Consider the following 121,896-nt stretch of genomic DNA (forward strand, 5'->3'; position numbering starts at 1 on the left):
CTCCAAATCAGACCAAATCCAAATTACAAGTGCCGCCCCCTTTTTTTTTGATACATGTATATTGCATATGCTGAGTACAGACATCTAGTTGCATTGGTCTTTGATGGCCACAGTTTCTTCTAAGAATATAGGAATAGGAAGAGTGGTGAAAGTGATGGTTTGAAGCCAACATCTGCACAACCAGATACTTTGCCTGATGTGCCTGTAACATACAAAACATTTTAAAGGATCACCTTGTTGTTCTCTCTCATGCAAAAAAAAAAAAAAAAGTCCCCCAAGGTGAATGTATGAACTTGGTTTCAAGGAGTTGCAGGTAAATGTTAGAGATAACTCTACTGAATAGAGATAGAAATATTCATTCCAGTGAAAAACCCTGGAATCCAAACATTCTGTCTGGTTGTTTTGATGGGGTGGGGGGTCATCAAGACACTTCAGAAGATGTCCATGCAGAGGTCAGAGAGCCTTTACAGTGGTGCCCTTGCAACTGGATGGAAAATTAATAATCTATAGCATCCAATCTACTCTGTAAAAGTAGAGTATCACTTTCCAGGATATTTTATATATTGTGGGTACTCTGTCTGAATCTCCAATATTGTATTCTTTGAATGAAAAAGTCTGTTGCAGAGAATTTCTTTTTATGTTGCTTCTTTCCTCAAGAGGGAGTCTTTCTACCTGCATCAGTGGCAAGCTTTTGGCAGCTGGGGGCTGTACTTTTTCCACTCTGTTGTGGCTAAGGACCACAAGATGGTGGGAAGTCAGGGTGATAATGTCATGACGGTCTAAAAGTAATACTACTGGTATTTTCCTCCTTAGATTGTTTATTTTGCACAGCTTTTCTTCTTCCAGTTTTAGTTCTGCTCAGCCTGTCTGAATGCTGAATTGTGGCAGTACAGTCCAGGGCGGCTCCAGGTTTTAGGAGATGCAGGTGACCATGGATTTCCCACCTCTGAGTTGGGAATATGGCAAAACTAGGAAAGGAATAGGGCAAAACTAAGAACAAATGGCAGGTCTGATACAGATTTTTGATTTCCCCCTATATCAAAGACAATGGGATTTTGATTTTTAAAGTGTGGAGGTTAGACCCCAGACTCCCCTAATTCCAATATGACAAAATCACATTCAAAATAATAAAATAAAGTAAAGTAAAATAAAATAAGAGTTAAGTTGAATATATTCACAAAGTGCTTTCTTTAGGAAGAATAATTAATCTGCTCATTCTTAGTAACCATTTAATTATTTTATATACTTAAAACCAAAAATATTATTAGAATTGTGCAGATCTTAGATTTAAAAATGTATCTAAACATTATTTATAAGTTTGTGAAAAACTATTTAACAGGATAAACTTATGACTGAAACAAAAAATTAAAGCAGCGTTCTTTACATTTCACGTATTCAGAAAATTCAAATTTTTGAGACTGTTACATTAATTCATAACTTATCTTTGCATTTTGCAGCAGACCTGTGCAGTTTGATTTTTAAAATACCAAGCCTTTGGTTTGATGCATTCTTTAACATGCCATTTTGATGGAAGAAACTTTTGTACAAAACAATTTTACATGGATAAACCAACTCTGAAAGGTCATCATATCATAAAAACACAAGGATGAGTATAATCTTCTATTACAGTTTTTCCAATTAGGATATCTCACAGGTAGATTTCCATAAAAAAGATGAAGCAATTAGAAGGACTTTATGCTAACATGCTAATTGGCCCTGAGATTGGCAAATGTAGTTCTGAATCCACAGTGTAATGCAAACCATGTTTGTTTATTTAGTCATATAAAGTTTTATATATTGCCTGCTTTTTAGGACAGGTAATTTATATAAAAACTGCAGATAGAGCATCATTCTTAGTTGGGATCTAACAGATAATAAAGAGGCCTAGATAATAGTCGAGAATTATTTCCATCTGTCTCTTCCAATGTGATGCCTTCAGATGTGGTTGATTTCCAACCCCACCCAATAGACCCAAGTTGTGAAAAGCTTCAGAGGTTCAGCAACAACAACAGCCATCCCATTAAATAAAGTTCAAGAATGAACTGGGAAACAGTACATTTGGTGATAAACCAGAGCATCTAGCAACAAAAAGGCTGTCTGTCCTCTATTTCTTTACATTTGGAAATAAAAAATTAGTCATATTCCCTACTAAATCTCATTCTTTTTAATTAAATTTTTTCCTCTTCAATAAGGAATCAGTACTTCTGTTTTTAACATTTTAGCACCTAGAATCATATATAAACATGGCTCATACAACATACTAAACCATGCTTACTTTAACCATGATTTCATGACTAAGCCACAGCTTAGTTTACTTAACACAATAGAACAAATAATGGCTTAGTTTTTGAGTGAACCAAGCTGAGTATTCCCTTAATTGGGTCTAAAACCTCTTGTTCAGGGATACTTATTTTTGTTTTGGTTTATTATGATGATGCTTAATTTGAATATCTTGTAGCATTAGCTCATGAAGTTAGGATCCCACTACAATATGTTCAATTATTTTTATTTGTATGTCAGTGCAAGAATTCCTACCCTCCTGAATTAAACACCACCAATGCTCTTAGCTTTTTACATGTGCATGATATTGTTCTAGTGACACAAATCCAGCTAGGATTTGAGAAAATGCTTACTGGATTTACAGATTATTACAAGCAAGAACTATTTTAACTATTGATTACCTTAAGCCAAAGGTCATGGTTTTTTAGAAAGGAAGGTTAAAGTTTCCTGGACTATGGATGGTCACAGATTAGACAATTTTACTGGTAAATATATTTTGGAATCTGATTTTAGGCTACTAGTTGAAAAGTCATGTTAAGCTAGTAAAGACCAAATATAAAAGCAAGATGTATAATAGAGAAAATTTGTTCTGGCTGCCACACAGATGTACTAATCATGTCCCAAATATTTGGAGCCTCAACTTGGTTTCCAACATTCTGTTTATAGCTCTTAGATCTTGAATGACTGTTAGTTCTAAATTACAAGTCCTGCAGAAGCTATGTCTGGTATTATGTTCAACTGATTGTAATAAACACAGTAGTCTTAATATTAATACTTATCTATGTTCAAATGCATGTATATGGGCATTCATTCAGTATAGCACACAAAGAGATTTTTCCTACTTGAATGATATTTAAATAAAAAACTACTTCAGATGATACCTGCTTCTTTTTTCAGCAATAAATGATTGTGTGAAAAAACATTATGTTGGAGATGGGTATTGGGAAACAAAATGTGTGTTCTGGACTATTCAGACTTGGGCCAATATACTTGACAATGTGGTGGACATTTTTTAATTATACAAAAGTGTAAGGGATTGTTGTAGTCTCCCAAAGTATAGACTGCCTCCATTATACTGTTCTTGTGATTAGAAAATGTGTCACATAATTCCTTTTTATCCAGATTACACCCAAAATTTTAGAAGGTCTTGTTTTCTATTGTACTTACATACTTTATGGCATTAAATGTTTCAGTTGTTCTCATCTTTAAATACTTCACTAGGTGAAGGTATAGGTTCCCGTTTAGTTGTGTCCGACACTAGGGGGTGCGCATCTCCATTTCATGGCCAAAGAGCCAGCGTTGTCTGAAGACACTTCCACAGTCATGTGGCCAGCATGACAGTCGCTTCACTAAGTATTATTAAGTATTTTTGATTTCTGAATCAAAGTTGAAATCCTGAACCTGTTTTGTGAGCAAAGAAAAACACAATAGTGAAATTTTACCAATCAAATCAAGCACTTACAACTTATATGGTTCTGCTCCATTAAAAAACAGCAGACTTTTTTTTTTTTTTTTGCTACAGAGAGTTTGAAACCATGGACTATGAAATGCATGGGATTCATGATATGTTCATTAATCCATCAGACTGTGTCTCTCTCCTATCCAATTTGCTATCTTAACATCTATTCCTAACATTTCATTCCTTTGGAATAATCTACTTTCTATTTTGACACTTGAATGTAATTTTTCTTTCAATAGAGTCATTCACTTTTCAGCTGTTGTAACAATATTCCCCTTGACAAGCTCTTCCCAAACTGTCCAAATAGGGAAATAAAAGAGGAGTGGAGAAAGGGACAGGGTCATTTTACCTCTTCCTATGAACTTGATGGACTTTTTCTTGTCTCTCCTTGTGGTAGATATTTAAAAGAAGCAAATGAATGAAGAATTTAGAATCCAGACGTAGCTGATGGAATTAGTGCTACCTAGAAATGTTAGGATAAAGTCTCAAAATCAATGAATATTTACAACAAAAATGATACTATGCTAATGTTAATGTGAAAACCCAAACTGTTGAAATGCATTAATATGTTATTACAGCATATTACTTTAATATGTAGAGGCAGTTTGGTGTAGTGGTTAAGGCATCAGACTAGAAACCAGGAGACAGTGAGTTCTAGTCCTGCCTTAGGCACAAAGCCAGCTGGTGACCTTGGGCCAGTCACTCTCTCTCAGCCCTAGGAAGGAGGCAACGGCAAACCACTTCTGAAAAACCTTGCCAAGGGACTTGTCCAGGCAGTCTCCGAGAATTGGACATGACTGAATGGATGAAAAAATAAAACTTTAATGATTTGTTGGTGATACCTATTTATCTTGTTGTAACTTGCAGATTGGGTCAAAACTGAGAAGCCAATATTGTTGTTTAAGGATAAAACAGTAATGTTGCCATGAACTAGCACAATTTTCAAAGCTGTTCTGCATGGTGTTTTCCAGAACAAAGGAATATGAAATAGGATTCAAGTATCTTACTAATGTTTCTTCTAGTGGGCCCCCTCGAGAAAAGGGATAACTGTTTCGAGAGATCTCAATCCAATTTACTACTTGAGACATTCCACATATAAGACTCATATCCTTCTATCCCTAAATCCTTTTGCAAGGACTGTCCTGAGAAACCAATTTACACTTCTGTTTCAGAACTACATTGGGAAACTGATTTCCACTTCTGTCTCATAATTATATTGTGGCCAAAAAAAGTTCTTTAAAACAGAAAAGACAAAGGGAAACAATTCTGAAATAAATTGGGGAAAACTTTTGAGGTATAAGTATAAGCTGGGGAAAAAACAAGAAAGGTTGTAAAAGCAAACAGCACATTATATTTAGTCTTATATAAAATTATGGTTTAATTTAAAGCAGGAGAAGATAGTAAAGGCTATTATCTGTATGTACTGTTATTTTTTAAAAAAGCAACATCAATAACACTTATACTGTGTTTCGGAGGCTTTGAAAAATGTAAACGTTCTGCATTTCCTTTATAAAATGCCCACCTCATGTGGTTGATCTGTCTGGCAACTAAAAGTTACCAACATTACATGCCTGCAATTTAAGGAAAAGGCAACTTTAGCTGTAAATTACTATATGGATTGCCAATGCTACCTTGATTGCCTGGCTTAGTTTTAAAGAGATAGGCAATATTGCCTTTACTGTATAATCAGATACCTTTTGCCTGTTGTGTTTGCCTTCCTGGAAAGGCACTCCAAACCATGACCATGGGCAAAAATATTAAGGCTCTGCTGTGCTGATATTCAGTTCCTCTTGGAGCAGATGAAGGAGAACATCCTGACCAATGTAGAGCTAACTTTGGTAGTAGGAATGTGTTGATGGGTAGAAGAGAAATAACAGTGCAAGAAATGAAGCAATAAAGGTCACTATGTAAATACAAAGGTTTTGCAGATGAGGGCCACCTTCACCACCCAACAGATTCACAGTTAGCTTTTAAGGATATTATGCATAAGACTATAATAAACATTGTATGACTAGCACAACTGCAATCTCATACTGAACTTCTTATAAATTTTATTTGACTAAACTCAACTGTGTAGTCTTCCTGAACCAGCTGCTGCTCATACATTTGAAGTAATAAGGCCACAATTAAAAATAATATATTCTTAAGCACTTAAAATTCTTCTGTCGATGCAAGTTTATAATGTTAAAATGAAATACCCTATTCATCCCATTTCTGGAACAGAATCAGAGTCAGGCTGAACAAGTCAATTATAGAAAACAGAATAGAAACAGTTGTAAAATCTTGCCTAGATAATTATTTGCCAAGTTGCTAAGCATATCACTCAGAGCTAGTCAAACTATTGGACAGAGTGAAGGACCACTGAGGATGACAGGGATGGGAAGCAGTGTTAGGCACAATTCTCTAATTAACAATTGTTATTTCTATTAGTAAAAAGGTCATAAGATTGCAAGTCATAAACTGATTTCCTTAGTTCTTACCGACTTTTCAGTGTGGCCTGATTTCTTTATCTTCACTTTATAATGTGCTGCCCATAAGTTCAACTTCTTCTCTATTATAAAATCTCTCTATGATAAGCCTTGAAGACCCCCAAATCTGGACATACTGCCAGGTAGAATCCACAGCACATATATGTATTTCTTTCCTAAAATGCAGTAAAATGTCATCATGTGGTAGAACAAGTGGTTAAGATTGTTTTTCAGGGTGGAATAATTGGCTATCTGAATTCTCCTCAATTAACCAAACTATTTATGTGGTTTTCAAAACTATTTTTCAATTACTTAAATACGTCATGTAAAATTATACTTAAATATCTCATTTTCCCTGCACTTCAGGGCTTCTTCGGGGCTTTGGTTTTGTCAAAAATCCCAAAACCAATCCCATTACATACTACCATAGTATTTAATTCATCATGGAAAGGGAAAGTTCAGAGGTGGAAGAAAAACGTATCCTTCAGAATGATAATCATGATGACTTTCCTCTCACTTTGAACAGATGGAGCACATCAATCAGTGTCAAATTGATACCAGCATTTATTTAGAACAACTAATGTGAATATATACTTGATGAGATATTGGCATCCAGTTCTACCTTTGAGTGTACTCTTCTTCAAGATGGTGCCCTCCAGACATGTTGGACTATAGCTTCAACCACTCTCAGGCAGGATATTTCTGCTAACATGGAATGGTAGATGTTGTATCTAACATATCTGAAGAAGAGCTTAGGAAAGGCTACGTAAGAGTGTTAGCACTGTTTTATTACACTCATATACAATTATTTAACTGTTAACCATATCTCAGTTCTTAATACAGAAGATGGCAAATTACTTGATCAAGGGAGGACCAATAAACAGCTCAGATTGCTTTTTGTAGGGACACGTATGCCTTCCACTGAGTTTAATTAAGAGATTGCTTTTTGGAAAAAATACTTACTATAGTGTTGCTGTCTGACCAGAAGAAATTTGAGAAGCGCTATTAGATGAGGTTATATTTTCATCACTACCAAGTGATGACATCTTCCACATGGGATAGTAGATTACTTTTCAGTAAGTTGACCTATCCTGGCACAGATTCTAAAAATTAAATTTCATGAGGAAGTATCCAACACATTGAGTTAAAGAGTTCAGTAACTTCACAGCCAACCCTATTACAAATCCAGCATCCTATGGGATTTGCATTGCCAATGTGACTTGGAATTCAGTGGCAAAAATAAACATTTTGCTTCATTTCTGTCCTTTGCCTGGACAGACATCTATACACAGTAGCTTTCTTAAAAGAGGCAAGGAACCCCATCTGTTTTTTGGAACTGGTATTGGTGGTGGTGGCATCAGTCTCAGGATGCCAGTATAATATATTTGCAGTACCTGTTGGTGACTAATATATTCAGTCTGCAAAGCCCATATTTAGACTGATTTTAAACACACACAATCACTAGGGTTGTGCAAAAATTTGATTTGGAATTTTGATTGAAGGGCAATGCAATAAATAAACCTTCTGACTGAACTTGAAAGTCAAATCTACTATCAGGTTAAATCAAATAACTGAACTGATTTGAATGCTTCTGAATATGCAGTGAAATAGTTTTCCAAAGAAATTAAGAAATAATGAATTGATCTCTTGAATTCTGATTAGAACATTTGAATCATATTGGATTGATTTTCCAAATCAAATGAGCTATTCAAATTTAATTTTTCCTGTTTCTTATAGGCTTAATGGCCATAACATGGAGAGCGTTGTTTGCATTGTTCCTGCTTTTTCCTCCATTGCCTGTCTTTTGTACAGTTTTCCTGATGAAGAATTCTTGAGAAGGCTAAAGCTTGAATAGGTTTTTGTGATTCTAATAAATCCTAATAAAGGTGTAACCTTTTTTTCATGGACCCATGAAGCTTACCTTAAGTTTATTTATTTTTTTTAAGAAACTTCATTAAATTTCAAAATATCAGTAAAACATATAAGAATAGAAAAAGATTGAAGAAAGAAAGAACAAAAAAGAACAAACTTAAAAGTGCAGAAATAGAAAGAGACATAGAAAAAAGAGTGACTTCCGACCATCTTCAGTACAAATATAAACATAAAAATACATTAACCTCTTACTCTATTTTTAACTATAAAACACATTAGTTCTATATTCTTATACAATTCTAATTGTCAAATCCCAAAATCAAGACTTTTTGGGGGGGGGTTCAAACAAAAAGTCCAAAAGTAGTTTTCAAGTAGAAACAAAGTTAGACAAATTATTTTCTTTAATCAATGCAGTCAGTTTTGCCATCTCTGCCAGCTCCATTAATTTCACCATCCATTCTTCCACTGTAGGAATTTGTAAGTCCACCTTTGTGCATATAAAAGTCCTGCTGCTGTTATCATTTATAAAAACAAAGTCCCAAATTTTCTTTCAAACGGTTTATCCATCAAACCTAAAAGAAAAACTTCTGGCTTCAACATTATATTGACCTTAAGAATCCTTTGAATTAAAGTACATATCGCACCCCAGTAAGTTTTCTTACAAGTCCACCAGAGATGGTAAAAGGTATCTTCACCTTGAGCACATTTCCAACATGTATTTGACATTCCCTTATACATCTTCAACAATTTATCAGGAGTTAAGTACCAATGATACATCATCTTATAGAAATTCTCTTTCAAATTATAATTCAGTGTGAATTTAAAACCTTTACTCCACATATTCTCCCATTGATCAAGCATGATATTGTATCAAAAATTCTTTGCCCATTTAATCATACAGTCTTTACTGTAGTCATCTTCCATATTCATTTTCAATAAAAGTTTATACATCTTAGCAATAACATGCTCATCATTAGTACACTAGTCCAGTTCCAACTGAGTTATCTTATTTGCAAAGTTATAAATCTTCTTATCCAAATGAAATCTTTCTGTCAATTGCATATATAAACCAATGGCAAGTGTAACCTTCCATTTCCAATTCTTCTCTTGTTTTTAGTTTAGGTTCTCCTTCAACAAAAGTCAATAATTTAGCATAAGTCAACCATGATGGTTTCACAGTTCTCTCTCTTCTAAAAAAGGCTTCTTGGGGTGACATCCATAGAGGAACTTTAGGAGTCTTGCTTTATATCTATTCCAAACTCTCAATATGGCTGATCTAATAAAATGATTTTTAAAATCTATATTAACCTTAGCTTTCTCATGCCACAAATTTCATACCACCTAAGTCTCAGATCACGACCTTCCAGCTCCAATAACTTCTTGTTTCTAAAAGTCACCCATTCTTTTATCCATACCAAACAACAAGCATCAAAATATAATTTCAAATCCAGAAGTCCTAACCCCACTCTTTCTTTAGCATCTTGTAACAAATTGTACTTCATTCTTGGTTTTTTATCTTGCCATATAAACTTTGAAATATCTTTTTGCCATTTTTACATGGTACATTAGTTATCAAAATCAGTATTATCTGAAATAAAAATAAAGTTCTGGGTAAAACATTCATTTTAATTAGAGAAATTCTTCCCAACAGTGAGAATTGTAGTTTATCCCACCTCAGCAAATCTTTTTTAACATCATTCCATACCTTAACACAATTATTTTGGAACAACATACAATTCATGTTTGACTATGTAACCCCCAGGTATTTAACCTTTTCCTCAACTTTAAAACCCGTCTTATTCATTAAAATTTCTTGATCCGAAATTTCTTAGTTTTTCTACATCTTATATTCTACATTATGTGCCTTAATTATATCTTGAACAATTAATAATAAAAAATTTAAAAAGAAAACAAAATTTCTTGATCCTATATACTCATATTTTTAAACAATATCTTTATTTTTTGTTTGTTTTAAAACCAGCTAATGCCCCAAAATCTTTCAATTTCTTCATCAAGTGTTCAATATCCCTCTGAGGTTCTGGAATAATCAAAACTAAATCATCAGCAAAAGTCCTTAGTTTATAAACTGCTTTTTTCAGTTATTTTTCAGACCTTTTATTCTTTCATCTTGTCTAATGTCTCTGTTCAACACTTCCAAAACTAAAGTAAAAAGCTGAGGGGACAGAGGACATCCCTGTCTTGTCCCCTTGTATATCTCACATGATTTGGTTAAATCACCATTAACAATAATGCGTGCCTATTGAGATGTATATATTGACTTAATTCCTTGAATAAAATTTCCCCCAAAATCCGTATTTTCCAAGTTTTTAAACATAAAGGACCAGTTCAAATTGTCAAAAGCTTTCTGTAGAGCTAAAAAAATAAATGCCGCCTGCTTTTCATTACGTTGTTGCAGATATTCAATACTATCCAATACAATTCTCACATTGGCTCTTAATTGCCTCTTGAATAAAAACCCACATCGATCATCATGAATAAAGTCCTGTAAAATCTTCTTCAGTCTATCAGCCAATATTGAAGTAAAATATTTTACAATCATTATTCAACAATGAAATCTGTCTATAATTCTTAGTTAAAGTAAGATCTTGTCCCTTGGCCTCTTTCCAAGATTCTGGCATTGCAGATCCCTGAAATATAGAGTTCATCAAATTTTGAAAGGGTTATAAAAGTTGATTCTCAAAGCATTTATAATACAAACATGATAATCCATCTGGTCCAGGTGCTTTCCCAGCTGTAATCTCTTTAATAGCTTCAGCTACAGTACCTCAAAAGTTGTTATAGAGTTGTTCAAAGTTTGTCTCTGTGGTTGTGAAAGTTTTGGTAGCTTTTGTTTCTTCAAATACTCACCCACCTTTTCCAGGGAGATCTCCTGTTTTTTATATAAGTTTGAATAAAATTCATGGAAGGGTTTTTGAATTCTCTCATTAGCTGTTACAAGTGTATTACCTTCTTGAATCTTTATTATCATTTTCTTTTCTTTCTCCTTCCTCAATTTATAAGATAACCTTCTCCCCGGTTTATTCACAAATTCAAAGTTTTTTTGCTTTGCATATTTTAATTTAGTCTCTATTTCTTGGACAGTCAATGTAAATAATTGTTGATGTAAAAGTTTAAGTCGGTATAGACCAACTGGATCTATATCCCAGAGACTCCACCATATATTTTAAGTAGTTAATTTAATTAACTGCAGAACCAGTTTGCTCTAGTGGTTAGGGCAACGGGCTAGAAACCAGGAGACTGAGAGTTCTAGTCCTGCCTTAGGCATGAAAGCTGGCTGGGTGACCTTGAGCCAGTCACTCTCTCTCAGCTTAACTCGTCTCATAGGGTGGTTGTTGTGGGGAAAATAGGAGGAGGAAGGAGTATTAGGTAAGTTTGCACCTTGAGTTATGTATCAAAAATAATTAAGGTGGGATATAAATAAATAAATAATTTGAAACTGAGCTGGTGAAAATTGGCACAAAACAAACAAGTTATTTAACTCTGCAAGTTGTAATGAGAATGTGTGAGGGTTCTCTGTTTTCCAAACATTGAACACACCACAGCATAGACGATAACTGTACAAAATTCTTTATTGTAGGACACACCTTTCCTGTTGGCCTGGATTAACTCCACCCTCCTGGGCTTTGCAAGTTGATGTAGCCTCATAAATAAGTCTTTGATGAAAAGTCTCATTTTCTGGTTGCTCCAGGCAGGAATCCCACCAGAATATGCTGCTTATTGTAGCTTGTGGTCCTGGCAATTGATGATAGCTGTCTTGCTTACCTGTAATAGTTGTACATTCCAGACATTGCTTCCTGATTCCTCATCTGCTTGTTGTTTTCTTCCTTTTCTCTCCTATACATCCACACTTTTATAGGCTAAAGGCCTAGGTGGGGTGAGGCTGCCTATGGATGTCAGCATGTTCCTGAAAATGCCAGGGTGTGCCTCAATTAGCCCAGCACCTGAAATACCAGCATGAGTGGGGGATGAATGAATGAATGCATGAGCCCATCTCCTCTCTAGTTTCTGGGGCTGTAAACCTTTATGGCCTTTTGAGAAACAGCATGAGCTTAGCCTTGGGGAAGTACATGTGGGAAGCATTTCTGCCTGGCTGAGGCTGCTTTTCCCAAATGCAGACAGCAACCCCAGCTTCATTCCGTCACAGAATGATAATAAATGCTCCTAACAATGTTTTTGAAAGACCTATTTTGGTTATTATTAAATGAGCTTATGGATATTTTCCTAGTTAGTATGGGCACCGTTTTCTCTGAGCAGATGTATTTTCACCCACACATACAGTACATACCTGTGCACCCACAAAATGTTAGAAACATGCCATAAGCTTCATGTTTAGAAAAAAAATTATAACTTTCCATAGCAAACCATAGGTAGGTGCTTCTCCCTTCATATTACTCAGAAATGTTTGTGTCTCTGCCAGATCTATACAATCTTTTTACATGCCTGCAGGTAACTGGTAAGAACAAGCTTCCTGTTATGTGTGACCTTGATATGAAATCTGTCCCAGTGAAATACAACTGCAGCCCTTCCCTAATAATTGGGCATGACAATACAACATGTACAGTAACCTAATAGGGAGATATCTATAATAATAACTTATAAAATATTGTGAAAGGTAAAAGGCCTGGGCAGAAACATCTGAAGAACGTATAAAATGCATTGATCATTCTATTCCAGCAGGGTCTTAACTTGCAATACCATGGCAGAGGAAACATGCAGTTTTTAATAAAACATGGGGCATAACATTCCAGGTCAAAAACATTTATGTAGTATGCGAATAGCAACCACTTAGAATTCAAATTGTTAAAAATTAAGTTTAATTTCAGGTTTTGGTCAGTGCTAAATGGAAAAAGAGATTACTCCAGGTTCAGAAAACATGCTTAACCTTTGAAAACCACCCACTGTAATTAGAGAGCCACATGGGCCACATAGCAACAAATACTGTACACTCACATTAACCCACTAGAGTAGCTTAGTGTGCTGTGTGAATATGATGATCATCTTGAATAACCCCCCCCCCCCACCTTACATGGGGATGGGAGGTGGGGGTAAGAAGCTTACTGTTCATGAGATTACTGTCCCTAGAACACCCCTTTTGTTCATAAAATCTTGTCAAGAAAGAATATTTCCTAGAAAATTTTAAGAGGGCATAATTCAGAATCATCTGTGGGGGTTCTTTAGTATTATTTTTAGATGCAACTCGTCTTGTAAGAAAACACTTTTTTACAAGACATTTTCAGCTTAATGGAAGAAATAAATCCAGTGTAATAGCAATATTCTGTAGAATAGGAAGGATGTTAAATAAAATTATTGTTGGAGTTCAGCAGTTACTTTACAAGGGACCTTTTTAAAGATAAATTAAAGAAAAGTCAAGTATAGGATTTGAAATTGGAGTCTGGGGGGTCACCTACAGCTGGGCTACACAATCTTTTCAGGATAATGGCTGTCCTGTGTCTTTGAATTGCAGGTAGAGATGAATATTTAAATAGTATGATGGCCTATTACAAAGAAATAGGCATGGGCAGGCCTGGGATAAAATGGAATTATCATAATTAAATTCAGGTAAATATAATTGATGTGATTATTCCCCATGTATTTTTTCCTGCTGCATACTATAATGGACAAGTATCCTCTCTGCCCAAAGTTAAATGAAGTAAATAATTGAAAAATTCCCATTTTGAAAGATGATGAAGTCTATTTTATTAAAACTTAACATGTATATGTGTTGTATTTAAATATTAAAAACATACTGTATATAATTTATGTGCAATTGTATATAATTTTGTACATAAATTATACATTTATATAAATGTTCTATATTTAAATGTAAAAAAATGATGTTAACAAAAATAACTGAACTGACTTCAGCACAAGAAGCATTCTATAGAAGGGAAACAGCAGATAGGGAGAAATGGCTAACATCAAGATTTATTAATACAGGAAGATGGAATTAAGATGAAGTCACAAGAACAATTGACTGCAGAAGGAGATGGTTTTCAATGGTCCTCATATGCACAGTTAAAAGAAAAGTTTAAGATGAATAAAAGGACAATTGGAATTGAAAAACACAAAACGGAATTTGAAATTGAATTATGGACAAATTATGAACATGTAACAGCAAAAAAGTATAAACTTTGTTAATATTTGAAACAGAAGAACAGTTAAAGATTGCATGACAAAAGAGGCTATTAATTTTGGATATAACATAGAAATTGACATTTGGGGGAGAATGTGGGTAACTGGTATTAAATTTACATTGTGTTATAGCTAAGATATTTTTTTAATAAAATGATGTATTGTTGGTACATGATACCAGAGAAGTTATCAAAAATGTATAATGGTATTTCAAATCAGTGTTGGAAATGTGGAAAACATGAGGGGATATTTTATCATGCATGGAGGACTTGTGAGAAAGCTAAGAAATTTTGGATACAAATTCACAAAATGATGCATAGGATTTTAAAGATTAATAATGCAAAGAAATCAGAATTGTTTTTTATTGGGACTTATGGACAATGAATTAGAAAAAAAACTTGTGGCAGATTGATTTTATATATGGTAAATACAGCAAGATTATTGTATGCCCAACGATGGAAGAACAATGAAATCCCCACAGTGGAGGAATGGATTGTGAGAACGTTAGAATTTGCAGAAATGGCAAAACTCACCTGTTTGGTCAGAGAAAAAACAACAAAAACTTTTTTGAAAGACTAGAAACCTTATATGGAGTTTTTGCTGAAAGAGAAAGAAATGAGGTGACAATTTATGGATTTGAAGATTAAGCTAGACTTGGACTAAATGAGGGGCTGAAGGGACTTATGTAATATCTAATAGGGAGGAGGGATTATAAAATTATAACTATCTCTTGAAAAGAAGGTCAGAAGTCATTTTTCTTAACTTTAGCTCTTTTCTTTCCTCTTTTAGTTTCTTGTACTTTTTTCTTTATTTTTCAATTTGTCTTTTATTGTATGGAAAAACTTTTAATAAACATAAATAAAACAAAACAAAAACAACTGAAGATCTCCTGTATAAAGCTGTGGCCAGCAGAACATATAACAAGGATACTAGCAGCTGAAGGTATGAAGCTATACAATATATACTAAACTGAGTAATTTTCACAAGAATTTGAAACCATTATTGTAATAGTTTTCTTATAATGTCATTTAATCTTTATCAAGGACAAAGAGTGTTACATCTGCTGCTTGGCCAATGGAAATCTTTTTTTAAAAAAAATAACTCATATGTGTGTCTTCTGATATCTGCCTAGGTTATGTTGATGTGAGCTAGGGATTTAAGTGAGCAGGGGAAGAGCACAGAATTTTCTACAGTATGTATATCAACATTCACAAGCATTTGATTACCACCCAGACAACTTTAAGAATACCTTAGGGTATTAAACATTGGATTCTGAAGGGCTTGAGAGAAAGATTAGAAACAGCTTTTTAATGATATAAGTTTCTGTCCATTCAGTTGCAAACACAGAGTCAACATATTTCAATCATTCTAATTAGACTGTTAGACTGGTAAAGTATCTAGAAACTTGACAAGTCTTATCAAAATAAACCACATTTCCTGGAGTCACAAGGTTAAAAATATTTGATTATGAAAATCTTTGTGAATTGCAATTGGTGCCATACACCACCTATGTAAAAATCTCCCTAAGCAATTTATCAGATACTTGAAAGTAGATGCATAATAAATGAAGAACACGTGTTTTGGATGAATGCAATGAAACAGGAGCTGCATAAAATGACTTGCCAAGGATATGAACAGCTGCGGACATCACCTCTTCCTTCTATTCTGCATTAAAGAGAATTTATACTATTAGGCTGACAGGTGAATTTAAAGTACAGTTAGTAAAAAAGTTTGTAGTGCATTTTTGCTTCAGGAGATTCTCCTTTTTTCCCCACACTGTGATGAAGGATAGCATTTTCAATCTGAAGCAATCTGGGTAGGTTCTCTTCTCTCTATAAATAGCCAGAAATTTAGATATACTGTTACTCATTAAACAGTAGCTCCCTTTGTCATGCCATAAACATTTTAAAGGATCATGTGAAATGTAGTTTCCCATGCAGTACTTTGAGAGGGCTGCCTTTAAAAAAAAAATCTACAGCATACATTACAGTAAACATGAGTAATCATCTGACATGTTTACTGAGAAAGGCCTCATTTTCTGACTTTCCTGTAGGATTTCTTAAAATTTGATCATTGCTTGCAAACAGCAGTGGTAATAAATTTTCACATAACCACAGTATAATTTCTTTCTTAGGAATAAAGTTAGCTGAATAAATGTTAGAAAGAAGTGAGCAATCTTTCTGATTACCTAATGCAAAAATGAGATGGAACAGGGAAAGGAGACCTGCCTACTTTTTCTTCTGTTTAACGGGAGTGGCAGAAGGAAATCAACAATTGCCACAGACAGAGAAGCAGCATGATCACATTCACCAAGGCTGCCTTCGCCTGATTTTGGGAGATTCCCCCTTCCCCTTAGCCAGCTGTAGTTTACTAAGCCCTCAAGAGATTTGTGGGGGGGGATTTTTAAGCATAATATTGGCCAAGAATAACTGACTATCCCTTTCATTGGTGCTTTTACCAGTAGACCCTAGCAACTGAGAATTGAACACATTCTCCTATTAAACACAGAGGAGGTACAGTTATTTTTGGCTGAATAATGCCATATATTCCATATTGAAGTGTGTTTACAAACCTGCTAGCAGTAATGTATACAAAAAGCAACGTAATATGATGATTTTTAAAGAAGTAATGTGAAGCATGTGTTATGAATTAAAAGGCATAAAAGAAAACCAATAATCTCAGATGATGACATATTGGTTTTAAAACCCCAGCCATTGCTAAAAAGCTACTGTATGCTGCATAAAAGCTGAGGAATATCCATAGTGTCAGAGGGTGAGTTTTCAGCTGTTCAGGATTATGAGATATTTCAATTTCCTTAAAACAAAGAAACAGAATGCAAGAGCAGACATTTAAAGAAATGTTACAATTTCCTAGATACCCTCAACTGCAGTGATTCACATCTTCTGTACCAAAATATATGAGTTGCATCTACAAATAACAGCCTTCACTCACAATTCACCACAAGACACAAATTTACACTAAAACAGTATACTCCTGACAAATACAAACGCTTTGTATGTCATTTGGTTTATTTGGAAATTAATGTCATTACAGCTTTCCACAACATGGTGCCTTCCAGATGTTACAGACTTCAATTTCCATAATTTCCAGCATGCATGACAAATGGAAGTTATGGAGATTGAAGATTTTGGAAGAGATCAGGTTGGAGAAAGCTGTTATAAGGTAACTTATATCTGAAAAGAATGTGTTCAGAGTTCTTTCTGAGAGTATTCAATGGTCTACGTGCTAAAGTCCTCTTTTGCGCATAAATGAGAAACTGAATATAAATCATTTGTTGAATGTATAATTCACCTTTCCTTTCGAAGTTTAAGTGAGTGTGCCTAGTAGTTCCACTCCAATTTTGTTCTTATAACAACCAGAGGTGACAGGTTGGGTTGAAATGTAGTGACTGCCTCCCAGTTACCCAGAGAGATTTATGACTGAATGAGGACAGGAACGTCACCCTTCAGTCCAAGTCCAGCATTGCATAATTTCATATCATACAGTTGTTACTTTCAATGATATATCATTTGTAGGCACACTTGATGTTAATTAATTAATTAAGAGTCCCTCCATTCGGAGGAGATGGGCGGTGACAAATTTGATAAATAAATAAATAATCAATTAAATTATTGATTGACTGTTTGATTTTAACTCACTACCTAAAACTTGCAAGATTCTAGGCAGTTTATAGAGTTTATGTATTAAAAACAGGATTTGAAATCAGAATACAGGTAGTCTTCAGGTTACAACAGCAATTGGGACCAGAATTACTATTGCTAAGAGATGCATAGCTTAGCAACTGCAATCCTGCAGTCCCAGTTGGCACTGTAACCCCAGAACTGTGCAAGTTGTTAAGCGGGAAGAGGCGGGAGTCCCAGGCAAGCAGGCTGGTGGGTGTGCAGGTGCTGCAGGGGTGTGGCTGACTGCCATGGGCAGGTGCTATGGAGCATGGGTGGGTGGAAAAGCAGTGAAAATGGTAGTGACTTCTGACTTCCTGCCAGCTTTCCATTGACTTTGCTTGTGGGAAGCTGGCAGGGAACGTCAGAAATTGCAATCATGTGACTCTGGCTTGCTGCGATGTAACCACGAGCTGGGCACTGAGTGACCAGATTGTGATCACATGCCTGTGGGGATGCCGTGATGGCCACAGTTTTGCAGACCAGTCAAAGTCTCACTCCTTCAGTGCCATTGTAACTTTGAACAGTCACTGAAAGAGTTGTCATAACTTGAGGTCTACTTGTAAAATGATTAAAGTAGTAACTAAAAATACAAAGCTAAGAAATTATTGTAAAAAGTGGAAACAATTTCTCCCCAAAAATCTTCCAGAATAGCCAAGGTTTCACCTGCTTCTGGAATACTGTGAGGATGGGGCCATCTGCACTTCAAGGAGAAAGCTATTCCAGAGGAGTAAATCCTAGTCCTGATTTAAAATTATCATCCCATTTCAAGAAATAAATGACATCTTCCTGAAGCCTGTTTCTGTGCATACATGGCAATTTGGGGAATCTGGCTACAGTTCTGAAATCATGTATTATTATCATTATCATTATCATTATCATCATCATCATCATCATCATCATCATTCATTCATTCATTCATTCATTCATTCATTTAATTTATATAGCTGCCCATCTCAGACCAGTGACTTTGGGCAGCTTAGAATAATAAAAACAATGAAACAATAAAAACGATACAAAAAAATAAAGATAAATATAAATATAGCCAAGAGAGCTTACATGCTATCTGACTCACAGTGACACTGGGCGATAAATAGACACAGTATACAGTACTTCCAAATTATGCACAGACATAGGCACAATTCTGAGAAAGTTAATCTTAACTAAGGCTCCTTTTACATGTTGGCTGTTATCCCAAGTAGATTTATAAACAAAGAGGCCAAATGAAACCAAGAGGTCTAACGGTACATGCCTATGCTGGATTGTAGTAATTGAAAGCAATGTGTACAATGTTTGTATATATATTTAAAATGAAAGTTTTAGATCATAAAGTTTGGATAAAATGTTTGGACATACAATTATTATATTGGTTCACCCAAATAATAGCTGGCCTTGGCCTTAGCTTCTTCCATTGCCACAATTTAATTATGAAAAGAAATGAACCTAGATTTAGAAGCATCTTTGTTTTGCATTTCTTGAAAATCAGTGAGGTGTAGTGATTAAGGTGTCAGACTAGTTCATGTCCATCTTCAAACACAGAAGCTTACTGGATGAATTTGGGCCAATTACTCTCTAAGGTTTTTGTTATGAGGGTAAAATTAAGGGAATCTCCATAGAAGCCACTTTAAGCTTGTATGAAGGCAGGATATAAACAATAATGTTCAGTACAACTTTGGTCCTGTTTAAATACGTTGCAAATCCAGGCTCCACAATTTCCAGCTAATATGGCCAACACATATGAAAATATCAATATGGAGAACATTGATCTAGCATAACACATAAAGACAGAACTTTGATATTCAGAGGCATGCTTATTTGATTTTTTAGAAAAAAAATATATTGTGACTTACAGCTTACAAGATACAGTAAAAAAATATAAAAGCAAAAGCAGTGCCGTTGAAGGGCCTGAGAAAATAATATGCTTTTGAGCTACCTCCTAAACAGTAGCAAGGAGATGGCTTGCCTCAATTCCAATGCTAATTTATTCCATAATATGGGCTCTGCTACAATAAAAGCCAAATTAGTTGTTGACCTGAAATCTACTAATGGTGGGACTTACAAAAAGTGTCCTGCTTCTGGCCTGGGAGAAACCTGATGACCTTCTTTGGTACTGGTTTTTATCTTCTCTTTTAAAAGTTTTAATGCCATTTGAACAGTGTCTTATATGGGGAGTGGGAAGACATCTGGTCATGTTATCTAGGACACTTTTTGTCCTGTTGACTCTAATGAGTGGATAGGATGCTGTCTGGCTTGACATCTGCTACCTATGGGCGAAACTCATGCTTTTTCTGGCTCCTGTATGGAACTAGAGAGAGCATGATGGATTGATCCACAATATTGTCAATGCATCACTTCAGAAGGCAATTAAGCCAGCAGTATTGAAAGAGGCTGTGGTACACTTTATCCTTAGGAACCTTCCCTGTATTTGGCTATTTCTGACAACTATTTCCCAGTCTCCAGGCTCTTACTGAAGAGGATTCAGCTGTAGATCACCCTAAAAGTGGATTGTCTGGACCCCTATTTGCCATGGTTCAGGCTTAGAGATGAGAGGGCTTCTGGTTGATGACCTTTGTCATAATCTGGATGGAACTAATGATTTGTCCTGATTCTTTTGGCCCTTTAAAATGGCCTTCAGTACCATCATCATGGTATCATTTTGCTCTCTGAGAGTTGGGGATTGGAGGCACTGTTTTATGTGGTTCTATTCTTTCCTTTGTGTTCTAGTCAGTAGCTATGAGAGAAGAGAAGCTGGCCCAAGTCTCCTTTCTTGTGGGTTACCACAGGGTTCAGTCTTTTATCCCGATACCACTGCTTTTTAACATCTATTCCTTGAAGTCACTAGGAAAGGCCAGCTATCAGTTTGGGGAGATATATTTTCAGTATGCAGACAATATATTGCCACTTCTGGCACAGGTGCTGTTGAAGCCATCTCTACAGTCTATGGAGGTCTGCATGAAATTTTTGTTCACTGCAGTTCCTTGTCAACTCTGGCGGAGTCTCCTGTGGGGGAATCACAATTCCTGAAGGAATAGGTCCATGTCTTGAGTGTCTTCCTGGATCATGTTTACTGCTGGATGGAAAGCTGAAGGTCATGACAAGCAGGGCATTTGCTATTATCAGTTGGAGCACCAGTTGCAGCCCTAACTAGAGTGGGATGATCTTGCCACCATTATTCACACTGCTTGGATTACTGCAATGTGCTCTACATAAGGGCTGCTTTCAGAGATCATTCAGGCTCAGAACATAGGTTAGCACTTATTCTTACAAGCATATTATACTTCTTAATGCCTATTAAAAGCATGTCTTGCCTATCCAATAGATTTTCAGAAGCAATTCAGAGTAAAAGTTTTAACCTTTAAAACTCTTTATGACTTGGTGCTTAGATACCTACAGGCTGCTTTTTCCAACCAAAGTTGACCCATCTCATGTGGTTATACTGGCAGAAGTGATAGTGATACTGGCTATAGGTGATGCTTCATTTCCATGAAATAAAGGGGGCTGGGACCAGGAGACAGCTATGATTCCTGTACTTTGGAACAGCCTCCTCCTGGGGAAACAGTAGCCTGCTCTGTACTAGCCTTAAGAAAATTAAGGGTTTTCAAGAGTGTTTTGGTGGATTGATGGATGTTGCCATCTGTGTTGTTGGTTGTTGCTCTGTTTTATTTTCAGGTTTTTTATTTTATAATCTGTTTTATTTACTAAGATTGTTTTAATTAATATCATGTTGTATGGTTTAATTTTATTGTTAATCATTGGGAGTCCTTGGAGATTATGGCAGTATACAAATAAAATATATTTGTATATATATATATACATATACATATACATACATATTATATATATATATATATATATATATATATAAACTGCTATAAAATCATTGATGTTGTCTCTCAGAGTACGATGTGGCATCCAGTAGCAGTAATACAAAAATCTGTTTCCTCAGAAATTAGAAATTACATACCACCATTCTGATGATTAGTCATTGACAAACCAATCTCCACAAATGCATTTAATCTAATCCATAAATTACCCAAATTCTTTATGAAGTACTTCTTTGCTTTGTCTTGAATCTGCCACTGCTGAGCTTTATTGAGTGATCCTGGTTTCTAGTAATATAATGTGATGTCACTGTACTGTGTATCTCTCTGCTTTCATTACTTCGTTGACCACTGTTAGCATTGAAATATACAATTATGATGACAGTTTATCATGCATTAGAATATTATACTAGCTATTATTAGAAAAAAGTGGGGAAAAGAATATAAATCAGCAACCCCTGAGCGTCTCTTGTAATATGCATTTTATTGTAATGTCTGTTGCTGGAATGTTCTTATTGTATACAGTTTTATTATAATAATCAGATTGTATTCAGTATAAAATTATAATTTAATAATTTATATTATTTGTGAAGGCACATAGAATATAAAACATAACTATTATAATTTTATTTTGCTACAAAAATTATTCTTTGTTTATAATCAGTTGTATGATGGGGATATGTTTTGGCCCCTATTGTGAAACAGCAACAAGAATACAAGCATACAAGCATATGTTTCCTGAAATGTAATACATTTTGATCTATGTATTTACATAGTAGTTTCTTCCCACTCTAGTTCCACATCACCTGGAAGAGAAACAGAACACTAGCTGAAGCTTTTACAAATTAATCTTAAATTACACATACAGGTTTAGTAAGTATTTAAAATATATTGCATTAATTTATCCTGCTTCCATCACCAATGGAAGGGTAAACAACTTTTGGGGATTTTTTACCAACCACCATGGTAATTTTCTTTATTGTTATTTTCAGCTTGTAGTTTATATACTAACTAGTATGTATATGTACTATATACTATATACTATGTGTGACTATATACTATATGCTAAAACAAAAACATGCAAAGTACTTAGTGAGGAAAAGTTGTCAAAGGGCATCTAAGAAATATTTTGTGTTTTAAGTAAAAGCGACACACAAGAAATGAACCAAAGAGGGAAAGTAGAGGTGATAATCTGAAAAATGAGGTTGGCCGAGCTAAGAGAAGAGTTGAATCAGCAAATGTCACCAAAAAGATAAAAAGGGCAAGATCATGGAGCCCAATGGCAAGGTGTGTCTGTTGGCTCTGGGAGGTGACAGGATACATTTAGGGACATTACATGAACAGTGCAATGAGATGATTTAATTATCTTAACAATAGAAATCTGGATAGTGATGAGCTATATCATGGCAAAAATTATCAGATCATAAAGTTTTCACTTAAAGGAATATACTGTACTAGAAGGGCTTCTCTTCCCAGTTTTGTGAAGGAAGAAGAATTGATATGGTGAGGCTACAGACTGTATATTGTGGAAAGGATGCAGAAAGAGAGAACAAAAGCATGTGAATGAATAAAAATACAAAGCCAGGGAATGCCATTGTCTATTAATAAAAAGAGGACTCGGCTGAAAGATGAGAAAGTTCTAGAATAAGAAAGTACTTCTGGCTGTCATCAACAAATAGGTTAGAATGAAAACTATAGAATTTCATGAACTTAGTAATGGTGCAAAGATGGTCCCTTTGATTTTATCCAAAAAGGTAAAAATCAAAACACCAAATAAAGTAATATAAATAAATTTTGAGTATAACATAATTATACTAATACTATTTTTGAGTGTAGCACAAATAAATGCACCAGCATTTTTAAAAATAATTTTGATATAGTACATCTATATACCTTCCATTGCATCCAAAGAATCCATCTTTTGCAATACTGAATAATTAACAAAACATATAGGCAGGCTGTTCTTGATTGTCAGTAAGTCCAGAACACACTGATGTAAAAATATATATTGTGCCTAGAAAGTGTGAAAATTAAAAACTGTTAAGCTTTATTCATAGACATCTTGGTGCTAACCTGAACTTGTTTTGAGGCAATTTTTGAATTTAATATTCAGGATACTTTTAGAAAAAGCAACATTCTTACAGCTAATTCATATTTTGGAGTTTGGAGCCCATTCTAGATTTTATCAAACTTCTTACTGCAGCTGGTTCAAGGGGAGATATAGTGAAGAAGGACATAGCATGAGGATGGGACAGCAAAGAACTATCAGGGGATCATGTTTCCATCACCATGGTAAGTTCACATGCAAATAAGATAAAGATAATGTCTCAGAGTCTTATGGAACCTAATCTTGAAGAATTTTTTATTTTGTTTTTTTTATATTCTGAGGGCCATTCTTCTAGATATATTATAAGAACAGTGCCCTCCTAAGTTGAGCTTCCAGGTGAACAAGAAAGAAACTATGCCAAACTCACCATGCCTCAAGGAGGTACTCATGGCAAGATCCTGATTTGCTGTCAAAAGTAGGATTGGTCTAAAAGAGCAAGGACACTGTTCCCTTGGAAGAGCTCTTGCAAGATGAATGGATCTGATTTGGGATCCAGGAGGAGGTGCTATGTCAAAATATATTAATGCTATTTATGAATCCAGAATCACTGCACGAGCATGATTATGTAGAGAAAGAGACTTTAGTTAAATAAAGGCCAGCTTTATTTACTGGAACATTTTAAATGAGGTCCTCAGCTTGCTACTTATTTTTTCCCAAAGATGCAGGATGCTTAAAACAGGGAGAAAAAAAAAGTCAAAGTGGGGGCTTCTGATTGGCTTATAGGGCCAGAAGATCCAATACTAATTATTTAGGGTTAATTATTTAAGTTTCTCATCCTTCTGATTATTATATTTTTGCTCCAGAGATACATTTTTAAAGGTAACATGCATTACATGAGGGGCAATCCTCAAACAACATATTGATTACTACTATGATATGCTGAATGCAATGAATATACAAGTTTGACAGAGGATTATTTTGAGTACTGTTTCTGACATTATGTTCCCTTTCAAAAATAATAAAAAGGGTGTAGCAAGCTGGGAAATAGGTAGGTCCATATATTTTTCTGTCACTCATCCTTTCCTCTACCTGCATTAAGTGCTGGTTTTAACAATAAATGGTTCCTCTTATTTTCAGTGCTCCCCTACCATAGGAGCAGCAGCAGCAGCAGCAGCAGCAATGTTAACATTATTTTACAACTATGGACATTTTTTGCTTTTCTTTTCTTCACTGGATTAAAAACATTGAGTGAGACTTTCAAGGATAGATATAGTTCAAATAGAAGCAGATATCCATTTCATATCTCAATAACATTCTAGATTCTAGATTCTAAATAACATTTCTACATATATATATATATACACACATACATATATACATACATACACACACACATACACATACATACATACACATACACATACACACACACATACATACACATACATACATACATACTATAGTATTTATCTAATAATATGTTTTCCCCCAAAATGGGGGGAGAGAGGGGGGGCAGCAATTTCTCATAGTATGAGCCTTCATCTGCAATCTGAGAACTGGGCCACTGCATGTATCTTAAACTCCTTACCAGATTCTGCACCATACACATCCTTTCGCTTCTCAGTTCAGCTACCAGTCCATAGACATCCACAAAATCGTGGTCATTGATATGCTGTATTAAATGGTCAAGGGCAATGTAAACTCCCGTTCTTCCAACTCCAGCGCTATAAGAAAGAAGTAGAGGTGAAACACACATGGAAACATGTGACACTTTTAATGGAACACCCCCCCCCCCATGATTATAATGAAACATAGATTACAGTTTGGATAAAATATTATTTCAAAATGTTTTTTTTTAGGTATGTATAATAATGGAGATACATAACTATATGCCACTTTTTAATCATATAAATATTTTGCACTATCTATAGTACAGAAGGGATGTTTTTGACATAAAAACAATTCTAAACTTATGGTAAGTACTATATTCTATATTAAGACTTTTACTGCAATGGTAGCTACAGCATTACACCCAACTCATTATTGCTTCTATTACCAATTCGTGATTTATCGACTTGATACCTTGCACTCTTAAATATGTCTGCTGCTGTATATGAAATAGGCTTCACCATACACTTCATGGGTGCTAAGCTATATACGGTTTCCTTGTTCCATATTGGAATTCAACATCTCTCTAATCTTTTGGTATTACAAGTTCTCTTACCACACTGGTAAACGTATGGTATGTGGCTATCTAACTTGTCAGTGGCTATCATTCCTCAGAAAATAAAGAAAATTCAGATTCACATAAATTGGATAATCATTGTTACTCTTCCTAATAAACTAATTCCATTATTTAATATTCTGAGTTTTGCTTAAAATGCATTATCTGCTTACCTGCAGTGAACAATTATGGGTGTGTGGTCATGTGATCGGCTGTCTCGTATAAGCTTTGCAAAATGGACTAATGGTGTGCTTGTTTCAGGTACTCCATGTTCAGGCCAGGCAGTAAAGTTACACTGATGTACTGTCATACAATCCCCATGCTGTTAAGATACATAAAAAAGGGGTTTTTTAGAATTATAAAAATATTTAGCTATCCATTGAAAGGCCATTTATACTGGGATAAATTATAATTGGATGTTTTCTGATGGTACTCTATCAAATAATATTTTTTCACCTGAGATGTATTGTACAACTAAATGTTTGTTAATGGCAGCCTAATAAGCAGTTCAACCAATTATTATTACTTGGAATGGAACATTAACATTGTAGCTCATTGTCCTGATTCTGTCAGAAGGACAGACTAGACATTTGATACAGAATTCAAGAATCAGTAACATCACAGAATCATTGGAAATATTACAGAAATGAAGCCACCTAGTTTTACTGGTTCTAAAATATCAAGAGATTTCTGAATAATGTTTTCATAGGTTGTTGTCAACTGAACGGATGTATCGGACATGCTAAAGCATCTGTAAAAGTGGCAGTCATGACCAATATAGTCCAGCATAATTTGACATCTCATTACTAAGTGACATGTAACTCATTAAATTTTAACTAAATCGGCAGACTTTTTCCTTCATTAAAACCCACTGTGCTGGAGTAATAGTAGTGAACATTTTCTCTGTTTTTGATTTATGATAACGGTTTCATGCCAGCTAATTAAAGTCATACAGTGATGAATATGCATTAATAAGCTATTCTTTGGATTTCAATTTCCCAGAAGCTAAACACTCATCATATATTGTTTTATACTACAGTGCAACAGCAGGGTAAGGCAAATGGGTACCTAGATATTCTTTTCTAACTTTATAGAAGATAATCTGATGACATGTCCAGAAAAATTGAAGTATTGGAGAATTATAAAAGCCAAGATATATTAATCAAGAAATTTAAACAATACTCCCAAAAGTAAGATGTGTTTGACTTTGTCAGACATTTTAGCTGCAGACATTACCATTTTCACAAAAGCTATGGAAGCTTAAAACAAATCAAATCAAATCTATTCTTACCCTTTCAATTTTTAGATCCCTGATGGTCCAGTCTATCTGAATATCTTCCACTAATTTAGTAATCACTATATCTCCAAAAACAGTAACTGGAATGTTATCTTCAGGCCAATACTGATGGCATCTTATCTGTAGTCAAGATGCAATAAGATGGCTTATAAAACCATACCATTATTTTTATGAATGTATAATAATAGTGAGTTTTCAAATATATTTATAACCCATATATTGGTAACTTACCCGCCCTTTTTCATAACACTGAGTTAGCATAACAATAGTTTTTGCTCTTGTTTCCCATACCATTCTCCAGAAATCTCCCACTGTGCCTGGTAATGGTCCTTGAGTAGCAATAAATTCATTTGGACATAAATAGCCCTGAGAAAAAGATGAAACTTAGTAGACATTGCTAAAGAAAAAGGGAAACAAATCATATAGCCACATATTCAGTAAAATAATTCATTCAAAATTCACCCTTCCTGAATACTCACTATATTCTTTAGAAAGTAGTGGTGATTAGACACCACAGATCTGGATCCTACCACAAGATGTTGCAAAAAAGCTCTGGCTCTTTCCAGATGTTTCATTCCAGTCTGCATTTGTCTTCTTTCCTTATTGGCCTTTTAAAAACTACATTTCTACAAAGCATGCACATAAAATCTCCAAGATGAATTATTAGAGATGTAACATTTCCTGAAATTTTGCCACAATGAGGAAAAATCATTTTTCCAATTGGGGGGAATTGAGCTTTTGGGAAAAATTTAAATATATGCATACTTAATTTCTAACGTCCTTTTCTGATACACACTCACTTTGATAGAAAATGTATTGCACATATCTTGGCTTGGTTGTAAAAAATATGTTTACTGTATCAAATGGAATAGTTCATTCAGGCAATAATTATAAAATTATTGATTGGATTTAATTTATAATGTTCTTCATTTTTGTTTTAGGTGGAGCTACAAACTGCTGAATGTTACAGAATGTGGCATTTTTTTAAAAATAAACAGGCAAAAAAATAATCTTGAAAACAGAAGAAATCATCACTATTGTAGTAAAAACTAGACAAAAAGGTTATTTTAAATTTTACCCTCCACTACATCAAATATAGAAAACAGTATTTTTTTTAGCAAAAAAGAGGATGGAATTGTATATAATTTATTTGTTTGTTTGATGATTTGATTTCTATAGCTGTCCATCTCAAGTATATTTATCCTTTACATGTCAGTTTATTTCTGATATATTTTCAAACATATATTTTCTTTTGCACAATGTGTTGTTACCATATAATTTAAAAGTTGTTGTTGTTAGTTGCCGTCGAGTCATTTACAACTCATGGCGACCCTATGTATAACAGAACAAAATGCTGTTCGGTCTTGCGCCATATGCCTGACTAATGTTTGCATCATAAAAGTAAATATGCAATATTCCATAAAGTTCCCTCCCTCCACCCCTCACACACATACTGGGGACTTTTTCCCCTGAATTTTCTGCTTCCTCCTTCTTAGGTCTTCACATCTTCTTTCATGTTTGAGATTTACACCTGATAAGCTATATAATGACCGGCAATCATCTGTTTTGTACAGCATCCTATTGAAAACAGTGGCCCTCTACAACAAACAATGCAAACAAAAGGCTTTTGCATCCATGAGCTCCTCATGTAGTAAAGATTAACATAGCTTTTCCTTTCTACCTGTTTCATATATTATATATCAGATAACCAATAGATAGTTGTGAACCACTTGACCTGTAAGTATCTAGACTTTTTTATTTGAGAATATGATCCCATAAAGGACTAATTTTTCACTGTGAACTGAATTAACTGTTTCTTCAATTCTATATAGAAGAGATCCCAAAAAGAGTACTTTGCTTCTCAATATGCTTAATAATTTTGTGGAATACATATCTCTTGAATGTAATTCTGTGTTATTGCATATTTATCTAACTATATATAGCTCCCAAATTCTCAAAAAAATGCATTGATTAAGCACACAGCATAACAGCTAGTCCAATCCAGTAGATTTAGGCTCTAAATTGTAAGACACTGATGATGTTACCTAGTTGGGTACAGATCTGAAAGCAAACAACCAAGCTCAGAGAGCATCAAGAACTCCACAGTTCAACCCTGAGCTGCATATATTCTCTTCTACTAGAGATAAATGGATGCTAAAAAATAAAATATATGGTAAAATTTCAAATTTAGAAACATGATATTTAGTTCTTTTGAATGACTTAAAATCCAAAATCAACAATATATTTTTTTGGAACTAAGAAAAAATTAAAATAAATATTAGGCATTTCTCTACACACAGGAAACGTAGTATTCTGCATTATTGAATCTATAGAGAAAACGAATTCCAGAGCATCCTTCTGGTTATTATATGATTATCTTTCTCCTGCATCCATCCAGGTGGCCTGCTGTTAGCTTAAAGTGAAGGATTTAGCTTCCAAGAGCTTAAAATATGCAAGACAACTAGCCTAGGTGCGATATCATCTTAATCATATGGGAGCTTAATAGCAGAAGAAACTAAAATGTTCTAAGAGGTGATAGAGGGAGGCAATTATAGAGAACATTCTTGAAAAACTGAGATCTTCAGTTATAATACCCTTCATGGTGTTCAATAAACTATTTTTGTTTCTCACAGGAAACAAAATGAATGAAATGAAAACTTTGATGATGATGATGATGATGATGATGATGATGACGACGATGACTGAAGTTAGTCCAAAGCTGTACAGTAATGCATACAGAGGGTAAAAGAAAAGTCATGTATTTTTTCCATAAAGATATGTTTCTTTCTAAATCACTAAGAATGCATAACAATTTAAAATGATTATAAACTTACAGATACATAGCTGGCATTGATGTAATCAGATCCTGGTATACAAGCATCAGGCATTAACTTCACTCGATTGTTATTATCTGTGCAAAAGACATTAAATCAAAGCATCTTTCCAAGTTTCAATGGATGGATGGATGGATGGATGGATGGATGGATAGACAGGCAGATAATAGCCAGTGTAAGTATGTATACACACACACACACACACACACACAAAGCATTTTAGGAAATAGGACATTAATTAATATCTTGACATCACACTTGAAAACAATCCATCAGCCATCTCTTTTAATATATATAATATTTTTCTCTTAGAATTTAATTTTTCTTCTGGTTTCTTATTTAACCATTGCAATTGTTGAGTTTAACAGAACCAAGGAATATACCCATTAACAAAGAACACCTTTAGATAGACATTTTAATTCACAAGTTTCCTCTCTATACACAGTGCTAAGAAAGAAAGAAAATCAATGTGTGTGTGTGTGTGTGTGTGTGTGCACGCGCGTGTGCACCTATGCCTGTGTCCGGGGTAATTGAAGATCTGTGCTACTCGTCCCCCTTCAAATTAACTACCCTATGTAGTTCTCCTGAACACATTCAAGACTGAGTATGATATCTGTTTCTAGTAGAACATATCCTGAACAGAAGTACCCTTAGATATTTTCACATTTAAGTATGAGTATTACTATGAAGCAACGTGGAATGACAGAAATAATAGAACTATGCAAAGCTTCAGTTAGAAGGTGATTCAATGAAAGATCTATTAGGCTTTTCTGCAAGGATACACATACTTTTATTTAATGTAATCACTGAAGTTAATGTAATGTAATCATTGAAATCACTTTTATTTAATGTAATCATTCATTCAGATTGATTCAAATATTTAAACTAATTTGCAAAATCAGATTGGATCTTGGCTGAGTGTATATGTCTAATAAATAATGCCGTGGAAGAATAGAGTTTTAAATATATGTACAAAAATGGTAAACTCTAAATATGTATTCTGCTACTGCAACAGGCATGTTAGATCAGGTAAATTGGTGCACAGAATATTTCCTGAACCAGCAGCAGACAGCAGGAGCAGCTGTTCTCAAAAGTTAATAGCACAGAATGTGGCTACATTAACCAAAGAATGCCTTGTCCCCATCTCACATCACAACTAATGCTTAAGATAATAATAGCATTTCTTTTCTTAATAAGTGAAAAATGAAGCAGTGTTGACTACAGAGGGAGACAGGCTCCTGTCTCCTGTGATAAAATCTATCCTGGATTTATAAATTACTATATATTCACTCTGATCTTTCCTGGAGCAGCTACATAGCACATTTACAAGTATCTTAAGAAAGCATCATCATGTTCCAAAGAAAGAGTGAACACACACAGAGAGGGATCCAGCAGTTTTAGATAACTTTATTTTATACCAGGGTACACAGCCCAAGAAGAATAATTAGGATGGATTATGTTACAAAGCTAAGAAACCTGCAACTGCAGTGTTCAGTCTGCTGCTTCAGATCTCCCTACTAATCTGCAGACTCTCTGCCTGCCTGATCTGAAAAAGTCCTGTGGGAGGACTTCCTTTAGGATATTGTCGCTTTAGTTGAGATATAAAAGACAGATATGCTGCTGACTCTTGGAGAGATGGCAGTACAACGTTAGACACAATATATTCACACATCTCTCATCTACTTCATAACAAGAATAGATTCTGGGATTTTCACATAAATAATTTCCTTGGTAAAGAAATGGCTTTATACATCAGACTGTATAATCAAAAAGATACAGAAGGCACTTTTGGTATGGCACTGTTTAAAATTTAATTTAAGAAAGATATGATTAGTAAAATACTACCTACATGGCTTGATGTTTGGAAAACGATTTTTAGACTTGTTCCAAGGAAGATCAGCATCAGTTGACGCAAGATCTGGAAGAAACTTGGGAAGTTCCTATAAAATAATATATATATGTTGCTATGACTTTCAGGTTACTCATGTTTTCAGCAAAAATATACACAGGAAGCCTAGTATCATGAGCACTTCCAATTAATACTGTGCCAAAATATATTTTCTTTTTCACAATGGTTTTCATTTCCTACAAAAGAGGCTTCAGACCCTTTACCTCATTTTCAGGTTGCTTTAGAATTAGTGAATACTTTATAAAGTGATGGCAGAGGAAGTAGTTGTAGTTTCTTGTTATATCCCCCACTGCAGTTTTCAGGCTGTCCCCATTTCCCGATCTCAAACAATTTTCAAGGGATCAGTTCCTCTGACATTTAGCTGAACCACAATGTCAAGGAGATTGTGGGCTGCTTGAGGGATAATTATCCACTGGATGACAGGACAGCCTCATAAAATAAGTGCCAACTACCATAAACCTTAAACTTTCAGGAAGGAAGGGAGGAAGGATATTTTTTTCTGATAAACTGAATGGGAATGGTAGGATTCAGAAGACGCATTCAGCACAGCACTTATTGCAATATAAGCAGTGTCCTGCCAATCTAGCCCAGCAGTCTGTTCTCCCAGTGTCCAAGCAATTGCACAAGGCAGCCTGCTAGTCTCCCAGCAGAAGGCCTTCAGGGGGAGTCACACTGCCTTCAAGGCTGAGAACCATCGATCCCTCAGACTTCATTTATGCTGATGCTGGTCTAGGACCATAAAGAAGATTTAACTTGATTCATTTATGCTTCATACTGTGAACCTCACAGATGGAAAAGAACCAGCGTCTTTTTGTCTTTATCCAAATGAGCTTATGACAAAATGAAAGGAAACAAAATGAAAAGAAGTAATTGATTATAATTTTTGCTTCTTTAATATCTGAAGCAGAGAAGTAAATATTTTTACTGTTTATTATAATAAAATTATCAACAATGAACACTCCTACCATTTTTATGGATCTTGCATTCATTGTAAAAATATTAGGTTTCCATATACTAATGAAGTCTAATGAAGAAAATAGAAAAATTAAATTCAGTTGCTTAATTTTAGTATTAGAAAGGGGAAGGTTGTAGAAAAGGGTAGCCATTAATGCATATAGCATTTCTAACTACAGCTAAAAACATTACATAGTCTTTTCATTTAATGTAAGCCTTTGTTAGTTACATCAGATCTAAGAGATACTAAACTTAACATACTACCTTATATTCCATTTTACAAGTCTCAATAAAGTTGCACTATTACCTTTTGGGGTTTTTTTGGCTGTTAACAGAGGAAATCAAACAGGGTGAGGACTTTTCCTGAGCTATTTAAGGTGGCAACAAGTGTCGATTGCTTTAGTCTTGCCTAGCATTTTTCCTAAGCCTTCACTTTGGGAAAGAAACTACAACAATGTGAGAACAAGTTACGTATTTAATCAAGCAGAACAACTGGCAATTTGTTATTTCTCACTGGCCTCTGTAAGAAATTCAAATTAGTGCAGAGAAGACAGAAATATGAATACTGTGCATAGCAAATAGGATGAGGAAAGAGATGAGTTGAAATACAGTCTAAAAGTACAGGAATGGGAGTGTCATAGTCAGGAAATTAAAAAATCATGAAGTAGTAAGTTAAAAAAACTTTCAAGAGTAAAAAAAAGACCAAAAACATATATAAAAATCACATTGTTATTAAGGATTTATTGCTTCTACCAATTCCAACACTTTTCAATTTATTATCTTTGGTTGCCTTATTATACTGTACACAGTTCATGATAAAATATGCTTTGCTAATACCAACATTTGAACATAGACTATGCCAAATGCTCAGTAAAAGTTCAAACTTTTACAAATTAGGGGAATCATGAAACACCTTTTTTCCTACAAGATAATAAAAAGCTATGATTTGGGGATGATCTTTTTCATTTCACCACTGCAAATTGTTATACAGCAAATTGGTCTACTGTTGATTTGTAAACAATTTTAAAAAATACTAAAATGGATTTGGGCAAAGCATTCTGAGTTTACAGGCAGTTCTCATTTAGCGACCACAATTGAGATCAGCTACTCAGTCATTAAGTGAAGCAGTCACTAAGTGAAACCCCAACTGTGCTTATCATCTTACTTCAGCTTTACTTTACTTTACAGACCTGAGAAGATTGTAAATGTGAGCATTGGTCATAAAGTTACTTTTTCATCACTATCATTATTGTGAACAGTTGCTGAATGAGGCAGTCGCTAAAACAAGGACTACCTGTACAGAAATGATTATAGGTGTGAACATAGCCTCCTAATCCTTGCTGATTTTTTTCTCCTGTTTAAACCTAAGTTTGGTTTACCTTTATTTGAAAAGGAGCAGAAAAATGTGGGGTCAATGGAGTTCTTTTCTGACCTCCCAACCACCTGCTTTACATTCATAATTTTCATTTTATTGGCCTCAGTTTGCATTTAAAGCACAAAAATATGGGTTCAAAAACATATTCTTGTAGAAAGTTGTATAGAAGAAAACATTGTGGCTGTACAAAAAAACTTACTGATAATTTGAAAAAAAAATACATATAGAAAATGTTTTGGCAAGTCACCCAGGAAGTCTACAAGCAACTGGGCTAGAATTGCAGAGTGTGTCAAGAAGGCTAAAGAATAAGGTCAGATTACAAGAGATGGAAATAATGATAAAATTTTTCTTTAGATATGTGCAGAAAAAAGTGAACATGGCCAAACACTGCCAGCTGACAGCAGACTAACAAGCTGAAATTGCTGATGAACTTTCATAATAATTTCATAATTTATCTCCTGCAAATCTGTACCAGCATAGTTGGAATCATGAACTCTGATCCAGCTGGATGGCATCACATTGAGGAGAACTAAGGTTTCCACATCTATGTTTGATTATTGCAGGTCCTATTTATAAAATTTCTGTAATTTTTCTATTCATAAGGATGTAAGACAGTTATGTGAATGGGGACTCTATGTGGTTAGCCTGAAGAAGTAATTCTGTAGCAGGAATAATAATATTAAGAGGCATATTATTTCTTCTCTATGGGAAGGCCCAAAATAATGAACTGAGACAAACTTAGAAACCATCTGCCTCTACATCAGAATCAGGACTATATTCAGAGAAGTTAAGAATTCAAGTAAAAAGGAATACTTCTTAAGACAAAATGGAATGAAGATTGTATTTTTTGTTTGTAGGCAAGCAGCAGTGAGGGAAAGATTTCTGTAGCAGGAATAAGGAGGATCAATGTATTTCTGATCAAATGGCAGAGAAGCGATATGTGTATAACATTGCTTTCCACAGATCAAACTATTCATTGGATACTGATGATCAAGGTGCATCATGTGAAGCAAGTGGAGATTGTACAATGTTGTGACAACTGCTGGTAACATACCAAAAATTCTTCCTGAAACTTGATGTTGTTATTTGTGCAGAGCTCTTCAACATGTTGCAGAAAACATTTCTTGCCTATTGGCCTTGAAATAAAGGGGGAAAAAGTGAGGCTTAAAATGAAGACATTTCTATTGGAAAGTTAACATACAGTTTTCTATACATATAAAACTATTAAGATTTACATTTGGAATAGTTTTGAAATAACAGAATTCCATCTTAAACTTTATCCTATTTATTTGACAGCCTGCAACTGTTATCTACAAACTGTTTTACAAATGTGATTGCAGTCTTCTGATATTTATGCAAGTTTGTAAAATCACCTTTCAGTTCAATTCAAGCAGATAATGCTTCTTTTGTCACACAGAAACCATTTTATACAATGCAGGGCTTTAGATACATAAAATATAGCAGTGACATCATTCCCATAATGACATGGTTTTTAAACCCCTAGGAGTTAAATATCCCTGTATTACTTGCCAAGCTAAAACACAGACATGCAGGCTTCACCCCAGAGAGAGAGAGAGCATTTCTCCAGTTACCATGCAATTGGTCATGCTTTTATGATTTATACACAGCTTGGAACTTTTTCTAATACGTATACCAATATATATCACACATTACAATTCATCAGACTAGGCACAATATAAAACTCAACTTACCTGATGGATTTTCTATAACTAAGTAACCTGCAACAGAGATTATGTCAAATAAGGTAAGTTGTGAGTCAGGCAACACTTTGCACTCTAAATCGGTTCTGGACTCAACAAAGATGGAACTAAGGAATCAAACAACATTAAGTATGTATGAATGATTCACATTTTTAAAGTTTTTAGATTTCATTTTATGAGATGCTGTGCCAATATAAATTATTTTAAATTATTTTTGCAAGAGAAGAGGAGTAGAGTGCCTTAAGAAGTGCAGAAGGGCCACTGTAGGTGGAAGAGAGGATTAATGTTATATTAACCCTCTTTTCAGTTTTTTAATGATGTAGTGAATTATGTGAGGTTATTTCACTTCATTCAGCCCCAAACTAAAGCTACCACCGTTGCAGACCAGGTAAAGGTGTTTCACAATTTAGTTATTCTTCTCTAACCAAGTTATATGTAATGCAAAGAGGGTTTCTAAGTTCAGAAGAATATCTATACTTTATTAAGCTCTGTGCTTCAGGATTGAGAATCCAGTATAATGTCTCATTTTTTGAAGGGACAATGTCTGCTATGTTTAAAATAACACATGAAACTTTCTTGTACTACTTAGGTATGTGATAGTATGTCAGTAGACCTCTCCTGATTTGGTGCCCTCCAGATGTGTGGGATCAGAACTCACAGACTCCCACACATTCAGAGAGCACTAGATTGGGGAATGTTCCAATGCATGTTTATTAACATTTTAAACAAATAAACATCATATAGACTGAAAAGGGAAAACATAAAAGACACAGTAGTAATATAATAGTAGTCATTTTTCTAGAAATTATATTCACACATTATAATGGTTGAGAATTTCCTAATTACATAATCTGATTTTAGTGGATGATTTTAAGAATTCAGGAGGGGTCTGTAATTTTTTTCTCCTAAGTGTGTACATGTAATGGATTAAAGTGTTGTGTGTGTGTATGTGTATCATACATAATCTTTTTTCCTGCTTTTCTCTCATCTTGCTTCTGTATACAGTATTTGTGTGTATGTGCGCCCAGAGAAGCACAAAGTGAGCTGCATACACTTCACTTTGGATCATGTACTCAGAGGGAGGAGGGAGGAGGGCTTAGCATAGAGCAGTTGGTAGCATTACAAGCCGTTGTCCAAACCTCTCTCCCATAGGGATGCAGTGCAAGGGTTTTTTTTAATGGCTAGTTTTTTGCTGTTCCAAGCCAGAACTATCTAATTTTTTAACTGAATCATTGTTTCACTGGCTTTTCTATCACACAAAATTTGGTCCCATTTTATTCAGTTTTCAAAGTTTTTATTCTGCTGTAGATGGAAGACCTTTTGCTGGGATAGACAAAATAAAAATAAGATTCCTGAGGAAAAGAAAAATACTGTTAATTGTTGACTGTAAGTACTGAAGCGCTTTGAAACATTACATTATAATATTAATAGAACAAGTGAATAGCTCCGTCTTGTACCTGGAAGTGATATCTGGTGATAAAATTAAGTTCTTTACAGTTCTGTCCTTTCTATTTACCATATTTGTAATATAATCAAACCAGCTCTGTGTAAAATCAGGAAACACTAGACATAGAGTAACAAGAAGATCCAAATATGGCCTGCCTGCCTGCCTGCCTTCCTTCCTTGACTGCACTTTTAAAGGCATTTAAAACACTGCTTAGCAATTATGATTATGGGTATTCTGGGTTATGAAAATGAAATATTTCAAGGACTGTATTATTTATTTATTTATTTATTTATTATTCACATTACTATCACCACCCATCTCCCCCTAAAAAGGGGACTCTGGGCGGTTTACAATAAAATTCACCTTAAAACCTAACATCATAAAATCACCAATATTAAAATAATAAAAATATAAATATAAAATCCAAGTGGGAGATTTCCATTCCGTCGGGAGAACTCTACATCACCAGCCACCCCCGGGAAGAACTATTGCCCTTCCCATTCCAGGCAAAGCGGCAAAACCAGGTCTTCAAGCCCCTCTGGAAGGTCAGGAGCGAAGGGGCCTGCCTCACCTTGGGGGGTAGAATGTTCCACAGGGTGGGCACCACTGCAGAGAAGGCCCGCCTCCTGGACCCCGCCAGATGAAATTCTCTTACAGACGGGGTCCGGAACATGCCCTCTCTGCATGATCGGGTAGGATGGGTTGATGTTATAGGGATGAGATGGTCCCTCAGCTAGCCTGGCCCCATGCCATGTAGGGCTTTAAAGGTGATAACCAGCACCTTGAATTGGACCCGGAAGCAAACTGGAACCCAATGTACCTCACACAGTAGAGGTGTTACATGTGCTGATCTTGGAGCACTCATCACTGTTCGCGCAGCCGCATTTTGGACCAACTGAAGCTTGCGGATACTCTTCAAGGGTAGCCCCATGTAGAGTGCATTGCAGTAGTCTGTATGGGAGATGACCAGGGCATGAGTGACTGTCCAGAGGGCATCTCGATCCAGGAAAGGGCATAACTGGTGCACAACCTGAAGTTGTGCAAAGGCCCTCCTAGCCATGACTGCCACCTGCTCTTCGAGCAGGAGTCGTGAGTCCAGGAGGACCCCCAAGTTACGCACGGATTCTGAATGAGGCAGTGCAACCCCATCCAGAACTAAAGATGACAACTTCCCGGATACCGAGGAGCCATCAATCCACAGCCACTCCATCTTACCAGGGTTCAGCCGAAGCCTGTTGCTCCCCATCCAGGCCCCCACAGCCCCCAGGCACTGAGAAAGGGCATTGACCGCATCACTTACTTCACCCAGGATAGAGATATATATCTGAGTATCATCAGCATACTGATGGTACCTCATCCCGTGGTGACGGATGACCTCACCCAGCGGTTTCATGTAGATGTTAAATAGGAGAGGGGAGAGAACCGAACCCTCTGGCACCCTGCAAAGCAGGGGTCGAGGGTCGGATCTCTCATCTCCTATCACCACCGACTGGGAACAGCCCTGGAGGAAGGAGGTGAACCAGCGCAGAACCACACTGCCCACTCCCAACTCCCTGAGTCGTCTCAGAAGAATACCATGGTCGATGGTATTGAAAGCCGCTGAGAGATCTAGGAGAGCGAGGATGGATGCACTGCCTCCATCCCGCTCCTGCCAGAGATCATCCATAAGCATGACCAATGCAGTCTCTGACTCATATCCCAGCCTGAAACCTGACTGAAAGGGGTCTAGATAATCCGTTTCATCCAGAATCCTCTGAAGTTGTAACGCCACCACTTTCTTAACCACCTTCCCCAAAAAGGGGAGGTGGGAGACTGGACGAAAGTTGTCCAGGACAGTAGGGTCCAGCGATGGCTTTTTGAGGAGGGGGTGTACCAGTGCCTCTTTAAAGGCAACAGGAACCACTCCCTCCCTCAAAGATGCATTAACCATCACCTGAACCCAACCACATGTCACCTCCCAGGCTGCTTTCACAAGCCAGGAAGGGCATGGGTCTAGATGACACGTAGTGGTGTTTACAATCCAGAGGATCCTGTCCACTTCCTCAGGCCCAACAGGATGAAACTGTTCCCAGATAACCGGGTAAGTACGTTCCCTCAGCATCTCCCCAGACTCTGCCCCATGCTTAGAGTCCAACTTGGACCAAATCTGAGCGATTTTACCCTGCAGATGCTCAGCAAATTCCTCCGCACGGCTCTGTAGGTGGGAGACAGAGTCCCCCCTACCTAATAATGATCGCGTAATTTTAAACAGGGCCATTGGGCAGCATTCTGCCAATGCAATAAGAGCAGAGAAATATTGATGTTTCGCCGCTCTTACCGCCACAAGGTAGGCCTTAATAGCGGCTCTAGCTTGTGTTCAGTCAGATTCAGTCTTTGTCTTCCTCCAGCGGCGCTCTAGGCGTCTCTTCACCATCTTCAAAACCCGCAGTTCCTCTGTAAACCACGGGGAGTGCCGGGTTTGAGTGGGGAAGAGAGGCCACACAGGCACGATCCTGTCCAAGGCCCCGGCTGCTTCTCTATTCCAGGTTGTGGCCAGGACCTCCAATGGACAGTGGAGTAGATCCCCAGGTATAATCCCCAGCTCCTTCTGAAACCTCACTGGGTCCATCAGTTGCCGGGGGTGGACCAATTGAATGGGTCCTGCCTCCCTGCGGAGGGGGGCAGCACAAGAGAATCTCAGGGCCACCAGGGCATGGTCTGACAATGGGGACAGATCTACCTCTCCCCTCAGATCACATTGCCACTGCTCCGACAAGAAAACCAAGTCCGGAGTGAGGCCACTGTCTTGAGTTGGGTCCTGAATGATCTGAGACAGGCCCATGGCTGCCATGGTAGCCATGAACTCCTGAGCTGCATCCAAGGCATGCCCCAGGGAAGGTAGGTTGAAGTCCCCCAAGATCATAATCCTGGGGAACTCCACCACCAACCCTGAGACAGCCTCAAGCAGCTCAGGCAGGGAGGTTGCCACGCAGCAGGGAGGCTGGTACAGCAGCAACACTCCCAACTGTTCTTGGGTGCCCAATTTGAGAAACAGGGTCTCACAACCGGCTACCTGTGGAGCAGCGCCCCTGAAGGCTACTAGAGATTCTCAGATGACAACTGCCACCCCACCTCCCCTGCCCCGGTGTCGCAGCTGGTGCCACACCTGAAATCCAGCCAGGCACATTTCTGAAAGGGCTACCCCCCGTTCCTGACCCAGCCAGGTCTCGGTGATACACACCAGGTCTGCCCACTCCTCTGCGATCAAGTCACTTATAAGGGGGGCTTTGTTGTTGACTGACCTGGCATTCAGAAGCAGTAGCCAGAGACCCTCAGGGATCTGCTGACCAGGACCTGGGTATGAACCTGGAGGGCCAGAACACGCTACTGGTAACAGACACCGGGAGCGTCTTCCCAGGAAATGGCCTGCCCTCCAGTTCCCGTCGTAACATCCCCGGTCCATCACTACCTCAATAGTGAAACCTGCCCTACAACACCCAGAGTCGCCAGGACCAGTTGCCTCCACTTCCAAACCACCAGCCACCCTGGGATAATGCAAAGGTCCCCTCCCCCATGCACACATCCTCCCACCCTCAGTCAACCTCAGGTGGAGGCAGGCCCTCCAGTGTACCAGCTCCTGCTCTTGGTGCTGTTGGAGCCTACCCCCCATCCACTCACTCACTGTGTCCACCCCACCACCACTCTCACTGGTCACAGGGGGGCACCCCACCCATTCCTACCCACCTCCTGTCTTTCACTCAGGGGTGGGTACTCTTACACACCCCATTCAATCTTGGGCTCCCTCCGTGTACTCTCACCCCTGGAGGTAAGCCCACACTCACTCTGAGGGGCCCACCAAACTACTCTGCCACTTCTAACAAACGGGCGTTCTCCAGACCCCCAGACACAGAGCCCGAGAACCCTGACAATCCCCAGTCCACCAATGTCTATGAGTGTTCCACCAGAGTCCTGCCAGAGATCACAAGGTCCACCCAGGGCCCACGGTCCTCTGGTCCACACCATGGGACTCCACCTCCAAGGTCTCCAGTCTTCTGCCACCTTGTGGAGGCTGTCCAGATCTGCCAGGGTCTCTCGGGTCTGGCAGGGTCCACTCAGGCCCACTGAAGATCTCCTGCGGTTAACCTGGGTCCACCACTGTCCCAAGGAAGCCGTGTCCACCGTTTTCCATGAAGGGAAACTGCCCCAGGGCCTGCCACGTTCTCTCCAGAATCTTTCACACACTGCCGTGTTCTATCAGGCATCCGCCAGGGCCTCTGAGTCCAACCAGGCATCCAGGGTCCACCTGGGTCCACAGAGGTCTCCCCGAATCCATGGGAGTCTCCCTCATCCACGGAGGCTCCACAGAGTCAGTGGCCACCCCAAAGGTCTGCCACGGTCCTCCGCTCCACTCCACCGCGCTCTGCTGCTCCACCAGGGGGGGGTCCCGCTGCCTCCAATGCCGGCTGCAGGAGTCAAGGCCAGAGAACAGCCGCCCCAAGGGTCCTCCGCGTTCTACATCCGCCCCAAAGGTCTGCCGCGTTCCTCCGCTCCGCTCCGCTGTGCTCTGCTGCTCCACCCGGGGCGGGGGGACTCCCACTGCCTCCAATGCCGACTGCAGGCATCAAGGCCAGAGAACCCAAAATTTAAACAGGGTCTGTCTGTCCTCCCCAAGCCCCCCATGAGGGAAGGGGCTGGTAACAAGGCCCGCGGGGCTCTCAGCGACCCGAATCCTCCCCCCTCCAGGAGCTGCAATCAGCGTCCGCTCCTGGTCGCCATCTTGGGTTATGAAAATGAAATATTTCAAGGACTGTATTATATTTGGGTTTAATCTGGAACTGAATCCCACTGTATTCAGTAGATCTTATTCACAGGCAAGTGGGTATAGGATTACAGTCTGAATTACTGAAAGATTTGTAAACTAAGATTTTTTAAATGCAAAGAACAATTTCTTTATACCAGACAATCTTATGAAAGAGGGTTGTCTTTATTCATATAACACCCTGCTTTACTGGCCACCTGATCTGGACAGTATGTGCCACTGTGTTAAGATAGGGTTTCATCCCCTGGAATTTTATGTAAAATTTCACAGTGATATAATAAAATATCAAATTATGACAAATGTAATTTAATATGATCATGAATCAATTGCATGGGGAAAAGCTTCCATCTCACTTCTGGATCAAGTTCCATCAAAGATGAGAAGATGAACCTATGCTGAGTAAGTACTATGTGCATACTTTTAAAATGCTAATCAAGGCTGATGAAACTTTTAATTTTTTTTAGAAGGACATTCATCACTGACTCCTCATTCTGCCCTCCAATAGATAATCAGTGCTTGCCAGCTACTAAAAGAGGAAGATCTTTCTTAAGCAAAAAAGTATTATGGAGCTGAATTAGGACCAAACAGTAAAAATATTATCTAATATATAATAAATGATCAATAAATGATATATTGAATGAAATTAGAATGGGATTAAGTTTTATGGCATAAATATATTTATCTAAAGATTACAGAAACACTGAGTGGAAGAAATGTTAATTTGCTAAGCACTCAGTAATAAGATTTACAGGAGCTTTCTTTAACCTGATTCTCTTGGCCTTAATGGCTAGGATTCATCTGGAATACTTCATCTTAGAAAAGGTTGAGTTACAGAATCACAGAAATTATTGTGCAGATGATTTATTTTCCTCCATTCAATCCATCCAATGCTGACTTTGTAAATAACTGCATGTCACAAATCTGCAAGACATCCATGTTTCAGGCTTATACAGGAAATCAAAATGCTTCATCCAACAAGCCTTCCATCAGGTTTTGGGAAAACATTTAGATCATCAAAGCTATTCTATATACAGCAACAGTTTATCAGAACTTGCAATATTATCTATCTTGAATGATAGATAGAGCCTTAAAGCCTAGGCTCAGTTTCACTTCTAGTATGATTTTCTCCCCTTCCCAGATGAAAGTTATTTGTCTAGATGTAGAATCAAGAGACGCCATTTATTTATGTTGGCAATGGTGACCGGCATTCATGTTGTCAAACAGAATCATCTTACTCTTTGGGTCAATCACTTGAAAACTGTTGGGAATTATATCTTTTTCAATAGACTCCACAGAAATGAATATGTAGACTAAAGGCTTAACTCATAAGCAACATGAGTACTTGCAAGGAATAGCCATGGAAATAGTTTTTAACAAGTTAATTAAGACCTTTGTTGGTCTATCTCTCTCAGAACAATATAGAATAATCAAACCCTATTAAAAAATCTTTAAAATACTTTTTTCCTTCTTATCTTTCAGACCTTAATCTACTTCATAATAGTGTGAGATATTCACCTAAATACATTTTATAGCTGATATGTGAATGGTTTCAGCACTTTACAAGTTTCTTACAATTCAGAAGAATTATTTTGAAAACAAGCTTGTTAACAGTGTAAAGTAATGATATTAAGATAATACTGAATTTGTCTGTTTGTAATGTTCAGCTTCAATTTATTATACTCATTAGCTGCAGACAATTTAAAACAAGAAAAGACCAAAACATACAAACAAAAACATAAGCATTTAGGCTTATTTTTCACAATGAATTGCCTTCCACGGGCTTAAAGTTAAGTAATGAAGCTTCATAACATTATGTATTATGTAAAAGATTTGTCTGCAAGAAGGAAATCAATAGAGAAGTCATCTGATGGTCAAAGAATGCTAGAAGAAAATATATGTAAATAAACCAGGCATCAAGAATGTCATGGAGATTACAGTTTTCATGTCTTACAGTTTAGCTTCAGAAGTACTATACTTGAAATCCCAATTCTGCATTTATATTTTAAAAAGATTCCCAAAAAGGCTCTGAGAAGATAGCATAAGCTTTGGGAGACAGCAGTTGGAAGGGAGCCATGTGGAGAGGAAACATTCGCCAGAGAAGCTGGGTCTGGCAGTGAGGCGCTTCTGCTTCTCCCGCAGAGGCTGAGTGAAAAAGCCCAAAGGCAGGTCCGGGGAACTGGGAGAAGAGAGGAGGCAGCGGGATGAACAAAAGCAGGCTGGAGAGGCTGTGGTAGCTGGGATTGGCTGGATATTCATGTGGGTGGACTAGGGAGGCTGGAGCTGGCTGCATCCCCAGAACTACGTGGTTCCGGGTCTGCTTGCTGCCCAGCAAGTGCAGGGCTTCCAAAAGGGCAGAGATGGCGGGAGGGAAGATAGGTGGGTGGGGGGAGTTGAAGTTGTAAATGCAGGTGGGCTGCCAAGCACCCAAATTTTGATCATGTGACTGCGGGGGTACTGCAACCGTTGTAATTTCAGGCACAGGTCGTAAATCCATTTTTTCAGCACCGTCATAATTTTGAACGGTCGCCGAATGAATGGTTGTTAAGTGAAGGCTAACTGTATGTAGTTTTCCCTGAAAATGAAATTGGTTGTATTAAATTTTAAATTAATAATTATTTTAAATTGATTGGAAGTCTGTTTTATTATTTTCAGTTCCTTATGTAATATATTATTATTTTAAATCAGATTTTGGGAAATCTAAATTTGCAAATTAGGAAATTGGGAAAATTGGATTGTGAAATTCTGAATCTTGATTATCATTATTCTTGATATCATCTACAATTTGTCTTTTTCTTTCAGTAGGAGAATTGGAGTAAATGAGAACTGAACTAAAAGATGCTTTAGTTACTGGTCAGTCCAAGTTTGGTAAAATTGAAAGATACTGTGTGTTAAGTTTGAATAAAACCTTTCTATAACTTCAGTACAAATGAAGTCTTTGGGATCTGCTTAGAAGACCTTTTACATGATTTTTTCACATATCATAAAAAAATAATTATTGCTTCAGGATTTGTCTGGGATCCACAAATTTGTCTACACAGAGTGATTTTGTTTACAGTAATTTAACAAAACAATGTCAAACACAAACAATGCTTCCTCATACATATTTTGTGACCATAATGTGAGCCTTTGACTTTTTATTTTCTGAAGGCTCTTTTTGTTACATTACACACCTTCAATTGTCATTGTGTTTTTAAAGCAGCAAATAGATTTATTCAAGGCATGGTGCCAAATGCCATGTCTTGGGGGGCAGGTTGGGGATAGGATATTATGCTGAATCATGCATGTGCTATTACAGCACTAATAATGACACACTGATTTTTCTGCCATGAGGAAAAACCCTGCATTGCCTCTGGAAGATATGAAAACAAATGTCATCACTAGCGAACTGATACAAACTTCATCTGAAGTGCTAAGAAAAGTATTATTTCAAATAAAAATTAGTATAACCTAGTATCACACAAGTGAACACTTCACACTCGAAACCACACGTTGAATCTTCAGCCATGCAGTAACTTACTGTATGATAAATATCTCCTTGCGTCTAAAGAAAAAAGAGGAATATCTGGAAACAAAACCCACTTGTGATTAAATACTCAGACAGAAACCAGCTTTGCTATTCAAATGAACTCATGAAGTAAGTACAAAAGTGATAGGACTAAAAGGGCTTCCTGACTGCCCCCACAAGTGAATGCTTTCTTTCTTTGCCAATCTATTTGTTTATTTAAATAATTTATATAGCCATCCATTTCACGGGTGACTAGGCAGTGCACAAAGGATTAAAACCAACAAAATATGATGCAAAAATATAAACCTAAATTAATTATAATTATAATATAATATAATATAAAATATAACATATGCCCATGCCTAAAAATCTGGTATTAACCCATATAGATCAAACAACGAATCCACCAACAGGGCTGGTTTAATCTCCTGGCCCTACTGCCTAGAGGAAGACCCAGGTCATTAATGCATTAGTTAAAATATGAAGGATGTATTACTTATGCATGATGGGGCACGTTCATGCATTCCAAAAAATATTTTTTCACTTTCAAATTCCAAAATGTTGCCCTTTCACTTAAAATAACCTGTCAGTAGTATTAAGTTCAATTCAACAGCTGAGGTCTCTGTTCTATCATTTGAAGTAATGACATTTATTGAGGAAGGATAACTAAGCCATCGATTTTTCTGCTAATTCATTTGTTACATTAATTAATTTGTTCCACGAATGGTAACTGGAAAACTGCTAATTTACAAGCAAAGGTAGTAAAATTTAGATTCCTTCATTTTAATAGGACTTACAACCACTCTGCCCAGAGTTCCTTTTGGTGAATGGGCAGCCATGTAAATTTGTGAAATAAATAGAATTCTTGAAAAAAATTAATCATTACCTTTAATGAAATTACCACATTCATATTCTTTAATATTACAACATAATGTTTATGTCTAAGATAAGTAAGTAATGTTAAAAAAATAGACAAACTATTTGCTGACTAGTAGTTCAGTAGTTCCCAACCTCTTCCTTTATGTGGACAGCTATACCAGCAGTAAAGTTTTTGAGAGCCATCACATAAACCATGGCTTAGCAATGTAGCACCAGTCATCATCTTGACACACTTTGTTCTCTCTTCTTTCCCAGACTGTATATATGAAACTCCCAAATTATATTAGAGTTAATTCAAAAAATTTAAATTGCCTACCATCTTGGGAGATCACCAAATCTTATGAGATGTTTGTGTTCTGTCAGAAATCTTGCAAATGATAATGGAAATATCTCACTAAGGTTTAAGTGAAAATGTTAAAAAAATATGATTATTTTTACTTTGGTATCTGAGGATCAGCAGTGGTTTCTATATCATTTGTTGGAAGCCTAGTATAATTTAAATAATTTTAGATCCATTTCCTTCTGAAGTTAGCATCTTTCATCTGAAGTTAAGTAAAAAAATACATTAACCGATATTTTCCTTCCAGGTAAATTCACTAGAATTAGTGGCAAAAAATCTTCTGTTGAAGATGGCGCCTCAAAAGTGATTCCTAAACTCTTTTGAAGAGTAATGTAAAAGACCTTTACATTACTTTTATAAAGAAAAGTACATTTTCCCCCAGATGTTATAATCCAGCCATTTAGTTTTCTTCATCCTTCATAGGGACTACATTCCTCTAATTAAACCTCAGAACAATCCAGTAAAGAAGATTAGGCTGAAAGATTTATGACCAGGAAAAGTATGACTATTCATGGATTTGAATTCAGGTCTCCTGAACCAAACACAGGAATCTGTTTATCATGCTATAGCACCATTGCTAAGAGATTTCAGAGATACTATCAGACAGCAGAGAACAACACACTGTTGCATTACTTTGAGACCAACAGTGTATCAGAGCATTATTAGTAGTTTTACATTCCCTCATCAAAAGCACTTCAGCTCAGAGAGATAAGTGTGTAATAGCAGGGCATGATATATAAAGGCTGCCTTCAGTCATTATTCCAACATGGAGAAGAGCAAATGATTATCTAAATTCCTGAGAGAAGTGTCTGGAGGTCACCCTTTGAAAGAGGATCTTTGTGACCTGTGCAAATAAGAATACCACAAATACTTCTAAACAAGTAAAAGGTCATAATAGGGTCATGGCTTCAGACCCCCAGAACAACTGTTTTGCCTAAAGAGTTTGCTTACCGTGTAAATCTTTCATCCTTCATATCCAGGTCTGCCACTGTGATCAACTGGTCTAGTTTGAATTTAGTGTCAATAATTTCTGCATCCCGTGGAGAATATGTACCTCCTTCTTTTTGCTTTTGACGAATTCTAAACCAACACAAAGGATATTGAATCAGATGCAATATTTAATGTTATTCATAATCCTTAACCTCACTGGAGCATTTATGAAACATGTATCTATGCATAACTACAAAGAATTGACTTTCGATGGTATTGCACTTTAAATTACAAAATCCTCAAATTATGTAAAGACGCAATAAAATGAGAAATAAAAATGCCAATTATTATTTTCTATGTTTTAAAGTTTTGAGATATGGTATCATTACAAAGATTTGCACTCCAAACGGATGGCAGAGTTTCAATATAAAATAAACATTAAAGTTTCAATTTTATCAGTATAACAACAAATTAAAATGTATCAATGATATTACAAGAAATCACACACACCCTCATTTTTCTGCTGTTATATCAGCTGTGTTTACCTGGCAATAGCCATATCAATATTATCTTACTGGTCTTTGACTAGAACTGAGTTGTAGTCAATAGTAATGTTCAAAGTTGTGTTCTAGCTGTCTAGAATTGGTTACACTTTAGTTAGAAAGAATCTTTAGTTCCCCAGTGGCACAAAGAAAACACTGACCTGTACACTAGAATTTTTAAAATAAAACTTCTGTGATACATACATATGCAATTGATTGATTGATTGATTGACATAAAGTCAGTGTTGACTCTTAGCAACCACACAGATTTACATATATACATGCATACACTTCATGTTAATTCCTTTTGAGATAAGCATCATTATAGCACAGGAAAGGAATGAGAAAAAGAAAAGGAAACATGGGTAAAACTGCTTTTAACTTATCTCATTTGTCCTTGCAAATGATGCAAACTATCCTTGATTCTATCACATCCATACATTGCTTTGTACATTACTTTATTTGTTTAAAAATCTTTTTTTGAGGAATCTATCAATTCCACATAACCACAACTTTCTACATCTTCTTCTTCCACTGTACTGATTTACTCTTCTTTAATTGTTTGCAATTCAATGTGTATTTGTTTCCTCTATATGATCAAAGCACCTCACTGCACTTGTTTTGTACTGGTCACTCACTTTTGCACAGTCCACATCCAGTAGCACCTATTCATTCTTGACCCTATCTCTTCTGGTTTTTCCATCCACCCTTATTAAAAGTACCCTATTTCTAGTACGTTCAACTGGTTGATGTTTCTCTTGACATACACAACTCTCACTTCTATATAGCAATGTGAGCATAAACATGCTGTTATGCATGGCATTTTTGCTTCTTTCAGCAATATTCATTCCTTTCAACAGACCACATATCTGGCTGCCTTTCTATCAGCATTTTCATGTCTTTAGATTTCTCCATCCATTTTCACCTCCTAGCAAACATTCTACCAAGTTACACAGATTAATCTTCTTGCTCTAATTTTTAATAATTTACGTATACTTTGTAATCACTCCCCCCCCCTTGTGGTTTTCCCTGTCAAAGACAACTTAGTCTTTCATACATTAATTTGCACATACATACTTCTTGTTGCATCCTACATTATGTCTAATATTCACTGCAAATAATTTTCTATTTAAACTAAATTCTATTTTTTTTTCATACAGGATTCGTACAGTTTCTTCCTGAAATCAATCTACTTTCACTCTTGTTTCTTTCATTATTTCCTCCAAGATCTACTGTTGACACCACCAAAAATTGGTCTGGTTCTATTATACTGATCTCAAAATTAAAAGCAATAGGAGCTCTTGCATGGAAATCTTCAAAGAGATTTTAACTTCACTTATTTTCCTAAAGAAGGTGTATTAGAAACAATTCCACGAAGTGTAGCAAGACCTGTGAGGGAAAACATTTTTGCAGGACAAGAACTGGCATAACCTTCTTGCCTTTTCATTCTGGAACTAGTCTTTAATACTAGACTAATACTAGTCTTTAATCATGTTTGCTGATTAAGTTTCTATACAATACCTATAAATTGTTGAATAAAGTTTATGACCTCTTGTTATCATAGAATGTTTGCCTTGCTGGGTGTAATGTTATGACAATAATTATTTGCCAGTGAATTGTAAAAAAGCCAGTTTGGTGTAGTGGTTAAGGCACCAGGCTAGAAACCAGGAGGCTGAGGGTTCTAGTCCTGCCTTAGGCATGAAAGCCGGCTGGGTGACCTTGAGCCAGTCCCTCTCTCTCAGCACAACTCACCTCACAGGATTGCTGTTGTGGGGAAAAGAGGAGGACGAAGGAGTAAATAAAAAATATAATTCATTTCAATTAATAAGTAATTCTTCCTCTAAAACTTAAAAATTCAGCTCATGCAACTAGACAAGTACTTACCTTGCAAATGCATAAATTACAGCCACAAGAAGAACAATAGAAAGTATACATAAAGTAACTGCAAGTATTATTTCTACAGCTCTTTCAGACAGCCCATCACCTATAATATAAAACAATAGCTGCATCATAGTTATAATGGCAATGATCTGTTCTAATAGGTGTACCAGCACCTATTTGCTAGTCTTTCTAAGGGTTACATCTTACCAAGAATTTCTACAGCCTTTGTGGCTAACAAATGAATGGAGTATCTTATTACATGGCATGAACATTACCTCCCCAAAAATGCAAGTAAACCTACAAAAAATTCAAATGAGATTAGATATATAGGCAGATTACATACATAAGAGCATCAGGAGCTATGAAAGTCAATGGAACCCTATACCTTTGATGCAGAGGAGTTGTCTTCATAACAACAGGGACACAGGTTTACAAGGAAATTTTAAAAGTGATTTGTACGTTACTAATAAATAGACATTTGTGATTGAACATTCTTTACCTAAAGTTTTGATGGGATCAGAATAGTCTGAATCTGTGTATTGACCTCTGATATTTGTAGCTCTGAACTTAAATCTATAAAAAGCAAACACATAACATTATATACACATACCCAAGCATACTTTATAAGTATATATAAAATGTATGTATAAATTAAGGACACCACCCCTGTAGCCTACAATCTATTCTATACTTGCTTTGCAGCTCTTTGGATTCAAAGAATCACATGCTTCAGAGCATGACTGGACATTGTATACCACCTGTTGGCAACTCAGGCGTGTCTTTAGCTCAAATTGCACTGCAGCTGCAGGGGCAACTATGAAATCCTAGGAAAAGGTGTAGCTGTTTTAAGAAGTTACTATCAGTTGCTGCATGAATATCTCCATGTGCCCCAAACTGTTCAAATCTGCTGCAAAGTCCTGCATTTTTCCTTCTCTTTTTAAAAATTAGTTTTTATTAAAGAAGGGTTTTTGCAAAGTAAAAACAATACAATAAGTAAATAGAAAAGAAATGAAAGAAAAAATGCAAAAAAGACAGAAAAAGAAAGAGAAGTGGCTTCCAATCTTTACAAGTTATAAATGCATTTATATTTTATCCTCTCCCTCTAAGGTTACATCATGGCTCCCTTTTTTCCATATTCTACCCTTTTAATCCTCAAACCCATAAATCACTATTTCACTTTTTTTTTTTTTTCAGCAGAAAGTTCATAAAGGGTTTCCAGTCACTAACAAATGTAGCTATTGCTTTTTCCCTGATCAAACAAGTCAATTTTGTCATCTCTGCAAATTCTTTCTCTTAATGATATCTGTATAATCTACTTTACTGCTATAAAATACAAGTCATATACTTACAGATATTGCTTTTTGGGTTTCAGTGGTCCATTGCAAAAATTTTTTTCACTTCCTGGTATCATACAAGTGCTATCAGCCCCTATTACATATATGTCTTCTTTGGTGCTCAGTCCTTCACTCTCTTTTATACATGGAAGATCTGGAAAGCCTTCATTTACAAAATAGGGTCTTGCCTTATTGAAGTATGCATCATGCCATTTAGTGATATTGTCATCATTCTGAACTGAACCGCAAAAAAAGAAGAGTGATGCATTATATAGGTTTGATCTCTTCTTTTATTATTTCCCAGCCCTATATGTGCATTTATTTCTCTTTTAAGGTCATTAATCCAATAAATTTCAGTGCAATACACAAAAGTGTACACTACAACAAATTTGTTAATCTTTAAGGTACATAATACTCTCTGTTATTTAAAGAACAACAACAAAAAATAATAATAATTGTAATACTACCTACAACATACTTAAGCTAATATATATTTATTTTCCTAAAATAAAAAGGGTAACATATAACTACAAATATCCCCAAGAATTGTGATTTTAAAAAACAACATTGGAAATATTGAAAGCCTGATTACCACAAAGTTTGAATAATTTGGCAGGATTATAATACCACAATTTCCTCATTTAATTTATTTATAGTGCAATAGTATATTTATCTACTCAGACAATGAGTCTGAAAAGAAGATTATTCATTGGTAAATGAGTACAGGACTGCCATTTGGTTAAATATAATATTCCACCTACTATCACAAAGTGCCTTAAAATTTATATGTTTACAAAAATGTTGAGTTAACGGAAAAGAGAGTAGAATCAATGACAAGATTTCCATTCTCTCTGTTGCTAGTTTTCCTGCCCAGTTTCTTCTGCTGATTCAAGTACCATACTTTCTGTGAATCACATTCTTTCTGCCATTCATTTGCATTTATGATCCAAATGTAGCTCATGAAGAACTCCAAAACTCACAAGTCTCCATGAGCAAATAAGACAAATAGAGGCTAAGAAAAGGTAGAAATAGAAAGGAGATTCATAAGTTCCTTTTAAGGAAAAAAAAATATCCATACCTCCTGCTTCTGCAACAAGAATTTGTATTTTCTTGATAGGCCCATGATCATCATTATAGTAGCAAACTGGCATACGAATACTAATTGTAGTAGCTGTGACAAGTAATGTTCCACTGGTATCATAAACTGGCACTGGCTTTTTACTAGGTCTTGGTGGTTCTGTTTTGAGACAAATAAATGCTACAATGTTTTCCAGTTAAATCTGATCACAACAAATCTTTTAAAATTACTATTCAGATAAGTACTAGTGAATTGAGTCATATCCACTTAGCCATTTTATGGTCCTACCAACAGAGATGATAGATAATTCACAAACTGTAAAGCAATAGCAGTCAGTTTTCCTATCCAAGCATTTCTGTTCATTCCTTTTTTAGAATGGGGAATTGTGAGTATTTATCTTTGCATAACCCAATTTACAATTGAATTATATTACTATAGTAGAAATTGTGCAAATAAAACTGTGAGATACGTTTCACAAGGAACTGGAAAATATGAATCTCATTCATACCATACCACATCTTTATTCATGTATAAAATTTATAGGGCCACCCATAATATTATTGACCAAACAGGTTTAAAAATATTTTAATCCCATTATTACTTAAATTCAACTTTCATTGGGTTTAATGGGACATGTGTTTTAATAAATTTGTTCAGGATTTCAGTCTTTGCATAGTTTAACAAATTACTCAGTTCAATCTTGCTGCTACTTCTGTAAAACCTGGTGTTATTTTGCTAACTTGCATTATAGTACTAGTCAAAATAGTATGGTTGGTTATGACCAGGCTGAAAATGAAACAAGATATACACTTATTACATTCTAGTAACCAGAGTATGAAAACCCAGAAGAAAGCAAGCTGAGTTTATATTTCTATGGTCACTGGCTTTATTATAAAATTATAAAAGACTTATAATAGTCTACCTTTAATATCTGTTGTTATTTTAAGCTGAATCTTTGGTCCTGCACCAGCACTATTGATTGCATACACCTAAACAAATAAAACAGCATTTAGTATGTTTAGTCAACCACTAATCAAGTGATTAATTAACTGTATTTCACTGTGTATATCTATAAGGATACATGTATGGCATAAAAAGTACATTGGAAAAATAAGATTTTGATTCTGTGCATACCAGTTACTTCACTTAAGTCAGCGGGTCTCATTTCTCTGGTTGGAAGTGTGATTGATAGATAGATAGATAGATAGATAGATAGATAGATAGATAGATAGATAGATAGATAGATAGATAGATAGATAGATTTGGCTGATCACTTTTCATTATATATTTTGCCAATTTCAAGTTTATTGAAATAAAAGTAAAACAGGAAATAAATTCATTTTATAAACATCTCAACAGCAAAAAGTCCACTGGAGTTGGGTGCTGATAAATTCAAATAAATAAATAAAGCCTCCTCAGTTTGTTTTACATTTAATTTAACCTTATTATTGATTGTGGGAAAAAGAAGAGTTCAACTTACACTGATATTATATGTGTGTCCTCCTTTTAATCCCTCTATCATAGCAGTGATTGACTTATTTGTTCTGTCTATAACACTCAAATTATAAATCTGAAAGATGTCTGTGTCATCATCTTTATATACCATAGCTTGATATACTTGAATATTCCCATTAAGTTCAGAGGGTGGTATAAACATCACTTGAAATTTTGTTACTTCATCGGGTATCTTCTGAAATGTTACATTGTTAAGTGGGTCTCTGGGCACTGAAAAAAAATCAGTAGCTGATGAAACAGTTAATTAAAAACATTACTAGGCATCTAGATTCCAAAAGATTAGGGAACAACATATTTTCCTAGAATAAGAGCCATATTCAGAATCTACTTTGAATACAGAAGTTAGGGCTACCAGATCTATGCAGTATAAATCTGGATGACTTCTACATAGCAGCAAAATGATATTTTGCTGTCTTCTAGCAATCATCTATAACCTTGCAACACAGTTCTGGTAGCTCTACAGAAGGTCCTTGGTCTAACCTGTGTTACCATCCATCTCAATAAAGGCAAGGCCTCTCTGATACTTCACCATTAAAATCAACAATACAGGATGTCCTCATTTACCAACTGCTCATTCAGCAACTGTTTAAAGTAATGACAGCACTGAAAAAGGAGATTTATGACCAGTCCTCAAAGTTGCGGTTGTTACATCATCCCTGTGGTTATTTGATCACAATTCGGGTGCTTGGCAACCTGTGTGCTTTTACGACAGTCATAGCATCCCACAGTCATGTGATTGCCATTTGCAACATTCACAGCTGGCTTACAACAGGCAAAGTCAATGGGGATGCTGGCAGGAAGTCCCAAGTCACAGTGATGTGATGTCACATTTAACAACCGCAGGTGATTTGCTTAATGACCACATCCAGAATTGATGTTATAAGTTGGCACAGTCACATGATGTTTTATTTTATGACTGAATTGCTTGGCAACAGAGTTGCCGGTTCCAATTGCAGTCAGTAAGTGAGGACTACCTGTACTGGATTATATAGAAAATACAGAGCATGATGGACAAAGAGTTGATTCTCATTAAAAAGTTACTTCCTCTGTTCCTGAAAAGTAAACCTATATAATAGATTTGTAAGTTTGCAATAAAACTTTCAATTTCTGTAGCCTTCCAATTTTCACTGCTCCCAGTGAAACTTCCCTCTAAAACCTTATTTTGTAGCTTCAATATCAATTGGACTCTATGGGCAGTCTATGTGGATTTCATTGAAAAAGCAATCTAAGTAGTATCCTAATTTCTTAGTGAAAAAAAATGATGGGCATAGAATTACTTAAGGTCTTTTTTAAAAAGACCTTAAGAAGCAAAATCTATAGTGACTTTGCCCATACTGCATTTGGGAAAAATATAAATATATGGTGGGTTTTATATTCAATGGATTGCCTCAAGGCTTAAGGTTGAAGATAATAGCTGATATCTTAAGCTCCCTTGTGATATTAAGTTCCAAGTAAGTCAAATAAAAATTACTTGGTTCACCTTTCTTTTCAGGAGCCTAACAGATAAACTAAAGGTTTTAGTGGCAGTGAGGAGGTTGTATATACAATTTGTTGTATATGTGATATAAACCTTTTGGACACTGCATGGAATGTTGTTGTTTTAGATAAGAATTTAAAAATTATTGATGCTTTTAATGTTTTTTACAGTTTTGGTTGTAATTCACTTTGTAATGCTTATGCACTCAGATAGCTAAACCTTTCAGTAATTAACCTTTCATTAACCCTTTCAGTCAGGTTTCAGACCTGGTTATGGAATGGAAACGGCATTGGTCGCACTTATGGATGATCTTTGGTGGGAGCTGGATGGGGGTAGCACATCCATCCTGGCTCTTCTTGACCTCTCAGCAGCTTTCGATACCATCGACCATGGTATCCTTTTGGGGCATCTCAGGGAGTTGTGGGTGGGCAGCATAGTTCTACTCTGGTTCATCACCATCCTCCAGGGCTGGTCCCAATCTGTGTTGATTGGGAGCGAGAGATCCAGCCCATGGCTCCTCCTTTGTGGGGTGCCGCAGGGCTCAGTACTCTCTCCGCTCCTTTTTAACATCTACATGAAACCACTGGGCATGATTATCCATCACCACGGGATGAGGTATCATCAGTATGCTGATGATACCCAATTATACATCTCCATCCTGGGTGAAGTAAGTGATGCCATGACCACCCTCTTCAGGTGCTTGGGGGCTGTGGGGGCCTATATGGGGAACAACAGGCTTTGGCTGAACTCTGGTAAGATGGAGTGGCTGTGGATTAATGGCTCCTCAGAATATGGGAAATTGTCATATTTGGTTCTGGATAGGGTTGCACTGCCCCAGGCAGACCCGGTGTGTAATTTGGGGGTCCTCCTGGACTCACGGCTCCTGCTCAAAGAGCAGGTGGCAGTTGTGGCCAGTAAGGCCTTTGCTCAACTTCATGTTGTGTGCCAGTTACACCCTTTCCTGGATCAAGAGGCCCTTCGAACAGTCACTCATGCCCTGGTCATTTCCCATATAGACTACTGTAATGTGCTCTACATGGGGCTACCCTTGAAGGATATCCAGAAGCTACAACTGGTCCAGAATGCAGCCACACAGGTCACCACGTGTAACACCGCCCAGAGTCCCTCTTTGGGGGGAGATGGGTGGTAGCACAAATTTGAGAAATAAATAAACAAACAAACAAACACTTTTGCTACGTGAGCTGCACTGGCTCCCAGTTTGCTTCTGGGTCCAATTCCAGGTGTTGGTTATCACCTTTAAAGCCCTACATGGCATGGGGCCAGGTTACCTGAGGGACTGTCTCATCCCCATCACATCGACTCATCCCACCGGATCATGTAGAGAGGGCATGTTATGGATCCCATCTGTGAAAGAATTCCATCTAGTGGGGCCCAGGAAATGGGCCTTCTCTGCAATAGCTCCTGCCCTCTGGAACATTCTTCCCCTGGAGGTAAGACAGGCCCCCTCACTCCTGGACTTACGTAAAAAATTAAAAACCTGGTTCTGCCAGCATGCCTGAGCAGGAAGGGGAATAGTCTTTCTTGGGGATGGCTAGCACCCTAGAAGGGCCCTTTATACTCATGGGTTGAGATACAATCTTTAGCCATCTGGATTTTATAGCGTTTTATATTTTTACTCTTTATTTATATTCATATTTATTGTATTTATAATGGCATTGAATTTTAAACTTTGTTTTTGTTGTAAACTGCCCAGAGTCCCCACTTTGGGGGAAGATGGGCAGTGATAAAATTCGATCAATAAAATAAATAATAAAATAAACACATTTAAATAAAATGAGCAAATAGGATTAGTGACTTACCTGCTTCAAAAGTGGAAACAATAACTGAAGAACTAGACTTGCCGTCAGTACGTGCAGTATGTACATCTCCTACAAAAGCAGTGACTACTATGGAATACCTTGTAAATGCTCTCAATCCTGAAATAGTGAGGGTTTTATCCTCGTAATTTGCTTTGACAAATGAAGCTTGATAGTAATCTGTATCCACCTGTGCCAAGCAAACCCAAAGCAAGATGAAAGGATAATGTTTATTAGGATGGTATTACTAAGAAACTATTAGTGATATATCATCAGTGGGAAACTGAGTTAGCAGGACTGAATTCTCACCTACCTGTGCAGAAAAATGAAGAAGAGCATGTGTGTGGGTGGGTGAATTTAGGGAATAACACAGACAGACATAGCATGCATAATGACTTTGTCATGCTTTTTTATCCCAATACCAATGCTATAAATTTTCTTTAGAACTTGCATACAGCTATATGGTAGGGATTCTTTGGGAATCCCTTTAATTCAGAAATCATTGGCATAATTTTCCAGATATCCTTGTGCAAGAATACTTTGTAACTCATAAAATTACAGATTCATCATGTTTCTTGCTCTGTTTCGACTTTTACATCTAGCAGTCTTAGGACCCAAAGTCACAAAATACTTTATGTCTGTTTCATTAAACAATAAATATAATAAGTACAGGCTATACAGAATTGCTGGGACGCGGTGGCGCTGCGGGTTAAACTGCTGAGCTGCCGATCGGAAGGTCGGCGGTTCGAAACCGCGCGGCGGGGTGAGCTCCCGTTGCTAGTCCCAGCTCCTGCTCACCTAGCAGTTCGAAAACATGCAAATGTGAGTAGATCAATAGGTACCGCTTCGGCGGGAAGGTAACGGCGTTCCGAGTCGTCATGCTGGCCACATGACCCGGAAGTGTCTATGACAACGCCGGCTCCAAGGCTTAGAAACGGAGATGAGCACCGCCCCCTAGAGTCGGACACGACTGGACTTTACGTCAAGGGAAACCTTTACCTTTTATACAGAATTGCTATACTCAAAAGGACCACAAGCCTATAGATCATCAGGCTTAACTGGATATTTAAGTATATTTGTAGAAATTCTATTTAAATGTGATATATTTTATTTATTCACTGTTTTTATCTCATTGTTGTACTCTGCCCAGAGTTGCTTTGTGTGAGATGGGCAGCCTTATAAATGCGAGCAATTAAAGAAATACATACATACATACATACATTTTATACCCAAATATAGAATTAGTTAATTGTATGAAAGTATTGATAATATTGCTGGAGTGATTCCTAAACTATAGCTCTGTGAAATGTAAGAGTTGAAATATTAAATTATTAATGTAATCAGATAAACTTAGGATGTCCATAAAGGATCTTTATACATATAATAGCTTTGCAATGTGGCATCTGAGAACGGATTTTGTAGCACATTTAAAACTAGAACATGTACTCAGCAAGCCTGGTTGTTCCACATCTGAACTAGAAGGTTTTGCTTATCTTAGTATTGGAATCTAGCTAACATGCATAAAGTCAAAATATTCACCTTAGGCAACCTATTTGTGTGTGTGTGTGTTTGTGTGTGTGTTTTGCTGAAATAGCAACATCCAAAAGCATAGATAAAATCCAAGCAGCAGTAGAATATAACACAAAATGTCATACAAGTGAACACAAAAACCTTTTCATATGTTTGTCATATTCCAGTGTTGTTTTCTATTATGAAATAGAAAACAAGAAAATGAATCTCTACAGTAGCAGTCCCACAGGGACGTATCTACTGTAGATGCAGCTGCTAAGAGACTAAGATAGTTTAAGCATATACTTTATTTGACAGATGTGTTTTAGTATCCCCACTGACAGTTAACCTTAAGTAAAGACTCTGATGTACTAAACAGACATAGATTTCCTGGGATGACCATCAAGGGACAAAGTATTTTTTTCATATATCATTGCTCACTATAACAATATGGGAATATAACAAGACCTCTTCGATTTTCACAATATTGTGGTTTGTGCTCTGTCCCTGACCAGTCATTTGTTTCTGCACTGAGTGCTTACCATGGGCAACTGTTGAAAAGTGGTAGTTCATTTCCCACAGACAACTAGCTAAGGTCATTTCATTATCATCCATTTTTCCCCTAGTATATACACAATGCACACAAACATGTGCATATTTAACTTAAGAATAAACTAGGGACAATATGATGCAGAGAATAAAATGTATTCAGAAGATTGGGCTTTAAATCCTTGCTTAGTAAAGAACTACAGTGGGTGGCCAGAGGCTGGCCTTAAAAGAGTTGAAGTAAATCATATGTGTTAAAGGGGGATGAAAAATGCAATAAAAATGATATAGTGTTAGTCATCACTGAAAAAACAAGAAAATACCTGATTCTTAAGTAAACAAGAAAAACAAGAAATATTGATGAGAAAGAAAGAAAGAAAGAAAGAAAGAAAGAAAGAGAAAGAAAACAGATAACTGAAATTGAGTTAGTTAAAACTAAAAATTCTCTCAACAAAAATAATTGCTAGGGGATTGCTCAAGGTTGCGTGTATGTAGAGGACTGAAGGGAGAGGAGAGGAGGAGAAAGTCCTGTTATGTGAGTGAAAGTCTATTTATAATATATTGGATTTCACTCAGTAGACTGCTATACAAACATTGACTTTATAGGTTAACCAATTACTATGACCAATGATAAAAATTCAGAAAAATATTACAATAGCTGAAACCATCAAATATATCTGCATTACAAAAACTGATACATGCCATAGCAAATTCCATTAAAAAGAAACTATCCCTTCTTCATATTGTCCATTTTAAAAAAAACACAAATAAGTAAATAAATATGTTTTTCATTAACAGATTAGTTAATCCTGATCTAATATTTCATATAATATTTGTTTCAATGACTAGCTAAACAAAGAGTGGTTAGAACATTGACCCTATCTGAGCCACAATCGCAGAAGTTTAAATGGAAAGTAGGTAATTTCATATCAAGTGTTAGAAGAATTCGTAACTTCCTCAAACAAAATAATTAGTCTTCTGAACTAATAAGTAATTATACTTAGGGATATCTTAGAATTGTGACATTATCTGAGACCTTAAGAACCTAGAATCTTCAGGCTGATTCCATGTGGTCCTTGGTATGATTTCAAAGCCACGGTGCCATGTGTGGAGTTTAGAGTTTTGATATAAGCTACAGGTAGTCCCAATTGTTTGCAGTTATAATAGTGATGAAAAAGTAACTTTGCAATCAATCCTCACATTTACAACCTTCACAGGACTGTAAAGCAAATGAAAGCTGATGTAAGATAATAAGCACAGTTGCGGTTTCACTTAGCAACTGCTTCACTTAACAACTGAGTTGCCAGTCCCAATTGTGGCTGCTAAACAAGGACAACCTATATTTCATCCCTTCCTTGTACTTGGCTGTTAGGGAGAGGGAGGTGTATTAGAAAGATAAAAAACAATGCCATTAGAAATCAAATGGTATCACCACTTATTTTTTCATTGTGGCACAATCCACTGTTTGTTTTAACCCTGACCACTAGGGATCTTCCCTACAGATACCCCTGGGAGAAAATAGTTCTAAAAAGATAAACAGTTGCCCAATTCTGATACAGCTGATCAGATTGTTATTACTGTCAGCCAGTAGCATATCAGCTGCACCTTCTTTGCTGCAGTGAACAATATCCTGTGTTCATAAGACTGGCCAAGGACTGCCTTTAACATTTTTTGAGAGACTAATGGCTGCAGTTGGTGAGTTTCTGCACATTTTCTGTTTATTCCCAAATGTCAAGAAATACCACTACTGATTTTCTGCTGTGTTGCTAGGGGAATTCTGAAGGCCTCAAAAAGGAGGTTCAGAAGCTGCAAGGAAACCTAACATCAGGTTGCTCACACCTGTTGTATACTAACATTCAGTAAAATATTGTTTAATACCTGATTCTAAGTAAACTTCTGCTTCTGAATTTTTCTCCTTAGAAAATATGCATCAATCAATTCTATACAAGGTATCAGTCTGTATCAATAAGAGTCAAACAACAGAAGACCTGAAATAACTTACTGAGGAAATGTCAATGAGGTAGAATGTTGGTCCAGTAATTATGGCAGGCTCATTCCAACTAATATTAATACTGTAAGGAGATGTAGCTGCTACAGTTACATTTGCTGGAGGAGCATCTGGAGCTACAGGGAGAAAAGTACATCAAAATATGTATTTTATTCACAAAAACTCTCATTCTGAACAATAGAGGCATTATTATTATGTAATAACATTAATTAATACTATTAAGCACAAATTGCTTCAGAGAACAGCTTATAACTGGAAATGAAAATTCATATTTACAATATAAAATACAATTTTCTTCCCAACACAGTAATGTTTTCTTTACTGGTTATTGTTTTTACCAAACTGTACTGCGCAAGGTCTCCAATGGCAAGGGCACCTCCCTGGGGGAAAACTCTGCTATTTATCTTCCAATGATCAATGCTGTGGAGAGGGGGGTATGTAGGGTTAAATTCTGTATTAGGACCAAGACAGCCAACCTCAGCTATGGAAGTTCACTTGGGAACTTTGGGGAAGTCACTGCCTTGCAATTAAACTTGCCTCCAAGGTGACACTGGGGGTGGGGTGGGGGGAATGGAGGCAGAGCTATATTCATTACCTTAAGCTTCTGGAAGAAAGATGGGAGATAACTCTAATTCTGACTTTCTTTGTACAAAAACAACAGATCATGTATTCTTTTTTTCCTGTTGGATTATTGCCCTTAAGTCTATTGATAACCTTGGTGTAGGAAAGAGAGGGGAATGAAATAATAGTTGATTTATTTAAGGTAAATTAAAGATTATGTTTAATGGATTTTCAAAAATAGAAAGATGATTCATAGACACGATTGTGTACAACTCTCGAGCCAGAAATTTTGTTCCTATGTCTGAATGTGATGCTTGCTGTGCAAACAGTAAATTCCTTTCTGCAATGCAGCTTCTGTCCCAAGCATTTGTTTGAAAGCAAATTCCTCTGATACCAATGAAATTAGAGATTGTTCACATGAACATTTAAGCTCTGACAGCCTTTTTATTTAGTTCTGCTGTTAGCCATGCTGATACAGGCTGAGCTGGCCTCTGTACAGAATTTTGCCTTGCACTGAATCAGCCCTCGGTAACCCCTCTTATTTTTGAGAGATTGCAAGTAAGTATCAAAGAATGGGATAATTCTGAAAGTGGCAGTCAGCATACTGTATATGCGACCACCTCAAGCTGTCTGGGAAGCCACACATCCTGACTGAAAACCACAGCTGCAAAAAACTCAAAAGGGTGAATATCTAGACACTTCCATATAAATGTATTTAGGATCAGGATGTCAATGCCTTTCAAATTCTTTGTCTAAATTGCCAATATATCTCTTCACTGGCTTTTGTCATAGTTGAAGAATGTTCAACCCAAAAGGAGAATTATACTTCAGATAAATTGGTATAACTAAAATATGACTGGAAATTAGAAATCTATTAGCTTCAGTCCAGAAGCTTTATAACAAACATCTTGCATAAACAAACTCTGTGCCAATGGCAAGTGTCACATATTGATTTAAGACTGTTTGTGAAACAAGTCTAGCCAGTAATGGGTAAGATATCACCATAGCCTTTCTCTTATAAATCACAGCAATTTACTCAGTAGGAATGACCCAGTCTTATTCACTCATTCTCATATAATCCAATCACTTCCTCTCATGAGCACTTTTTTCCTGGTTTTCACAATAATGCATTTTCTGTAACTAATACCCATCATTTCCTGATTATCATGCTTCTATGCTTCCACAGGAATGTTGGTCTTACGGAGGTCAGGGTCATTTTTTCCCATCCATCTGTGTCCTGATGCAAAGGCAGCAGTTAAGTCTGTTAGCTGGATGGTACATTTGGGTAGCTTATCATTTTACAGGCTGATCTTCTGATGCTCAAAAGCATATTTTGATTCAAGTTCTATTCATTTTAACAGGGCCTATACCAGCAAAATAGTTTTAAAAGAGTAGTTTAGAAAGTATTCTTTTAAATGTAAACTCATACCTGATTTTTTACAATATGAAGCCTTTAGATAAGATAAGCATATTTAAACAAAAATATTTAAATTTATTATTTCAATAAATGTCCTCTGGTCTGAAATATTTTCTAGAAGCAATTGCAACAGAATGAAAAGCTAATTTCTCTTCCATTATTGCACAGCCACTAAAGAACTGTGGGTATATTAAAAACACATATTGCTTCCTCCAGATTCCTTGGAAATCTGATGGTTAAAAAAAGGATAAGTTGGGGCAAGACACTTTCTTACAGCAAACTTCCACTGGAGCTCTATTGTTTATACCAATATTCTTGCTCTGTCTTCCAACATTCTGGAAGACAATTTTGATATATAACCCGGAAAGAGCAGATACAGTAGGAATCAGATTGGTATCTGGGCCTTGCCCCACTGGTGCAATTCTTTGTTGTTGTGTTTTGCACATCATTATCCTTATACTACTATGTTTATTGATTATATCAAATCAAGAAATATATTAAATTGAGTATAGCCTTTAACTTTACTTATCAGTGAGCATAGCTAGAAACAGTGCTCTGACATTCCTACTTATACATGTGAAGCATTTAATGATAGGGGTAGCTCTTGTGCAGATGAAGGTGGGGATGGAAGGAGATCAGGAATTTCTAATGAGGCCCTGCCCAGTATCTGCATCCTAACTTCCAAACATGCCAATAATGTATTTAAAAAGCTACAGTACATCCACTCTATAGTCTGCATAACACAGGAACCAATTTCTACATGCCTAGACCCAATGTGCAGATTTGGATGCACACAGAAAATTGGTATGAAACCAGGAACAGCAAATTGAATTCTTCCTCCCAGATTGATTCATTACATAGTCCTCTGCATTAAGCTAATGATTTTCATGTTGAAAAGCAGGAACAAAACCATTCAAGAAAATTAAGTTCAGTGTAGGCTCAATGGAAATCAGGAGGGGTTGCCATTGTTTCTAGTATTACTGACTTTTCAAGGACTGGATAGAGTTCAGTGATCCAAAATACAGTGAAACAAAAATTCTGCATATACTGAAGCTGCATACCAGGAAATGATTTTCTTAGTGAATTTCTATTTTTCAGTTCCATGTCCCTGGGTCTCAGTACTTTGAATATCCATCTGCAAAGGAAGATAGAACGTCTACCTCCTTCACATGTGTTAAAAAGAGGAAATTTTGGGTATATGGGTTTTTTTCACTTCTATATAAAAAACTACATTTGTGAATAATTCTTTTATTGTGACAGAGGCATATGGTTTAATTCAGTTAGATACTTTAGAAAATATCTCATTGTAAAGCAGAGTTGTATAATTTATCATCAATGCAATAACAGTCCCATTGACCTATTTTATGAGACAGAAAGACAGCTCCTAAGAGAACAATCTGTAAAACAGAAGGCTGAGTACTCTATCTAAATTGTGGAAGCAGAAGTAGCATGAAGAATATGCAATACAAAAAGTTAAGATTGCTATTCTTACAGTTATCAATATATAAACACATTGATTAAAGTTTTAAAATATAACAAACTCAGAATCATGAATATGCAAATTATCATGGCTGAATGATGCATGAGCTGATTTCCTTGTTTCATTATTACACAACGAACTCAAAATATAATTTGGCCAATCAAAGGATGTCCACCAATTATTCTTTGCAATATCCTATATTCACAAATTTAGTGTGAGCTTGTAAAGAGAAAACATTCTAGTGTTTGTGTATGTTAAAGATATCTTCCTCTTACTTATTTACTCATTTGTTAGATTTAAATGAGTAAATGGAGCTGGAGGTGATATACATGTCATTCAATTCTTTTTCCCTTGTCAGCAGCTCTGTGAGGTTGGTTTTGCTGAAAGACATGAACCTTGGTCTTCCTGTTCATAGTCTAATAATCTAGGGATATGCACACACTTCCATACCTTAACCATTTCATGCCATTGTGTTTCACACAAAATGCTCCAACAAAACTGTTAATAACAGTAAATTATTGGAGGAAATACTGACTTGACGGTTTATGAGTTTTATAACTAACATTTCAATGAAAAAGACAAAAGAAGATAGTTGAACTTAAGTTAATATTAGTCTTCTATGGAGGGAAAATGAGAACATATTTTTGCTCTCCTTCGTTTTAAACAATTTTTATAATCTGAAAAGTTACTAAATTCAGCAGCTGTTTTCTGATAATTACCACTTCAAGCAGCTGCTCAATTGTACCAGTGAAAAATCTTTCTCAGAACTGCAACCACCAATATGTTTTCCTATACTTTCTTTGCAGCATTAGAAATGGTACATCTATTTTAAAAGATTAAATCTTCCAGTTATGCCAAACTTATGTAAGCAAATAGGATGTTTTAATGTTGTTATTTTGAATGTTATGTCTTAAAAAGCTTACCTTACATATAGCCAACAGTATATGAAGAAAATATTAATCCAAACTATGTGTTCTGTTTACATTTTGAATGTGGGTCTCTATTATATACTTATTTTGTGGAAAATACAGAAAAAGAAGTAGGTATGGAAATGAATGGCTAAATGCAAAGCTATTTAATTGTTCTCAGAGTCTCCAATTTCATGACCAGATATGTTGTACATTCAACCCCTAATGCAGTATATATTTCAATTATATGTTATATGAAATTATATCTATATAATTTCACACATATACACACATACGCACACAGAGAAAGAGAGACACATATATATTTAAACTGAACAAGAGAATACTCTTGGAGATACATATGGTAGTAATTTTATAATTAATTGTTCCTAGTGTTATTTCTCATGAGTTTTATAAACTTGAGTTCTGTATAAAATTAGGAGTTATGGTAGTCTTACTTACAGCCAGGAAGGGTTTGTGTGACAATCCAAGGAGTAGAGTTGCCATAACCAGCATTTGTACTAGCAGAAACTCTAAATCGATACCATCTACATTTTTTCAGATCATACACTGTTTCTTCTGTAACATTATCAGCAAGGTATGAGTATTGCTCTTTCTCATATTCAATACATTCAGAAGATTCCCAGCTATTGCAATGGATGGATTGTAACTGTGCAGTAATCTTGTAGTTTTGAAAGTAGCCAAAAATAGTAACTGGCATTCTCCATCTCAAGGTCACACTTGTTGACTGTACATTTGAAAATATTGTATCTCTTGGAGCACTTGGAGCTAAAAATAATAATAAAAATAATAACCATAATATAACTATATTACGTGGAAAAAAAGATGACACTTTATTGTATTGTGCATTAAAGCTAAGATACACTTCATATTATTTATTCAAATGCATTTACATATACACTCTTTTTCAGTCTGCAAGTCTGAAAGACATACGCTGGAATAAAGCATGGATTCTTCCCACAGTAATAGGCATAACATAGGAAATGAAGAGAACTAGGAAAAGAAGTATACTTTACAAAGTCTATGTACTCTATAGAAATGCTGTATATCTTTAGAGTTTTAGGATAAACCATTCATATTAATGTTGCCTTCAGCAATTAGGAAATATATATTCATTGTTATTGCAATCTGGTTCAGACTTCAGTCTGAAGAAGGAATATTAGGACAGTTATTGTTAGTTTGGCTACATCATCTTTTGCTATTCTTGCTTCATAGAATTATTTAGATACCGCTTTAAAATCGAAAACTTTGGCACAAACATTTGAAAAATGTATCCAGTTCACAAATGAAGGAATAAATATATACAGCTCAGTCAAAAGATTTATTATGGATACAGGGACTATAATGTGCATGAAGATTTATTTGAAATTCAAGAGCTTTTCTCATTAGTTCCAATGAGGAAGCATATCTACTCCCATATTCCTCTGTGTATTAGGAACTTTTTCTTCTGCTGGATCTGCACATATATGCTAAAGTAAAGATTTGCATTTACATCTGAGCTATTACACTATTTTAAAAATGACTTGAATATTTAACTCATCTCTAAATACACAAAGAAAAAGAATACACAAAACTATTAAAGGGGAAAATAACCTGAAAAGAACTGCAAATTATTTTTTAGCTTAATTATGTGCCCTTAAATGAATTGAATTCTTAAATAAATTCCATTCTTTTGGCTATTTGGCAGTCCTCAGTATCTTTATCTCAAGGACTACTTCCAGCATCCCTCATTGTTTCCTTTATAAAAAAATGTTACTATTAGATTACAGATCCAGAGTTGAACTTACATTAGCAAAAGGAAACAGATACCCATTTGGTTTTCTAAAATAAAGTGATAGTAATGAAATCCTATACTTGTAAATATGACTCAGCTACCATGATACATTACATTAATTATTCTTAAACTATTGAATGCATATGAACCACCTGTTAAAACAAATATTTTCATCTATCTATAACAGGACCCATAGATTTATTTCAGTATTCTCCCTTTGTACCTTATTCTTTTTCAGTTTAAGCAACTTAATGCAAATCACAAAAAGCACAGAAAAAAGAATAAGAAATAGTAAGCCGAAGAAATTCAGGCCTGACATAAGAAAAACTAAAGGAAATATAGCTAAATCTAATTTATTCCACCATTTACTAAACCTCTCTGTAAATTATTGTTGCGTCTACTATGTCAGCTATTCATCACTTTATACATCGCCTTTTGTGGTTTAAACTAATCTCTCTTTTTGAGAATCTCATCAGCCTCACCCAACTACAATTTTCTTTTTCCCTGCCTCTCAATCCATTCAGTCTTCTTTCATATATTGTACTTTGATTTGATCCTCATTCATTCTCACAAAATGACAAAACCAACTCAGCATTATTATTACTCTTGTTAATCCGGAGTTCATTCTTGATCCTATCTCTTGCTTTACACAAATGCTTCTTAAGTAAGTCACAACCACTGCATTCAACTTACTCTTATCTTTTTCCTTAACTCGTATTTCCATATAACAAAGTAGACAGAAGCACACACTTATGCATAGCCACTTTCATTTCTTTTGACAAACATTTATTGTTACAACAGACCACACACTACTTACTACAGACCCTTCTACCAGTATTTCTCCACTCATTTCCCCATCTTTGGTTAACATTCTACAGAGGTACATTCACTCAGGTTTCCCTGTTAAACACACCTTGGCCCTTGGTATATTTATTTTCAGATCCATACTCCTTGTTACATTATAAAATATATTTTATACTTATTGCAAATCATTTGGGTTCTGTACCATTTAACCCTCTTAAGTCAATAATTTCAGATGCCACGGTTATCCCCAAATGGGTCAATTTGCTAATTATGGCTTTTTAATAAGACAGAGATGGTGCAGACTACAGTATCTACCACTAGCGTCACATGCAGCATTCCCTAAAAATGGTAAGGACAGTCTTGACATATTTTATCATAGCAAGTATGTCACAAATGTAACTAAAGCCAAGTTTCTCCAAGCACTATTCTATGCAAGCTACGATTTCTAATTTAGAGACTACAGTACACTTGAAGTCAACATACTGTTGCTTACTTCCCAGGGCATGCAGTATACTAATGCACACTGAGAATACACAGAGGTAAAAAATTTCATAATTGAGAATGATTCTTTGAAAAAATATTGGTAAAGAGGTTGTAATAGAAAGAAAATGCTACTTGTGTTCTAATACATTTTCTAATACATTTACATTTTGCACATTAGTTTTTCAAGTGGCACCATCTAGCCCATCTGGGTGCTATCATAATACAGAACATTTTCCTGTAAAGACATATAAATGGTTCCAGGGGACATTCATACCAATGTACCCTAGAAACCTTTGATGTATGCAGCTTATGTTTAGATCAGAACTTGGTGTCTAGGAAAGAACAGGCCTCTAGAATTCAGAAGCACCTTGAATTCTCACAATTTCAGTCCCTTATATTGACTGATTGCCTTTAAAAAACAAAAACAAAAAACTTTTCCTTGAAAATTGGATAGCTGTCTTACATTTGCTAAGAATATGATAATAGGATCAGATGCAAAATATTAGTTTTGCTTTATTAGTATTTTCACTTTTTCCAGTATTTTTTTATAAACTGCCATGACAGTTTTATATGAAACAGCAGGATCTAAATATTAAAAGGTAAAAATAAAAATTCAACCATCATATCCAATTTCTTCCAGTTCTTATATTGTAGCTAATAAGCAGTATACAGTATATTCAGAAGAGGCTACAGTTCTATTCAGTTTCTTCCAGCTGGTAACATTTATTCACACAACTTTGTATATTTTCTTCTATAAATTGAAGCAAATTATCCTACCGTGTAGACTGTGATATAACGTATTACATTCAATTGAGAATGCCACTGTATCATGGAATTATATACGATTATTATGATGATCATGTATAGTTACACCCAACTATACACCCAGTTGTAATGAACCCAACAATAAACAATCATATCCATTGAAGGCTATTGTTCAGAGATTTTGGAATGAGATGGTGAACCTAATTTGATTTCACTTAGCATCAGAAATAAATGCCTCAGCAGTGACTCTGTGTTGGCTATGTGTCTGTGACTAACACTGTCCACCATAAATAAGAAGCTGAGAATAAGAATCAAATTAAAAAGCACATAAATTGTCTGCTATTACACTTAATAGTACAACAATTTTAATAATCCCAATCTTAAAAAACCCAGAAAACAAAGACAATTCAAAACAGTAATTTCATATCTTTAAAAGGGAATAACATCAGTCAAATCCTTAAAGCAAACCAGATAAACATCCTTTAACCCTATGTCTATAAGTTGAGTCAGGGCAACTGGATTTCTGTGTTTTTGGTTGAACCATTTCGCTGCTTGTCCAAGCAGCTTCTTCAGTCTGGGCAAAGGTTGGTAAGGAGACCCCATATATGTCTTCCAGGGTGGCTGCATTGTCCCTACACCTGAATGGCTTGTTAATTGTGCCATGGAGGTATGGATTGTCTTTGGGATGTCTTACTCCTAAATCCCTCACTCATCCCCAATTGGATTGTTAAGAGTGGCCTTCCTGGTGAATTTGTGAAGTGGTCTTAAACTTCCTGGGCACTAATGAAAGGGCAGCATGAAAAATGGGGGACAAGTTGTGCTGAAGTCTCCACCTCTATTGAGGGAAGGATTTTCCACTTTGGCGTGAATGGATTCCTTAACCCCTCTCTCTAACCACCTATCTTTTCTGTCCAAAATGTGAACATTATTGTCCTCAAATGAATGCCCTAGGAGCTTAACCAGTGAAAGTCAAAGATACAGAAGAGTTCCGGAGTGAGTTTACATAAAGTGAGATAGCAGACAGTTTTCAAGGGAAAGTGAAAACAGAAAGCTGAAGGTTCAAATCAGCCAATTCAACGTGTAGGAAAATGCTAATATCTTCAAATTTAATACAAAAATAATAACATGAAGATAATTGTTTACTCTCAATCTTTGGAATTTCCTTTGGAAGGAAAACAAAATCCAAAACTTAAAAGAGTTTTTTTTAAAAAAGTAATCCAAAAAATAACGTTAAGCACCAAAAGAACCAGCTTCTCCTCACTGGAAAAAGCCTCTCTTGGGGTACATCTACTTAAAAAAATGTATTAATTGGTGATTTAGAAATGAAATGGCCAGTCTTAGTGTCCCTTTAAGGCTACAGCATGGCTTGGAAAGTGATGAAGTCCCTGCCTCCCAGCTGGCTCTTACCAGTCGAATGCAAAATGCTGTTTGCACACTTTTGGCTGCAAGCAGCTATCCAGAGAATAGATGGGATGATTCCAGGTATTCTCCTTGATCTGGAGAATGTTTCTGGGCTTCAGGAAAACCTGCCTGAGCCCAAAAAGAGTTACCATGTTGTTAGCTCTGCCCACTGAACCAGTGGGCACAGCCATTCAGTCTGCCATTCCCACCAGAAGGCAAGCTGAGAATAATTTTAAAACTGTTTCCATTCCTAATTATGAGTCTCCAATTTCAAATGGCTGCTACTCAACACAAAAAAATGCATGTGAACACATAGCTAAGAGAATGTTAACCCAATAATAAAAACTTTATTGTTGTTATAGTTGTTTGTATGAATTCCTGAGCACATTTACTTGGAAGTATTGCCCTTCTAATACATTTTACAAAATTAACACAACAGAAGTTTAACTCATATTCATAGTACAGCTTTGTTCCATTCATCTCTGATCACTTGAAATGACATTGTGAAATTAAATTTCTGAAATTATTAATTACAGTTTGACATGTATGGAACTGGTACCTGTTTCTGGAAATGTGCTGGTATTGCATAACTGTTCTTTTCCTTCTCCAGCAGCTGTTGCAGCTTTTATTTTAAACTGGTATGTTGTATTGGATAGCAAGTTTCTCAAAATACACACTGTTTCATTATGAGATGATAAGATTGTTGACTTCTCTCCAAATGTTATGATGTAATGTGTAATGATTCCATTTGTTTTCAAAGGAGGGTCCCATCGGAGTAGAACTAACTGCCAACTGGTTGCAGTGCACTGGATATTCTGGACAATATCTGGTGCTTCAAAGAAAAGTATGGATTACATTCCGATAAATCTGAAAGGCAGTTGCAACTTCAGTATGATCACCAAAAAAAATTCAAGCTCAAGAAGCATTTCAGCATTTCATATGATACCACTTTAGTAGATCTACCAAAGGAAATTGTTGGCTTCGCACTGTGCCACAGCAGGAAAAAAGCAATAGAATTAAATATATTTGTGATGGGCCCCTACTTTAGCAATCATGGTTTCATAATTTCTCTGTACAGGGGATAAATATATCATGCTTCTTGAGCTAAATGTACTAGAAAGATGAATGGAACTTGGATGAATGGACTTGGGAGCAAAAGATCAGAGATGATCTAATATTAATAATCTTAATAACTGCCCAGATGGGCTTATAATAATTAACCAGATCCTGGAATTAGAACAAATCTTTGATCTTTAAGTAAGAGTAATAGATGAGAATTTCATATATTTGGATTAAATTTGGAATAGGTAAAATGTTCCATCTGCAAAACCAATACACCTTAAAATGCTTTATTTAAAACAATCTCACCTGATTCCATTGTTGTGAATCGTACAAGGTTACTAAATTGATTGCCATTTCCAACTTTTGTAAATGCAGAAACACAGATGGAATAAACAAAGAACGGTTCTAGTCCAAGTATATTAGCTTCACTGTGCGATCCTGAAACATTCTTAGATTGAGAAAATAGTTAGTTACTATAAAGTTTTATTACTGTAATAATTTCTTCAGAAATATAACAATCACATAGTAATCCATCTATTAATGGGTAACCAATCTATTAAGAAATACATAATCTTCAGAAACTAGACTCCATTTCATCACTTGTATGAAGTGTTATATTTGGCTCATATAACATGTTCATATGAATTTAGAGGAAAAAAGTTACTCATATGCAGTCAAATAACAATGATGAAAAGGAGACTACTCAGGCTTCTGGGTGAGGATCTATGGTGGTCTTGACGTCCCTGAAAGAGCAGGGATGGCATTGTGGCAGAGATTGTTGGCCAGATGACAAATTCTGGCTGGTGCTGCCTTTTCGAATAAAGGAGCGATCATGAGATTGCCCACTTGCACTTGCATAGAGACAGCTGCTTCTCATGAGTAGACTACAGGAATGAGCTTTTTACAGTTGACTTATGAGTGGAGTGGCTGGGAGTTGAGGGATTTCAACCAAACTCGCAGCCATTATGCAGCCTATATAGACAGGACAAGCCTCACTTCCTTATTCTTTCAGATGGAATTAATTTAGAGATAAAGAGACATTTTCTGAGTGTCAGGATAAGAGAATTCCACATGGTAAGTCAACATTCTTTCTGGACTAAAAGGGGGAAAAAAAGGATTTTTAAAGATTTAAAAACTTCTGGCAAAAAGCTTAACAAGAAGTAGATGCAAGAAAGTTTAAAAGGTACTATCAGCAAGACTGTGACTATGGAGTGCCATTTGAGACAAAAGTATTTGAGGCACAAGAAGACAAAACAGGAAAAATGAGAAAGCTTGCAACTCTTTCCCTTACAATTGAGACACTTTCACTTTTGGATTACAATATTACAATATTACAATGGCAACCACCAGAAAAGTGGCAAAAATAGCAGAGGATCTCTAGAGCAACCTGAAGAGAGAGGAATTATACCAGATTTACTTCATAAAATGTTTGAGGAATTGGGTAATAAGTTAGCTGAATCACTGGATACCAAATTGCCTAAATCACTGGATACCAAATTGCCTAAATCACTGGATGCTAAATTGACAGTTTTTGAAAAAAGAACGGATCAAAGACTTGTAAAGACGAAAGAGGAGATGAAAGAAGAAGTCAAGAAGATGGGAAGCTCAGTAAAAACGAGTGTCTAGAGATGTAAAACAAATTAATGACAAAGTGGAAAGTCTGGAGAGTAAGTTAGAAGTTATGGACAGAGAGCTGGAAAGGGAATTAGATAATTTGGCACTACTGGAACTGAGACAGTAGCAATTTTGTTTGAGATTTAGAGCAATTCTAGAGGATTCTGGTGAAAATATTACAGAAAAGGTTACTAAAGCTTTAACAAATATTTTGGACTGGGGTGACGAGGATACAGAGGGAGAAAATGATAAGGCATATAGAATAAATACAAGACGAAGAATGATTGGTGAAGATGATGGAACTTGCCAAGGTGGTCAGATTGACTTCTCTGATTGGAGAAAAGACAATATCTACTTTTATTGCTGATTGGAAATCCCTTATGGATGTTTTGCAGAAAACAAAAAAAAATGAACTTATGATTTATGGTTTTGATGATTAGACAGGATAGATTATAGAAAGAAGAGACACATGTTGTAACCTCAGAGAAAGAGGTAAATTTATAATTGTACTTATAATTGCTGTAAAGAAGATCAGAAGCTACTTCTTTGTACTTTTTTCTTTTCTATTTTCCTTTTCCTTTTCCTTTTTCACTCTTGCACTTTTAGCTTTCTCTTTGATTTCTTTTTGTTTTGTTTTGTTTTGTTTTTTTCTTTCTTACTTTATATTACTTTGTATCGTCCTTTTTAAAACTTTTAATAAAATTATATAGAAAAGAAAAAAAGAAAAGGAGACTATTCACAGCTTCAGTAACTGGTGATAACCCCATCATCTTGTATAATAAGAATAATTAACAACTGTAGTGGGACAGGAAGCCATTGTCCATATTCAGACACAAATTGACAACATTGCATTTTCCCCATAATTCTAATTTAGCAGTTTCATATTGCACTTTCTTTGAAAATTACTGAAAGCAAATGATTTCTCACAAGTCAGAAGCCAAGTGTGTAGGGAAATTATATATTCACCTAATGATTTTTATGTGCTACCATTTCTGAAATATGTATCCAACCATTTTTTTACATATAAAGGTTGCCTATTTGCTCTGTGGAGTCCAAAAGGGCACTGTTTGCTTTTGATTAATTAGATATGGGCTTAGAATGTAATTTGCTTTAGTTTCTTATCAAATTCCTTTAAAACCTGTCCTGAAATAGATTATTACCCAATAATAACTTTGCCTTTCCTTGTGGGACTACATCATAGAATGGGCAGTGCAATCCAATGATTGCCTCTTGTAAACTTAACATGTGTATTCATATCTGAGATGCCCAAACAATATGATATATTTTAGGATTTATAGGTGTGAATCTTTTGATGGTTTAGGGATAGCAGTTTTTGAACATAAATTCTCCCTGCCAACAAAATCTAGTGTTTTAGGGCCTAACTTTGTTTGATGATCTGAAATAGGGCAGTTAAAGTAGATTACTATATATACTTATAGTACGTAGAAGCCCATCAGTGCCTAAGCCAACCCTTGAATATTTAACCAAAATACCATGAAAAATGTGCCATGGATAAGCTGACCCTCAAAATTTTCATATGTTTTAATTTTCACAATTTGCTTATCTGTGAGTGGCTCATTTTTCAAGGTATTCTGGTTAAAAATTTGAGGGTCAGCTTATCCATTGATGGGCTTATCCATGAGTATATATGGGATATATTGGTACTTTTAAAAAGTATTACTGTATATACTCATGGATAAGCCCATCCATGGATAAGCCAATCACAATTTTTGGGGTGTATTTTGGCACCTAAAATTCTTGGCTTATCCATGAGTATATATGGTACACTTCTTTTGATTCCTAAGTTTTATTTCCCTTATTCATATTTTATGTCAAGAAAAATGTTCCTGATCAAAAATAGCTTAAGTTCATCTCTGTAAAACATCTAAACGGATTCAACTATTGTAGTGTCTTTCCTGTTCTACCTATTTCAGAGTTGCTTCATCCAAAAAGCAAAATGGTCTTTGATTTTTCCCTGTCCACACAAATTCCCTTCTGATTATCATCCCCACAGCATTGATGGTTTTTTAATATATGTTAATAATTTTATTGTTTAAATATAATATTAATTATGTTAATTATACCTGGTAAAAAGTAGTTTGACTTTTGTCTTCAAAAATGTTCAAAACATATCTTCTAATAACACCATTTGGCCTAGGACTTGAATCCCATTTCAACCATGCAGAGTTGTATGTGTAATTGATAACTGTCAGATTCTCTGGAGGTGCCAATGGGACTGTGAAAGAAACACCATTCAGATTAAGGCAATATGATAGTACTTTACACACACAAAAACCAACACTTATTATACATTAAAAATTTTTTGACATATTGTGCTCCATAAATACTCTAAAATCGTTATTTCAAATTATACAAAAAACTACATTTTTCAGAGGTCTAAATATCTATCTTGTTCCTCTGTTTTATAGCCAGGGCAGCTATATATTCCTTGGCAGCAAGCTAGCAGTCCCTAGATGAGTAGCACCTAGCAAATACAGAGAAACTGAAACAGAATGGCAGCGTACAAATTCATACTTGTTTGTAGCTGGGTTCTTCAAATTTTCTATGGCAGTGGCTGAGTAAATGGGTAGATAAGATAAGGAAGTCATAGGATAGTCCATGGTTCCATTCTATGAAATTCACAAAATAAAAGTATAGGGTACAGAATCAAGGAGAGCAGTTGCAAAGAACAATGGGAATGAGTTTGCTTATTTCTGCCAGGCTAGGTATATAAACAGGATCTAGTTTCTACAGACAATATGCATGAAAATATAAGCAGGATCTAGTTTCTACAGACAATATGCATGAAAATGACAGAGCAGCTGAGGTCCATGCACATATAATGTGTCTTCCTTGAGTTAGCTATATTATTTCAAGTCCAGGAATACCTTAAGCAACCCTGGGGTAGCAGGAAGTACAGATCTTCAACAACTTCTAATTTCTCTTCATCACCCACCAGAATGGATAGGATGGGTTAAGGTTGGGACCCAAATGATTTGGTGGTATATCTAGTATTAGTATAGATTAGTGAAAAATGGGATGAATGTTCAGGAGGCAAAGGTAAAAGGGTTAATCTAAATGATGATAGGGAAATGACTGATATCCTGGCAGTAAGCTTTGGGTACAGCTCCCCCATTAGCATGCACTGAGTGGACAGCCAGACTTTGTATCCAACTGATAGCAATAACAACATAGTCATGGGCATCCTTGTTCTGCATCTGTTGCTTCCAGAGGACCTTGCATGGGGCTTTTAATTCCAGAACAGAAGTTTGGGACAGCACCAATGGGAAAAATGGGGGTGATGTGGAGTTGGCAGAGTGGAGGTATGCACCAAATTATTATATGTAAATTCCACAAGGGGCTGCTAGCCTACCCAACTGCCCTGATGGAAGTTGACATAGAAGCAAAGATACTGCTTAAGAATTGTGCTGATTTATTTCATCTACCCATCTGACTGGGGATGATGTTCCTCTTATAGCAGATGATGCCACATCTCAAAAGGAGTATTATTTAAATTAGACAACTGGTTCTGATGATTAATCATATTAGTAGAACCATAATGGATCCTGCTAGGCAGAAATTACAGCCACAGTGACTGGGAGCATTGGATATTCTAGTCAAATATATCTAGAGGCCCAGATAGAGAAAAGTTGAGCTATCCTGACAATTATAACTGATTCCAATTGCTAGCTGCTGCTTCTGAAGTGCCAAAGATGCAATTCAAAGGCATTCCCCACTTGCATTATTTTGATTTCCATTCTGAAAATCTGAGCACCAGATTTGCCCCAACAGAAGTTTCTGTTAGGCCCCCTGCTAGAAAACTTCTAACTACATGACACATGCAAGGAAGCTTTCCAGGCACATCAGAAGTGCATCTAAATGTAAATACTCACCTTCCATACCTTAAAACGAAAGCATAAACTCTCAACTATTCCTTGCCAATATTGTTGACGGGTCTTCCACAACCTACCCTCTTCCAGTTGGGATATAGAATTACGTAGCTGTCATTGCAGCCACTGCAGTTCAGTATACTGTAGGTTTGGTTAGTTAGCTCACAGCTACAGCTAAAACCATAAAAAAAAGCCCAATGGTCCTCTGGATTTCCTTGGTCTAGTTGGAGAGCTCCCTCCCATGCCATACAAAGGTTTCAGGGAGATGTGCTTGCAAGAAGAAACCACAGCTTTCCCCTCCTGAACCAGGAGGACAAGATGGTCAAAGAAAGAAGTCCACCTAGGACAGGAGGCTCCTTTTATCCTCAGAGTCCCAATAATTCAGAGTAGCCCCCTGATTGGCCCTGCATCCCTTCCTTTAATGGAGACTCAAATAAGATACCAAGGAAATAAGTTGGTTTACCTTGTTCTGCTGTTATCAAACATACTGCAGGACAATTTAAGAACAGATTTGCAAGAACAAGACTGAACCAGCTGGATAACACTCCAGGCTGACTTGATTGCAAGATTTCTTTCTCTGAGATTGCATAATTCCTTCTCAAAAGGCATTGAGTTTATGGGAATGGTAGATTGAGGGGAATAGCATGCAGTTCTGTCCTGCCAACTACGTCAGGCATTGGTCTCTACCACTAAGGCTTTGGCAAAATCTAAATGATAGGCAATAAGTTGAGAGATAAAAGCATGTTTCAGAAGGCGGAAGGCCTGTAAAGCATTTCTAATTCACTAGGACATTATATAAGACCAAAGCAAATCCAGAAAATATTGCTCATTCTTCATGCACTGTGGAGGTTGCTAGGAAAAAAACTGCCTCTATGTTGTCCATTTAGTTGCCCATGACTGAGATGAGATGCCTCTAGTGATGGACTCATGATGGAATCATCAAACTTACATTTCTATAACTTAGTTAATGGGTGATAAACCACAGTTGCTATTCCTCCTGTGCATGCTCCTATATTTTCAAGGGATACTATGCAAAACAGAGATTTGTTGGAGCAGTAGCTTTTTTATTCAGTGAAGAAAAATATGTTTGCCTGTTCTGAATGGAAATCTTCAGTCTTTCCTTAAACATATAAGAAGCTTTAGGCCAGGAAGGTACTTCATGGTATGGAATCGTATGTACAGAAGCTGGCTTTCTATTAGTGCCATGTCAGCACCTGATAAGGAAACATAGCCTTGAGGCAGCTCATTCTGTTGCCTTCATTTTTCCATGTTAGTGCTGGCCATAAACTAGAAGAGTGGTTTACAATCTGTCCTGTTTTCTAGCAAGGAGTGAAATAGCCCATGTATCTCTAGATAAGTGGCAGAAAGCAAAGCAATGATTGCTTATAGATGCATATCTTTAGCTATTCACAGTGAAAGTCCTCAGGATTTGGGGGGGGGGGCTGCCTTCAAGTCCGTGTTGACTCCTGGTGACTGCCTGGACAAGTCCCTGCAGTTTTCTTGGCAAGATTTCAGAAGTGTTTTGCCATTGCCTGATTCCTAGGGCTGAGAAATAATGACTAGCCCAAGGTCACTCAGCTGGCTTTGTGCCTAAGGTGGGACTAGAACTCATGGCCTCCTGGTTTCTAGCCTGGTACCTTAACCAGTACACCAGACTCGCTCTCTCAGGATTATTATGGCACTATTTAAATCCAAGAGACATATTAAATGATGTGGTCATAGAAAAGTACAGGGATCCAGTACCCAATTCAGAAACAGAGATAAGAATGGCAGTTACAAGCAACACTAAGAGTTGGCTTATATCTGCCAAACTGGATGTTTCCCTTAGGGTTTCTGATTAATTAGATGAGGCAATCCTGCCTCTGCCAGCACTTATTTTCAATCACTCATTGCATCCTAAACCCTTGAACTTAACAGCCTTTGTTCTTGAAGAACAGGATGGGGCCAGATTCTAGCAAGTCTTCATCTCCAACTGTTTATGCTCTAGAAACATTTGTCTCTGTCTCTCCAGATTCCTCAGCCTCCTGCAAGTCTTGTTTCTGCAAAGGTGTTAGCTCCTCTTCTTCCTCAACAGTGGATACTATCCTGACAATGTCTAAACAGTAATGAGGAATTGTAAGATTTAATACACGTTATTGCTAAAGAAAAGTAGTTCTACAGAAAAGAAAATCACTTAGCTAAACCATAAAATCAAAGTAATTTTTAAACATAGCTTTAAAAAAAAATAATTGTTATGACACACCTATCTGACTGGAAGGTCACACAAGATTATATTCAAGACAACAGAAAAATTATGACCTGCTTTCTCCAACAAAATACAAAAACATATACACAACTATAATCCATCGTTAAATGCAATTACCCAACTAAAATTAACATTAAAAAAATCAAAAAAATCCATCCTGGCAATCATACTAAATATGCCATGCAACATTAGAAAAAGAATGTAATTTCTACAGATAGAAAGACAACCTAACCTCTTTGGGCAGAACATTCCCCAACAATTAGCTAATATATGCAAGAGAGTTGCCTCTGATCTTAAAGGAGGAACAGATTTCAGAGTAGATATTCCTACAGATAGCCTATCAAGTCATTTTAGCTTCAAAGAAATGACCAGCATATCCTTGTATTGTATTCAGACTTGTGATGGCAACCAATGTAACTGATATAATAAAGGGATCACATAATCCCAACATTTTCTCCAAAGCCAGATTTTTACAATAAAGCTGTACAAAAGCTGAAGCTGTCATGGGCAATCCACACTTAGCATATGTTATAGAATATAACTAATATATGCAGACCATAGCCAAAGAAAAGCCACAGTCAACATCTGAGCATATTATCTATATAAAGCACTCATATTAAGTACTCCCAATCTATAAAGTCCTGTCTTTTAAGGGAACAATAGTCCTATATAGAATAGGTTGACACTCTATTCTCTGGATCAGCAAGCCACCTAACAAATAGCATCTCTCGATTTTCCTTACTTTCTGTTATTTACTCAATCTGATCATTATTGACTCCAAAGATTGTTCAGAATTTCCTGAAAAGTAATTATTATTACCAAAGTATAATGCCAGCAAAATATACTGTAAATGCAGACAAGTATTTGTAGGAATATTAAAAGAGAAGCTACAGTATGTAGCTTGATCCATAATATCTTGCCTAGGGGAAGAACTGGAAATATGTATGAATCCCTTCTCTATTAAATATATCTATATAAAAAGTAGGATATTGTATATTTTTCAGAAGCATAGGAAATATTAATAATACTATAGGAATAGAAATAACTATTTATGTTTAGCAATGTTTAGCATTATAGGAAATTCTCACTGTTCACTATCATATTATCCAATGATATTTTCTTACATGATTTTTAAGCAAATGAGTATAGAAGCCATAACACTACAAACTAGGCTTTTTATTTGTCTGTTTTAGAAATGTTCCTGGGAATATCCTAATAATAGATAGTAAAACCGAACTGCAAAATGGCATCAAAACAGTAGCTCAAGAAGCTAATGTAACTATGGGAATAGTTGCAATTGCATTAGCAAAGTATAGCTGCATGAATCCAGTCCCTGTGCTGCTTTCTCTAGACTAATTCTCTTAAGGACAAACCAATAAACCCTTGCACAGAGACTTTCAGTGTAACAGTCCCATGGTTTGTGTAATCTCAGGGTCTTGCTCATTTTCATTTTCTAAAAACAATTTCTCTCTTTTCCAATTTATGATATAGTAAACTTTTCAGGAAGAATCTACAGAAGATCCCACATGAATGGATGGAAAAATTTAATGTAGGTTTGTTGTTGTTTATTCCTTCAGTTGCTTCCAACTCTTCATGACTTCATGGTAGCTCAATTTAAAAACATTAGCTGAAAGCTAGGAAACATCTAGATAAGGCTGTTTCTTGCTGACAGCAAATTTTTCACACTGTGTTGCAGCTGATCTGCAAAATTGCTCTGAAGTGATATTGTAGTTAAAGAGAATAAAAGTGCAGAAAAATCAAGGTGAAAATCCCTACTTATCTTACTGGACCACCATCTCTCAGCCTAAAGATTCCAGGGTAAATATAGCATTTCGCATATGTCCCCTTAACTTATCAGAAAAAAAGGATGTAAATATTTCTGATGGCATTATTACCTGCTGGATGATTTCATAACAGCCATGCATAGTACCAAGCTTCAGATTCCAGTTATTCCAAATAAGTCTAGTTCAATTAATGATGAATAAGATACTAATACCATGACCAAGGTATCATCTTGAAGTCTTACAAACATTGGTTTCATTGATTATTCTGCAATCTTACAAATTACTCACCTGATTCATCTGTGGAGAACATAAGTGTAGCATATGGACCAGGTCCTTTTGCAGTTCTGGCAGATGCAAAAAAGCTATATAGGGTAAATGGCAAAAGTTCTTCTAAAATAATTGAATTATTGGAGGTAGTGAAAGAAACATTTTTTTCTGGCCCTTGCAGCTTTAAGTCATAGCTTCTTATAATGCCATTTGGCCTATATGGAGGATCCCAAGATAACATCACTGAGGTAGATGAAAGGTTTTTGTAAGTTTTCAAGATAGGTGCAGAGTCTGGAACTGTGTCAATTAATCAGGGAAGAAACATAAAATGGAAGAAGCAAACATTAACCTGAATTATATAGCAAGCGTCAGTATATATGTGTATATATTCATTTTATTTAATAATCCTAGTGCAAAATTACAAAGCAGCTTAAAGTAACAATTTGCCATTTTTTCTTAACAATTTATAAAAGCTGTTTAAAATAACAATATGTGTACACACACACACACATGATAACATTACAATTTTTTTTAAAAATCAGCTTTTCAGTACAACAGAGCTGAACAATTCAGGAACATTGAAGGTAGTATCAGAAAGACTAAGATCTGAAACTGCATGTTATGTAAATTGTTGTCTGGTGCTATATACATTTAATCTGAAGTAAGCTCTACTGTTTTCTATCATTCATTCATTCAGTGTCTATCCCATCCTTTGTCTTGGAAAAGCAAGGTTCACTCCTTCTTCCAATTGTTTCCCCACAATAACTCTGTGAAATAGGTTGGGTTATAAAATAGTGACTGGTCTAAGGTCTAAGGAGATATAATTTTGACTCTTATTTATAATGATAAATCTACATATTGGAATAATATGTAGTCTTATTTTTTTCCATTTGGAGTGTTTGGAATAATAGGATATTTATTTATGATGTTTATATACTACCATAAGTCTCCCAGCTGTTTACAAATAACATCACATTGGACTTCCGGTGGAGGAAAAATGGTGGAGTTTCCAGTCCTACCAAATTCTGAGGTTAAGACTGACAACGCAGTGTTTGTTTGGTGGCTCAGGCAGGTCCTTAGAGCCACAAAATATTCTCCAGAGGAAGGAGAATTCAAGGAAATATTCTCTGTGTCCTCTGGACAGCTGCTCCTTGCTGGAGGATCCCAAAACAGTGTTCCAGCAACCGAACAGTGAGTAATCAGCTGAGAGGCAGGACTGCCATCTCTTCCAAGCCACATTGAAGCTGAAAAACAGACATTAATTCTGACCACCCCACTTCTAAAATCACCTTTCTGCTTTTGAATTATTGAATTTAAAGAGGCTTTCTCCAGTAAAGAAATATTGATTCTCTTGATTGAACTTTCATTATTTTGGGGGTTTCTTTTTGGTATGCTTTAACTGCTTTACAGGATTAAAGTTTGAGCAAGGAAGCTGAAAGCTGAACCGCTTTAGTAATTTTTTTAAGGGAATGAATGTTATGAGTTTCTTTCTTTCTTTCTTTCTTTTATTTGGTTAAGTAAAAGATTTTGTTGGATTTGGGACTGGTCTTTTTTTAGTCACTGTAGGAAAGTATCTGCTGCAGTTGTTTTTTCAAGCTGGGATTGGTTACATTCTTTAAATACTGAAAAACAAAGACCTTCAATTTCAACTTGTGGCTTTTGTTGGCAATTCAGGTTGTTGTGCAAGGAGCAAGTCACAGAGGAGCCAGGTATCCATGGTAACAAATCATTTTCTTTAGTGTTTGGCAGAGTCAGAAGGTCAGGCTTAATTGTCCTCAGGTTGGGGTGTGGAAAAAGATGACCAAATAAGGAAAGCTGCTGCATGCTTGGGGAAACTTGCCTGGACTTGCCACCAAAGGTTTCAGTTTCTGTTTCTGTTCAGCCCAGCTCAACAGCCTCTTTTGCTCAGCACTTGTGTGAGCCCGTAAATATGCCTTTTTGTATTTAAGGACTTTGCCTATCCAGGGCTCTGGATAAGGAAACTGTTTATGTTCTATGCTTTGTTTAAATACACTTATTTTTGTAGAAATGCCTGGTGTCTTCTTTCTGATCTCTCAGGCCAAATGCTTTCCAGCACTCTGCACAAACTCCAACAGCTTTGTAACTGGATAATTTGTAATTGGAAACTTTCTCCACTCTTCAACTACTTTCCATTACTGGATTTACTTTCCTTTACAAATACTATTGTTGGTCACTAGAGGGAGCCAAAGTATTAAGTTTTAAAGTATTGATGGTTTAAATCAATATATTAAAAAAGGGAAATAGAAATCATGGCCACTAGAAGAGTACAAAGATGAGCTCCTGGTGAATTTGAGGGACTAAAGAGCATGTTTGAGGAGTCCACTACTAAATGTACACACCGTCTATTGTCCAATCTTTTGAGGTTCTTGAGAAAGAGATGGATACAAGATTTACTGATTTTGAAAAAAGACTGGAGCAGAAGTTAGAGAAAACAGAAGGAGATGTGAAAGAAGTAACTAGCAGAGTTGATGTATTGGAAAGTGAAAGGGAGAAAGAGCTTGACAGAATTGCATTGCTTGAATTAAGGGATAAAGAATTTTGCTTAAGGCTCAGAGGGATTCCTGAAGCCAAGGAGGAGAGTCTTAAAGATAAGATTTCACAAGCTCTGGAAGCTTTAATTGAATGGGAGGATGACAAAATTATGGAAGAAATAGAAAAAGTATTTCATATCAACTCAAGGTATGCAACTATAAATAACAAGCCAAGAGATGTTCTGGTTCAGTTTACTAGAAGGAAAACAAGAGAATTGGTCCTACAATGTCATTTTGATTCCATACTTAACATTGACAAAGTAGATATAATTGTACTGAAAGAAAGTCCTGTGAGAATTTTAAGAAAGAGAAAAGAATATACTTTTTTAACTGATGTTCTGAAAAAGAATGGGATTCCTTTCCTTTGCGAAAAATTGGAAGGGGTATATTTTACTTTCCACCAACAAAGGTTTAGATTAACTTCAATCTCTAAAGCCAAAGATTTTCTTGCCAGACATGGAACTAAGTTGGAGAAAGATGCAACTGAAAAGGCTGCATATGGAACTAAACAAGTGGATTCCACAATACAAGATGAAGAGATAGGTGCTACATCCAAAGTCTTTGGTGGATTGCTCACATAAAAATGACCTTGAATTGTCTTACATGGAATATAAATGGGGCAAATGCCTACCAAAAAAGAAGATTTTTTTTTCATTATTTGAAAAAATTGAAACATGATGTGATATGTCTATAAGAAACTCATATAAAGAAAAAAGATACAAAATATTTGATAAATACAAATTTGGGACAAGAATTTATTTCAGCAGGTTTGAAGAAAATTAATGGCCTTATATTATATGTTAAACCACATTTGAAACCATGTTTATTATTAGCTGATGAGCATGGTAGATACGTAGCAATTGAAGTGGAACTTTATGGACTTAAATCTATTATTGTGGGAGTATATGTACCAACTGAAGATAAAAGTAAACTTTTTAGGCAACTTTTGAATGAATTGTCATCTTTTTCATATCAAAGTTGGTGTTTAATGGGGGACTGGAATGGAGTTATTTCTCCAATAATTGACAGAACATCAGAGAAACAAAATTAAACAAGGGAACTTACCAAAATCCATTTACCAAATTCCCTTACCAAAACAAGGGAACTTACCAAAATACCAAATTGTCCATCAGATCTTTGATCTGATGGACAATTTGGTATTGGTGGACTCTTGGAGAGTACTTTAGCCTTGAATAATTTGATGGCTGCTGGTATATGGTTGTTACCATGCTGATGTAAGTAAATAATAATTGCAAAATATGCTCTTAAAAGAATGTCCTGTGCTTGACTGATCTGGCAAGTAGATGTTTGAAAGTGGATGCCTAGCTACTTAAAGGTTGTGATATTAATTAATTGCAAGAATTTTGGAAGAAAGTGTTGGAATACCCATATATAGAAATCAATGGTTAAGAGTCTTAAAAATAGTATGTTTCATATATTAAGATGAGATTGATTAAATAACAATTGTTATTGGACATCTCAGAATTTTTTTCTAAAGGTGGTCTGTCAGCTTCATGATGCTTGAAAATTATGGGAAGGACAGTTATGTATATGACCTAGACTTGCCTCCAGTCATCCTGTTTTGATCTAATATCCATCAGTTTGTTATTATAGTTTTGGGAAGATAGATAGATAGATAGATAGATAGATAGATAGATAGATAGATAGATAGATAGATAGGTAGGTAGGTAGGTAGGTAGGTAGGTAGGTAGGTAGGTAGGTAGGTAGGTAGATAGATAGATAGATAGATAGATAGATAGATAGATAGATAGATAGATAGATAGATAGATAGATTTGAATTACATACCAACCTGCTGGAATGTATCATTCCACCATATGACCTTTTGGCTAGATCAAGTAAAGTATGGATTTATTAAGCATGAGAAAGAACAAAAAGGATTTTTGTCTATAAATTCAATTCAATTTTAAAAAAATAAAAAACCAATACACATGGAAATACTGTATCAGAAAAAAAAAGTTGAGCTAAGGCATGTCATAGGCTACACAAACATGATCTAAGTTATACAAGCTGTATACATAGAGCTTATGTCTGAATAAATCTATATTTAGGAACAAAACAATATAGATAACATACCATCTTCTTCAGTTCTGATGTGTAAACTTAAAGTGTACATTTCAGATGGTCCTCTTTCAGTTGCTGGGGTAATGTTTAGATGATAACTTGTATATTTTTCCAGCTTATTAAAAATTATATTTGTATCATATAGAACAAGTGACCAAATCTCATGATTTCTTTCAGTATCCTTCATTGCCAATGAAACATTATAGAAGACAAGTCCATTGGGCTGGCTTGGTGGGATCCAGCTTACATTTACTACAGTGGAAGAAATGTTCTGATAGGCCAGCTGATCAACAGGTCCATCAGGTACTATAGGTATTTAAAAAAAGAAACATGTTATCTGTATGTACAATGTATGCAGTTGATGAAAAGTATTATACAAAAAAGTAAGTCCATGTTATTCATGGGACTTTCACATAATGCGTTTAGGATAAATGTCACTGAAACATTGTTTAAAAAATTACTATTTATATACATTATATTTAATCCCTCACAGTTAATGCATAGTGGCAAAACTTAATAAAAGTTATACTGTATAATTCTGGTGATCAGATGGCTTAGATCACATTGAACTTCAATAGATATTAAAGTTTTAGGTTCCCTTCCCACATAAGGCCTTACAGATGAGTCTGTAAAAAATTAAATAGAGTTTCTACAAATAATATAAACTTTTTACATACTATCTTGGTCTGTGTAGAGTTGCATTATTTCACTGGTTTGGTTGCCATTCCCAAGAGCTGTGCTTGCAGTTAACCAAAGTGTATAGTGGCTCCATTTTGCTAAATCATTTAATTCTATAGATAAAGTTGTATTATCAGCACTGCTGTCAATTGTGGAACTGGTAAAATTCTAAAAATAAAATATTAAGAAAAGTTATTAAATTAAGATTTCTCTATAACCTATGTTCTCTCCTATGATTATGTGATATAAATGAATATTATGTATTACAAACATTTATGGTACATTAAAAAAAAATCAAATTATCATAGCACAAAGAGAAGATTAACTTCTAGATGCAAGATGAGGAGGAGGAGGAGGAGAACGACTAGACAACCAGTCATGTGGATGTTGGTAAGGAAGAAATAATTATATTCACTTCATCTGACACCAATTAATTCACTTTTTTTCTTTTTTCTTTTCTTTTTTTTGCATAGCTTCAATAATTTGACTTGCATGCATTCTCCATCTGAGAGTGGAGAGAGCCTGATCTCAGTCATGCAAGCTTTGTACACTTTCAGCTTCAAACAGAACGTTAAATGAGGATTGCAATTATTCCTTATTTATTTTTGTTTTCTGTATATATATTATTCTTGATTAAAAATATGCCACAGATGGTTAACAATACAATAAAATAATAACTAATAACCAAACTAATAAATCTAAGTATATCCATGCATCAGAGAACACTTTTTATAAGCTTGTGCAGAAGCCAGAAAAAAACAGGCTGCAATAACGAATAGCAGCAAGATGCTACACTCAGGCAAGTTCCAAGCACATCTTCTGAATCATCCTCAGAGCATGCATCGCCCAAACTTTCTGTGTTCAGGCACATAAAACTCTCACTCTAGCACTTTCTTTCACTTACTACTAATGCTCAGAGCCATCTGGGGATGAAATATAGGTTAAAAAATTACAGATTTTAACACTTTCAAATATTTTCAGAGAAAATAAAAAAAGTGGATATACCTGTACATAAGTGTCAGAATCATTTTTGTAGAAAACTGAATAAAACTGTATGATACCATTGGGTTTTTGAGGAGGATCCCAGAATATTCTTACTGATGAAGAAGTTAGATTTTTATACCACATGTTTTTAGGTGGATCACCTGGAGCTGAAAAATGTAAACATTTACTAACTATACAAAACAGGTTTTTTTTTCCTACCCAGAAAATGTATCAGGAGGGGATTTCATGGCTAAAACCCTCCCTTTCTGCTGATCCTTAATGGAACCCAGGCTTTGCATCTGGTGATACAAAGAGCTGCTACTATAATGATACGTGTCCTGATACTCTTTGCTTTCTATAGTGTTTTGTCATTTGGAAAGGAGCACAATAATGCATCATTAAACATTGTTTGTTGATCAGATCAAGCCAGCATTACTGGGATGTGGTACAATTGACAGACAATTCTGGTAAAAATTAATGAAAATAAACTGTTCAATAATTTATCATTTATTTATTCATTTACTGAGACATATGCTAATATGCAAGACCTAGCACAATAGCTGTTTGCTTCTGGAACTGCATCTCCAACATCCCCCCTAAAGCTTTTGACTTCCACAAACACATTAAGCTCAATCCCTGATTATCAAAGGTATCCTTTCCTTTATGTATTTTTATACAGAAATACACTGTTTTAGCTGAGGTGAAATGTTTATCTTTATAGTATTTATTATATAATTATCCTACTTTTAAATCAGTACTAAGACCTTTCTCAATAGTGTATCAAATTATTTATTTCATTAAGGTAATTGTATATGTTTACCTCCTTCAGAAGTTTTGAAGCTTGTTGTATTACTTTTTATATTTCCATCACCAAATCTGGTACTTGCCGTTACATAAACACTGTATTTCTTGTTATATTCTAAATCTGTTATTTCTAGTGATGGCTCAGATACATTGATACTTCTTGACATAATATTCCTAAGCAAACACATTAAAGAGAATTAAAGAGCTGATTAACAAAATCAGAACTAAATATTTCTAAGGCTCGATGTGTTACTGATGTGAGCTCAACTTTAGAGTTTCTATTTAGCACCACTGTGTTCCTGGTTAGTTCTTGGTTCCACATGTACTAAGAATTGGTTATCTTTCAAGCACTAAAGGCATTCAGACATATTTGAATCCTACTGGGTTAAAAAAAAAAATTCTTGCCCTCACAAGAAACAGTTTTTTTGTAGCAATTCTTATTTAAACATTTCTGATAATACTTTTTTTTAAAAAAATACTTAAAAACATATTTGTACTCTTAATCACAAATAAGAAAGAATATTACAACATTTTTGAGATGTTCTAAAACAACCAAAACACTTGCTATGTTAACTGTTATGCCCTGATCCCTCACAGTATTCCAAAGGCATCTGGGTATTAGGCAAACTCAAGTGAAACCAACAATATATTTATTTATATAAACAACATTTATGTATTTATTCATTTATTTATTCAAATTATTATAGCCTCCCATCCAATTGTGACTCTGGGGAGCTTATAACATTCAAAAACAAACAACAGCCAAGGAGCCAAACCAGTCTAAACAAATAATACCCATATTTGTTGGTTAGAACCATCATAGGCTGTAACTAACACTACAATCTTCATACCTGGGAAATTTGGCCAATATACAAGATATCTTGAATGGAGAATTGGAGTATCCTCTTCAAATTTTAATGAATGTCTAGTATATCTCATATTATTTCAATACTCAGTTCAACAAAACATTCTTTGGGGCATTTATTGGACACTTCAAATAATATTTTTAAAAGGTTGCCTGTCATCCTTTCTATACTGGAGACTAGTGTAATAAATTTGAAGGACCTTTAGTGCAGACTTTATGGTCATGTCTTTTGGTAACTCCCTATTGGTTAGATATTATTACTATGGTGAACCAGGTTCTTGGAAGGAAATTAAGAGTTAAAGACGTTCATGGAACCTTTCAATCTATGAAGAACTTTGGATATATCAAGCTTGCACTATTGTGAAAAAGGTGATCACATAGTCCTGGAATGGCATTTGTATACCAGACTATAAAAGTTGACCATGGGAATTTTGAAAATTCAGTGTTTTGAAATTTGATTAGCTTAGTATTTTTATTATTTTTTAAAGTTTTCTTCACTATTCCCTATTTAAGGAAAAGGCAACTTTTTTATTAGTTGCCTTTGTGGTAATGAGATTTTTTAGTTTCTTTAGTTTTTTTCAGTTTTTTCTCTATATTATGTCAGTCTATGGTTAGTATATGTTGATGTAATACTGTTTCTTGTCTCTTTTAGAAGCTCTCTGCAATTCTTCGTTAAGAATTTATAATTCTTTCTTTCTTCAGAATTCTTTTCTGAGACCTTTGTTTTTCTTGAGCAGCTGAGATGACCTTCATGCCTTGGGTGATCCTGCTGGGATTTTATAAACTTGGTGTACATTCCCAGCATTATTTGCTCATCTGTTCCAGAGACACCCTACCACCACCACAATGAGGCAGCATAGTAACATATTCTCATGGGAGGTTAGCAGGACTGGTGGTCATGCATGTGCTTAGCATAACAGTTAGTTTGAATTCTGAGATTGGAACTCTTCTTAGAGAGAAACATGAAGGAGTGGTAAAGATTCTCATGCTACTAGTTCAGCATCTCAACAATGCATAGCTGTTTAGTATGCATAACATCATAGCAGCATTGTATATGAACCATGGACCGGGTCATGGACATGAACTAATTGCACCTACCAAATACTGCAATTTGCTCAGTTACTTTCCATCTTCACACTATTAAGTAGCAGTGAGTTGGTCATCTGCTACTGGCTCATGAAGCATGTATGAGAGTATCCACTCTATTCAGTAGCATTCAAGTAGCAGTAGCAGTAGGTGGTAATCTGCTAGAAAACTACTAAAAGCTGTATTTAGTTTAGCAGCATCTTGGTTCTGAAATGATGATTCCAAAAATACTAGAAGCATTGATTTCTAAAAACATGGGTTGTCTATATTTAAGCTCAGTTAAAGATAAATTATTTTAAATTATTTGCTAATATTCATGTATGTGGAATAAAATTTGAATAAAAAGATTAATGGAAAATATCTTTTCAGGAGATGAAATCTTAGTATTTAGGAAAATCTTACCAAACATAAACTGTATAATAGAGGATAATTCCATTTGGCTCCAGTGGTGGTTGCCATGACAATAACACAATGGCATCAGATAACTGTTTTACTGTGAGCAATCTCGGAGGGGAACTAGGAGCTGCAAAGTAAGTATACAATATATTGTTAACTAATTATTGCTTCAGCAGTTATTAGAAACAATCTTAAAACTTGACTGTTTGCAATATTAGAGCTACAGTCATTATATTTGTATTTTTTTTAAAAAATGGGAATAAGAAAGAATAATTTTGCATGGTGGCACAAACCATCTGTTTCTTTGATTTTGAAAAGAAATAATATTTTATGAGAAAATAGAGCAACAGGAGTATTACAATGATTCACCTTCAGCCCAGGTATATTATTATAATTTGTTTCCTTGTAAGAAAATATGAATTTTATAGGTACAAATCAATATAAAACATATAATAATTTCCCCTGAGAAGTAAAGGGTGAAAACCAATAAGCATTACAATGGCAGATGATAAAAATGCACCATTTTAATTTATACACTCCATTCTCAATGTGTTAGTGCATATGTGTACATATACAGCTTGAAGCAATCCACCATAAGATGAAGGCTTCTTTACTGAAGGTTATGGACTGTAATCTACTATGCTGGTCTAGGGCACAGTGGTAGATATTTTCCAACTTCCCAGTCTAGGGCTGAGAGAGAACCTTTGGCCCAAAGTCATCCATCAGACTTCCTTGCCTAAGAGAGTACTAATACCCCATCATGCAAAAACAAGCACAGCAAGACAGCTTATAGCTTACACTAAGCTTACTATGCAGTAAGAAAGTACAGCAATACATATAAAATGTATAGCTATATTAAAATATATTATATTCAGTGGTAGAAAAATAGTCTGTATGCATTAAGTCTCAAGTATATTAACCTGTTATATGATAGGCCATGTAGAATACTCATGAACTGAAATAAGATTAAACAGTTGATCCTAACCTGAACATATGTGTTTCTGCTAAATAATTACAAGCTGCAACCATCCACAGAAACGGATTCCCTTTCTAACCACACATCAATATGTCAGTTTGGAGGGAGCAGAAGTAATCTGGATACACAACATTTTCAACAGGACAAGTAGCATACCCCTCCTTTTGAAAGCTATGGATTGAAGGATTAAGGAATATTATAATAATACAATTACCAAAAAGGTGATCTTATCATCTGAATAAATTCAGTTGTCTATTGTTATTATTGAATAGTACAGTTGTATTTTCTTATTTTCTTACAGTAAAATATATTATAAAATTTTTATTCAGAACTTCTATTTTAAATTAGAATGTGTATTAGTTTAGTGTTATTCTGTGCTTTTTAAATAATCTAATTGTAAGATTAATTATAATTTAAATAATTGTAATTTAATGGATTCTTTGAATGAAAAAGTAACATAAATCTTCACAAAAAAGTGAATTCAAACATAAGGTGTAATGTTATAACATCTAGAAAAATTATGTTTCTAAATATAGGATTAAATCAAATAGTCCCCCTTTTCTTATATTGATTAAAAGAAGCCAGTCAGAGGAGTATATTTCTTTCTCAATGTTTCTGCTACCCCTTTCTCACCGCCTTTTCCTTTGAGTTCCTGAAAGAGAGTCCAAATAGGCTGAGCTCCACATACAGCCCAAGGGCTATAAATTCCCAAACCAAGTCTAACCCTAGAAACCAAATTAGTCCAAAACAAATGAGTAAACCAATGAGCTGCATTAAAAAAGGAAGGATAATCCAAGCATAGTCAGAAACATTTATTTATTGATTTGTCTTGTATGTGTCATTTTACTTTTATGTGTCCTGTTATGATATGTATTCATTATATGAGATAAACAAGTGTTGATAATAATGATCTGTGCAGTTCTATAAAATACCTGCTGGAGCTTAAATTCCAGATGAAAACAGTAAAAATCCCCTCAGTTAGACTCAGTTGATCAAAGTTATTATAAACTATAGAATATTTTAATTTTATTAGTACTTTAATTACTAGGATAAGTAAAAAATGTTATCAGGATCCATAATAATTGGATTAAATATTCATCAGGTATATTTTTATTAATAATAATAAACATAGCCATTTGCCTCCAGTGACAGATGATCAGATGTTTTATTATTTTCTTGATAAATATAGGCATTTCATCATTCCATGCCAGTTTAATTTAAATCACATAAATTATCATCATATTGCTAAAGCAGGTCGTCACTTTAGTTAGGCATGAAATGAGATCATGAGCTCAGCTATGAAGAAATCTGTAACAGTCAGAACAGTGTGTACTTCCAAGAGAATACTTTGAGGGGTTTTTGCTTGCATAGCACTGCCTCTTAAATTTTGGCTACAAGTAGATCTTGTTGTTTGGAAAGTATTTGAATTCTCTGGGCTTGTGCCTTACAAAAATTCTCCTTCTAAGGAACTGATGATTGTAAGCTCCTTTTTCCATATATCTATTGAACTATTCAATTTCAATTTTCTATCATTTTGAAGCAGAAAAAAAAACCCTATTCTATAATGTGGCATTATTCCAACCATTCCAGGTCTCAGCCTGCCCAAAGAAACATTGAGTGAAGCCCCATGCTCAAAAATGTTCTCCGCCCCTAAATACCAGCTGCCATTTTGAGATTCCCTAACAAATGGGAATAGAGTAGCTAATATTCTTCTACAACATGCTTCCACTCCAGCTTAACCAACTGGTATGAAACACAACACAATAGTCCTTACCATCTTCCTCAGTTATTATATCCAGTGGTGCACTCCGAGCTCCTTCACCTTTTACAGTGCTTGAAGATATTTCAGCCAGATATTTTGTATATTTTTTTAAGCCTAAATAAAGAATATACATGTTGTGTGTGTACTGTACATATATATGATTTTCATTGACACATGTATGTTTGTGTGTGGGATGCTCTTTAAGTTATTTTGATAATTTCATACGAATCAAAGCAGAGAAAAGATTTGAATTATAAAAACTCATTGAAAACACAATATACAGAGTCTAGTTTATAGAACAGTGCATGGAAATCACATTATTGACCCAAAGAAATATGGCTAAGTGTTTGAATGGTGTTTAAGTGTTAGTTTTAGTAATATTAGTAATATTTCAGAATAGTTTAATATTTAAAATAATAATATTAATACTTAGTGCTCTAAAGTTTATATCTTCACACACACCCAAGTTTGTTTTTATATTTGTATACATGTATATATACACATATATAGAAGTTCTATAAACTAAGTTTTATGAACTTTGCTCAATAGAATTGTTAAATTGTAAATTGTGGCTGGCACCAATATCCTAGCAGTTTTCAGAGATGTCCTTTTTAAGATATACAAATAAACAGAGTAAAAATTCTACAAAGCAAAGAATAGTTAAAGCATTTGACATATATATTTTTATATATCAAATATGCTAATACATGAGACAAATACCTTCTTCATTTGTACTACACATTTATAAGTCACAGCTATGGCTAACTTAACTCTGCTAAGCTTTCAAGATGATCACACAATTATATGAAACCCTGTAATTAAATATGGCAGTAATTTAATTTATAGTAAATAGTAATTAAATTCGGCACATAAAATACTAGCAATGCAGCACTGACCATACGAGCACATTTGCTTAATTTTAGAGAAGCTAAACAACAGAAAACATTGTACATAAATACTTTGAATTATTCACCTATATATGTTTAATACACAGTATATAATTCTGTTTGTTAATTTAGTCTGATATTGAAAAACAAATACACAATATCTGGTACAAATTATCCATAACAGTTAAATTACTGTCATGTAAAAGAGTAGACCAAAATAGTTATTACCTGCAATAATTAGTGACAGATGTGTTGTGTTGATGACTCTTACTTCAGTTCTATTAATCTCTGTGAGATATATAGTATATGTCTTTATAATTCCATTGGGGACAGATGGAGGAAGGAATGATACCTCTATTGCTGAAGAAGACATCTTCCTGTAAGTTATATTTTCTGGTGGAAAGTCAGGTACTGAAATGAAAGAATTCCGAGAAAAATATTACATCCAAAAATATTAAATAATTTTATGCAGAAGTACTACATACAAAAAATACTAAAGATGTAATGATAATAATTGACACTCAAAATCATAGCCCCTTTCACCAAATGCTATTATTTTTCATAAGAAATTAAATACAAAGCAATAACATATATTAATAATATATACAGTAGGTCTGAAGTCTATGAGCCAAAGGTAGCAATGAACCATCAAAGATTTGGTCTGCGTTTAAGAAATAAAAACAGAAATGCATCTTTCCTCAGTTCTGAGATATTTTCTTTAATTTCAAATGCAGTTGACTTACATTCTATATCTTGTATATAATCCCAACCCTACCCCCAACCCTGGGTAGCTCATGGGGAACTATATATACATTTTAATGTACAATCAGGAAGTTTTTATTTAGGAATTCCATTTCTCTGTTATGGCCTCTATTCTTCCAATTTGTCTTGTAATTCATTTGAGCTTTGGCTGCATCTTTCTAAATGTAAAACTAAGGATAAAAATGGGATTATATGTATGTTATAACTGGAAAACTTCTTAATAATACCAATATTGTAAAACAACTAAGAACAAAGAATATCATGCACTGAACTTCTTTGATATTCTGATATATGCCACCTGATGCAATCAAAACATTAATTGATAGGGATTCACCTGCCATCATCAAGCAAGTAGTCAGCTATGGCCATCAGATATTTTGAGAAGTGCTTCATGGCATCATATGTCACATGCAAATCTAGATGTGTGTAATTTGTATCCTACTTATGTTTTCAATACAATATTTAAAATTGAATCCATAGGAACAAAAGAATATTCTAGTATTTTTACTCACCTGTTTCAGCTGTTCTTACATATAATGGGGCAGATGACTGATTCCCATGACCAAGGCGGGTGAATGCTCTTATCAAAATGTTATACAAAGTGAATGGTTTCAATTCATTTAAAGTAAAATGCGTTGTTGTAGTATTTTTAATTATTAAAATACTGCCATTATCAGACATGATTTCATAATGAGTTATGATCCCATTAGGCATTTCAGGTGGTAACCATCTTAAGTTTACTTCTGAGGCAGTCACTTCTAATGCCTCAACATTCTGAGGTGGTGAACTGGGTTCTTTCATTCAGAAAACATAAAAAAAGTGATTGAGGGTTAGGGTTCATTCATTTATCAGTGTTTTATAATACAGAATTTGCCAATTACAGTTTTGTTCTTTCCATATTTATAATACATAGACCAAGACTAGGTAATGTTTGGGGAATTAAAGGCAGATTAGTTGAGGCCCTTGAGGGGCCAGATGAGGGCCCAGATGAGGCCCTTGAGGACAAATTTGTCAATGGGCACTTGAGCAAATGCATAAGAACTTCTGGACATGCAAATACACAACCTTTAAACAACCTTTTCCACAAGTATATGGAAGTATACCCAGCCTCTGCATATGCACCTACATACACATTTTTCTCAAACACACTAATACACATACATACTCATACACACACAAATGCACATACAGATCTTGCTCCTACATACAACTGAGCCCTATACGTTCTGTACATCACATTCCCTCCTACCTTGTCTCATGTAAAATACCCTAGTTTTTACCATCACTGGCAACAAAATGCAGTAATTTTGAACTGTTTTGATGAGTGGAAATTGTAAGCCATAATTCATAATAGCTAAAAATAGCCAAAACTGGGTGATTTAGCTTCCTTCTCTTCCTCATTGTCTATTTCCTCCACTTACTTCATCACCATAAAGTCCTTCAACTCACTGCTCATGCTGAAACTTCCTCTACTAGCACATTTGCCTTCAGTGGTAACTTTCCCCCTGTTGTCTCTCAGATAAAGCTGTGCTATTCAGGTGGTTTGTCTTCAGCTATATTTACAAATTAAAATTACAAATTAAAATTCCCTAACTTAATGGCAGCAACTAACTGGTCCAGTCTGAAGCTAGTTTAATATATTTTAAGACGGTAATAGTATTTAGTGCTGTCTCTTATCTTAGTAGGAGAAGAAGAGTTTTGAGGGATGTAGCACGTGTACAATAACTTTAAGAATTAGAAATTGCTTACAATATTGAAAACCACATTTTTAAAATTGTCCTATTAGGCCTCAATTGGTCATGCTAAAGGAGAGGTTGGAGTATGTCCAGAAAAAAAATGACCAGATTTATGTCAAAAAACAGACATGGTTTTTATCATTTGTACACCTTTGTTGCTTACTGGGCATTCTAGATAAATCAATCACATTTAATCAAACCCAAAGTTATAAAAACAACATGAAAACAATATGCTTACCATCTTCAAGTGTTCTTACAAAAATATCATTGTCTTCAGAGAGTGCACTTTCTCCAGCAGTTGTGGAAGCTGTTACCCTCATTTTATAATCTGTGTATTTTTTTAAATCTAAAATAAAGAGGAAACAAACTCTACAAATCAAGTTTACTGTGCATTCTTTTGGGTATTTTTACATATTTCTTGTTCACTTTAATAGATAATGAGGAGAAATTGCTTTTAAAGTATTTTTCTAATGTATTACAAATATAAAGTCTTCAGAAAAATTATTACATATTATATGAAAGTGATTTTTGGAGAAACACTTAACATGTGATCCTGATCCATAAAACTGCCTTTAAAATGCTTTCTTAATTTTACATTGAAGGTTTAGCTTTAATTTTAAATGGTCCAAAATAAAAACTCGTATTGGCTATTTCGGTATGCAGTATTCAGTATTTTGGTGTTTTGTCCTTTTCCTTTTCCTTTTTTTTTTTTTTTTGTTTCTTATCTGATCAACGTTTTGAAAGACATATATATTTTTGTATCAGCTTGCTATAATAATTTTGGAAAGGGGCACTGAGAAACCTGAACTAATACCTACTTATGAATGGAAAATATGAGTGCCTTAAATCCTGGTCATTATCCATTATGATTTTCTTAGCAATTATTGTGAGAATCTTGAAACAGCCATAATGGCTTTGTTAAATGCAGGGAAAACCTTTCATGTGGTGCAAATTAAGTTTTGGAACCAGATAATTAAAAATGGATTTTTATTAAACTTTATTTCATGGTTAAATGGTTATATTTACTATTCTAGTTCTTCTGCTCATGCTATTTATTTGTTTGTATTATTTAATTATTTGTTGTTTATTCGTTCAGTCGCTTCCGACTCTTCGTGACTTCATGGGCCAGCCCACGCCAGAGCTTCCTGTCACCAGAGCTTCCTATTTAATTAATAGTACAGGCTTATTTTACCTGTAATTAACTTGTACTGTATTCAGTTTGATGTTAGAAACTTTTGTATATCTAATATGACAATCTAGTGATATTTGTGGTATTCAGGTGGCAGGAATCAAACATAAGCCTTGTTATAGGCTGATGATATTGTGGACCTTTTTCATTATCAAAGATCTTTGCCTAGATTTCTAGTGTCAGTTCAGCAATATGAGTACAGTAAGTTGAAATCAATTAAATATTTTGCCAATTGGTAATATATTGAAATATGTACTAAATGGGGGTTGTGTTTTGTTCAGATTACACTCCAAGTATTTTTGGATCTATTGGACTTCTCAATAGATGTTTTTTAAATGTTGGTTATTTTCCTTATGTTTAATGTGTAATACATTCATTTTTATTCAGTAGATTTATATAGCCATCCATCTCATATAAGTGACTCTGGGCAGCTAACACGATAAAAACATCAATATAATAACAGGATGAAATAAATAAAACACATTAAAAAAACCCAAAAGAATTTTAAAAGTTACCAAGGATCAACTAATCAACAACAAATACGTTAAATGCATAGGCTCAACATCCTGACCCCCATGCCTGAGTGAAAAATCAGGTCTTAAGAACACTAGAAAAGGCCATCAGGACCGGGATTAATCTAATCTTGGGACGAATGGTATTAGAATATAGGTGGTGCTACAGTTGAGTCCAGATGAGACTCTTTAATCAATAGGACTAAGAGCATGCCCCTTCTGATGGGATGGGTAGAGACAATTAGAGAGAGAAGGCCCCTCAAATAACCTGGCCCCATGCCATGAAGGGCTTTATAAGTGACAGTCCAGATCTTGAATTGCACCCAGAAGCATACTGGGAGCCAGTGCAGGGCTCAAAAAAAATGCCTAACATGGGTATACTGAAGCACACCCATAATTGCTGGCACTATTGCATTCTGGACCAATTGTAGTTTTCATATGCCTTTCAAAGGGTTATGTACAATGCATTGCAATATTCCACTTGACACATGACCAAAGTATGAGTGACTGTGAAAAGTGGTACCTGATCCAGGAAAGGGCTTAATTGTTACATAACACAGAGTTGTGCAAAAGCCCTCCTGGCCATGGCTACCACCTGCTCTTTGAACAGAAGTCATGAGTCCAAGAGGACCCCCAAATTTCACTCTGGTTCTGGCTTGGGCAGTACAATCCCATCCAGATCTAAAGATGGAAAATCCCCAGTTCTAGGAGGTCCTAAAGTCTAGAACCAGTCAGCCTTGTTCAGGTTGAGCTGAAGCCTGTTCGCCCCTATCCAGAGCCCTGCAGTCTTCAGATACCAAGACAGAACCAGGGCCAAGGTGTACAACTAGGTATCATTAGTACACAGATGGTACCTCATTCCATCCATTGAATGATCTCACCCGGCAGTTTCATGTAGATGTTAAAAAAGAATGGGTAGAGTATTAAGACCTGAGAAACCCGATAACACAGGGGACATGGACTTGACCTCTTCTCCCCTCCTTCCATCAACACTGACTGGAACCACTCCTGGAGGAAGGAGGAGAACCAATCTGAAGGTACACTAGTACAAAAACTTTGATCATTTCCACTGATAGCTCCTTGTTGGTTCATATTCTTACTGTGTTGAAGTATGGTTCAGCGATGTTAATGTGCTATTAAATCATATTACACATGTCTGGAATTTATCTGTTTAATACTAACTTTGGCTATGTCAAGATTTACACTACCAGATGCTAAAAGTTGGCTCCACAAAAATTGTCAACTCTCAGCCTTTGAAGTGGCTGTTTATTATTATGTTTGCATCATAATAATGTAGTATTACATTGTATCTTTTTCTTCTTTTCTCTCTAAGTTCATGCTAGTTAGTTAGTTTGTTTTTTTAGGATTTTCACACTTTGTTTTGTTTGATTTGCAGTCAAATCTTTTGTTTTTTATTTAATTTGTAGTTTTAAGAACAGCAATAATAACAATATAATAATAATAATAAATGTATCCACTGTGATTTTACTTGATCAAATTCTTTTTAGCCATCTATTACAATTGAAAAACAAGAATGAATGTGGAAAAAGATACAAACAGAGAGAAATAGAACCTATTTTTAAGCAGCAAACATAAGGTACAATGACGGCACAACTTGGCATAAGAAACTTCTACAGAATTCTATTTTAACTTATATTTCCAAACATTCACTCATTCACTCTCGCTTCCTCCCTCCTTCTCTCCCTCTTCCTCTCTCTCTCTCTCTCCCCCCTCTATATATATGAACCATCCCACCTGTAATCAATATGTGTTTATCTGATGTAGTCAAGTGAAAAGCTCTGTTTGTATCCAGCTCCATTGCATAAACTGTGTAATGTGTGATTTTCCCATTGGGATTTATTGGTTTATCCCAAAAAAGCAAAATGGAAGATGAACTAATATTTTTATAATTTATATTTTCCACAGAGCTTGGAACTGCAAAACAAAACACAATCCATTTAGAACAATTTAGGAAATCTGGAAGAAACTAAGTACTGCCAACATGAAAATATTTCAGTTGTAAAAAATTTACCTTGTTCACTTGTCTCAGAAATGAGAATAGCTGGTGGTCCTTCTCCAATGATGGTAAAAGCAGACACAGCAATAGCATATTTAGTGAAAGGCTGGAGTCCATTTACACGATATGACAGCTGCTCAGCTGAAAGATTGATTGTATCAAATGTTTTACATTTTAAAAAGGAAAATTCAGTCGTATACATTTCTAAATTAGGACTAGTCCAGAGGAGATTATTTCTACAAAATGGTATAAGATTGCAGTTTTCATAATGTTTATGTTAAATAGTCAGCATCAGAATAATTGCCAAATTGATCAGCATGATGAAACTCACTGGACAGGAAAGAATAAAAAAAACAGGAATGTTATATCTATGCATGTTTAATGAAGAAGAAATAGCATTGAGTTCAATGGATTTTATTCCCAGATAAATTTGCATAGGATTGCCCAACCTTAGATTGTTTTCATTTCTGAAGTGTGTTTGCATCAGTGCAAAAAAAGAAAGATCATGCTAGCAAATTGGAAATGGAAAATATGTTTTTGAACAGTCATTGTAAAACAAAAATAATAGCTAAGAATATTGGTTAGATTAAAAAAAAAAATCCCAGCACTGATTTCATTTACAACTGACATTCAAAGTAATGAAAATAACATCAGAATCACACTTGTTTCATTTAATGCCTTCGTTTTAAAATTTCAGAAGAACATTTTTAAGCCTGTATCTGTCAGCCAAGCTTTATTTAATGGGTCATAAATATCTGTGTTTAGTCACAAAAATGCTCCATTGATAATGCTGAGCAAGTGAGTATGCTAATGACATCACTGTGTCACAGGGTCATCTCCACCTGTTGGTTGCCCCATGTTGCTGAGTTGTAACTTTTGACCTATTTACCTTCAGTGACATTTGGAAACCTATTAGTCAAATACTGTTGGGAAAAAAATTAAAGGTCCGCATGGGACATGGAGATATGTTAATCTCTTCCAATCACACCTGCTTTGGCAACTGTAATAACTGATTGTCTATGCAGCTTGTACAATGGGTCTGGCATCTTCTTTCTCTAGCAGAGAGGTCAACTGGGTGACAAGGGGCTAGTAAGCTCTGCTTGTGTGGCATTCCCCATTTGCAGAATGTGACATCAGCAAATGACCCACTAATAATCTGGCTGAACTCTTTGCTAAAGATAGTATATGTTACAGCCATGATTTGAACAATGAAGTAGCTATAGAAAACAACTTTTTTCTTACTTACCAGAATTTAAATATAGTTCTGCAAACTCATTTAAAATTAGTAAATTACCAACAGGAATACTAGTATATTTTACTGGAGAAAATTCATGCACTCTTGGGAACATTTCAGCTGAACCTTCATATAAACTGGTCACTGTTTTTACTTTATTTGATGAGGAAGATAGTGCATATTCTTTTATCATATCTCGATCCATAGATTCAGTAAAATGCTAATACAGAAAGAGAAGAAAGAGTCGACTTTCCATTTTTTAACCTTAGCAGTAGGAATGAAGACAAAGGGAAAATGTAAAAACATTAAACATCAGTAAGCATGAATTGGGGTTAAAGTACCTTGATTTTTTCTGTTAGAATTGTATCTTCAAAGATCTCCCTTGTTTCCTCACGTAATACTTTCACTCTGTACTGAGTGATGAGTCCATTTGGTTGCTGTGGTTTTTTCCAAGCAATTCTTATAAAGGTTGCTGCTTCCTCTACTACATGCAAATCAAATACAGGTCCTGGAACTGAAATGTAATGAATATAGTAAAAACTACACAACTGCAAGCTTTAGAAAATGTCTTAAAATTTAATACCATCTATAAAAATAACATTTATTTGGAGTCACACAACTCTAATGGACACTGCAAATGTCCACAGTGATGCCAAGAACACTATGGAAATTTGCTATTGTTTTCTTATAGCCTACAGTGCCAATATTGCCTAAGCCTAGCCTGCTTAGCTTCCAGGCTTAACCAGGTGTTGCTAACCAATTGAAGACTATTCCCATCATTTTTGTTTTTTAACCTAGTCCAGGACTGGAGGACTTCCAGTCTGTGGACTGCATTTAGTCTGCCATAGTAGCCCATTCTGCCCAAGGGATATTGAGTGAAATGCCACATCTCCCCAAAGCCCTATCTCCAGTGAGAACTGCTCTTGAGTGCACTCTAGCTGTGCACCTGTCAGTGCAATTCTAAGGTTGGGATGTATCCTCTGCATTTTCCACCCTTTTGGGGGGAGATGGGCGGTAATAGAAATTTGAATAATAAATAAATAAATAAATAAGAAGAGGCTGGGGAGCAGAGACTGTCTTCATAATGTATTTTCTGTTTATTGTAAAGGAACTGGGGCGGGAGGGGGGCAAGTGCATGGAAAGAACAGTCTGGGAACAATTCATACAAATCTTGCTTTTGAAGTGAAAGTTTTTCACATTAATGCATCATATAAAAGTTGAGTTAATTTCAGTTGTTAAAAAAACTGTAAATAATCAGCTTTTTTTCTACACAAATCTTTGTTGTAATCACTTACTGCCATCTAATGGCCAAATAGATGCTGTTCTGTACTAACTATACATACATACATACATACATACATACATACATACATACATATGAACAGAATAATATTACTGCTGTTTAATTCATCTTTCAAAAAAATCCAGCCTGACTTCAAAATGTTGTCAGAGGAACTGCTGAATTTTTGCTCATATTGCAGCTGCTAAGAGAATGCCATAAAACTAATGGAACAATCATTCTTATTTATAACACTTATTTATTCCACTGTTCTTGGAAGCAAGTAACTGATCCAGGTGTTACTCAACATTTATAGCCATACAGACAAACATTTTTTAGAGGGTGCATTTTCCAACACTACCTGCCCATATTAAAAGTTGAATACAATGTATTAAAATTATACATTTTGTTATAACATATACAGCTTACCTCCTGCAGGTGTGTAAACTGTTAGATTTGACTTTGGGCCCACTCCAGCATTTGTTTCAGCAGCAACAAATACATCATATACTGTAAATGGTGTTAGATTATTAAATGTAAATTTGAGATCTTTTGTGCTGTTATCCAAAATACGACCTGAAACAATCATTTAAAACAAAATACAGGAAACAAACAGTTAAGATCTTTGAAATTATTTTAAAAGGCAAGGAATTTTGTCCCTGATTATGTTAAAGAAAACTGAAACAGGTAAATACTATAAACTGATAAGATATGTCAACTGTAAGTTAATGAATATTTTTATGACACTTGGTAAACGGTTGAAAGACAATAACAATACAGCTATATCCTATTAATTTAACCCAAGGCTTGGAAAATGCCTATACTTCCAGATATTTAATACTTAATTAAATACTACTACATACTGAGGATATGTCAGTACACTGCATATACAGTAATTTAGTTGTTGGGGTGCAGACAATAGTACATTGGCTTACCAGATAATCACTAGATTAAATATTTGATCATGCATTGAATAGATTAAGCAGGTTTAGGGTAAATCTGGGTTTTGCCTACACTCATGGTATATCGGCAAAATGGACCAGTACTGTCCTTTCCATTAGCAAGGAATTATGCATGTTGCATAGGTATGATTAAGAATGGTAACCTAATTTACAGCTTCTCTACCTGGCTAAAAACATGTTAGGTGAACACATTGATTGACCAAAATCATAATTTTGGCCAATCAATGGAGACAGGTGCCAACATCAATGACTCATTTGGTGATTATCACGGCATATGGAAGATTAATGGTAAAGACCACAGATTAACAAATGAAAATAAAGAAAAGAGATGCATTGTATAATCACACAATTAAGAGAAAGAGAAAGGATTTAATAAATCCAAATGAATGTATTTAATCACAAGGAATAGAACTTTTCTTTGGGTATCTCATATTATTAAGCCTTATTCTTTCAAGGGGGAGTTTGTTAGTTTTATTAGGTCATGCCCACCTGGGGGTAGGGGTGGTGTAATGGTTATTGTTTGTTTTTAGTGTAAGTTACCTAGAACTGATCAAGTTGGGCAGCTCTATAAATTTTATTAAACAAACGAACAAACACGCAAATAACTTCTTGTCGCCTCGGTTGTCATGGGCATATATTACAATAGGGCTTCATAGTTTCATGCAGCATAGTTGCATGTTATGCTCCAATTAACTATGTTAATGAAATAGAGATGAGTTTTAAAAGACATTGTGCAACATTCAGAATTAATGTGATCTGGGAGAAAAAAAATATTCTGCTTGGTGCATGGATAGATCAGAATAAGACAAGAAAATTCAGAAAAAGTGAGATCATTTAGAGATCTAAGGATGAATGACAAAGGTATGTTTGTTTGTTTGTTTGTTTATTTATTTTCACATTTCTATCACCGCCCATCTCCCCCCAAAAGGGGGACTCTTAGAGGATTCTTAGTTTATGCTTAGAAATAGGCTTGTACACATGGCAAAGATCTGAATACAAATTTGTGATTGATGTATTTGTGATGAAAAACTGAGAAAATGAATGAAAGACCCAAGATTGATGATAAGGTACCTAGTGTGGGTACCATTTTTGATAGTGTCAGCAGTGGATCTTCTGAGAAAAATTATAATGATAAGAAGAAGAAACAAGTGAAAGAAACAAGAACAAAAATACAATGACTGCAGGAAGAATTAATCCAGTATGAAAAATGTTAAGTTGATTGTATTATTATTTCTTACTCTGAGTTCTGTATAAGTTTAATTATCCCAAAAGGATATAGTATGGTGGTGTGTGTGTGTTTGTGTGTATTACACCTGTATAGCGGTAATAGCTGCTTTTATTAACCAATTAATGTCTAAAAAGAGTAGATTATGAAACATATGAATAAAATAATACAAAATCACATTAACTGATTTACCAGATTGCCCATATAATTCCATTTTGTAGGTAAACTTTCCAGTAACAGTGGTTGGTGGCTCCCATGAAACTGAGAAAGATTTTCCTGTAACATTGCCTGTGACAAGATTCTGAGGAGGATCTTCTGGAACTAAAACATGTTTTTTGAAAAACACATACAGACAAAAATGTTTATTTCATAAAATCTGAATTCTGTCCCACAAGTTTCTTTTCATTGCTGTAAGTATTTTTTAAATTCATCCTGATTTAAAAACTACCAAAGACAAATCAATGCAGTGGCAAATCCACATAAAGAGGTATAATATTCTGTGGCACTCAAATTAAAGTGAGCATTCCTAATACGCCAACATATAAAATGGCAGAGTTTGTGTACCTAGTTAGGGAGTTGATATAAAGAAAGCAATTTCTGAGGTTTTATGCATATGAAAAGAGACTGTTCACTTTTTTTGGCAAAATACTTTACTGTGGCAGTAAGATCAAAAAGGCACTGGCCTGGATCCAAATCAGTCATTTTGCATAATAGGAATGATACTTCTGTTTGCCCATGGTGCCCATTCCGGGATTCCACTAATGATCCCATTTTGCTTCCACTCCCCCCAATTCCCTAAATATGGATTTGGATGGGGCCTGAGGAAGTTGCAGGGAAAGCAGGAGTGGAAAACCAAGCAGAGGAAAATTGTGAGTAGTAATGGGCATGCCACGGTATGCCCATATGATACTCCTGCTTCATGAGCTGCACTGGTTGCCACTTTGCCTCCTAGTGTGATTCAAGGTGTTGGTTGTTACCTATAATGCTCTATATGGCATAGGGCCTGGTTACTTGAGGAACTGCTTGTTTCCCATAATATCTGCCCAACCAATTTGATCTTGCATGGCTGGTGCACTCCAGATTCCTTTGATTAAAATGATGTCATCTTTTGGGACCCTGGAAGTGTGCCTTCTGTATAGCACCATCTGCCCTCTGGAATGAGGTTTCCCCTGATATCCAGATGCTGTTATTTAGAAGAGCCATGAAGACCTGGTTCTTCACCTAGGCCTTTGGCAAGGGAGATTGAGATCCTTCACTTCATTCCCTCTGGTCTGTCACACTTGCTATCTTTTATTGAATTATTATTACTATTATTTTTGTTTGATTGATTGATTGTTGTATGCCACCTAAAGACATTGGGAATCAGGCAGCATTCAAGTTTAAATTATTATTATCATCTTGGAGAAAATCTATCTATGTGGTCACTAAGAGCAGAAAATGACTTGATGGCACATAATAATTTTTTAAAAATCCATTGAACCAAATAAAATATGTTTAATAATGAGGCAGAGCTCCATACAATTTTATTTTATTCTAAATAAAAAGTTTGTGTGGGTTGTCCATAATTCATGTGCATGTCCGTGTTTCACTGTTAACATCAACATTTTCTCTCAAATAACAAACATTAAGTCTTGAAGCCAAACCTTAGGCATTCTGTTAAAATGAGGCAGATAAAATTACTTTATTTTCCTATTCTTTATGGAGAATATATGTTTAAGTATAAAATTTATTATTATTATTATTATTAGACGCCTCAAAAAAGAACTGAAAGCCAAACTTTAGACATCACTTTCTAAAAATAATCTTGGTTATGCATTTAAACTCTCTTGAATATTTGCTTGAACACTTACTTTGTTAGTGATATCCCTAACATATTGCTATTTCTACACAGCTGACAAAATGCTTCAGCTGCTTGAACTGTAACGAAGATTAGGTCAAACATGACATTATTCAAAGGCACTGGTGGTCATAAAAAGGACAAATATTTTGTATTATACTAGCTGCCAAAATGAGAACAGCTGTTAATGAATAGAAATAAATCTTGTCCACGCAAAACCTGATCTCTGCTTTCTCAAGATTATTTATCATTCTTTATAATCTTGCCAAATATAAGGGCATCAACTACATTGTTCTAAAACACAGTTATCCTTGAAATAGGATAATTAGGCTCAGCAGTTCTATCAAGAAATACAACTTAAACAACTTAAACATTGTCAATTAATTTGCAAGGCCAATGCTATCTTTACTGAAGTAGCTGGCTCAAACAGCATATTTTGTATGTTATAAAATCAGCAACCACTCAGTTATTTAACGTGTAGTTGCTGTATTTTTCTTTGTGGTTTGTCTAACCTTGGTTACTAGGCATTTTGACTTGAATAGATGGAAGGTCAAATTAGTCACTCTGCTATAAGCCACAAAAACATTCTGAGTTGCCCCATCTATTTATGAAGGGCTTCATTATTTCTTGTCTTCAGTTGTGGAAACTAAGCCTATATTAAGATCTATTTCCTAAACTAGAGAAAAATGTATGCTTTTTTTTCCCCCTGGTTTATATTTCCCCCTGGTTTAAGCATATATTTCCCCCTGGTTTAAGGAAATGTTTCTTTCTGAAACAGGACAATACCAACTAAAAAGGCAGTGGAGATTAGGGAAATGTACCACAGTTCAAATCCTAATTAGGTCTTCTGCTGCATGCTGACTTGAAAAGAAATTAAGACAGAATCCTCTGTTACACACTCATTGTAAACATTTATCATTGCAAACTAACTTTTTCTCCATTGTTTGTCTGTTGAAATCAGAAGTGAAATCAGCAGTATGGAAAAATATTTATTCTGATATAACTCTTGCCATTATACTTTAACTGATTAGTTTTACTCTCTTGAATAAAGAACATTGATAATTTCAAATACTAATTTGTACTTCATATGCCCCCCCTTTCATGTCTGGGACTGGAGAAAATGCCCCCTTTGAAGACACTCTGAGGGAGATGAGAAATCAGATCATAGGTCTATAGATACATTATGCAAATTTAAAAACTTTAATTCAATTAAATATTGCTAGAGAGTAGTTTTTTTTCTTTCAAAGAGATTTTGCTTCAGATGATTCACCATGTGTATCTTATATGATTAAATAAAATGCAAATACCTACACTGAAGTGACCACAGATTTCTCACTGACACCCATACCTTCTGCTTTCAGCATTTCTCTGCAAGACAGATGTGAGGTCCTTTATGCTCTTAAGATCCCAGGGACACCAAACCATAAGGAAGAAAAACCCTTTCCTTACACAGGGACAAAATGCAACATACACAAAAATATACTTATGAAAGGTAAATTACCCTATGATACCTTCTGAAATATATTTATTCTAACTTTGCCAATTGCAAATGTTCAACTTACTGATTTACTTTACTTAACTTTGTTACCTGAAGAATACACACCTGATTCTGGTGTCCTGACAATTGTGCTGTCAATATAACCTGCTTCAGTGGTTACTGCTGAAACTTCAAAAAGATAAGTTGTATATGGCCTAAGATTAGTCACAACAAAACTGACAGGTTCATTCCAGACAGAACTCATTGCCCTGGGAGCAACTGTACTTGAAATAAATGTGGTAGTTTTACTAGATGTAGTTGAAGGAGTGGTAGTACTCCATAAAAATGATTCACTGTTATCCTGTAAAGACAAACATTGGAATTAAAAACTATCTTCATGATATTATTTTATTTCAATAGAACATTGGATTAAAAAACTGTTTTCATGTTTCAGTATGCAAACACTGAAAACCTTTTTCAATGTATGCATATTGTAAAGAAGAAAAAAGGAAAATGCACTAGAAACCAATGCAGCTGAATGAAAATATAAAAGCTGTAGGGTAAACTTAACTTGATGATGCCAAACATTTGGTCAATATACTTAATTTCTTATTTGAAAATTCCAAATATTTCAAAATATATGTTGTTACATAAACTTCTATCAAATTATGCAGTTCAAATTGTGAAGTTCTTTATCTACAATTTCATTTACTATTTGGAATTGCATATGCCTGAGAGAACAAAAATGTGATAGTGGGACTGTCGTATAACTCATTACCATGTAGGGACTAAAATTTTCAATAGGGTGGCTCAAAGCAAAAACAGAACAGGACTTATGCACCTTCAAGATTGGTATTCCTTACATGAAAAATTAAGATCCTTCCTTTTCATAACTATTGAAATGAAGAAGCTGTCTTTTTTGTATTTGACCACCTAACTTTTATCTATAACTGACTAATGTGCTGGCTAATGTGGTAATTCCCTAGAAAGCATCTATTTAACCAGATTTTTTTAGGTGTCCTGTTCCATAGTTCTCACCAGGAAACGTTCAAGCTGATACTTGAAAGCTGATACAAGCTGATACAAATTCTGAACATAGATTTAGAATCATGTAAGAACTATTTCACAGTGGCCATAATGTAAAAATGCACAAATCAATTTGTTTTTTAAAGCTTGCAAATGAAGAGTGCATAATAATGGTGCTTTTTCATAATAACTGTCATTACGTCCAATTGAGTGTCTATTGGATAAGTGTAGAACTGCAGCCTTGTAACATGATTCTATGATAATATATTCAATGGGACTTAATCCCCAAATTAGATGGGCATAAAATTCCATATTTTGCTATAGATATGTGAAAATTAAGCAGCAACTTTGGAACTGTGTGGTTTTCTTAAGGGGAGAATTCAAAGAAAAAAATAATGCTGCTTTTCTGGATCATCTATACCACTGGATCAGCCTCTATAGCTAGATACTGTAATTTCACTTACTCTAGCAAATGCAATCAATATTAACTACTGACAAAGATGATTATGATAATATTCCCTTTTGTTTATATGTTCAAAGTGGTTTATAACAAGAAGAAATCAATTAAAATTTAAACATAAAAAAGATAAAATAACTAAAAGCAAAAGAAGAAACAAACCCCAAATCCCCAAAATCCCAAAACCACAAAACCAAAAACCTAAATGGAGTGTTTAAAAGAAGACAAGGTTAAGTAAATAACCTTAAAATTTAATCTAAAATACCAAAGAAATAAAATGTTTGCCGGCATCAAAAGGGCAATAAAGTAAGTTCGTTTATTCTTCAAACCATGCTTTGAAGATCTCCATCACTTCCGCTCTTAGGACCACTTGCATGATGCCCTTAAGCTGCCACTATCACACTGACTGATTTTTTTAATGTGAAATTTCAATTGAAATGTGGAAAGTCTGTTATTTTTATCTATCACCAGTATGTTTTACATACTCACATTGCATTCTGGTAACCTCCCAGACAAAAGGTCCTCCACTTTAACAGAGACATCTTTCACTATTATTCCACTTCTTGCATGCTTTACACTAATTTTGAAACTAGTTATTTTCCCATTTGGCTGTTGTGGCAAGAACCAAATCAGATTTACAGCTGAATGGTTGAAAGCTTCAACTGTGAGATTCACCACTTTACCAGGGGCTTGGGAAGGGAGTGGCAAAGTAAAAAACAAAGAAAAAAAGAATATATTTGACTCATAGTCTCATTTTAATTTTAAGTCAATTCTATAAAAGACAATATTCTGTTACTACCCTTGCATTATATGAAGACATCCCAGAACAAAGTAAGCTCATACACCAGTCTTCCTCAACCTTTTGACCCTGGTGGAACCCTTGAAATTTTTTTCAGGCCTTGGGGAAGCCCTGCACATTCGGGCTCAGATATATGCCAGAAGTTACAACATTATTATCTTCGTTTCATGGGTAGGCCTGTCTATATGCATTAACAGTGTTCTTAAACTAAAAACAAAGAATGAAACTTACTTCTTTAATGTGAAGCTGCCTGAATTTGAAATATTTTTTTACATAAATCATGAATTCCCAGGGAAACCCTAGTGACCTTCCATGGAACCCTAGGATTCCACGGAACCCTGGTTGAGAAACCCTGTCATACTCTGTTGTATTTCTAGGTTACCAAACATAAATTTCCTTACTCCCTGGACAGAACAGGGATTTTCATCAGATCCAGATTCTGCTGAAATTTTGTCTGCAGGGATTCAGAAATTTTGCCTTCTTTAGCATACAGCCATCCTGCCTAATTCCAGCACTGAGCCTTTTTCATTGCCTTGGACTGTCTTCCCAAATGCCAATCCAATTTTAACAACTTACTTCAGCATCTCACATGTGAAATGTTCTGCAGGTGGTTCCATAAGAAATAAACTCCATATTGTCCATGTCATGAAACTTTCCACCCATTTTCATGTTAAATAACAGCTTTACATACAACTGACTTGCCACGTAGGCAATATACCCATACAATATTATTACAGGTAAAAGTATAAAGCACCAAAATTATTCTTCTCCTATTTCAATTACTACAAAAGCAAATTAAACTTTTATAATTATGACTTATGATACTATACAGTAAACTTTACACAAGCTGGAAATGCAACACAAAGGCAGCAAAGTACCATGTACGTGTAGTTGTTTTTTCCTGGCATTATATATTTTAGAATTAAAGTTGAAAAGATATTTAGGAAATCATTGGATATATATAAATATTTGAATTTAAACAATGGTATTGTTTAAATATGCATACAACATTTGGTAATTTTTTTTCAATTAGCAGCTGCTAAATTGTCAAAACTTTATGGAATTTCATCAGGAACATTGATTGAAAGTTTGTCATTTCAGTGAATTGCTTATACTAAATGACAACAGATAACAAAATTTAAGCTTACAGAATAATCTTAAATCTGAGGACAAATTATATTATTAAATTATATTAAGTTTTCAACAGTATATGAATTAAATGGATTAAACTATGTGTATTTGACTGAATTTACATAATATTGCAAATTTCTATCAACGAATTTATACATGTAATATATTTAATATTTAATTTAAAAACAAAAAGAAATAATGTTCTCATTATAACGTGTGATTAGGCAAAATGTGGCCCTTCAGATCCAAGCATATCTCACTGTTATGTACCCTGACAGGACTATTAAGAGCTGTTATAAATCAAGTTACCACTTTCTGCAGTTTGAAAGAGAAATGGGTCACTAAATATTCCAATGCCAGCACTATTTTCAGCAGCAACCTGCAAGAGGACAAAATCAGTGAGAATGGAGTTAGTATGTTAGGGTGAAACAAGCAATATTCATGCAAACTACCCAATTCATGTATGCTTCTATGGGGAAAAAGTATCTGATAAAAACAGAAGATGGAAGTCATTTGGAAGTTGTCCACACATTCTTAACTAAATGCTATGCACTGTGTGAATGATTCCTTTCTTTCCCCAATGAAATTAAGATGTGGGTGATAAAGGTACAACTGGATCCATACATTGTATGAAGCCAGAATGGGAGTTGTTTGATTTGAGATATTGCTTGAACAATTATGGCATATTTAACAAACCATAGTTAAAACATAACTGACAGAATGCTATATCTATCCAGCCTATCTATCAAAATGCCACTGCATAAGAGCTTATTTCCAACAGTAGCATTTTAAAAAAGTGCATGATTTCTTGTCAATATTCAGATTCAGGCAAATCTTGTCAATAATAAATGGCTATTATGCTCCAACGTGTACTGCAGGATAGGTATAATGTAAATATATATGTGTGTTTGTGTTTATGTGCATAGACACATAAATTCATATGTGTATATAGAAACACTAGAAAATTAGGGATCAGCAAGTATTCCAAGTTTGTCATAGTTTATTTTGTGAAATAATCCAATAACATCTGGGAAATTTTGATAAATCTCAGTTAATTTCCACAAGCCAATCTTATCAAGTGCTTCTCATTGTGTCAGTTGTTCTACTCCAGCAAAACTTGGAAAGATCTTTATCGACCCCAAAAGCCATGCTAAGTCATTGATTGTTTTTGATAATGGTTTATTGAATAAAGAACTATTATACAATGAACCATAGTCTATGTTTATGTAGCATATTATGGCTGGATTCATACACGTGAAGCCAGAACTGGACAAATTACATTATAGTTTAGCATGATGAATCTCATAAAAAAAAAGACACCCTTTGTGGAGGTTGTCTCAAATTCTCTTGATGAAACAACACTCAAGCTTTATGAGGTTATGATGCAATCCTGTAAATAGACAATACTCTCTCCCTCATCTAACAAAAGGCTAGGTAATCAATATAGACTGAACTATAGGATTTGATACAGATTTCAAGAATGCAAAAAAGGACTGTTGTATTGAGGGCTTATAGACTAATCATTTACCTACTCCTTTTTCAATGATTTAGTTTCAGAGGAAGCACTATAAATCCTTGGTTACCATTAAAAGGAGAGAAGCTTTCCTGCCTCTTGATCTTAGCAGCAGCACGTGGGAAAGACTCTGTCAAATTCTGAAGGATTAGTTGCTAGGTATCTGAACATCCAAGCATCCTGATTAGAGAGTTATATTCCAGCAGCCATGTGGGAATCCTATTTTAAATACCTATATGAAGCGGAGAATTTGGAGATGTTTGAGCTGGAGCTACTGGTGAGTTTTTGCTGAGTGGCTCCAGTTTCTATTTCAGAGGTCCACAGATTAATTAAACAACTAAAACCAGGACCTGATCCTGCCAAGCTGATGAGGAATTATTCCAAATGGTGAGCCCTGTATTTTCCTCTCTACATGTATTGCTAATCAGCCTACATCCCTAGACACTAGGGCTTGGCTATAAATATTTAAGAAAAGAAGATGGACAATCCAGTTAACTATCACATTCTAATGGGGAGATTATTAGAAGCTTATAACTGTTGATCACACAGGATTTATTTATTTTTGACTAATTTGATAAATAAATAAATTTAATAGGAGGTTGCTTTCTGCTTGACCATGGTTTGATACTTTCCCACCTGCCTGAAAAATATACCCAGTTTCCTAAGTTAGCTTTGTTTGCTTTGTTTGTAGACTATAAGCAACTGTTTGATTCAATTTCCAGAGAAGCCCTTTGGCATAAACTTAAATTTTATACAATTGGTAGATGATTTCTCATCCTTTTATATGTACTTTATATGAACATTAGACTAAAGATAAGATGCAATATAGCAGGCCATCTCTCAGATGTAATGCCAGTTGGTGATGGAGTTAAGCAAGAGCATAACTTGGCTCCATTTCTATTTAATTATTATATCAATGTAACAAAAAGTAGAGCATTTTAAGAAAGAATATTATCCTTTGAAATTAGCAACAGGCCCGTATCTATACTGTTTTGTGCAAATGACACACTAGTATTATTGCAGACTCAAGTATGTCTAAGAAGAGCCACAAGTTCACTATCACTATCCTACAAGGATTACCTACTGAAAATTAATTAAAAAAAAAAACTAACATCATGCACTTTGTGAGGGATGATAAATAACTGTCCTGGCTACTTGACGGAAAGATCATCAAACAAATGTTTGCTTTTCATACTGTATTTAGGGTATCTGCTGCAATATGAAGGAAAATGAAATGCTGCCATTGCCCAGATTTTGCTACTCAGAAAGGCAAAGCAGCATCTTTCTCTCCCTCTCTCCCTCCTTCCCTCCCTCCTTCCCTCCCTCCCTCCCTCCCTCCTTCCTTCCTTCCTTCCTTCCTTCCTTCCTTCCTTCCTTCCTTCCTTCCTTCCTTCCTTTTTTTTTTCCTCCAGAGGCACACAATGTCCCATTGTGCAAATATTTCTCTGCAAATATTTGAATTCAGACTATTGGTTCAGTTCTGTATCAGCTCACCTAAATCCAGGTATTGCTTATACTAATCCAAAAAGAGTACAAACTATTTTTTTTTTATGAAAGCTGTTTCAAGTAGCAAGTTTCATTTATAATGCAGCCCAACAAACAGAAGCAGGAATGCTGATGGTTGAAAGAAAGATCTGAATAAATATTTTAAAATACTGGCTTAATATTAATTTTCAACTCCAAGGTTTGATATAGCATACCTTCTAGAAAAATACCACTCCTTCTGAAAACATCAAATTGGAAATAAACTTCAGAATCTGGGATTTGCACTGGAGATCCTGCTGATATTAGGTCACAAGCAGGCTAGGGCAGCTCTTAAACAAAGGACCCTTGATGCAGAATGGCAAACTGAATATAGTGAAATATCACTTGGACTATACCTGGAACATAATGATATCTTTCTCAAACTAGCCTATATCTTGAACAGCTTATAGGACTTTGCACTTTTGTGGTTTGACATCATGTATTAGAGGGGAACTTTCAGAAAAGCCATTATTCCTCTCTGTTTAGGAACTCTGAATCGTTTTTTATCCTATTGTACTTTCTACAGAGATACTTCTTGGGAGCTGCTAACATCCCTCATGAAGCCATTCCCTAGATGACCAAATGATTTTTATGTGCAGAACAGGCTTCCATATGAGCAGATAACAAAGTTACAGCTTTAATAATCAGGCTGCTATAACAGAATTTAACATACATGGATAGAAAAAAAAACCAGACTCCATATTTTCATATATTTTCTCAAAATATATTACTTTTTAAACAGAGTAATGAAAATGAAAATGTTGTGGCATGTGCATTAAACTAATATAGTGCTATGTACTGAACAACATCTGTGTGGTATAAACCATACTACACTCCCAATTTTTTTTAATTGTCATTCTTTTGATCAGAATTCTGCTCAATACTTATTCAGGCCACTTAACCAAGTAATGTCCCTGTAATTTTTGCATGGACTTCCTTTGTATAGATAAACTATAAAAGCATGCTTCCAATTATCAGACACAGATGCACCCCTCACATATATGTTAAAGAAGCAAACAATTTTTACTATCCACCCAGGCATACATCTATCTTTGCGACATTTTCTATACTGCCCAGAGTCATGCTTGAGTAAGATGGGCAGTGCCAAACTTTGAAATATTAAATAAATAAATAAATAAATAAATAAATGTTTCGACATTCTCACAACCTTTATGATTTCCTTTGCATCATTTTTTTTTCTTGGAAACCAGTATTCATCTACTCTTCAACATAATACTATTTGTCCTTTAATTCTCTTGCCTCAGTTTTATGCCAAATGATTTCATTGCTTTTATTTCATTTTATTCTTTGCTAGAAGCTCATTGTTCAGTCCTTTTCAACCAAATTCCAAAGCAACTTTTTTCCCATAAAAATGCTCTGCCCTTTCTTTGCCTCTTAAAAATTTATTGTTCTCTTTGACTCTATTATTTGCAACTAATTTCTTTCTCTTATCCTCATTTTTGCCATAATATCACAATATGCCTTCTTTTTATCCACAGCCTCTACCACTTCATCATTCTACCAACTATCCTTTTTCATTATGTAACTCCACATTCATCTGTAACATAATTATTTCACACTATTCAAAGCAAGTTCTATATTCCCTTTTTTTACATCCACTTTCCATTCATTCTGTTGAAAGAATATTCTATCTTGAAATTCTTTTTCCTACAGGACTTGTACTTTCTCTTCTTGTAGTCATACTTTCATTCCTGTTTCTTTCATATCTTTCTTCTTCTTTCATGTCAACTTTTCCCCAGAAGCTACTCTGGGGAAAATGTCCAAATGGTCTGTCTCACACTAAGAACATCTCATGGCCTTGTATCTTTTAGAAATTCTTGCTGTATGACATGTTAAATAATAACATCAATCAAGTTTTAAGATTCCTTATTTTCTTATGTACATACATGCATGAACATACAAAGGCTTAAATCTTTTATCTTGAGCAGACCTTTGTCTAAACAGAAACTAATAAAACAATCACCATACTCATTCACTCTTGAATCTCTGAATGGCCATGTCACTTTTCCTGTTCTGTCCTGTTTTGTTCCAACTCATTCATACCATCTGACAGAATGACTATTCCTCCAGATCACATTCATTAGGAATGTTGCATATTTTATTCCCAAAACTAGTCCTGCATATGACTCCATGTTTCAAGGTTATGTGCTTGTATAGACCATCAAATCCTTCCTTGATGTATTGGTGGGGGGCTACCCATCTCATACAAGTGACTCTTGGCAACATTCAAGGATTAAAGCCATACACACAAACAAGCAAACAAACATCCATGGCATATAAACTCTGGCACCCAAGGATAAGTAATAACCACATTCATAGAAAAAAAAACAACACTAGAGTTCTTCTAACTTTTGCAAAACCTTTGAGCAAAAGCCAAAAGCCCAGGAGGACTCCCATGTGCACCAACTCTGAATGAGGAGGTGCATTCCCATGCAAAGTTAAAGATGGAAAATCTCTGGAACTGGGAAGCCTTAAAACCCACAGCCACTCAGTCTTGCCAGGGTTGAGCTGAAGCCTATTTTCTCCATCCAGACCCTCACAGCCTCCAGACACTGAGAAAGGACCTTGGCAGCATCATTTGATCAGTGCAGGATAGAGATGTACAATTGATATCATCAGCATAATGATGATACTGTACCCCAAGCCAGTGGATGACCTTGCTCAGTGGCTTAATGTATATGTTAAAAAGAATCAGGGATAGAATAGAGCCCTAAAGCACCCCACAAAGCAAAGGCCTCAGACTTGACCTCTCCGCCTGAACCAAGAGCAACTGGAACCAGCCCCAGAGAAAGGAAGACAACCATAGTAACACAGTAACTCCCATTCCTAATTCCCTGAGCCAGCTCAGAAAGATACCATGATCAATTGTATTGAAAGGTACTGAGAGATCAAGCAGATAGATGCCCTATCCCCATCACAAACCCTCCAGAATCATTGATAAGTACAGTCAATGCTGTCTTAGAACTATAACCAGGCCTTAAAGCTGACTGAAAAGGGCCCAGATAATTCACTTCTTCCAGGACCTGCTATTAATCAATCACAATAAGTCAAATCACAACCTTCCCTAAAATTATATGTATGCATGTATGTATGTATGTATGTAGATATGTTTCATGTATGCTCATGTTATATTGAATGTGTGCAGGGATCTTGCACATGGATATGGTGCCACAGCATATACACTTTGAATTATCTCCAATTTATAGAAACATTCTAGGAGACTTTGAGAGTAACTTTTTCAAGGCAACAGAAGTTCCATAAAATAATCTCAATAATTTGAAACATGTAATAGCAGATATAGCAAAATGTGTTGAATTACCAATACTGAGATACTTACTTGTCATGCTGGAAGAGATTTATTTGTAAAAACTTCTGCCAATAGATTGATGAAATACATAACCTTAATACTAGATCTCTTAAATCACAATATTTCAACAATTGGTATGTGTGTGAGAGCGCAAGAGGCATAGTGTGTAGTATAACTTAAGGATCTGAAAGACTGAGAAGCATTAACACTGTTCATATTAATTTTTTTGTAACATGTAATAATTGTTATATGATAATCACATTTTCATATATGACCATGTGTGGTGGCATCCACAAACAGAAGTATGAGAAATAAATTATTTTTATCAAATAGAATAAAAATACATTAAAATCAAGTGCAAAATCTCATTGTGACAAAAAAGGGAAGGGAAGGGAAGGGAAGGTAAAGTTTATTAAAATACATACTATAAGAACATAAGCTATGGAAATCAACATACTTTCTCACTCTATTAAATTTCTTAAATGCAAAACCTTCCACTACAGAGCACAACTGAAATGAAAATGAGGTGAAAATATTAATTACATGCCTGCAATCAGATTTACATTAATTATACTTTGATCATCTGCCACACATATAAGTAAGATCATGCTTTGCAGCTTACAAATTTCAAAAAATAGAATACTTCATTTTAAATTATATTTTATAAGTAATAAAAGATAAATCAGAAAGTTTACCTGAATTTCGTAAGTCGTTCCAGGATTAAGATTGGTTAGCAAAACTTCCAAACTATCTGGTTTTGTTGTAACTTGGGTGTAAATATTTTGCATCCAAGGACAAACTTCTTTATATTTAACTATGTAGGATATAATTCTCCCATTTGGGAATGGGGGTGTATTCCACGAAAGGAGAATCCCTGCAGATCCTACTTTTTCCCCAGCAAGGAAAACAGGAGGTCCTGGATCTGCATAAATTATATATATTTTTGTATTAAACCTAGGTATTGTGTAGCTAATGCAGAATAAGGAAAGGGTTTGCCAGTTCTTAAGCACTAAAGAGCAGCAAATATGAAGTTGGCTTTCTTAACTCCCTGAAAGATAATAAATTGCCTTTTGGAACATCAAGTACATTCTTTCTGTAAGAATTTTAAAAATGGAATGCTGAAATATTCATAGACAAATAGATCCTGATGCCAGTTTACTTTTTAAAGCTCATTATTAAATCATCTTTAATGTCAGGCTTCTCCACCTAAAGTTGTATGAAACTGTATGGAAGAGTTTGCCACGAAGTCTTTGAGTGCTCATATTTTGACAAGTGCATTTTAAATCATGATATTTTTCAAAGTGTAATTTGCTGTTCAAATATGCAACTCTTTCAAACACAGAACCACTTCTTTAAAAGAAGTATTTTCCCAATAGTTTACAGCAAGCACTAATGAACAAGAATTCAATTCGCAAAACAGAAAATTACATACATATTTTTAAGACATTTTGATAAAACAGTCAAATGCAATTTTGTTATGAACTCACTAGTTACATTAGTTGTCACTGTTCTACTGACAGGTAAACTATACACTGAAGAGGAAATTGAAGAAACAGTCACGTTATACATTGTTCCAGGAGTGGTATTTGAAATTTCAGCCTAGAACATGAAATTAAGCAATTAGAACCACAGCTCTCAGTTTAAACAAAAACAAATAATGCACTGAATAAATCAATAATACATTCATATTGCTAATATTCATAACATTTTAATTTTTTTAAAGAAAACATACGTTACTCTTATATATAAGCTGCCTATTAAAAGACTTGAAAAAGTGTTCACAAAAGCAGTAAGATCCTTCAATTGATAGCTCATTTCAGTGGCCCTGTCTATTTACATTTGTAGGATTCTGCAGTTCTAAGTAACAAAACTATTAGAGTGTTCATATCAGCTGAGAAATCCTGAGATAACCTAAGAAAATATATTCAGCTATCATAGCTTGAAATATTACCCACACCAACCAACACTTAGTATTCATATGAAATACCTGTGTCTTTGCAGTTCCAATAAAAAACAGAAGCAAGATAACATGAAAAATCATAGTGCGTATGTGTGCGCGTATATATATATATATCTATCCAAATACTGCAATCAAGCAGTGCTCTTAAAACTTTGTGATGGCTTATGAGAGAAACGATGCCTGCATTAATGATTTAAGTCTAGATCTCCCTGGCAAGTGCACAATTAATGAACTTGTATTACTCAATAGCTCAGTCCTGCCTTTGTTAAACTATTCATGAACTCTTAAATGACTGGCTGGAGGTCTGAGGTAGACTCGTAAAAGTATCATCAATGTTGTTAAGGCAACAAAGAATAGATGTTGAAATCTGCTCTCATAAATTTGGTACATGTACTTTTGCATTCCCAATCCAGCTTAAAAGCCACAAGATAGAATGACATGCAATGCCAATTGCTCTGTCTGCACAGTTTATAAAAAAAACATTCGTACTATAGCACTGTAAACAAAAGCCCTCACATACCTGATACTCTCCACTTCCTATCTCTTGGAGAGAAACAAAGCCATGAGGAGGTGCAAGATGCACATGAAACTTTTCTACATATCCCTGCGGTCGCCTCCAGTGCAAAGAAAAGGAATGTGATGACACATTGAAGACTGTCAGTTTCTGTGGCTTTTCGGG

At 35.4% G+C, this 121,896-nt stretch overlaps 1 protein-coding gene across 1 annotated transcript; it reads right to left on the minus strand.

The window, feature by feature from the left end:
- Positions 1–22,205: 22,205 nt before the first annotated feature.
- On the minus strand, positions 22,206–121,298 carry PTPRQ (protein tyrosine phosphatase receptor type Q). The gene is made up of 45 exons (XM_063309335.1): positions 121,245–121,298; positions 120,745–120,856; positions 119,953–120,179; positions 113,202–113,271; positions 111,452–111,651; positions 109,606–109,840; positions 106,358–106,486; positions 104,408–104,554; positions 103,041–103,213; positions 102,708–102,919; positions 101,481–101,701; positions 101,204–101,383; positions 97,986–98,093; positions 96,524–96,805; positions 95,478–95,660; positions 94,375–94,476; positions 91,631–91,751; positions 89,294–89,451; positions 88,495–88,640; positions 87,489–87,657; positions 86,824–87,117; positions 82,198–82,473; positions 76,075–76,226; positions 72,683–72,824; positions 71,874–72,146; positions 66,529–66,855; positions 61,695–61,816; positions 57,641–57,827; positions 54,309–54,553; positions 53,751–53,817; positions 52,829–52,987; positions 51,766–51,988; positions 50,916–50,989; positions 50,420–50,519; positions 48,015–48,143; positions 36,086–36,112; positions 35,428–35,509; positions 31,985–32,075; positions 30,136–30,212; positions 27,533–27,667; positions 27,296–27,421; positions 26,178–26,326; positions 25,369–25,504; positions 23,627–23,747; positions 22,206–22,539 (listed from the first exon to the last, which is right to left on the minus strand). The coding sequence occupies exons 1-45, from the start codon at positions 121,296–121,298 to the stop codon at positions 22,502–22,504; spliced, it is 6,981 nt and encodes a 2,326-aa protein (XP_063165405.1). The 3' UTR covers positions 22,206–22,501.
- Positions 121,299–121,896: the final 598 nt, after the last annotated feature.

This window comes from Candoia aspera, chromosome 7 (genome assembly GCF_035149785.1).
Source record: "Candoia aspera isolate rCanAsp1 chromosome 7, rCanAsp1.hap2, whole genome shotgun sequence".
In the NCBI taxonomy this organism is placed as follows: domain Eukaryota; kingdom Metazoa; phylum Chordata; class Lepidosauria; order Squamata; family Boidae; genus Candoia; species Candoia aspera.

Coding starts and splice junctions, on each gene's coding strand:
- PTPRQ (XM_063309335.1), bottom strand. CDS start 121,298: ATGATTTTTCATGTTATCTTGCTTCTGTTTTTTATTGGAACTGCAAAG. Junction 109,841..111,451: donor GGAGGTTACCAGAATGCAAT/GTGAGTATGTAA, acceptor TTGTCTTTACAG/GATAACAGTGAATCATTTTT. Junction 101,702..102,707: donor CTATATTTAAATTCTGGTAA/GTAAGAAAAAAG, acceptor ACCATTTTGTAG/AAATAATCTCCTCTGGACTA.